At 45.2% G+C, this 144179-nt stretch overlaps 6 protein-coding genes, 4 long non-coding RNA genes and 4 pseudogenes across 44 annotated transcripts in view; 6 read left to right on the top strand and 8 right to left on the bottom strand.

The window, feature by feature from the left end:
- Nucleotides 1–15788, bottom strand: part of LOC123090339 (kinesin-like protein KIN-14E) — a 19716-nt gene extending 3928 nt beyond the window's left edge. Inside the window, exons 1-5 of the mRNA XM_044511683.1 lie at nucleotides 15723–15788; nucleotides 14501–14566; nucleotides 13324–13398; nucleotides 7748–7867; nucleotides 7499–7670 (exon numbers count right to left, since the gene is read on the bottom strand). Coding sequence (XP_044367618.1) covers nucleotides 7499–7670; nucleotides 7748–7867; nucleotides 13324–13398; nucleotides 14501–14566; nucleotides 15723–15788 — 499 coding nt within the window. The remainder of the gene's footprint in view (nucleotides 1–7498; nucleotides 7671–7747; nucleotides 7868–13323; nucleotides 13399–14500; nucleotides 14567–15722) is intronic.
- Nucleotides 15789–37557: 21769 nt separating this feature from the next.
- Nucleotides 37558–44924, bottom strand: LOC123090338 (kinesin-like protein KIN-14E; annotated as a pseudogene).
- Nucleotides 44925–46615: 1691 nt separating this feature from the next.
- Nucleotides 46616–60279, bottom strand: LOC123093827 (uncharacterized). 34 transcript variants are annotated; one of them, XR_006445587.1, is made up of 15 exons: nucleotides 57838–60279; nucleotides 57654–57748; nucleotides 56860–57155; nucleotides 55618–55760; nucleotides 55247–55520; nucleotides 55095–55161; nucleotides 54564–54606; nucleotides 54004–54091; nucleotides 53342–53488; nucleotides 52538–52682; nucleotides 52342–52422; nucleotides 49461–49574; nucleotides 47927–48040; nucleotides 47743–47832; nucleotides 46616–47091 (listed from the first exon to the last, which is right to left on the bottom strand). It is a non-coding gene; the product is annotated as an uncharacterized lncRNA (long non-coding RNA). The 34 variants fall into 34 exon arrangements; XR_006445585.1 differs by having other exon boundaries at nucleotides 56871–57155; XR_006445592.1 differs by having other exon boundaries at nucleotides 56860–56913.
- A 5768-nt stretch (nucleotides 60280–66047) lies between these two features.
- LOC123089578 (sister chromatid cohesion 1 protein 1-like) lies at nucleotides 66048–69546 on the top strand (annotated as a pseudogene).
- A 6742-nt stretch (nucleotides 69547–76288) lies between these two features.
- On the top strand, nucleotides 76289–77893 carry LOC123090337 (uncharacterized; annotated as a pseudogene).
- Nucleotides 77894–88760: 10867 nt separating this feature from the next.
- Nucleotides 88761–91135, top strand: LOC123093826 (vacuolar protein 8). The gene has a single exon (XM_044515880.1). It carries the CDS (start codon nucleotides 89239–89241, stop codon nucleotides 90934–90936), a length of 1698 nt encoding a protein of 565 aa, XP_044371815.1. The 5' UTR covers nucleotides 88761–89238; the 3' UTR covers nucleotides 90937–91135.
- An 802-nt stretch (nucleotides 91136–91937) lies between these two features.
- On the bottom strand, nucleotides 91938–94708 carry LOC123089577 (uncharacterized). 2 transcript variants are annotated; one of them, XR_006442328.1, is made up of 3 exons: nucleotides 94620–94708; nucleotides 94334–94504; nucleotides 91938–92827 (listed from the first exon to the last, which is right to left on the bottom strand). XR_006442328.1 is itself a non-coding variant. In XM_044511219.1 (3 exons), exons 2-3 carry the CDS (start codon nucleotides 94486–94488, stop codon nucleotides 92246–92248), a joined length of 666 nt encoding a protein of 221 aa, XP_044367154.1. In that variant the 5' UTR covers nucleotides 94489–94504; nucleotides 94620–94708; the 3' UTR covers nucleotides 91938–92245. The 2 variants fall into 2 exon arrangements, 1 of the variants encoding a protein (XP_044367154.1); XM_044511219.1 differs by having other exon boundaries at nucleotides 94405–94504.
- Nucleotides 94709–94732: 24 nt separating this feature from the next.
- On the bottom strand, nucleotides 94733–98140 carry LOC123089576 (uncharacterized). The gene is made up of 4 exons (XR_006442327.1): nucleotides 98079–98140; nucleotides 97892–97958; nucleotides 96324–96411; nucleotides 94733–94879 (listed from the first exon to the last, which is right to left on the bottom strand). It is a non-coding gene; the product is annotated as an uncharacterized lncRNA (long non-coding RNA).
- Nucleotides 98141–98710: 570 nt separating this feature from the next.
- Nucleotides 98711–99417, bottom strand: LOC123089575 (uncharacterized). The gene is made up of 3 exons (XR_006442326.1): nucleotides 99257–99417; nucleotides 99098–99175; nucleotides 98711–98986 (listed from the first exon to the last, which is right to left on the bottom strand). It is a non-coding gene; the product is annotated as an uncharacterized lncRNA (long non-coding RNA).
- Nucleotides 99418–101009: 1592 nt separating this feature from the next.
- LOC123089574 (uncharacterized) lies at nucleotides 101010–104647 on the top strand. The gene is made up of 3 exons (XR_006442325.1): nucleotides 101010–101413; nucleotides 101636–101801; nucleotides 101984–104647. It is a non-coding gene; the product is annotated as an uncharacterized lncRNA (long non-coding RNA).
- Nucleotides 104648–119294: 14647 nt separating this feature from the next.
- LOC123093824 (peroxisomal membrane protein 11-1) lies at nucleotides 119295–121517 on the bottom strand. The gene is made up of 8 exons (XM_044515878.1): nucleotides 121280–121517; nucleotides 120648–120847; nucleotides 120471–120545; nucleotides 120293–120367; nucleotides 120082–120162; nucleotides 119925–119999; nucleotides 119665–119838; nucleotides 119295–119555 (listed from the first exon to the last, which is right to left on the bottom strand). The coding sequence occupies exons 2-8, from the start codon at nucleotides 120837–120839 to the stop codon at nucleotides 119514–119516; spliced, it is 714 nt and encodes a 237-aa protein (XP_044371813.1). The 5' UTR covers nucleotides 120840–120847; nucleotides 121280–121517; the 3' UTR covers nucleotides 119295–119513.
- Nucleotides 121518–124957: 3440 nt separating this feature from the next.
- LOC123093822 (riboflavin biosynthesis protein PYRD, chloroplastic) lies at nucleotides 124958–127605 on the top strand. Its single transcript, XM_044515877.1, has 3 exons — nucleotides 124958–125646; nucleotides 126278–126576; nucleotides 126870–127605. The coding sequence occupies exons 1-3, from the start codon at nucleotides 125344–125346 to the stop codon at nucleotides 127456–127458; spliced, it is 1191 nt and encodes a 396-aa protein (XP_044371812.1). The 5' UTR covers nucleotides 124958–125343; the 3' UTR covers nucleotides 127459–127605.
- Nucleotides 127606–131367: 3762 nt separating this feature from the next.
- On the bottom strand, nucleotides 131368–132297 carry LOC123093823 (xyloglucan endotransglucosylase/hydrolase protein 31-like; annotated as a pseudogene).
- A 7019-nt stretch (nucleotides 132298–139316) lies between these two features.
- Nucleotides 139317–140174, top strand: LOC123093825 (xyloglucan endotransglucosylase/hydrolase protein 31). Its single transcript, XM_044515879.1, has one exon. The coding sequence runs from the start codon at nucleotides 139362–139364 to the stop codon at nucleotides 140001–140003; it is 642 nt and encodes a 213-aa protein (XP_044371814.1). The 5' UTR covers nucleotides 139317–139361; the 3' UTR covers nucleotides 140004–140174.
- Nucleotides 140175–144179: the final 4005 nt, after the last annotated feature.

The raw sequence follows: 144179 nt of genomic DNA, 5'->3' as shown, positions 1-144179 counted from the left end.
GAATAGCTATATCAATTATTCTTTCCTGCGATTTGAAATAAAATCCTTGTAGTTATGAGCCTGGAAATGGCTTACTTGTTTTTATTAATTTAGATTTTCAAGTTCTCAGATAAAATGTTCGGAAACATGTTCGTGTTATCTCAAAAGCTAGGAAGTTGTGAGTGATGCCTACATGTATGAAGAAATAGGTGGATCATTTGTCCCTCTAACAAACAGGGTCATGTCAGATATTGAGATGGTCCTTGGTCAAGATATATAAACCACTAGCAGATATTGAAACTAATGTTTGAGTTTTCCCTCTTAACAAATAGGGTAATGTCAGACTATAAAATTCTGAAACCAATATTTCACCTAGCCATGCCTTTGGTAGACAGCAATACCTGTACGTAGGAAACCTCACTTGTCTTGAGATGTATTGAATCTTATAGTAATGTAGGTAGCCAAAGCCAACTCGAATCACTGGTTTGATTGATGGATTAGCAAGACACGCATATGTGAAAGCTGATTGGATAGCCACTAGAAGGTAATTAAGGTGCCTTACATTCATATTTCTTCAACTCACGGTGGTTACAAGGTATGTTTATATTTCTTCAACTCACTTGTGATTATAAGCAAGGAGCCACATGCATTTGTATACGCCCATATGCCTATATAATCAAGCAAGGAGCTACAGTGTGCTTTCGTAGTCTTCCTTATCACCTCTGTTTATTTCTCATGGAGTGGCTGACGTATATAATGTTGTAAAATACAAACTACTGGGCAAGCTAGCATATTGCCATCTGCCAGTATTTCCCTTCATCTTAAAAAACTGGAAATGCTGAAGAACTGTCATGCAAGCATATTGGTATCAGACTTCAGGTGAGACTTCAGTTTACATCATCAAAGTGCTATTGCTCCTAAGATAGTTAAGTAGATTACTTGAAATTGGAAGAAATTGCTTTATGGAAACTCTACGTGTGATATACTAATTAATAAACAGGTACATAAGTTCATTCACCAATTTGCCATCAATTTGCTATGGTTGTCTTAAGTCATGGGCTACTAATGATATATAAATCTAGAGGTTGAACTCCTATTATGCGCTGACTGCTGTCGATTTTCAAGAGAATAACAAGGCATGCTACCTACTCTATTCTTCCGTGCATAACTATATATGAAGTTGTACCTTATCATCTACAGTTTAAAAAAAGTCATTCTTTTTTTCATTTCTCATCACACTAATTTATACACTGTAATTATGTTGCAACTGATTGCGCCAAAGCGAGCCACTGAATTGGGCCAATGGATAGAAACACATATTGATGTATCTGGGCTCAGCTGGGAGGTGAACAACATGCACAAGCAGTAACTGACCCAGGCTGGTACTCGCTGGGCTGAAAAGCCATGACACCCTTGTTGTGTATAATTTTGCAATGTGATTATCTATGCATATTATTGTTGCTTCATACTTCAGGCATTTACATGTGCATAATAATTTTCCCTTCTGGCTACGATGTAAAGAGTACAAATTATTTATACCTTTACACCTATGCAGTGTTGGTCCTAGATACGAGGCTTGATGTATCTCAAAGAAACCAAGTACTCTATTCCTGTTCGATTTAAAATCGTGCTTTATATTGTAAATAGTGTAAAAGGGTGAAAGTTTGTTCAATTAAGGGGACGAGCGCCGCCGCGAGCTGGGGGCCGTTCATCATCGTCAGCGACCTCTTCTCAGGTCCCCTCTCTCTCTCTTATTCCATTAGTTCCAGAGGCGGAGCCAGCTCCCAGGCTCGTCCGGCAACTCTTCACTACAGATTAGTCTGATTACTTGCTTAGTAGTGATTTTTGTTGGGGCAAGCTAGCTGACATCGCTATGCACGAGCTTTGCCCAGGCTCCTCGCGCTGTCTCTGATTAGTGCACTCAGATGCAGGCAAGAAAATTGAAATTGGTATTTGTATACTGGTAGAGCTAACCACAATATACCTCCTACTGTTGTATTTGATATAATTGGTTGTCTAGTCACCGGTATAAATATGGAGACTTGCAGCGAGTTAAGTACTTATGTGCATCTCGATAAGACTATAATCTGCTAAGCTTTGTGGTTTCAACATAGGAACTACTTCTATTTTGAGTCAGCACTACATTTCTGAATAAATATGGAGACTTGCAGCGAGTATTGTACTTCTATTTTGAGTATACACTGTGGAATTTGGCAGAATTGTGTGTTGTACGATGGGATCGAGTGGCAACAGGATACCCGAAGTTGGTATGCGGTTCAGAAATTCGGATGAGGCTTGGGAGTTCTGGGTGCAATATGGAGGTCACATAGGCTTTGATGTGAGGAAAAGAAATACCATCATAAGCAGAATTGATGGAACAATCACTTCATGTTGGTTTCGGGAGAATTGTTTTTTTAAGATATAGGAGAATTGATTTTAACCCCCCCCCCCCCCCCCCCGTTTGATGGTCTTTGATCTTAAACCCCTTCGTGTCTAGAGCAGTTGAAATTAAAGATTGCATTTGCGGAAATGCAATTTGGTGCCCGAGCTGAGATGCTCTCGATATCTATGCCACGAGTCAGCCTCGGGATTAGGAATGGTGCACGTATTTATTCCCGTATATGGATGTATTAGTCATTTTTTTGGGAAGGACAGCCCACACATGGCCGGATGGCCCATGTTCATTTATTCGCTACCTACCGGGGTGTCTCTCATGATTTCCTGCGCGTGCTCCCCATGCCGGCCGTCGGCACTGCTGCCATGGACGCTCACGACGAGTGGAGGCGCACCAGCTCTAACAGTTTGACCTGATGCAAGAAGCCTGCTAAGTGTGCTCATGCTGGTAGTCGCTGTCGCCGCCATGGGCTCGAAGGCACCACCTCGTGTTCAGGCGCCTGCTCCTCTGGTTGGACGTCAGCGGTGGTGGCGAAGACACTACCATTGCTGCAAGCGATGCGCTCGCACGGCAAGTTGCCCTCGATAGCCCGCCGTTTGGCGACTTGTAGACGGCTACCCAAGTTCCATGTAGGCTCCCTCGTACGGTGCGCAGCCGTATTTGCCGCATCCATCGTGGACGCGGCTGTCCTATATGCTCACGCCAGAGCAGACGGAGAAGATGAGCCTGTTAGAAATTTTTGGAGCCAGAGTTGCACCTCCCAACAAATAGTATCAACCCTGATTTGGAACAGCACAAGGCACGACAAAGCTAGCCGCTGCTAGTCTCTTAAGTAGGTGCCTCCGTCACCAGCTCGTCGGTGAAGCCATGTTGCTCAGACGTAGGCATGTAACACTACAGATATGTGAGAGAAGGAAACATGATGGAGGAAGAGGAATTGAATCCATAGTGCTCCTGTCCAACGCGCTAGTGCATCTCAGCACGTTATATTATCGTGAATGTAATTAAATTCATCAGGACAATGGATAATGAATTCAATCTTTCGTCCAGCTCGTGTTTGTTGCCGCAGCCTGCAGGCCTGTACATGAGAAGGATGGATTGACGCTTTGATCTAGCACCGGAGCAGAGGGAGAGCTCAGCTTCGGAGGCAGCAGCCGGCTGGCCATTATTATAGAGAGAGAGAGACGTCAAGGGAGGACGCTGAGTGCCTGACAGTTGGCTTCCTGTACATGGTATATGTCAGTACATTATGTATTCTTTTGCGTATAGGCTATGTTATTTCCTCAAAAACTGAATTTGGCTCACATCACGATGCTCTATTGAATGGTATAGATAGCAGGAGCAGCTGGGCTCGGGAGCCAAAACGCTGCTCTCTTGCATTTGTTTATATTGAACATTTATACTTTGACATACTTTATCCGGTTCCTAAGTGTATGTCTTATTCTACCAATATAACTTTTAATGTACTATCTTTAATATTATATTAGATATAAATAGTTGCATTAAATATGTAATTACCGTGTTTTAAGATTACAAATACATTTTCACGATCTAAATGAAATTGTATAAATTTTACATTCTAACTGAGTTGGAGGTGTAAACTTATGTTACATTGGATTTTACTCTAAATGGAAGCAAACATTAATATTATATTACAATTGAGTTTAGTCCTTGCAATGTGATGTGGTGCATTCATGTGTTTCATTTGTCTAAGAAATATTTAGGTTGGTTGACTAATTATTAGTAGACCGAAATTAGTTAAATCTCAATCAATAACTTGTAGCATCGATCCAATGTTGAGATCCATGCAAGAATTATTTTCTCTATGCTCTAACATTATTATTGTTGGTGCCTATATGAATAATATTTTGTAATGTCATGAATCTTTTTTTAGATATGTACAAAAAATGATTGAGTATTACTCAGTCAAACGAGCAAGTCACTATCGTATTTAAGTATCTACAGAACCTGGTAGAGTTATCAATCTAACAAATATAGTTTTTAAAATTTTATGGCACACAATATTATCAAGATTAAATGTAATGGTGTGTTTGGTTGGTGGAACATAGTAGAATATAACTCCCAACAAAGAAATCTAGTAGAATATAATGGAACATATCTAGATTTTAGTGATGGTGCAGTATAACAACTAGGATGGAATGAGATGGATCCACCAAAGGGAATATTGAGCCAATATAATACAGGGAATCAACCCATAAAATCAAATCTGCAAAACTTTCACATAGTGGATATAGAATAGCATTAGGAAAAAAAATCATGCACATAGTTACACTTCTAGACTGTCCCATGCCATTGGACTGGATACATCATTGTAGTATTGCATCATCTTAGGTGTTACTTTTTTGAGGCAAATCTTAGATGTTAGTTTCGGGAGCTCTTTTATACCGCCTGTAAGTTGTGTATATGGGGGCTGTGCTTGAAGGCATTCAGAAGGGGCTGGCAAGTGGCAATGACCCGTTAATTCGTATTCGTATATTTTTTTTACCAAACTATTCTATATTTAATATTGCTTGTTCATTCTAAAATCAACTTAATAATTGATAATTATATATATATAATATAAATATTTATAATGGAGAATTTATATATAAATGTAGACTTTGCTACATAGAAACGTACATATATTTGAATACAAATATGCATCTCATAATTATCCATACATATAAAAGTAACCAATTATGCATTAGAAAAAGTTCATGTATTCAAAAATAGTTTCATGGAATATGTTCTGTATTCCTACTAAAAGGATAATAAAAAAAGCATTGAAAGAGAAAAAATAGAAAAATGAAGAAGGAAAAAGATACTCCCTCCGATCCATAATAAGTGTCGCAATTTTGAACTATCAAAAGTGTGACACTTATTTTGGATTGGAGGTGGTATTAAAAAAAGAATCCAAATAAAAAACACAAGTGAAAAAGTGCATCGTTCACATATTGGGCTCTGGCCGTGGAAGATCTTAGCCGAAGTTTCCTTAACTTCCCATTATGAGTATGTATGAATTCAGGTTACGTTTTTCAGAAGTATCTTGCTATATTGAACATTGCCTCTCCTTCCTGTTGCACATAAGGCACAATTCCTTTCTCTATCGACAAACCGTTAGGCATGGGAGTAGAGAACAAGTGTCTCATTCCAAGAATTTGAATACAATGACGACCACGGCGATCCACTACCCGCCGCCGCCATCTCGTTCGATCGCTCGGGGTGATCGATGAGATCCAATGACCTCCGCTTTTTTTGCGAGGTAATACGTTTATCATTCATAAAATAAAGATCCGGTTACAAGACACATAATCATCATAATTTACAAGTGAAGAAAAAGCAGTCTAGAAGAATCAACACAAGATTCAGTCACAAGATATTTGAAACTGAAATATTAGCCTCCTCCTCAATTGCACAGACATACCTTGTCTTCCATGTTTTTGTAAAGCTGCTCTTTTCCCTTGGCTTTATTCTCTAAATTTTGACACTTCTCTTCCAGCTTTCTCAAAGATTCCTCATTCAGCTTGGCTTCCTGCTTAGACCTTTCAAGCTGTCACACGTTCACCCACCAGAAATACCCATCAGTTCAGCTTCAAGCATTCACAGAACTAACAAGCTTCAGGAATATCAACACTCACCATCTGTTCGACCTTTTGAAGCTCGGCTGTGTCGACCTGCTTCTTTGCTGGGCCCAGTTCTATACCACGGACATGGCTAGCAAAGTTCAACGAACTCAAGGTTTCCGACGCGTCGTTGTCGGATGGGCTAATTTGCACAAACATTACGACTTTCGAATCGCCTCATGTTACCGCAATTGTGGAGAAGAACAGAAAAGAACAAATTAATCGCGTGGCCAAGTGAGAGAATGCAGAGGAACAGAAATGGTCAATATTTTGTATATTGTTCATATGGTATTTGTTCCAGAGCAACAAACAGATCAATTTACCTAAAGAGTCTTGGAGCAAGTGCGTCAATTTGGAATTCCTGTGCACAAGAAAAGTATCAAGACAGTAAGAAAACGGGAGCAGAAAACAGGAGCTGATAGGTGCAAACCCGTTACTGACTCAGAGTGCAAACCTGTAAGGAATGTGGCTGCTTCTGGAAGCAAGAGCATAAATGACATCGCCTAAAGAAGAAAGCGACATGTTGATATTTTGTGCTTCCTTGAGCCGACCACCTTGCGCGTCTGTCTTGGCTAACCGCTCGCTTCCAGCAAGATCTACTAACCAGAGCTTACTTGTTGTACAGCCCCCATTTATCAGGTTCTTTGCTCTAACCATGATACAAAGCATGCTGAAAACAAATTATAAAGGTCAAACCATTTTTACCACAAGCAGGAAGGTACTCCACGGAGAAATGAAAAATAATGTTAATTATGACCAACCAGTGTGAGCGACTGCTGTGTTCATTCACATTGTTTGACCCTGTAGCCCTCGAATTGCTTCCAGTTTGTAAGACATCCCAAACTTCATTTATGTCCTCAACTTTGGCCTCAACTATGCCGGGCACATGATGGGATCCTTCACCTGCTTGTTCGATCTCCAACCTATATATGCAAATATATACAGGTTACCACAACATGGTACTATTGTGAACAAAAAATGAAGGATGCCGAAGGAAAGTGGTTGTACTTAGATGAAGTATTGTGAAACAAAATGAAGGGTACTAAAGGAAAGTGATTTACTTCTGAGATGAAGGGGATGTTGCAAGGAGGTCTCTGATTTGTTCATTGTACACCTCAAGCACACTAACTGATATGTTGTACGTGACAGTGTCTTTTCTCTCCTCGGCAATCTTGAACAACTCCTCCAGAGTTCTATAGTTTACTCCTCTGTTCCTTTCAGTCCCTTCCATGGTGAAGGTCTTCCCAGTTCCTGTTTGTCTGTATGCAAAGATGCACACATTGTATCCATCTAGCACTGACGTGACTAGTGGAGATGCATCGGCGTAAACCTCAGTTGTTCATGGATACAACTTGTATATTAGACAAACAAAGAAAATTTTATGATTGTAAACTCCAACATTACTTGGAAGTGTAAACTAGAATTAGCAACATTCGCATTGTAAGGACAGTTGTGAAAGACAACAAAAATCTAGTACAGGCTCCATAGTACCAAGAGATACCTTGGTCATCCTTTGGGGTGTAGACTCGGTCAAACTTGAATGTCTTTTTTGTTGTTCCTCCATTCATAATCCCAATGTCTCCATCATTTGCTCCATCAAAATAAAAGGCTAGTGATTCATTTGAGATTACAGGTCGTATTCGGCAGAAAACACGAATATTTCCTTTAAGATCCTGCACCACACAAATATTAAAAACAGATATACTCTATGGGATCACAAGGGTTGAAGAGAGTATGTCATTACAAGTACATTGTTATGTAGCTTTTTGCGCAACTTCTCTCCATCCACAATTTTTTTCTCAGCTTCCGTTAGACGTAGTTGTAGGTCCTCCGAAAATCTCTTTTGGTTTTCACACATTGCATGCATTGCCTGCATTGTTGTCAAATAACCAACATTAGTTTTAACTAACAAAATTAAAGTATGTTATTATTGATAGGAAATATTTTCAAGGTCAGGTAAATGTAAGCGGAATCATGAAAGATGTTTTGCTAATTATGTTGTTGACAACGAAGAACATGTCTCTACATTACCACTCTTATTTTACTTGCAGTTGTAGTGCTATTTTACAGCACATGCTCCGTGAAGATTCTGATACTTGCTCCTTTGATGTTTATGACAGGTTGTCTGATTTTCAAAAAGAGATATTCAAGTAAGAGTTGCTTCCAGAGGACCTTTACGTGGTCCACACCCACATCCTCTTCCAGTTCCAGTGGAACTCCATCTCGGAGATGGCCTGATCTGGTGTCGTGGTTGATGGGGAGCTACTATGTTCTGCTCTGTTCATACCTGCAGCAATGCTTCCACGTCCTGTCTGCAGTTACAGGTGCATCGATCTCCATTCTCTCGTTTGTTTTCTTCATGTTCTTGCCCGTGTGTGTGGCGTGTGTTGCTCTTGCATTCCAGAATTTTTGGTAAGCTATGACATTCTTTCCCATTACTCAGATCTTCCTTGCCTTGTCCTTTGACACAACCATCATTCATTCGGTGGTTTGACTTCTAAGTTGTGTTGTGAGATTAATTTGGTGCAGATTACAATTTCAATGGAGGATGAATGGTTTTTCAGATCAAGTGGAGAATAAATAATTCTTTAGAATATTTTTGTTCTGACACAAATATATGACGTGGGTCGAATGGTAGATTGATTAAAACCTTTGTAAACAGTATACATTGAGAATAGCTATATCGATTATTCTTTCCTGCGATTTGAAATAAAATCCTTGTAGTTATGAGCCTGGAAACGGCTTGCTCGTTTTTATTAATTTATGAGCCTGGAAGAAATTGCTTTATGGAAACTCTACGTGTGATATACTAATTAATAAACAGGTACATAAGTTCATTCACCAATTCGCCATCAATTTGCTATGGTTGTCTTAAGTCATGGGCTACTAATGATATATAAATCTAGAGGTTGAACTCCTATTATGCGCTGACTGCTGTCGATTTTCAAGAGAATAACAAGGCATGCTACCTGCTCTATTCTTCCGTGCATAACTACATATGAAGTTGTACCTTATCATCTACAGTTTAAAAAAATCTTTCTTTTTTTTCATTTCTCATCACACTGATTTATACACTGTAATTATGTTGCAACTGATTGCGCCAAAGCGAGCCACTGAATTGGGCCAATGGATAGAAACACATATTGATGTATCTGGGCTCAGCTGGGAGGTGAACAACATGCACAAGCAGTAACTGGCCCAGGCTGGTACTCGCTGGGCTGAAAAGCCATGACACCCTTGTTGTGTATAACTTTGCAATGTGATTATCCATGCATATTATTGTTGCTTCATACTTCAGGCATTTACATGTGCATAATAGCTGTCCCTTCTGGCTACGATGTAAAGAGTACAAATTATTTCTACCTTTACACCTATGCAGTGTTGGTCCTAGATACGAGGCTTGATGTATCTCAAAGAAACCAAGTACTCTATTCCTGTTCGATTTAAAATCGTGCTTTATATTGTAAATAGTGTAAAAGGGTGAAAGTTTGTTCAATTAAGGGGACGAGCGCCGCCGCGAGCTGGGGGCCGTTCATCATCGTCAGCGACCTCTTCTCAGGTCCCCTCTCTCTCTCTTATTCCATTAGTTCCAGAGGCGGAGCCAGCTCCCAGGCTCGTCCGGCAACTCTTCACTACAGATTAGTCTGATTACTTGCTTAGTAGTGATTTTTGTTGGGGCAAGCTAGCTGACATCGCTATGCACGAGCTTTGCCCAGGCTCCTCGCGCTGTCTCTGATTAGTGCACTCAGATGCAGGCAAGAAAATTGAAATTGGTATTTGTATACTGGTAGAGCTAACCACAATATACCTCCTACTGTTGTATTTGATATAATTGGTTGTCTAGTCACCGGTATAAATATGGAGACTTGCAGCGAGTTAAGTACTTATGTGCATCTCGATAAGACTATAATCTGCTAAGCTTTGTGGTTTCAACATAGGAACTACTTCTATTTTGAGTCAGCACTACATTTCTGAATAAATATGGAGACTTGCAGCGAGTATTGTACTTCTATTTTGAGTATACACTGTGGAATTTGGCAGAATTGTGTGCTGTACGATGGGATCGAGTGGCAACAGGATACCCGAAGTTGGTATGCGGTTCAGAAATTCGGATGAGGCTTGGGAGTTCTGGGTGCAATATGGAGGTCACATAGGCTTTGATGTGAGGAAAAGAAATACCATCATAAGCAGAATTGATGGAACAATCACTCCATGTAGGTTTCGGGAGAATTGTTTTTTTAAGCTACAGGAGAAATGATTTTAACCCCCCCCCCTTTTGATGGCCTTTGATCTTAAACCCCTTCCTGTCTAGAGCAGTTGAAATTAAAGATTGCATTTGTTGAAACTAAAGAATCCAAATAAAAACACAAGTGAAGAAATGCATCGTTCACATATTGGGCTCTGGCCGTGGAAGATCTTAGCCGAAGTTTCCTTAACTTCCCATTATGAGTATGTATGAATTCAGGTTACGTTTTTCAGAAGTATCTTGCTATATTGAACATTGCCTCTCCTTCCTGTTGCACATAAGGCAAAATTCCTTTCTCTATCGACAAACCGTTAGGCATGGGAGTAGAGAACAAGTGTCTCATTCCAAGAATTTGAATACAATGACGACCACGGCGATCCACTACCCGCCGCCGCCATCTCGTTCGATCGCTCGGGGTGATCGATGAGATCCAATGACCTCCGCTTTTTTTGCGAGGTAATACGTTTCTCATTCATAAAATAAAGATCCGGTTACAAGACACGTAATCACCGACATTACAGCTGAAAGGATAGGTGATGAGTAGCAGCGAGTGAAGTGGATAGAAATTAAACAGTATTCTAAACACAGATTAATAGCCAAAAATACAAAATCATCTTGAACAATTCAGAAATTTAAATAGTAGATGAAATGAGCCTTGAAGATTATCATGTGAGTTCCTCTTTTCTTGAAACCTCTTGTCAGCTTCTTTGTTGTGCACTTGTGAGGCATCGATCTTCCTAATTAACTAGATCATGATAGCGCGCGTTGATACGCCTGTTCGTTTCTGAAGAAGTTAGGATATCGTGTAAATATTTGGAAAAGATAAAGAAAACAAATTTACATAGGTACACCTATATTAGACAATGATGCAAATATAATATGATAGTAAATAATGCTTGCTAAGGGGCCAAACTTTGATGCACGTCCTGTTGTGACGTCGGCATGACAGGTTAAATGACACGTAACAAATATACTTCTCTAAAATACAATTACCCGCTGAAGCTTTAAAGGATCACCAACATAATTTCAGGAACTCTTTCACATACATGAGACAAGCATGCGGCAATTTTCAATAAAAAAGTACCATTTTCACTGTCTCATAGGCATATACAACAAGTAACAATTTTCACAGTGGATAACATTTTTCTTACGACATAACACATAAAATGGAAACTAAGAGTATGGAAATTTTAGTTTTTTTAGACATATAATAGTGAGCAACAACTTTCACAATGTTTGAGATTCCCTCTTTAGACCTCATATTGGCTAATATGATTATGGCGTGGCTTACATAAAGAGTGCAAGAGAGAACTGCGTACTTTTCTGGCCATCAAACTTTTCAGGGCTCAAAACCTCTCGGTTGTTTCTGAAATATCTGATGGTTCAATAACTAAATGGTCATCTTGACCTACATCCATACTAAATTGCACAAAGCAGCATGGTTAGTAGTGCAATGTCGGGGACTATTGCAAACCAGACCCATAGTGTGGTTCAAAACTTGTATTTCTCACTTTTCGAGAATATACATCAAGAGGTAATTATTCACATAACGGGAGACTTTTTTTAAGAAAAAAATGGGAGACTTTCTACAGGTTCATATATGAGATAGACATCCCAACCTCACTAACTGAGAGACACAAAAACGGATAAATTGACTACTCCCTCAGTCTAGGTGAGTAAGTCATCTTAAGTTGTGCATCGTGACCGAGGAGGAGGGGAAAACGAGAGACCTTAATGTTTATTTGCTAATTAATAGCATTGCATGTAATGAACTACACCACTGCATGTCGTGTTTGGTAGTCTCAAGTCATTAAAAGCATGCACACCCCTCGTTTCTTATTGGTTAATATGTGAAGAAACAAGAAACGAGGTAGAAATTAATGCACCGTGCCTAAATGTTTTAGGATTATTAAGTTTTCATAAGATGACATACACACCTAGACGGAGGGAGTATGTCAATGCCACTACCAAAGAAGCATCCAGACGGGACTAACGAATCATCCATGGTTGATTTGCACATACTTCTTGGTATGCCTGACTTAACCCCAACAAAAGGCGATGGGCATGTCTGCATGTGCATCGCACACAAGACAAGGTAAAAAATAAAACACATTAACCTCATTCCATGGTGATAAAGAATCTCACAATTTAGCTCAACGGGGTGGATATAAAAGTGTTTCCTGGGACAATTTTTTTGGAGTTACTGTTTCCTGGGACAAATAAGTAAGAGCAATTATCTCACAAATAAATGTTTGGATATTAAAGCATTAGCAGTGCTCACGGCCACTGCCCAGTAAGCATTCGCGGCCGGATCAATCACAGCTCGCCCAGCTAGCTCGATGGAGCAGCGGCCCAGAATAAATACCAGAACATCAAAACAGAAAGCGATTGACTTAATTGCTAGCGATGGCAAAGCATTGTAGATCCATCTAATAATTGGACGGCTAGCAATGGCAAAGTGTTGTGGTGGCTCCTAGCTAGCTCAGTTATACTATTTAGTAATTAATTAAGCCATCAAAGTATGAGAAGAAAAGTTGGCTCAGCACATCAAGCATACCCGGTTTGGATTCAGCCCATCAAAGCATATCAGGCAACGTCCACACGCCACCAACAAATTCTTTCTCAACCAGAATGGTAGGCAGAGCAAACAAATCCTTGGTATTTTCAAGTGTATGTTGTTCATGTGTGCACAAGCCCACAAATCTTGATCAAGCCATGCCAAAGGAGGAATACTTTAAATCGCCAGCATGCCAGGAAATTTGATTCCAGCTACCATGCATCCTCAGGATACTAAATCAGAAACTAAGCTAGTAGATACCAACGATTGACCATTCACGAATAGGGCATTCAACAACATCATAAACAAACTTTATGAGCTAGTAGATTTGATGATAAACACATTCAAGATGCATGGAAGAATTAACCTAGCTACAAAATCATACTATAACTAGCCTCATCCCCCACACTGAGTCACTCTATCAACTTTGAACATAAACCTAACCAGATAAAGTTACAACAGGCATTAATCTAGCAAAGATGAGACTTGTCGCATTCAATAGTCGACGGCCCAGCCAATCTACTCTTGAGGAGGTCCCCTTGTGGAGATGGTCCACGGCCTCCTCGGCCTCGACCACGGCCCCTTCCTCCATCACCTTCTGCACATGAGATTAATAAGATAACATTGCTTAGTGGTGATTAAAACCATATTCAGAGAGGAGTTGGGCAACTGGAAAAGAATTATTAAAAGGAATGCCAATTTATAATATCATCACTACTTTCTACCGAAGTCAAAGCACAGTATTAAAGATTTAATAAGTAACAAACATATTAACAATGCACCAAGAAGAGAATGAACCCATACTTAACTATTAGACAAATGCAGAGCACCTATAATACAAGTATATATTATGCTCCTCTAAAGATAGCTTAATTTGTTGAGGCTCTCATATGGCCAGAGTTGTTCATCAGTGAATCTTTTGTGTGACTTCAATAGTCAAAATCGGTGAATTTGTTTCTTGTGCAGCTGTGGCAGCATCTTGAGACCTAGTACAACTGTAATTAACTAGGCAGGGCAAAGCAAAGCTAGCTTGCTCGGTCCTTTTCGATCGACTTTCAAGGTGAAAAAGCAAGCAGACAGGAAACACCACTTGCACAATAACATCCACAATAAGCTAGGTGCAACATATGGAACATTCTTGTTTTCTTCATATTACACTACAGGTGACAGGCCTCAACATGCCCTGCCACTTAATGTCAGACAAAACGCACTGACTATATCTTTGACAGATTGGGCAGTAAGTTTATCATGTCGTGCCCAAATTCGACGAGCATAAATACATCAGGTGTGGTGTATAGGTGGACGGTAACCATAGGGAGACACTGTCCACGATGTACTATTCCCAAGGCGTCTACCAGTTCAAGAATCAGAGTCACTTTCTGTATCGGAATGCATGTCAAACGGTATTATTTCCGTTCGTGTTTGCCTCAAGTGGCGGCATATCATCATCCTCATCTCCATCCTCATCAGAGTTGTGCAATGTCGTTCCTTCTGGCCCTGTCACCCACCCATTGGGACTTGACTTGAAGATAGCCGGCCTGGCATAACAAAGATGAGTTAATCAGGGGCACCCAATCGAGAGGAAGGACGACAAGCTAACAATCCTGATTTTATCAAGTAGATAGACTAATGATGCAGAGCTCATACGAAAGCACAAATAAAAAAGATGGAATTAACCAGCCTAGTCCCAGTTAAGTTACAGGATCCATGAGTTGAGCAACAGTTTCAACAACAACATTCCTTCCACTTGTTGGCTTGTACCTCAACTGCGATTGGACAGGAAACACTTGCAGAAAGGAACAAGAAACATGGGAAAAACAAGAAACTAGTAGTAGTAGTAGTAGTAGCCAACAAGTGGAACTCCGACTTATGTTTGTTGCATTATCATAATTGTTTTGCATATTTCATTCATATATGTTGTGCCATGACCTTGTTGAGTGCTTTGTCATTTTTCCTTCTTGCATCATGTTCATCTTATATTATATTGCATTGCACCATCCTTGCTTTATTCTATGTTTCATGATATTGCACATGTCATTTTATTGCATTTGCATCATGAGAATCATGCCTTGGTTTGCATCTTGAAATCTTGTTGTGTGATCTTCTGTGACCCCCCCCCCTTTCTTCTTATCTCCACCTCACTCATGCAACATGCTCATACCAGCGACCATTCATCAAGTTCACCCAAGCTTCTATTCCATTCAAACTTCTCCTTTCTTCTTTATTACATTTATTTTCATGTGACATTTTCCCTGTCCAAAAAATGTTCCTTCTTTTCCTGCAAACCCTACACCTTGCCGTTAACCTCTCTGTCAATTTTCAGCTCTTTTGGACTTGATTTGGTTGGAATCAAAATTGCCTCAAGTTTGAATTTAGTTCAAACTTGCGATAATTTTCTTTCTCTAAAAATGCCCAAACCAATTATTTCAATTAGTGCATAATTCCAGCGTCGTGGGGATATTCTTATATCTCTCATACACCCCTCTCCTATCCCTCTGTGCATTTGCTCTTTTGTTTTTCTATTTCGAAGAAATAGAAAACAACAGCAACAGGAGCAGCCCGGCCCAGCTTCAGCGCTCCCGCAGCAGCCCCAGCGTAGCCCAGTCCAGCACCACCACAGCCAGCCCACCAACCACCTCCCCCTCTGGTAATTCCACCTCCACGTAACACATTTTCACCCTGGCCCCACATGTCATTCTCTCTCCTTCCTCCTTTCTTCCTGCTTGGCAGAACTCCCTCTCTCACGGTAACTCCAGGTTACCTCGGCGCACATGGCCGCCGTGGCAAGGCCGACTCCATCCTCGCCATCCAGCCCCCCTTTTTAACCCCCATAGCAACTCCTAGGGTTTCCCTCTTCCCCTCTCGCCGCCGCCACCTCTTTCCCTTCCCCTGTTTCTCCTTCTTCCTCAAGAGCCAGAGAACAGAGAGCACCACGAGAGCTTCGCCGTTGCCTGCGTGGTCGGAGGCCACCACAGTCGTGTCCGGCATGTTCGTCTTCTTCCTCGACGTCGACTACATCCGTTCAGACTTCTTCCCCGCCCTAGGTCGCCTCCACTACATCGCCGTCGCCTTCGTCTTCTTCACGGACAGCAAGTCCACCGAAGTTCCTCGCCTTCTCTCCGTTGATATTCTGCGTCCCCGGCCGCATCCTCATGTCAAAGGTATACTAGGTATACCCAACTCCAACCCTGCTCTTTTCCATCATGATTAGATCGCCGGAGTCGTCGCTAGATCCATGCCATCTTCGTGTTCTCGGTGCTCCGGCGAGTTCTGAATTTTGTTGCGTAGTTGCAGTAGTCGTCGTGGTTCCTCGCACTTCGCCCCGCTCTGAATCCTCTCTCGCACACGCCGCCTCATCGTGCCACTCCCTGCTCGACCCTCTCTGTTCGCGCTCGCACACGCAAGACCGAAGCGCTGCATGCGCAGCAGCCGCGGAACACCACCCGCGCGGCTTCGGCCATCGTTGTCTCCATGTCTGAGACGGGCTCCTACTCGTGCCTGGACACCCGCACACATGCAGTCTGCGACCCACGCTCCCGCAGTTGCTCCGCTTGCACACCCTCAGGGACTTGTCCAGCCCCTGCCTAGCCGTTGCTCGCCGCGCCTCGCCGCACACCCGCACACGGCGTCATTCTTCCAGCCGGAAACCATGGTCAGCCAGGCTTGGCCTCGCACAAGCACCCACACCCTCGCATCATTGCTCCACCACAGGCACCCTGGCACGTTTTCGCACCCCCGCCGGTCCTCTGCAACCACAGCAGGGGTTTGCTGCTGGCTCCCGTCGCCGGTGAGTCCACGTGCTCGCGCTTCAGTTTTGGGTCCTGGTCGCGATGCGTATATGCGTTATGTTCGGCTGATCTCCCTTTGCATCACGAACACGTAGCTAGCCTAGTGGTTAGCGCATCCACTATCCATCCGAGAGGTTTTGGGTTCGATCCCAGGTTCTCCCGTTTTTCCTTTTTCCCCTTGCTTCTCTGTTTTTCATCGAGCGCACACACCCATAGCCACTTGGGCCCAATTCCATCTCTGGGCCACTGCACTCTAGTGCCTCTTGCCCGGGGCATATGTTTTTTTTACCAGTCTGTGTATTTTAGCATTTTTCCAATGCATTCGTATTTACAGAAAATGCCCCTGTTTTGTATTGTTAATAACTAATTATGCATGCATCCAAATTAAACAAACTATATATGTAAAATGCTTAGAATTTTGTGTAGATTAATAATATGCCACTTTCAACCATGTTTAAAATGTTTAAAATGTTGTTTGTTTAAATTTGCTCGAATGCCATGTTAAAATGAGTTATTTCATAACTAATTAACCGTAGCTCCGAATTTAATAAACTTTATATGTAAATGGGGTGGAAAAATGCATAGATTATCATGGTGCACTTTCTTTTGCTGTTTAACAACTCTAAAATGTGGTTTAGGCAGAACAGTACCAAATTCATAATTTGCATATGGGGATTTTCCGGAATTGTTGTTTCTTGTTCCGGCCTCATTTAAACTTGTCTAGATAGGTAGTTTTGTTATGCTTCACCTCTTGCCATGTTAACAATATTTAATCTTGTCATGCATCATACTTGGTTGAGCATCATGCCATGTCTATGTGTTGTGTGTTTACCTTGTTGTTTGCTTCTTTCCGGTTGTGCTCCTTCTCGTTAGTTCCTGTTTCGTTGCGATCGTGAGGATTCGTTCGTCTACGCTTGGTTCATCTTCGTGGTTTCATCTTCTTCATGGACTCATTCTTCTTCCTAGCGGGATTTCAGGCAAGATGACCGCTACCCTGGATCTCACTACTATCATTGCTATGCTAGTTGCTTCGTTCTATCGCTATGTTGCGTTACCTATCTTTTGCTCATCAAGCCTCCCAAACTGCCATGAACCTCTAACCTTTGACACCCTTCCTAGCAAACCATTGCTTGGCTATGTTACCGCTTTGCTCAGCCCTCTTATAGCGTTGCTAGTTGCAGGTGAAGTTGAAGATTGCTCCATGACGGACAGGATTATGTTGGGATATCACAATATCTCTTATTTAATTAATGCATCTATATACTTGGTAAAGGGTGGAAGGCTCGGCCTCATGCCTGGTGTTTTGTTCCACTCTTGCCGCCTTAGTTTCCGTCATACCGGTGTTATGTTCCTGGATTTTGCGTTCCTTACGCGGTTGGGTGATTTATGGGACCCCCTTGACAGTTCGCTTTGAATAAAACTCCTCCAGCAAGGCCCAACCTTGGTTTTACCATTTGCCTCACCATCACCTACATTTCCCTTGGGAGTAATTAACCCGAGGGTCATCTTTATTTTAGCCCCCCCCCCCCCGGCCAATGCTTGTCTAAGTGTTGGTCCAAACCGAGCGATGTTCAGCGCCCCCTGGGCAACCAGGGTCTATGCCAACCCGTCGTCTTTCTCATCCGGTGTGCCCTGAGAAAGAGATATGTGCAGCTCCTATCGGGATTTGTCGGCACAGCGGGCGGTCTTGCTGGTCTTGTTTTACCATTGTCGAAATGTCTTGTAAACCGGGATTCCGAGTCTGATCGGGTCTTCCTGGGAGAAGGTATATCCTTCGTTGATCGCGAGAGCTTATCATGGGCTAAGTTGGGACACCCCTGCAGGGTATAATCTTTCGAAAGCCGTGCCTGCGGTTATAGCCAGATGGGAATTTGTTAATGTCCGGTTGTAGATAACTTGACACCAGATACGAATTAAAACGCATCAACCGCGTGTGTAGCCGTGATGGTCTCTTTTCGGCGGAGTCCGGGAAGTGAACACGGTTTCTGGGTTATGTTTGACGTAAGTAGGAGTTCAGGATCACTTCTTGATCATTGCTAGCTTCACGACCGTTCCTTTGCTCTCTTCTCGCTCTTATTTGCGTATGTTAGCCACCATATATGCTTAGTCGCTGCTGCAACCTCACCACTTTACCCCTTCCATTCCCTTTAAGCTTTGCTAGTCTGGATACCCATGGTAATGGGATTGTTGAGTCCTCGTGGCTCACAGATTACTACAACAACAGTTGTAGGTACAGGTTATGCGATGCTCATGACGCGAGAGCGATGCTTGCTTGTTTGGAGTTCTTCTTCTGCTTCCTCTTCGATCAGGGGATAGGTTCCAGGTCGGCAGTCTGGGCTAGCAGGGTGGATGTCGTTGAGTTTCTGTTTGTGTTTCATCCGTAGTCGGATGGTGCTATTATGTATTGTGATGTTGTATTCATGTGGCATTGTATGCCTTTTGTATGTATCCCCATCTATTATGTAATGTTGATGTAATGATATCCACCTTGCAAAAGCGTTTCAATATGCGGGTCTACCCTTGGTGGGACCGTCGAGTTCCTTTTGGATAGGTTCGCATATTGGGCGTGACAAGTTGGTATCAGAGCCTCGACCGACCATAGGAGCCCCCTTGTTTGTTGGCCGTTGTTGAGGCTAGAAGAAAACTATTTTGTGTCTTAGGATTATATATATCAGAGAGTAGGATTCTTTTACTCCTCAGTCCCTTCGTCGCTCTGGTGAGGTCTCCTGACGTAGATGTTTTGTCTTTCCTGTCCTCAATTTTTCACAAATATTTTTTTTAGGATCACGCGGGTATCTTGGAATCGTTCCGATGGTTTTGTGACGAGAGCATTGTTCTTGGTGCCTCCTCTCTTTTATGTGGCAGTGACCCGGGGAGTTGAGCTCCGAGGTGTTGTCGTCACAATTTTATCATTGCAGTTCTGGAATACCTGAGTTTTGCCGACATCGAAAATCTCTTTTATGCAGTTGTTGGTGAGATAACCTCGACGCCACCCGGTACTGGGGCGGGAGTTCGGGAGTATTGCCATAGCTCGTATAACGAATGCTTTTCGAAGGTTGAGGTACACGATTTCCGGAGTTTTCTTGGTTATGTGTTGACGGATGGATATAGCTGGATGTAGGGATTGTTAGTTTGGGTGAGATATATTGCTTCCCCTGTATCCCCAACACCAGATTGCATAACCAGAAAGTTTCAGGAGTTTATAGGTGGGAATTCAAGTAGCTCCTAGAATATCTTTCCGACAGATGCATGATATGGGTTTGGGTAAATCTCTATCATATGTATTTGTTCCGGCTTATTTCTGCAAGCCAATCCTTTGTTTTGTTTTGATTTGTGGTATTCGAGTTGCTTCGAAGTCAAATGTTGAATCCATACCTTTCCTAAACGGTGTTCTCATATTGCTATGTGAATACTAATCCTTTTGATCATTGAGGTTGTCATGTTAATTCTTTTCCAACCGGTGTGCTTCTCTTCAAGTGGATCCGATCATTTCAACATTTGTGAGATCAATTCGATGTTTTCTCAACGGTATCCGTTTTATCCATCCCCAAGTTGCCTTTGTTTCCCGCCCTCCCACCCTTTTTCTTCAAGGACTCAGATTTCTTAATCATGTATCCTTTTATTTGTGGGAAGTCTCTTCATTCTTTTCTTTGAATGTTCTTATCCGGTGATTTCCCATGAAGATGCTCAACAGCTTCAAGTTCATCATTCTTCATTCTCGTATTCTTCTTCGGTGGATCCAATCCAAGCTTGCAGTGTTGATCATATATTTTTCCTTGTTGCAAATGATTTCTCATGCCGATGCACCTCTCAATCATTCACTTCTCGCTATTCATTTGACCTGGAGTGCTGAAGATATCTCAGAAGGCTCGTCTTTTCTTCCAAGATCTGTTCAAGCTATTTGGAGATTATTATCTCATTCAAGCCATTTAATTCTACTGGTGCAATCTTTATTTCAAGCAATCCTTCAATGATGTTTCTTTCGAGTGGGCCCTAACCCACAGGTCTTTTCCCAGGATCTTACCTGACTCTTCTAATTTTCTCGGAACTATTCTCAAATTCATTTCAAAGTTTGACGTAAGAATGAATTTTCATCAGTCACATGCCTTCTCCAAGATCTTTCAAATTCTTTTCATCGTTGGTTCAACCTTTCTAATTTTCTCCCGGAGTATCTCAACAATTCATGGTGGTGTTTCTCCTCGTCATTCTCAGCATGTGAAGACCGAAGAAGAGTTCCTCTTAAATCATTACCCGTTCTTCCAAAGATGCGTAGTTCAAGTTTGATGCCATCCTCTCATAATTGTTTTTGATTGTGGGAATTCTTTTCACCCATCCGGAGCATTTCATGAGTTGTTTCCATTTCTTTCCTCCGAAGGCCATCATGTCATAATTCTTCATTCTCAGCGTGTAGTTACCGTTCTCCAAATCTTACCGGTGAATCGTTCAAATATCCTCTAATTAGTTCATGTTCTCTTTGTTCTCATGTATCTAAATCCCTTCAAGTATCTTCATTCGTTTTCAAATTCTTTCCGGTGAATTGTGCCCTTGCTACTCTCTTTTCCAATTTTTACGGTGGTTCATTCAAGATTTCACTTCCTGTGTTATCATATCAATTCATTCGTTGTTTCCAAATCCCACCGGTGGTCCCATCAGTAACTTCTTGAAGTTGGCGCTATATCTCTTTTCAATCCCTCAAGAAGATTAAGTAGTATGCCAAATCCGTTGCTTGTCATCAATTTAAATTGGTGAAGGATATGCATAACGTAATTCTTATTATTGTTTCATCCAAGTGATCTAGTTTCTTCTTTCCAGAGTTATTCATCATGTCAATTTCCCGGTTCGAGATGTTTCATCTTTTCTTTTCCGGAGTTCCAAGTTTTCCACTTTATCTCGTCGTGAAGCTCCATCTAAATCATCGCAAGGCTTCACCTTGTGTTTTCAACTTCCCTTTTTTTATCATCCTTTTATTACCGGAGTTCTTCATGGAGGCTCTACATGGTGGTTCGTCAAGGATTCTTTTCATTCCTCAATTGTTCTTCAAGTTTTTCTCTCAGAGTCATGATCCGCCAAGCTACACTCTATCTAAACATGGTGCCCAACACATGTTTTTTCCTGAGGAGTTCAAATATTCTTCTTCTTGCATTTCGAAGTGCAATTCTTTCTACATTATCTTGTGAGGTGGTGTTATATCATTCTTGACAATTTCCATTCATGTTTCGCGATTCACATGTTGTCAAGAATGAGGTATTTTAAATCCATTAATCGCTTCATTGGAGTTATCTTGTGTCATATTTCACCTAGAGCCTTTCCCTAAGGAATGTTGCTATTGTGGTGATTATCCATGGTCCAAGTTATCTCTCTATCAAAGTTTTTCATCTAGTCGGTGTTATCAATTATATTATTTGTTTTCGTAGTGGCAGAATTTCACCTCAATTTTGAGAAGTTTTCCATAAGCCCACTACAAGCTTATTTGTTCCGTTGTTGGTTTTCCAACAATTCCGTTCTAACCTTCTTGGAAGGGTGCTTTCCAAGATCATTTGTGGCAGAAGTTAGCATTTTCTTCTCCATTCTTTTATTCCAATGATCTATCTTCTATTCTTTCTTTCGGAGGCATGGGGATGTTGCTCTCTTCACTCATCATCTCAAATTGTTAGGATCGTGTTCTTTTCATATTTATCCATTTAACCGGAGTGTTGTGTCATCTCTTCAAGTTCTTTTCATCTTATCAAGTTTTCCTTCTTCTTTTAGTCGGAGTGCCGCCCAAACTATATCAATCTTATTCCTTCTCTATCTATTTTTAACCGGAGTGGTTTCAATATCTATCTTATCACTAAACAAGGATAGACCCGCATATTGAAACGCTTTTGCAAGGTGGATATCATTACATCAACATTACATAATAGATGGGGATACATACATAAGGCATACAATGCCACACGAATACAACATCATCTTACAGAAGAGCACCATCCGACTACGGATGAATCACAAACACAAACTCAACGACATCCACCCTGCTAGCCCAGGATGCCGACCTGGAACCTATCCTTGATCGAAGAAGAAGCAGAAGAAGTACTCCAAAACAAGCAAACATCGCTCTCGCGTCATGATCATCGCAAAACCTGTACTTGCAACTATTGTTGTAGTAATCTGTGAGCCACGAGGACTCAGCAATCCCATTACCATGGGTATCAAGACTAGCAAAGCTTAATGGGAAAGGAAAGGGTAAAGTGGTGAGGCTGCAGCGGCGACTAAGCACATATGGTGGCTAACATACGCAAATAAGAGCGAGAAGAGAGCAAAGTAACGGTCGTGAAGCTAGCAATGATCAAGAAGTGATCCTGAACTCCTACTTCGTCAAACATAACCCAGAAACCGTGTTCACTTCCCGGACTCCGCCGAAAAGAGACCATCACGGCTACACAAGCGGTTGATGCGTTTTAATTCGTATCTGGTGTCAAGTTATCTACAACCGGACATTAACAAATTCCCATCTGCCTATAACCGCAGGCACGGCTTTCGAAAGATTATACCCTATAGGGGTGTCCCAACTTAGCCCATGATAAGCTCTCGTGATCAACGAAGGATATACCTTCTCCCAGGAAGACCCGATCAGACTAGGAGTCCCAGTTTACAAGACATTTCGACAATGGTAAAACAAGACCAGCAAGACCGCCCACTGTGCCGACAAGTTTAAATGAGGCCGGGAACAACATATAACAAGACTACTCATGGCAAGAGATAATGCAAACAAGAGCAACACATCAATACAAGTTTAAATGAGGCCGGGAACAACATATAACAATTCCGGTAAGTCCTCATATGCATATTTCGAAATTGGTCCAGATCTGAATAAACCTTATGTTCAAGTTGTTAAACAGCAAGTTAAGATGCACAAAGATGATCTACATGAGATTCTAGTCAAGTTACATATAAAGTTCATTTAGTTCGAAGCTACGGCCTAGAAGATATGAGCAAAACAAGTTAAACATGGCATTGGTGCAAAATACACACAAACATCAAGAAAACACCTCAAAACATGGATGCAACATCATAATATGAAACTACATGAAATTCTAAGCAAGTTTCATATAGAGCACACTCAAAACGGAGCAACGGTGCAACACATACACTCTATACAAGTTTAAAGGACAAGCTGTCCAAAACAGCAACTAGGCATCTTGCAAGCATCAAAACAACATGCTACAGCACCACAATATGAAAACAAAAGGCATGGGCATGATGTACAGGTAAAGCATTACAAAACATGAACACTGAGCTATCTCTAGAAATCACTAGAACATGTTCAAACACACATGGCAAGATTGCAAATAATAACAGTTCAGACTTTGCAGAAAATAACATCAGGTTGCAATGTTCAGAGCTATCAAACAACATGTTACAGGAACTTAACATGGCAAACAAAGGCATGGCATGGTACTACTAAATGAATAGAACAAAAGTCCCTTACTGACCATGAGCCAAAAAGGATCAGAAGATGTGATGGCACCCATGTAAACATAGCAAGTTTCGTTAACAGATTCAGCAAACAGGACATGGCAGGAATAACAATAAGTAGGCATGTTGGTGAGCTTGTACCACTCACCATAGAGCATTACATGGCATGGCAAGGCAAGCAACACTAAGCAGGCATGTTTATGAAGCTAAGCATGGAAAGAGCAAGTTCATAGGGTACATGGATCACTAACAACAATCATGGCAACAACTGAACTTAATGTTAACAGGCTGACAGCAACATTATATAGCACCTTTGGAGCAAGGAAACAACAAGCTACAGCAGACCATAAATGCAACCAGGGGCATGGATGGATAGAGCATGACATGTAGAACAAAACACCCTTAGTGAACATCTCCAGATTATGCATAGAATGACTTGTAGCAGCAGGTTTACATAGCATCACAAAATAACAGATTCAGCCTAGCAAAACAGTAACAGCAAGTACACTACTTAACAAGCTCGATTCACTCACCACAAGTCATTGCATGACAAGATAAGCATAGCATCAGCAATAAGACATGTTTATGAAGCTAACCAAGTCAAGAACAAGTTCATAGCATGCAAGGATCAACTACAACAACCTTGGCAAAATTGGATAACATGTAAACAATCTGCCAGGAAACATTTTGTAGCAAAAGTAGAGCACGAAAATGACATGCTAGACTACTCCATAATTGCTAAAAGGGGCATGAATGGATAGAGCATAACCATATGTTAAAAACACCCTTACTGAAGTATCTCAAAATATGCATGGATCCCTCTGTAGCATCATGTTTACATGGCATCAAAATAACAGCAGAACAGGGACTAAAATCAGCAACATCACGAAACCTAGTTTGCATGCTTGTGCTAGTCACCACAATGATCACAAAAATACATGGTAAACACCTCTGTAAAGAAGACATGGCATAGTTCAAAACACATGTAGACATCAACCTCATAGGATGCACACATCAAACATGGCAAAAATGACAAATGAGCATGTTATAACAGTTTCAGCAGATTAACATCACATAGCACTCTTGCAACGAAGATTCGGGCATCAAGATCAACTCAAATAAACATGATGCAATGGAATGAAATGAAGTACTCGTTGAGACGAACAATTTGACATATTACACGCACGAAACAGAGCAGTATGCATGGAGATATGGTGCGTTGAACATGGCATGATAATGTCACAGATTCGGGGACTTAGAGGAATTTCGACAGGGGAAGAAGTCAACCTCGTCAGATCTGGAGCGGGACGGCGCAGATCCTGAGGTGGCCGGAGCATCACCGGAGTAGAGGACGGGGAGGAGGCCGGCGGGGCGGAGAGGAGTCAAGGAGGATGGATCCGGGACGGCGCGGTTCCCCGGAGGCGGCGGCGACCACGGGCGATGGCGGGGCGGCACGGCGCAGCCGCTGCGGCGGCGGCCGGCGGCGGAGCGCGGCTGGAGGCCAAGGGCAGTGGCACGGGAAGCGGTCGGGCGACGCTGGAGGGACGGCAGGAAGTCGGGCGGCGAGGGGCTGGCCGGGGACAGTGCGAGGCGGCGGCGGCGCTCCGCGGCGGCACCGGGGGCGGAGCGTGCAGGCGCACGGGGAGGCGGGCAGACGGGCCGGCGGCGGCGGCGCGCGGGCTCGCGCGGGCCCGCTTCGGGCCCCGCGGGCCGCGGCGGTGGGAGACACGGACGGGACAGGTGGCGGGCGGCAATTGGCTGGGGAGTTAGATGGGTTTTGGGCCAGTTTGGAAGGGTGTTGGGCTGCAATACAAAGAGGACTTTTACGGTTCCCCGGTTAACCGTTCGAGTATCAAACGACCTCCAAATGGCACGAAACTTGACAGGCGGTCTACCGGTGCTATACCAAGGCCACTTGGCAAGCGTCGGGCCATTTCGAGAAAGTTTAACACCCGCTCACAATAGGAGACAAAAGGGGAACGCCGGAGGACATAGGAGTGCCGGATTGCAAAACGGACAACGGGGAAAATGCTCAGATGCATGAGACGAATACGTATGCAAAATGAGATGCACATGATGACATGACAAAATGCAACACACAAGCAAATGACATGGCAACTACGGCGAATAACTGGCAGACACCTGGCGCATCGAATCCGGGGCGTTACAACACTCCTCCACTAACAAGAGATCTCGTCCCGGGATCTTAGGACCGAGACGGAAGGGAAAAGGGATGAGGTGAAACAAGAACTCAAGAGAAGAAGCAAAGAATCGGGAGCACTCGAGAAGAAGAGAGGAACGACGAGAATGACGAGAATCGAAAGCTCACGGAATCAGATAGACTATGAAACCACTCCGGTTAGAACGAGATAAGAAACGAATAAGACTGAAAAGATTTAGGCAGCACTTCGGTTGAACATGGAAAGAATAGAACATGAACTTGAGGGGATGGAATGATACTTGATGAACTCTTGAAGAATGAATTAGATCATGAAGAACCACCATGAAGAACTCCGGTAATAAAAAGGATGATGAGATAAAATGAAGGATGAAAGAATAAGATGAGCCTTGCGATGATTTACATGGAGGTTCCGACAAAATAGTCGAGGACATTTGAACTTCGGAAAAGAAAAGATGAAAACACTTGAACTAGAATTTATTCATCAAGAACAAACTCCGAAGTAAGGGATTAATCACTTGGAAAAAATAAGAATAAGATTTATTGTATGCTTATCCTTCATCAAATTAAATTGATGACAAGCAATGGATTTTACATACTACTTATTCTTCTTGAAAGGATTAAGGGGGAATAGCACAAAACTTGAGAAAGTCTTCATGAACCACCGGTAGGACTGGAAAGATTGAATGAATTAGAATGATAAACAAGGAAAAGAATCTTGAACGACCACCGTGAAAATTTGGCAATGACTGGTGAAAGAGAATGAATCACCGGGAAGAATTAGAATAACCAATAAGCAAGAGGGGATTTAGATGCACAAGAACGAAGAGATACGAGCTGATTAAAGAACACTTGATATATGCACCGGGGTAATTGGAGAACGATAACTGAAATGTGAGGACGAAGAATTCTTCTAGAATGATGGCCTCCGGTGAAACGAAAAAGAAATCAACTCCTGAATACTCCGGATGGGTAAGAAAGAATATCTGACAAATGGAATAATTCGAGAGGATAATATGAAGCTAGAACCATGAATCTTCGAGAGAATGAACAAGATTTAAGAGGAACTCTTCTTCGGTCTTCAAATAATGACGAGAAACACCACCAAAATAACTGAGATACTCCGGGAGAATGAAAAAGAGGAAGGGTTGAACCAAGATGACAAGAATTCGAAAACGATCTTGGAGAAGGCATGTGACTGATGGAATCCATTCTGACGTCACACTTTGAAAAGAATTTGGGAATAGCTCCGAGAAAATAGAAGAGTCAGGTAAGATCCTGGGAAAAAGACCTATGGGTTAGGGCCCACTAGAGAGAGAAAAACACCGTTGGAAAGGGATGATGAACAGATAGATGAAGCACCGAAACAATAGAAATATTTGAATGGGGTGACAACCTCGAATTAATTGGAACACAGACGAATCTCCTGAGATGTCTTATGAACTCCGGAATGATAAACTGGCGAGAGGCGAGCGAGCGAGGGGAAAACATTTGAGCCGAGGAAAAGAATATAATCACTACCGAAAATTAGCACTGAATCCACCGGAGAAGAAAAGAGATGATGAATGTCAAATGAGATGAGAATTCACCGGTTGAAATAATTGTCGAAAGACTGAAGAGGCTCCGCACAAATGAGATAGATGGTCGAGACAGACTCAGGCTCCGGGAAGAAGAGGGTGGGAGGGCGGGAAAACAAAGACAACTTGGAAGGGGAACCGACGAATATCTTGAAGAGGAAACACCGGGTGAAATCATTGAGGAGAGAAAGCAAAGACTTCGCACTAGTAGGATGGATACTCGATTATGGACTCCGGCTCCAAGAAGAAAAGGGAGGGCGGGTGGGAAAAGAAAACAACTGAGGGTTGAACTTGGCAACGATGAAGAGGCTTGAGTCAACTTGACGAGAAATGCACCGGATGAAAAGAGTTGAGAACCAACGATCGGAAAACCAACTGCGTGATCCTAAAGAAAGTTTGAAAGGTAAGAGGAGTAGTTCAAAACACCTACGTCAAGATTCCTTACCAGAGCGACGAAGGGGCTGAGGAGTAAAAAGAATTCCCACTCTCCGATATAACTAGACTCCGAAAACAGTTTTCTTCTAGACTCGACATCGGCCAAACTACACGATCAATCAAGGGGGCTCCTAGGGTCGGTTGAGGCTCTGATACCAACTTGTCACGCCCAATATGCGACCCTATCCAAAAGGAACTCGAAGGTCCCACCAAGGATAGACCCGCATATTGAAACGCTTTTGCAAGGTGGATATCATTACATCAACATTACATAATAGATGGGGATACATACATAAGGCATACAATGCCACACGAATACAACATCATCTTACAGAAGAGCACCATCCGACTACAGATGAATCACAGACAGAAACTCAACGACATCCACCCTGCTAGCCCAGGCTGCCGACCTGGAACCTATCCCTGATCAAAGAAGAAGCAGAAGAAGTACTCCAAAACAAGCAAACATCGCTCTCGCGTCATGATCATTGCAAAACATGTACCTGCAACTGTTGTTGTAGTAATCTGTGAGCCACGAGGACTCAGCAATCCCATTACCATGGGTATCAAGACTAGCAAAGCTTAATGGGAAATGAAAGGGTAAAGTGGTGAGGCTGCAGCGGCGATTAAGCACATATGGTGGCTAACATACGCAAATAAGAGCAAGAAGAGAGCAAAGGAACGGTCGTGAAGCTAGCAATGATCAAGAAGTGATCCTGAACTCCTACTTACGTCAAACATAACCCAGAAACTGTGTTCACTTCCCGGACTCCGCCGAAAAGAGACCATCACGGCTACACACGCGGTTGATGCGTTTTAATTCGTATCTGGTGTCAAGTTATCTACAACCGGACATTAACAAATTCCCATCTGCCTATAACCACAGGCACGGCTTTCGAAAGATTATACCCTGCAGGGGTGTCCCAACTTAGCCCATGATAAGCTCTCGCGATCAACGAAGGATATACCTTCTCCCAGGAAGACCCGATCAGACTCGGAATCCCGGTTTACAAGACATTTCGACAATGGTAAAACAAGACCAGCAAGACCGCTCGCTGTGCCGACAAATCCCGATAGGAGCTGCACATATCTCGTTCTCAGGGCACATCGGATGAGCAAGATGACAGTTTGGCATAGACAATGGTTGCCCAGGGGGCGTCGGACATCGCTCGGTTTGGACCAACACTTAGACAAGCATTGGCCCGGGGGGGGCTAAAATAAAGATGACCCTCGGGTTAATTACTCCCAAGGGAAATGTAGGTGATGGTGAGGCAAATGGTAAAACCAAGGTTGGGCCTTGCTGGAGGAGTTTTATTCAAAGCGAACTGTCAAGGGGGTCCCATAAATCACCCAACCGCGTAAGGAACGCAAAATCCGGGAACATAACACCGGTATGACGGAAACTAGGGCGGCAAGAGTGGAATAAAACACCAGGCATAAGGCCGAGCCTTCCACCCTTTACCAAATATATAGATGCATTAATTAAATAAGAGATATTGTGATATCCCAACATAATCATGTCCGTCATGGAGCAATCTTCAACTTCACGTGCAACTAACAACGCTATAAGAGGGCTGAGCAAAGCGGTAACATAGCCAAGCAACGGTTTGCTAGGAAGGGTGTCAAAGGTTAGAGGTTCATGGCAATTTGGGAGGCTTGATGAGCAAAAGATAGGTAACGCAGCAAAGCGATAGAACGAAGCAACTAGCATAGCAATGATAGTAGTGAGATCCAGGGTAACGGTCATCTTGCCTGAAATCCCGCAAGGAAGAATAACGAGTCCATGAACAAGACGAACGGATGAAGCCGAACCAAGCGTAGACGAATGAATCCTCACGATCACAACGAAACAGGAACTATCGAGAAGAAGCACACATGAACATGTATGATGCATGGCAAGGCTACATGAAGCTACTCATGGCAAGAGATGATGCAAACAAGAGCAACACATCAATACAAGTTTAAATGAGGCCGGGAACAACATATAACAATTCCGGTAAGTCCTCATATGCATATTTCGAAATTGGTCCAGATCTGAATAAACCTTGTGTTCAAGTTGTTAAATAGCAAGTTAAGATGCACAAAGATGATCTACACGAGATTCTAGTCAAGTTACATATAAAGTTCATTTAGTTCGGAGCTACGGCCTAAAAGATATGAACAAAACAAGTTAAACATGGCATTGGTGCAAAATGCACACAAACATCAAGCACACACCTCAAAACATGGATGCAACATGATAATATGAAACTACATGAAATTCTAATCAAGTTTCATATAGAGCACACTCAAAACGGAGCAATGGTGCAACACATACACTCTATACAAGTTTAAAGGACAAGCTGTCCAAAACAGCAACTAGGCATCTTGCAAGCATCAAAACAACATGCTACAACACCACAATATGAAAACAAAAGGCATGGGCATGATGTACAGGTAAAGCATTACAAAACATGAACACTGAGCTATCTCTAGAAATCACTAGAACATGTTCAAACACACATGGCAAGATTGCAAATAATAATAGTTCAGACTTTGCAGAAAATAACATCAGGTTGCAATGTTCAGAGCTATCAAACAACATGTTACAGGAACTTAACATGGCAAACAAAGGCATGGCATGGTACTACTAAATGAATAGAACAAAAGTCCCTTACTGACCATGAGCCAAAAAGGATCAGAAGATGTGATGGCACCCATGTAAACATGGCAAGTTTCGTTAACAGATTCAGCAAACATGACATGGCAGGAACAATGATAAGTAGGCATGTTGGTGAGCTTGTACCACTCACCACAGAGCATTACATGGCATGACAAGGCAAGCAACAGTAAGAAGGCATGTTTATGAAGCTAAGCATGGCAAGAGCAAGTTCATAGGGTACATGGATCTCTAACAACAATCATGGCAACAACTGAACTTAATGTTAACAGGCTGACAGCAACATTATATAGCAACTTTGAAGCAAGGAAACAACAAGCTACAGCAGACCATAAATGCAACCAGGGGCATGGATGGGTAGAGCATGACACGTAGAACAAAACACCCTTAGTGAACATCTCCAGATAATGCATAGAATGACTTGTAGGAGCAGGTTTACATAGCATCACGAAATAACAGATTCAGCCTAGCAAAACAGTAACAGTAAGTACACTACTTAACAAGCTCGATTCACTCACCACAAGTCATTGCATGACAAGATAAGCATAGCATCAGCAATAAGACATGTTTATGAAGCTAACCAAGGCAAGAACAAGTTCATAGCATGCAAGGATCAACTACAACAACCTTGGCAAAATTGAATAACATGTAAACAATCTGCCAGGAAACATTTTGTAGCAAAAGTAGAGCACGAAAATGAGATGCTAGACTGCTCCATAATTGCAAAAAGGGGCATGAATGGATAGCGCATAACCATATGTTCAAAACACCCTTACTGAAGTATCTCAAAATATGCATGGATCTCTCTGTAGCATCATGTTTCCATGGCATCAAAATAACAGCAGAACAGGGACTAAAATCAGCAACTTCACGAAACCTAGTTTGCATGCTTGTGCTAGTCACCACAATGATCACAAAAATACATGGTAAACACCTCTGTAAATAATACATGGCATAGTTCAAAACACATGTAGACATCAACATCATAGGATGCACACATCAAACATGGCAAAAATGACAAATGAGCATGTTATAACAGTTTCAGCAGATTAACATCACATAGCACTCTTGCAACGAAGATTCAGGCATCAAGATCAACTCAAATGAACATGATGCACTGGAATGAAATGAAGTACTCATTGAGACGAACAATTTGACATATTACACGCACGAAACGGAGCAGTATGCATGGAGATATGGTGCGTTGAACATGGCATGATAATGTCACAGATTCGGGGACTTAGAGGAATTTCGAGAGGGGAAGAAGTCAACCTCGTCAGATCTGGAGCGGGACGGCGCGGATCCCGAGGTGTCCGGAGCATCGCCGGAGTAGAGGACAGGGAGGCGGCCGGCGGGGCGGAGAGGAGTCGGGGAGGACGGATCCGGGACGGCGCGGTTCCCCGTAGGCGGCGGCGACCACGAGCGATGGCGGGGCGGCGCGGCGCAGCCGTCGCGGCGGTGGAGCGCAGCTGGAGGCCGAGGGCGGTGGCACGGGAAGCGGCCGGGCGACGCTGGAGGGACAGCGGGAAGTCGGGCGGTGAGGGGCCGGCCGGGGACGGCGCGAGACGGCGGCGGCGCTCCACGGCGGCGCCGGGGGCGGAGCGTGCGGGCGCACGGGGAGGCGGGCAGACGGGCCGGCGGCGGCGGCGCACGGGCTCGTGCGGGCCTGCTTTGGGCCCCGCGGGCCGCGGCGGTGGGAGACGCGGACGGGACAGGTGGCGGGCAGCAATTGGCTGGGGAGTTAGATGGGTTTTGGGCCAGTTTGGAAGGGTGTTGGGCTGCAATACAAAGAGGACTTCTACGGTTCCCCGGTTAACCGTTGGAGTATCAAACGACCTCCAAATGGCACGAAACTTGACAGGCGGTCTACCGGTGCTATACCAAGGCCACTTGGCAAGCCTCGGGCCATTCCGAGAAAGTTTAACACCCGCTCACAACAGGAGACAAAAGGGGAACGCCGGAGGACATAGGAGTGCCGGATTGCAAAACGGACAACGGGGAAAATGCTCGGATGCATGAGACGAACATGTATGCAAAATGAGATGCACATGATGACATGACAAAATGCAACACACAAGCAAATAACATGGCAACTATGGCGAATAACTGGCAGACACCTGGCGCATCGAATCCGGGGCGTTACATACCTCAACAGCGATTGGACAGGAAACACTTGCAGAAAGGAACAAGAAACAGGGGAAAAACAAGAAACTAGTAGTAGTAGTAGTAGTAGTAGTAGTAGTAGTAGTAGTAGCACTCAGCTGAATTGTTGGAAAACTCTTCTTGGTGGTCACAATTGTACCTACTATAACATGCAGAAATAACAAGCAGCATATGGAACAAAATCTTGTTTTCTTCATATTACAGCACAGGTGACGACGACAAGCTTCGTCATGCCCTGCAGCCACTTAATGTTGTACTACAAACTCACTCAGACTTTATCTTTGACAGATTGGGCAACAAGTCTATCATGTCCTGCCCAAATTTGACAAGCATAAATACATCAGGTGTGGTGTACAGGTGGATGGTAACCATATATAGGATGACATACATCGTCCACGGCTCCTATTCCCAAGTCGTCTACCAGCTTAAGAATCAGAATCACTCTCTGTGTCGGAATGCACGGCAAACGGTCTATTCCTGTTTGTGTTCGCCTCGAGTGGTGGCATATCATCATCGTCGTCTTCTTCTTTGGAGTTGTGCTCTTCCTCAGCCTGCGATGTCGTTCCCTCTTGCCCTGTCGCCCACCCATTGGGAGTCGACTTGAAGATAGCCGGCCTGGCATAACAAAGATCGAGTGAATCAGTAACAACCCTGGTTCCATCAAGTAAACTACCCGATGCAGGGCTCGTGCGAAAGCATAAACAACAAACTGGTACATTATTATTAGAAAGGCCTCCTAGCTAGGAAAACTTTTAGTTTCTTCAATCCTACTGTGGTATTTTGCCATGATTTATACTACATCAACATTTGATTATAGTATCAGTTCTCGGTGTCATTTTTCATGATCAAGCAAAACCTGAATCAAACCATTTAGGCTATTGAAATGCATTCGTACCGTGCATATCACATGGAATGTGAATTCAATCTAATGTTTAAGAAGGAAAAAAACAAACTGGGCTTTGAAACCTGCATATGCACAGTATACTATTGAAAGAAACAGCTGAATGAACTGACAGTCAACCACAAGCATATGAACCACGCCATGTATATGCACATACTCCCTGCTCGGTCCCATATTAGAGGAGGCAGTATAGTATGCACGTGCACGTACCATGTATATGCACATACTTCCTACTTCCAGATTCGAGAGCCTCGTCCCTCCCACTAGCATCCACAACCACGAAATTCCCTGCACATTCACTCATTCATTCACAGTTCTTGATCAGAGCTACTGTAGTTTTTTTTAGCGTGGCCAAGTATAAAAGCCAAGCTATTTGGTAGTAAATAAATTACTGACCGTTCTTGATCCAGAAGCTCGTTTGGAACTTGGCGGGGAAGAGGGCGAGAGACTTGACGCCCTCGCCGTCCGTCACCTAGCACCAGCACGGCGGCAGCAGGAAGGAGTGAGGAAGAAGCAAGAAGCAATTTTGAAGAAAAGAGAGGGAAGGAAGGAAGAAGGTAAGAAGGTACCTCGATGAGGTTGGAGCCGCGCAGCGTGACGACCTGCATGATGCTCTCGCCCTCCGCCAGCGTCACCGCGGTGCCCTCCTCGCACGCGCGCCGCAGCCCACCGACAGAGGGAAGGTTCTGGTGCTGGACTCAACAGGTGTAGCGGCGGCGGCTGCGGCGGCGGTGGCGAGGCCGAGCAAGGTCTTCTCTTGTTGCGGCGGTGGTCCGCTGCTCGGGTGGGGGAACTAGCTTTTTTTTAGAATCAGGTGGGAGAACTAGCTATAGGTAGGACTGCAGCACATAACACGCCCAGCCCACTATGTATGTGGGAGTGGGCCTTCCAACCATGGGCCTTCAGCAAATCAATGGCCCCTCTAAACATTATAACACTACTTCGGTTTTTAGGTTCACCGGGGCAAAACAAAAACAAAACAAATGCTACCACGTGACATATGTGGTAAGAAATCTAAATAATTCAAAAAATGCTAATTTCGTCAATTTGAATAATAATGGAAACTAGATTTTGTGACACCAACAGAAAAAACCCGGGAATTGGGTTAATTTTATTTCATGCTCGGTCTCTATGCCCGCCCCTTGGCGTAGAATGAGCTTAAGGTCCTTTTTAAAATCTTTACAAGTTCTACAAATAATAATTTTAATTCATACAATTTAATATTCTTAAGGTCCTTTCTGAAATGTTTAGGTGTAACAAAATCCAGCTCAAAACAGTGCATGTCCATGGTGTAACCGACAAAATTGGGATAGAGTGGTGGAGCTAGACGGGCGGGCCCACTAAATTCATGAATCCATGCAGAGACAATAGAGCAATTAAATTTGAGGCAGAACTATGTGTTAAGACGAGGGGGCCAATGCCCCCACCCCCACCATTGAACGAATTTATGAAAAATGAGGGCTTAGCCATTTGACGGCCACAAGCACTACATTACACAACATGGACACACTATAATACACAAATCTCATAACTCCTCGTGAGTGGCAACAGAACGAGTGGCTCAGAGTAGCTGGTGTAACATAATAAAGAGTGTGCACAACATAGTCACAGTGCCGACGTAAGCTGCAAACGAGTGGCTCGGAGTAGCTGGTGTAACATAGTAAAGAGTGTGCACAACATAGTCACAGTGCCGACGTAAGCTGCAAAGCAGGTGAATGTCAACTGGAGGGGAGAGAAACTTCGCTGGGCATTGTGGTTCTTGTGGGTATGGACTGCAAGCCAGCCGAAAAGGGCGACGGAGCATTCTTGGTTAATGAGCAAAAGCGCCTCGCGCCCTGCAGCTTGCACGTGAGATCCATGAACGCAATGTGGAGTCACTGCCCCATCATGGTGATTGCACGGGCGGAGAATAATTAAGGTGACTACCAAGCTCGTCAACCATGGTGATCCCAAGTTTTTCTTCTTGTTTGCTCTACATCTTTGTTTAGTTTGTTGATTCGCTGAATGCTACAACATGATGATCATGTTACCATATAGCCCGGGTGTGCTGCCACGCCGTACAAAACAAAAGAGGGCACGACATCATGTTGATGCATTGTTGGATGGAACTCGGGGGGCAAAGTGTGTGGATGAACAACACTTGGCGCCCACAACTTTTTGAACATCCGGTTCTTTTTTCACATGTAATATTTATATTTGAACTATTGTTGTACTAGAATATTTGCATGCCATTTGTGGATTAATTTTCTATTTTATATAATTATTTACATGTCATTGATGGATTAATTATGCTATTTTATATAATTATTTGCATGCCATTTATGAATTAATTGTTCTATTTATATAATTATTTGCATGCTATTTATGGATTAATGATGCTATTTTATATAATTATTTGCATGCCATTTATTCTATTTTATGTAATTATTTGCACACTATTTATGAATCATTTGTTCTATTTTATTTAAATATTTGAACGGTACTGATGAATTAATTGTTCTATTTTATTTGTTCTATTTTATTTAAATATTTGCACGGTACTGATGAATTATTTGTTCTATTTTATTTAAATATTTACATGTTATTTACGAATGAAGTATACTATCTATACTGCATGTTATTATTATTATTTTGAGATTTATCTATACTGCATATTATGGGTGCAACTTGAGGCATCCTTTGTAAACTTGGGCTAAACGGGCTTGTAGCCACAGGGAACCTCATCGTCTTCAGCGCCGGTAGCGGGCCGCGGTCCAGAAACTAGGTGTTTCCCTCGCCTCGTTCGGTGAGGCACGTTTGCACGCCAGCTGCTGCTGCTCTGCTTGTCTCAAAAAAAAAAACTGTTGCTGCTCTGCTAGTCTTACGAGAAAACCGATTTACTAGCATTACCGGTATTCAAAAATCTGAAAACAAAATTGAAATATAAAATGTTCGCAAGTTACTAAAATATTGTTGAATTTGAAAAAGGTTATGAATTTTTTTATTTTCAAAACTATCCTCTAATTCTAAAGCATTAAAAAATTTGGAAAATGAATTTGCAAAAACTTCATGAGTTTGAGAAAAAAATTGTGAATTTTATAAAGTAAGTTGACACATATAAAAATGTTGAAGGATTTAACAAATGATCATGAACTTCAAAAAGTTTGGAAATCTGATATTATTTTCGGAATTTGAAAAAGAATCATGAGTTTAAAATTTGTTGATGGTTTTTCTACAAAAAATATTCATGGATTTAAAACGTAAATGGAAAAAAGAAAAAAAAAAGGTAGACGATGAGATGGACTCTCAAGTTGAGATGCATTGCAAGGTGACATTTCTTTTATTATTATTTTTTGAAAGAAAAGGTAGACCATGATCTACCTCATGCATTCAAAACGGGACAAAGCCTGAATGACAAAAGTCAAATTACACCTACCTAAATGCTGCATCAAAGCAGCCGGCCTAAATGGTTTTGTTTTACAGAGCATGAAGGTAGGTAGGTATCTATGCTGAGGGGTGGCTCGGCTCAGCTCAAAGTTGAGCCTCCAATCCATCTTCTTCTTACTCTACCAAGGTAAAACTACACCTACAAATACAGTACAGCAACGAAACCCCTCCCTACTCCTACAAACAAACAAAGTTACAGAAAAGTCAGTCACTACTCATCTCAGCTCATCCCATCTCATCTCATCTCATCTCATCTCATCTACAACAACAGAGACACACACCTAAATGCTCGCAGCCCCAGCCTACCTCACCTAACCCACCCCTTGGTCTTGTTGCTGCTCGCCACCGCCGCCTGCTGCTGCTGCTGCCTCGTCACCCTGGAACCACAGACACTCTGTATCAGCTACCCGGTTCGGTGGTTTCAGAATTTACACCAGGATGGATGATCAAAGAAACCAAATACGTGCACATGCAGCACTGCTAGAAAATAACCAACCTTTGATTCTGCAGCTGATCTTTGTTGTTCCTGCTCCTTCAGTTTGACCTCCAGCTCCTCAATCTGAAACAAGAAAAGGCACATAACCAAATCAATCCAAGTCTCTTGTTGTTAATAATTCCCATTGATTGATGATTGTTATCCAGGTAAAAGATTCAATTGAGTTCTGTACCGTTTGCTTAAGAGCTGCGACCTCAGAGTCTGACTGCTGCTGCTGACCAAGCTTACGCTCCAACTCCTCTATCTGCATGGGTAATATTATATTATCTGCCTTTCCTTAAACAATTACTACTCCCTCCGTTCCTACATATAAGTCTTTTTAGATATTACACTATAAACTAGATACGGATATATATAGACATATTTTAGAGTGTAGATTCACTCATTTTGCTCTGTATGTAGTCCATAGTGGGAATGTCTAAGAAGACTTGTATTTAGGAACGGAGGGATTAGCTGTTAACGACATTAATTAACCACTTCCAATTCCTACGTTACCTTGTGTTGTAGCGCACTACATGCTTCTTCCTTCTCCTTCAGTTTTCCAGAAAGCTGATTCTGCTGCTTTTCCAACGTAATCTGAGAATGCATCTTAGAGTCTAGTTGGCTTTCAAGATCCTTCACGTTCAATCAAGTTATTACACAAAGTCTGTCAGCCACAATTTACAAGTGAAGAAAAAGCAGTCTAGAAGAATCAACACAAGATTCAGTCACAAGATATTTGAAACTGAAATATTAGCCTCCTCCTCAATTGCACAGACATACCTTGTCTTGCAAGTTTTTGTAAAGCTGCTCTTTCCCTTGGCTTTATTCTCTAAATTTTGACACTTCTCTTCCAGCTTTCTCAAAGATTCCTCCTTCAGCTTGGCTTCCTGCTTAGACCTTTCAAGCTGTCACACGTTCACCCACCAGAAATACCCATCAGTTCAGCTTCAAGCATTCACAGAACTAACAAGCTTCAGGAATATCAACACTCACCATCTGTTTGACCTTTTGAAGCTCGGCTGTGTCGACCTGCTTCTTTGCTGGGCCCAGTTCTATACCACGGACATGGCTAGCAAAGTTCAACGAACTCAAGGTTTCCGACGCGTCGTTGTCGGATGGGCTAATTTGCACAAACATTACGACTTTCGAATCGCCTCATGTTACCGCAATTGTGGAGAAGAACAGAAAAGAACAAATTAATCGCGTGGCCAAGTGAGAGAATGCAGAGGAACAGAAATGGTCAATATTTGGTATATTGTTCATATGGTATTTGTTCCAGAGCAACAAACAGATCAATTTACCTAAAGAGTCTTGGAGCAAGTGCGTCAATTTGGAATTCCTGCGCACAAGAAAAGTATCAAGACAGTAAGAAAACAGGAGCAGAAAACAGGAGCTGATAGGTGCAAACCCGTTACTGACTCAGAGTGCAAACCTGTAAGGAATGTGGCTGCTTCTGGAAGCAAGAGCATAAATGACATCGCCTAAAGAAGAAAGCGACATGTTGATATTTTGTGCTTCCTTGAGCCGATCACCTTGTGCGTATGTCTTGGCTAACTGCTCGCTTCCAACAAGATCTACCAACCAGAGCTTACTTGTTGTACAGCCCCCATTTATCAGGTTCTTTGCTCTAACCATGATACAAAGCATGCTGAAAACAAATTATAAAGGTCAAACCATTTTTACCACAAGCAGGAAGGTACTCCACGGAGAAATGAAAAATAATGTTAATTATGACCAACCAGTGTGAGCGACTGCTGTGTTCATTCACATTGTTTGACCCTGTAGCCCTCGAATTGCTTCCAGTTTGTAAGACATCCCAAACTTCATTTATGTCCTCAACTTTGGCCTCAACTATGCCGGGCACATGATGGGATCCTTCACCTGCTTGTTTGATCTCCAACCTATATATGCAAATATATACAGGTTACCACAACATGGTACTATTGTGAACAAAAAATGAAGGATGCCGAAGGAAAGTGGTTGTACTTAGATGAAGTATTGTGAAACAAAATGAAAGGTACTAAAGGAAAGTGATTTACTTCTTAGATGAAGGGGATGTTGCAAGGAGGTCTCTGATTTGTTCATTGTACACCTCAAGCACACTAACTGATATGTTGTACGTGACAGTGTCTTTTCTCTCCTCGGCAATCTTGAACTCCTCCAGAGTTCTATAGTTTACTCCTGTGTTCCTTTCAGTCCCTTCCATGGTGAAGGTCTTCCTAGTTCTTGTTTGTCTGTATGCAAAGATGCACACATTGTATCCATCTAGCACTGACGTGACTAGTGGAGATGCATCGGCGTAAACCTCAGCTGTTCATGGATACAACTTGTATATTAGACAAACAAAGAAAATCTTATGATTGTAAACTCCAACATTACTTGGAAGTATAAACTAGAATTAGCAACATTCGCATTGTAAGAACAGTTGTGAAAGACAACAAAAAGCTAGTACAGGCTCCATAGTACCAAGAGATACCTTGGTCATCCTTTGGGGTGTAGACTCGGTCAAACTTGAATGTCTTTTTTGCTGTTCCTCCATTCATAATCCCAATGTCTCCATCATTTGCTCCATCAAAATCTAAGGCTAGTGATTCATTTGAGATTAAAGGTCGTATTCGGCAGAAAACACGAATATTTCCTTTAAGATCCTGCACCACACAAATATTAAAAATAGATATACTCTATGGGATCACAAGGGTTGAAGAGAGTAAGTCATTACAAGTACAGTGTTATGTAGCTTTTTGCGCAACTTCTCTCCATCCACAATTTTTTTCTCAGCTTCCGTTAGACGTGGTTGTAGGTCCTCCGAAAATCTCTTTTGGTTCTCACTCATTGCATGCATTGCCTGCATTGTTGTCAAATAACCAACATTAGTTTTAACTAACAAAATTAAAGTATGTTATTATTGATAGGAAATATTTTCAAGGTCAGGTAAATGTAAGCGGAATCTTGAAAGATGTTTTGCTAACTATTTTGTTGACAACGAAGAACATGTCTCTACATTACCACTCTTATTTTACTTGCAGTTATAGTGCTATTTTACAGCACATACTCCGTGAAGATTCTGATACTTGCTCCTTTGATGTTTATGAAAGGTTGTCTGATTTTCAAAAAGAGATATTCAAGTAAGAGTTGCTTCCAGAGGACCTTTACGTGGTCCACACCCACGTCCTCTTCCAGTTCCAGTGGAACTCCATCTCGGAGATGGCCTGATCTAGTGTAGTGGTTGATGGGGAGCTACTATGTTCTGCTCTGTTCATACCTGCAGCAATGCTTCCACGTCCTGTCTGCAGTTACAGGTGCGTCGATCTCCATTCTCTCATTTGTTTTCTTCATGTTCTTGCCCGTGTGTGTGGCGTGTGTTGCTCTTGCATTCCAGAATTTTTGTTAAGCTATGCCATTCTTTCCCATTACTAAGATCTTCCTTGCCTTGTCCTTTGACACAGCCATCATTCATTCGGTGTTTTGACTTCTAAGTTGTGTTGTGAGATTAATTTGGTGCAGATTACAATTTCAATGGAGGATGAATGGTTTTTCATCTTTAGAATATTTTTGTTCTGACACAAATATATGACGTGGGTCGAATGGTAGATTGATTAAAACCTTTGTAAACAGTATACATTGAGAATAGCTATATCAATTATTTTTTCCTGTGAGTTGAAATAAAATCCTTGTAGTTATGAGCCTGGAAACGGCTTGCTCGTTTTTATTAATTTAGATTTTCAAGTTCTCAGATAAAATGTTCGGAAACATGTTCGTGTTATCTCAAAAGCTAAGAAGTTGTGAGTGATGCCTACATGTATGAAGAAATAGGTGGATCATTTTTCCTTCTAACAAACAGGGTCATGTCAGATATTGAGATGGTCCTTGGTCAAGATATATAAACCACTAGAAGATACTGAAACTAATGTTTGAGTTGTCCCTCTTAACAAATAGGGTAATGTCAGACTATAAAATTCTGAAACCAATATTTCACCTAGCCATGCCTTTGGTAGACAGCAATACATGTACGGAGGAAACCTCACTTGTCTTGAGATGTATTGAATCTTATAGTAATGTAGGTAGCCAAAGCCAACTCGAATCACTGGTTTGATTGATGGATTAGCAAGACACGCATATGTGAAAGCTGATTGGATAGCCACTGGAAGGTAATTAAGGTGCCTTACATTCATATTTCTTCAACTCACGGTGGTTACAAGCTATGTTTATATTTCTTCAACTCACTTGTGATTACAAGCAAGGAGCCACATGCATTTGTATACGCCTATATGCCTATATAATCAAGCAAGGAGCTACAGTGTGCTTTCGTAGTCTTCCTTATTAGCTCTGTTTATTTCTCATGGAGTGGCTGATGTATATAGTGTTGTAAGATACAAACTACCGGGCAAGCTAGCATATTGCCATCTGCCAGTATTTCCCTTCATCTTAGAAAACTGGAAATGCTGAAGAACTGTCATGCAAGCATATTGGCATCAGATTCAAGTGAGACTTCAGTTTACATCATCAAAGTGCTATTGCTCCTAAGATAGTTAAGTAGATTACTTGAAATTAGAAGAAATTGCTTTATGGAAACTCTACGTGTGATATACTTATTAATAAACAGGTACATAAGTTCATTCACCAATTCGCCATCAATTTGTTATGGTTGTCTTAAGTCATGGGCTACTAATGATATATAAATCTAGAGCTTGAACTCCTATTATACGCTGACTGCTGTCGATTTTCAAGAGAATAACAAGGCATGCTACCTGCTCTTTATTCCGTGCATAACTACATATGAAGTTGTACCTTATCATCTACAGTTTAAAAAAATCATTCTTTTTTTTCATTTCTCATCACACTGATTTATACACTGTAATTATGTTGCAACTGATTGCGCCAAAGCGAGCCACTGAATTGGGCCAATGGATAGAAACACATATTGATGTATCTGGGCTCAGCTGGGAGGTGAACAACATGCACAAGCAGTAACTAACCCAGTCTGGTACTCGCTGGGCTGAAAAGCCATGACACCCTTGTTCTGTATAATTTTGCAATGTGATTATCCATGCATATTATTGTTGCTTCATACTTCAGGCATTTACATGTGCATAATAACTGTCCCTTCTGGCTATGATGTAAAGAGTGCAAATTATTTCTACCTTTACACCTATGCAGTGTTGGTCCTAGATACGAGGCTTGATGTTTTATATCTCAAAGAAACCAAGTACTCTATTCCTGTTCGATTTCAAATCGTGCTTTATATTGTAAATAGTGTAAAAGGGTGAAAGTTTGTTCAATTAAGGGGACGAGCGCCGCCGCGAGCTGGGGACCGTTCATCATCGTCAGCGACCTCTTCTAAGGTCCCCTCTCTCTCTCTCTTATTCCATTAGTGCCAGAGGCGGAGCCAGCTCCCGGGCTCGTCCGGCAACTCTTCACTGCAGATTAGTTTGATTACTTGCTTAGTAGTGATTTTTGTTGGGGCAAGCTAGCTGACATCGCTATGCACGAGCTTTGCCCAGGCTCCTCGCGCTGTCTCTGATTAGTGCACTCAGATGCAGGCAACAAAATTGAAATTGGTATTTGTATACTGGTAGAGCTAACCATAATGTACCTTCTGCTGTTGTATTTGATATAATTGGTTGTCCAGTCACCGGTATAAATATGGAGACTTGCAGCGAGTTAAGTACTTATGTGCATCTCGATAAGACTATAATCTGCTAAGCTTTGTGGTTTCAACATAGGAACTACTTCTATTTTGAGTCGGCACTACATTTCTGAATAAATATGGAGACTTGCAGCGAGTATTGTACTTCTATTTTGAGTATACGCTGTGGAATTTGGCAGAATTGTGCGTTGTGCGATGGGATCGATTGGCAACAGGATACCCGAAGTTGGTATGCGGTTCAGAAATTCGGATGAGGCTTGGGAGTTCTGGGTGCAATATGGAGGTCACATAGGCTTTGATGTGAGGAAAAGAAATACCATCATAAGCAGAATTGATGGAACAATCACTTCATGTAGGTTTGTTTGTTCCAATGAAGGCATTCGAAGGAAAAGTCAAATAGATCACGAGCTGAAGCGCATTAGAGCTGAAACAAGAACCAATTGTAAAGTTTGGATGATTGTTTCATTTGATCGAGTGACCAATTTTTTTGAAGTCACCGAAGTTGATTTGGAACACAATCACCTCCTTCAATTGCCACAAACCTGTCACTTGTTGGCATCACAAAGGAAGATTTCAGATGTGCAAGCTTTGGAGATAGAAATAGTCGGTGATTCTGGAATTATGCCAAAAGCTTCACATGAGGTTGCATGTCGTCGAGCTGGTGGGAAGTTCAACGTTGGTTACACTTTGACTGACCAAAAGAATCATTTGCGAACCAAGCAGCAGCGGGAGATGGCTTATGGACAGGCCGATAGTATGTTGAATTTCTTTCGTGACAAGATAGGTGAGAATCCATCTTCCAATATCATTTGCAGTTGGATTGTGAGGAGCATATAGCCAACATATTCTGGGTTGATGCTAAAATGCTACTTGACTATGCACACTTTGGTGATGTTGTCACTTTTGACACTACATTTGGCACGAACAAAGAGTATAGGCCATTTGGTATTTTTCTTGGGCTCAATCAGTTTAGAGAAACAATCATTTTTGGTGCTGCATTGATGTTTGATGGAACATGCGACTCATTTATATGGCTCTTTGAGACATTTCTAGCCGCACACAATGGAAGGCAGCCTAGAACTATCTATACCGATCAAGATGCAGCAATGGGAGGAGCCATAGAGAAGGTCTTCACAGAATCATATCATGGACTGTGTACATTTCATATCATGCAAAATGATGTCAAACATTTAACTCAAGTATGTTTTTACCTTTGCCAGATCGCCCCCCCCCCTCCCCCCCGGCAGGCAGCGGCGATATGGTTTGGGCGGTGGGGAGTGAATCTCGCCCGCCGCCGACGGGCGAGAAGGTGAGGGAGGAGGGCGGAGCGGGCGGTGGCAGCTGGCGTTCTCCTTCAGGCGGGCGGCAGCCGGCGTTCTCCATCAGGCGGGCGGAGCGGGTCAGCGGCGCCATGGCGGCAGCCGACGGTGCTAGGGTTTGGGCAGTGGGGAGAGAATCTCGCTCGTCGCCGACGAACGAGGAGGCGAGGGAGGAGGGCGGAGCGGGCAGCGGCAGCCGGCATTCTCCTTCAGGCGGGCGGCAGCCGGTGTTCTCCTTTAGCAGGGCGGAACTAGGGGTGGGGAGTGAACAGCTCGATGGGAAAGGTTTCGGGAGAATTTATTTTTTTGAAGCTACGGGAGAATTGATTTTAACCCCCCCCCCCCTTGTTTGATGGCCTTTGATCTTAAACCCCTTTGTTCGTTTGCCTCCCTCTGGGGGGGGGGGGGCAGTACCACATAATTCTTGCTGATTGCCCCCTTGGCATTGTTATCTGTTCAGTTAGCTAGTAATGAAAAAAAACTAGTCTTACAATATTCCTCTTTGACTAATCTGCCCTCGTACAGTTTCGTCAAGAACCCAGCACGAGAGTTTTTCCCTCGAGAGGGCTATCCCGTTCGTTCTTTTCTTCTAGCTTGACCGCGACCAGCAGCCAGAGCCGTCGTGCCCTGCCGTCCGTGCCCCTGCTGCTCCGCCGCGTCCCCTCCCTCCACCATCCGCTGCCCTCCATTGCTGTCCCAAGGCAAGGCAAGCTTCTCACCTTTCGTTTCCCATGGATTTTGTGAGGTTCCTCTTGTACATTGTCTAAATCATAGGAACTATAGTGCTGAGGGAGATTGATACGGGGAATTGAGTGGGAGGAGCTGGATCTGCGAAGGAGTGTGATGTTTCTGAAAAGATTGACATTGGTACTTCTATCTATTGTTGTCTCTATTTGAGTCTATCGTGTTCCTTCTAGTACTATACTAGGTAGAAAGGTTGCTGTCGGGTACCGTCATATCCGGTAAAAAGCTTTTGGCACATGGTGCCTCCCAACGCTTAAACGTAACATTTTGTGTTGCCAAAGGGAATTAGAGTGATTCTCAGGATGGATTAGTCCAATACAGTAGATTTACATCTTAGCAAAAAGCTTTTGGCACATGGTGCCTCCCAACGCTTGAACGTAACATTTTGTGTTGCCAAAGGGAATTAGAGTGATTCTCAGGATGAATTAGTCCAATACAGTAGATTTACATCTTAGCAAAAAGCTTTTGGCACATGGTGCCTCCCAACGCTTAAACGTAACATTTTGTGTTGCCAAAGGGAATTAGAGTGATTCTCAGGATGGATTAGTCCAATACAGTAGATTTACATCTTAGCAAAAAGCTTTTGGCACATGGTGCCTCCCAACGCTTAAACGTAACATTTTGTGTTGCCAAAGGGAATTAGAGTGATTCTCAAGATGGATTAGTCCAATACAGTAGAGTGATTCTCGGGATGGATTAGCAAAGCTCGGGACGTTTGTTTCAGCAGAGGATTTTGTCAAAGTAACGGCAAAGGGTAAGGCAACATACATAAGCAAGGCAAACATGACATATTTGGTCATTACAGCATTGGTCCAATTCATAGTGCTCAATATAGACATAAAGAGCCAATTTATGTTTGGGCCCACAGTGTGCCTTTCTAAAGCAGTGATCCAATGATCCAGCACCTGGTATTTATCAAGGATGTAATCCAATACAAAGTAAAGTACAAAGCAGGATATGGATCAATAGAAAGCATTAAAATCCATGAGTGGTTCCACAGAGAGCATCAAGATTTAGCAGAAGACATCAAGATTTACGATATAAGACAATCCGGACAAATAAATGGTTCGCATAAAAATTCAGTACAAAGTATCAAGATTAACATACGAAGGGCAACTTGTCGCATGTGACCTATAAAAATTCACTACAAAGCCTTGTTAGTCTGCACAAAACATAGATCACCATACATCAAAAGAGTTGAAACTGCAATGCTGATCCATGCACTAATGTACTGTGCTCAATATCACAGGTAAACATTTCAATTAAAAAAATATACTACAAACATCTAATTCATGGCATTGACACATCGCAAGACACAAGATTTCATTCAAGTGGCTTTCAGGCCACTTCTATTCTGCAAAACATGAGGGGAAGCGAAAGGATGTAGGTCATCGGTGGTCAATATGACGACGTCCTTGGTAGCTCCATCTGCTATATAGCGGTGGTGGATTGTGCTCTTCCTGGGCAGTAACTCATCAGGTAAAGTAACCATGACCTCATCCGACTCAAGCGACGACCTGCAAGCCAAGACAGTGGAAATAGTAACGGTTAGAGAGAGACATAGAGATGCTTTGTAATGACAATTGTTGTTCTAACAAGCAAAACCAATGAGAGATAAGAAGAAAGAATACTTCATTAATAATAATTCCTACAAAGTACAAACATAAAAACTTTGTTTTCTAGTCCCACAAAATAATCATCAAGAACTAAACTTAGATTAATTCGATCAATTAATAATATTTTCAGGTGAAAGACTTGAGCATTACATAATATAAACACCAAACCAAATAAAATCATACTCAAGATTAGTCAGTCAAGACCTCGATAAGATATTGACAACATGAATCAGACTATTTAGATCTTAGATCGTGAATTCCAGAAATCACACCATACAAATATTAGTTACCAAGAGAGAGGTAATACAACATTTTTTGGGACTATTTCAGAGTCCTAGTGGAATGACATCAGATGTAAACTTTCATCTCAACCAAAGGTTTGTAAGTAAACTCAATATATGAATTTTTTTTTGTCTTGAACAAATGTGTAACATTGCATATAAAACACTGAGATACTTATCTGATTTATGACATAAAAGGGAGAAAAGTATCAAAAAATGATTTTGTAACAGAAAAGAAAATTTTAAAAAATAGAACTGAATCTGAACCTACTAGGCCGATAACTTTCTTGTCTGACATTTTAAAATCCCCAATCTATGTTGCGAATCATAGCCCAAACAATTATAGCTTGTTTATATCAGCCTGCGTATATAAGAAACAAGGATAATATTCATTTTCAAATACAAAACCATTAGCAGATGATACAAATAAATAATAGTGGGGATTATTAGAGCACCTTCCATGTGCATATCATCCATATGTTGTAACAAACTAACAATCCCACCCCTAGCTGTGGACAACTGCACCCATGGCCAACGGCACCTCATTATCGCTGGTTATGTGTTGCCCCCTGTAGATCCAACATTTTTTTATAGTCTTGTTGAAGTTACTAACAGCAAAGTACTCAAAAAAAATGATGCAAACTTATGGAAGTCGTAGACCAGCTGACATGCAATGAATACAACTACTGGTTTCTTCAGCAACAAAGAGTAGATGGAGGGGTTAATACTGCCATGACACAAGCATGGTATAGGTTGCATAATGGCAAGATATCATGTCCTTATAAATTCAACCGCCCAGGACAAAACTTTGTATCCAAGTCCCAAATGGTTACTATAGGAACAGAGCAAAATAGAACTCTTAAATGACAGAAAATTAGCAAGAAAAATCACATGGCTATATGTTCTTAGCAACAGGCGGGGAGCATTTAAAATATAGAAATCAAGTGAAAGTATGCACCTAGTCAGAAAAGGAGCATCCCACTTTTCTCTAATTTCGTAACTAAATAACATCAATTTAGCTATATGGATTGAGCTCCTCAAAGTTCAATCCATAACAATTTAGCTTAAACATGGATCGATTCAATAATATGAGTCATCCAAATTGCTTAGGACATTGTTATTCTAACTGTTGATGAAGAATTCTGCGAAATACTATAAAACAAACAAGTATTCAAACTGTTGATGAAGAATTTTGTTAAATACTATAAAACAAAGAAGCTAGCATAGAGCTTTGGAAGGGGCATATCCATGCTCTCAACTATAGTAACTTCATTTACCTAATGGGACCATGATAATGGAAGGATGGGACCGTGCTCTTTACAAATGGACCTCATAACAACAGCAAGACCAAAGCAAAGGCGCACTTTCCTAACACAGAAGTACATAATATTAACTTATATATGCATTGTACATTGTAAAAGTAAGAAAGTTTATTAGTCACCTTGACAGTGTATCTCCAAACACCAGAATGACTAATAATTTCCTAGGGAATTAGAAAAACAGTGTCGAACAGATTACGGTTCAAGATGGACCACCTTTGTGCTTTTTTAAGAACCCAAGAAGAAAAGAAGCATCCGCAGATTCTTGTTGATACATCAGAACTTATAAAGTTTTTAATATACTTGAAAGATCAAAATTGTAGGAAACTAAATTAACACTGCATTCCTAACAACAACAAAATAGCAAGCAAGAAGCACTAAAAGAAAACAGAGAGCCGCTTGAGCACACAACATAAAAAATGGTCTACCAACACGGTGAAACAAATTGTCTCATAGAAGATACCATAACTGCATCAGGATCCAAAAATATGTCATAAAACCATAGGGCACTATGGACATTATCTATGTTGAACCACATACCATCAAAGCTAAGAGAATCTAACATCAAACCCTAAACCCTAATCGACGTCTCCTCACCCCCGGCCGTCGCTACGGGAGGAAGTACATATATGATTGTGCATAATATCAGGGGTACAGAATGAAACCCCACCTTCTCATGTTTTGGCAGTCCAAAAATATAGTAAGCTACATACAATATCTTCCTCGGTGATGACTACACGACTGCCCATATATTTTCATCAAGGAGGTGTATCTCGTTGTCATTCTGAAATAGCCAAACAAACAAAACAAAGAGAGGAATTAGTAAAAAGATGTAAATTTCTCTCGAAGAATGCATCTAATTCAGCCTTCTATCTGAATACAAACATTCCTATACCCTTTGTCCTAGACCAAAAGAAACGAAACAATGGTGAGTATTATATAGAATGGTTCTCAGCCCGAACAAATTGATTTCAATGTCTATCAGGCCATGCTGTAACTGTTGGATCAATATATTGGAAATTAAGAAGCATGATAGCCAGCACAGACCATATCACAGATTATAGCAAGAATATGCAACTGTTGTTGAATAAAAACAAACCAAAACTACTATTGTTTCCAAATCTATTAGTTTGGAAATCAAGTGCATTGTGGGTCATGTAAACAGAGAAGCAAATGAGAAATTTAGATGTGGTTCAAAAAAATTTAGTGGTACCATCCATAGTTCAAAAATTCATTTTGGGACTAACATACATGTTGCTAATGTACAAATATCATGTATGTTGGGCTAACAATATTCTGAAACTAGATCGGGATCACGCCTTGGCGCGAGGGTGCCGGTCCAAATGTTTGTATACACACAATAAGAAGCCTCTAAACAATGCATGAACATAGAAAGCATGTTTCGCCGATAGGTTTAGCACTAAATATCTTAGGCATAAAAGACACGACAACATGTAGTAGCTTACAGACAATTTATAACAACCAAACTGATAAATCCTTGGTTGGTCTTAGGCATAACGTAGACCAATAGAAATGACGACATGACACATCCAAAAGAAAATGTAGCGTACAGAAGTTGAAGTCGTCTGGACAGGCCTAACATAGACCAGATAGAAATTGTGGCTTGTCGCACCCCTGCGGGTGCGATCACTCCCAACCCGGTAATAAAGCATCAGATCAAAGATGTAAGGACACCAGCAAGAAAATACAATGTACGTTCTTTATCAGAGTTAAAAGTAGCTCACAACAAATACATAAAATACAGAATCAACTTCTTACTAGGAACAAAACATGAAAAGCACATGCATTTATTAGTTTGGTCAGACCAGAATTGCTCATCACAACAAAGTTCAAGTAAACTGCAAATTTGCAGTAGAGCAAACCCTGACATTTCACTATTTTGATCACACTATTGGGATCACAAATTTAGTGAATTTAGTAACTGGATATTTATCAACCCACTTTTCAGCATATAGTTTCATGTTTACTTTACTTCAGAGAGACGAACACACGATGGGGAAAAGTAGGGACAGGGAGGAAGGTAGAAGGGCAGCATAAACATCTCATCTTTCACGGTTGGTTATGGGCCGAGACCAAAAGGCAGTTGTTTCTCAATTTGACTAAAAATGGTCTGCCACAACCAAAAACACACAAATTGGCCTACTACAGAGACATTAGTTAGTAAGCAAACAATGTCAATACTATTATTAGTCTGCAATTACATCAGTCTACAAATTCACTTAATAAATAATGCTTATACCGTCAGCCAACCACAAATGCAAGGAATTCAAATAAACAGTGATATGAGCTAGATGAAAAACAGATTTATAACAACCAAACTGATAAATCATGGCAGACAGAAAATAAAACGGTGTTACTGGCTTATATAAAATCATGCCAAGACATGTAACACTTCTCATGTAAGCCACCACATGAGTCGTTGGTACTAATATCATGCCAACACATGCCCGAAAGAGAAATATGGAATGGCTAAACTCTCTTCAAAGATGTCTCATTAAGGTTTATATAACTGCAGCCGATTTGACAGAAATCAATATAAATCAACAGCTAGCAGCTAGCCATACATAGTATTGTGCAGGAAGACATTTCTTCCAAAAGAACACTTCAAATATTTGATTGCTTGGGGAATAACTTTAGGAGCACTGGGATTACATCCTAGCCAAATTGAATACAACTCTATATTTAAAAAAAGCATGTATATGTGAGGTGATTAAACTTTAATTGGATAGGGTTGATCATATTTGTGCCTTTCTGAAGAAATAGAAACTAAGCCATCAACACAATCACGGGATCAAATAATAAATGACCTAAACCAAGATTGATATGCAGAAAGACGCAACCGAGTCGCATAATTGACTTGTTTCTATTATTAATTGTTTTTTATTGCAACACTAAATATGTGGTTGTAACTACATAGTTATAACCTAACTTACATGACAAAAATAGAACATGGATCTATGATTCTCCAAGGAGTAATTAATTTCCCTAAAAAAACAATAATTCATAGTCCAATAGTAGTTGAACTGATAGGGAGCCATTCTTTCCTAGCGATATATGGATCAATCAATAGAGAGAGGGGTGTCAGGGACTCACCGTTTGAGGATGTAAGCGGGTAAAAGGGGTGACCTTGCCTCAGCAGGGCTCAGTCACACCCAGAATAACATTTTGTCAGTTTTATTAGTAATACTAATATTTGGTTAATGGGGCACCAAAGGAGTCTCCTATATGATTTAGTGATTAAAGAATAATATTAAACGATGAATCTCCCGTTGGTTCACAAAGTATGCAATTTTTCTCTCAACTGAAATGACAACCACATTTTGTCAGCGATATTTGGTTAATGGAGCACCAACAAATCTCCTAGAGTATTTCATTTGGAGGTTAAATGGAATAAGAATAAAGGATGTAAAATAACCAGTGACACCTTAGCGCTCACTACACACTTGGCAAACAAATACATTAGGTGACTACTGATTATCTGTAGCTAAATCTTATCTGAAGTACAACCAAGATGAACAGAAACATTTCACCTCACTTTTGGTGGAAAAAATACTCTTCTCTGATTGATCATTCAGTTACACAGTGATCCGCTTAACACATCGCAGGTTGATCTGCAATCACATAAGCAAGCATTTGCATTAGAACAAAAGGAAGAATGAAATGTTTGATCTTTCATATGGTACTATTGATCCTAGAGCAACGCTAAATAGGAGATTAGTAACACACATCACTCTCCCTGCAAGAAGCAGCTCTCCCGGCAGTAACACGCATCACTCTCTCGGCAGAAGGTGACTCTTCTTCAGATTGTTGACCATATTCATTATTCACAATAACGAAGTACAACTCCAAATCAGAAAGGTCGCCGATAATGCTGAGCATGGAAAGGTTTTTGTAGTTACCATTAATGTAATCAATGAGTACCAACTATTGCTTGATGCATATATAAACAATCAGAAGGTTGTCTACCTAGATTTCTTCCTACCCAACTTTCCTTTATCAGCAAGGAGGAACTGTTATTTTTCGTATATAAACAATAAGCAGGTGACCTAATGGACTATGCAACCCATAGATTAATTATGCAAGAAGTTACCATTCCTATAATTAGCAAGCATCAATCATTGTTTGGTGCATCTACAAACAATGAGGAGGCGGTCTAATTCTGGAGCACATAGATTAATTATCTGTGTAGTCAGACTTCCTCTGTTAGGAAGAAGCAACTACTACCCGCCGCACATATTTCTCCCAAATCACGAACCTGAACAGGTATTACAGTGCACTGAAAATCGGGCACACCCTACAGACATGGATATGAACCAAAATGCATATATATCTCCCAAAGCACTAAACAGGAAGCAAACCACCAGGGCAACCATAAGTACATATGGCCAACCATATCTTATGAAGGTATCCTATGCTACAAAGACACAATACCCAAAAAGAGATTTGGATTGCAGTGCAGCCTCACAATTGAAGCCGAAAACAAAGATTAAGCATGTCAAGAGTGCACATTTTTATCGGATAGAATCTCACTTGAAGGCGTGACAACATGTTTCCTTGCACAGCATAGGTCAATCCACAACCAAAATGAACCAAATGTTCACAATATCCTTTCTTGTATGCATCAAGCAGAATTCAAAATCTCATGGAGGTTCTGTACCATTTGCCTTTGGCCACCACCTGGACAGTACACAACCAAATTTAGCTGAAGTTTATAATAAACATGCATGCAACGATAGCAGCCTATATTAATTTTATAGCTGGCTTACAGGAAACCAGAAGCTATGTACTGGCAATGAACCAGAAAAGGAGGAGAAATTCAGAAAAATCTAGTATGTAACCTAGTTTAACAATGCTTATATCCCCAATCCAAACTCTACATATTTCAGCTCACTAATGCTTACAAAAAATAAAAAATAGTACCCTGATTTTGGAACTTGAATCTGCAAATATGGTGTCTAACTAAAAATCAGAGTCATGGTTAAGATAAAGGAGCACCTCTGGAACGAGAGCGGTGGCTAAAAGCATCAGACCACCAAAACATCCCATAGCACACAGTCCAACAGCGAACCATCTCCTGAACCTAATTAAGTAATGTATATATGAATCTAAACTACATGACATAAGCTGAAGAACAACACGAGCATGCAGATCCAACTCTGTGAAATAGCAAACAAAAGGCCCAGAAAATTCACCTCCAGATGAGGTCTCCGAGAAGCATTAAGTCGCCATCCTTGTCTCCGTTCCGCTCACCGCCACGAGACTCATCTCCTCGTACCCACCCTGCATCCAAGAGCCAAATCGTCAGAAACCCACCAGAGGAACAACACATAACGTGCCCGTCTCTGCTGCTATTGAGTACATGAATAGGATATGTTCTTGGCTGCAAAGAACTATTAACTTTTTAGGAATTTTAAGCAACGTTATAGAAGCTGAAATACAACCAGATCTATTTTAACAATAGGTTTATGAGATTATGGTGTGCCTTTTCTTATCTATCTGTCACAATATATTATATAATGGGTACATGCTATCTGGAACATGAAAGACAAGGGAAAATTAAAAGGGTCAACTGTTATACAATACATATGTACCCAGAGCCATTAACTTAAAAGGGTCAATATATTTTCTACACTATGCTTTGTGAAATTAACTCTTTTATGTACCTCCCTCACAAACATTCACGGTTACCAAATCTAGATGATTTTTATTTGGACTTTTAGAACTGAATACCAAGAACATACATGCTTCTTACTTTGCAACCTTAGCCAAACATAGTGGAGAGAATACGAGGAGTGCTGTATAGGAAAAAAATTAAGTTAATAGCTGTCCCTGCAGTTTCCATCAGATTAACATTAAAACTCATCAAAAAGTAAGGAATAGCGAGCCAAATGTGAATTGTATTACAACACAAGGTTTTAAATTGTGCGGTCCGATTAAAATGAAGTTAAATGATGTGTGCCCTATGGTATGCAGACTGTTTCATCCTTAGAAATTGTAATGCAAAATCAGGCTGTCTGCTAGCATAAAGGTGGCTTTTAAATATTAGAATGCCACTTCAAAGTTGAAGTAAGTATGAACCCACAGATCAGAAAATCACCACTACCCAACCATAAACAGAGAGGAAGTAATATGAGCTGAGATCTTCGATGGCATAAAAAAAATTAGAGCATGTTTGACATATCATTTTGAAGTTAAAAATAGCAAATAAGCTACAGCCAAGAAAGAACACATTAAGTAGCTAGAGAGTATACACTACTTTCTAATAGGAAAGAAGGTAATTTACCCGGCAAGGTATTGTCACTGATTCCAACATGAAAGAACAAAGAAACCTGGGATAATCCCAACCACATCTGTCCATACAAAAAAATACAAGTCAATACACCAAAGGCATGCCCAATACAAAAGGAGCAACACGATAGGCATCATAAAAAGTACCTGTGAAACGCTCAGGCGTGTTTGTAGGCCTTGGGAGCTGATTAATTGGAGTCAGGACATAGGTGCAGAAAGGAAATTCTGCTTCTAGACCCTCCCATCACGCAACAGTTGTATACCTAGTGAACTTAATCATGTATTGACTCTCCACCGGCCCAAAGACATACTTCTTGAGAAAGACCAGAAACTTGCGACAGATCATCAACCCACACTCTTGGAGGACGCATATAAATTGGTTAACAAATTTCTCAGGCATCTCTGCATACATATGGTTACCCTGCGAGGAAAAGAGTATGGTTCAACACAGGAGAAATAACAGACCATTAAATAACAGGACAAGAAAGACAGGAAACCAGATCAAAGAATACATGTACCTGCATCTAGTATAACCACATCCATCTCCTTGATAGGTCCATTTTCGGTTCCACCATGGTGATGCCACAGACGTGATATGCACACACAGGATATGCTAGAGCGAGTTACACGGACGCAGTTCAGACAGTGCATTGAATGTTATCTACAACAAATAGAAAATGCAAAGACTAATCAGAGCAGGCCATGGTCTAGCAATCATGATAAGCACATAACATATTGTACAGACCCAAATATAATCAAAGGCAGCATGCCAACACACACATCAAAGAAAGACACACCACATGTAATCGCGATAATAAAGGTAAATAGTGATCCTACCTCCTAAGTAGGATCAATTAGTTCATCACATCATTATACCAAGATCACACACACACTGGCAAATCATCTAAAAGGCTGATGCCAACAAAAGAGGGTACACAGTGCAGAAGACCGAGGCCAGCAAAAGAGGGTCCTTGCACAATAAATAGCAATAGAACCGACCAACAATCCTAGAAATAAGAGTAAGTACTAAATTTGCAGGCAATGAAATAGTCACATTTGTAACGATTGTCCATAGATTTGTCTTAATTGATCATAATCCATTGCACTCCTGACACTAAACAAATTCGTAACCGCTCGTTTCTGAGATATGATGTTGTGAATATAATTAACCTTCATAAGAAAGAAATAATTTCTAGCCTAAAAATAGCTCACGACCAACATTGTCCATCACCACTGTTAACCTTCAAGAATAACAGGACAATATAATTAATCCTTGAGGCAAAGAACGAAATCAGAGACTAACCCAGACCAACAATTAATCTTCATTATACTAACCAGCCATGCAATTAATCCTTAAGCTAAAGAACTAAATCAGAGACCAGCCCAGGCCAACAATCAACCCTCAAGCCAAACACTCGAACCAACAAATTTGGGACACATTTTAGCCTTAAATTCAGCGTGCAGTGAATCCTAAAGACAAAGAACCAAATCAGAGACTAACCCAGTGCTCTTTTTCTAATCAACCATGTGACCTATCCATTCCTGTGATTACATTGCTAAGAAAGGACCAAATTAATCTAGCACTTGAGGACAATACTCTAATACAAACAACTGCACCCACAACAGGCATAGACCACCCATGTTCTTAACCAACCATGCAACTTCACTGACCGCCAAGGCAAACAATTAAGAAAGGACCAATGAAAACAAATCAACAATGACACCATCTAAGAATCCAACAACGGAAGCCCACGAATAACCTGTTCCCCACCTCTCTTTTGCAAGGCCCAACCGATTACAGACAAATCCAGCCCCTGAAAATAGTACATTGATTCCAAGAACGTCAGAACCACACCTACAGCAACACAGATTGTCTTATATTTTCCCAACCAACTTGTCAGATGTCCAACCCCGAAGATAAACGGACAAGGAAGAGCTTGGGTTAACCAATCCATTCAGGCAGACAATTTCCAAGAACAGAGCCCATGCACAATCCATCTCATCACCTTCACCTAACAAGCTCCAATCAAGCACCTAAGAATGGCTCCTAAACCCACTGAACAGCAACCATGAAAGGTACAATCCGTTAAATTAACCAGGCATGTGATTCATGCAACTAATCCTTAAGAAAAAGAACTAAAGCAGGTACTAACCCGAATGGCAACAAATCTGCGTCATATTCTAACCTAATGTAATCCAACAATTAATCATCAAGAGAAACACCTAAATCTGGGACTAACCCCGAATGGCAACAAATCTGCGTCATATTGTAACATAATGTAATCCAACAATTAATCATCAAGAGAAACACCTAAATCTGGGACTAACCCAAACCAATAGTCAGACCAGTGAAATATCTTAAACCAACAGAATCCAACTACAACCCAAGCAGATCCCCTAATTTCACCAAAGGAAACAGACCATATCCAGGCTTGAATAGCTAATGCATCCAAAAAAAATGCCGCATCCGACCAGCCAACACGTCCAAAAAACTACTGGAGTCCCACATAAGCACCAGACAAGAGGAGTGGAAAGGAGGAGAAAAGGGGTTGACCTGCAGAACTAATTCACCCCCTGTCGCTGCCGTCATTGGTGATGGCCGCTGCTGTCGTCCGAGGCTAGGGTTCGCTGCTGGACGCGTGCGTGCACCTGTGTGACCAAAAAGAAGCAGCAACATGAGGGGAGGGGAGGGGCCAAAAATAGCAACATCATGATGGGAGGGGAGGGGCCAATAGCACCTTGACCAGCAGCAGCAATGCTAGGGTTTGGGGTGTCTCCGTCCACGGCTGTACCTGGGTCGGACCCCCCCTCCATGGCCGACCTCGAGGACGGTGGTGGCTCAGGTTGACGACGGCGCGTCGATGCCGCCGTGGATCTGGGCGCTGCATCACCACGTCCTCCTCGCGCTCCGGGAGCGGGCGGTGGTTCCCCTTCTCGCCCCTGCGCACGAGCGTGCGGTGTGGTGGCGGCCGGCTGGGCGAGAAGACAACGGTGGCATGGGGCTGGACCTGGACGGCGGCGGAGCTGGGAGGCGCGGGTGAGGTTCTAGGGCTTGGAGGGAGAGAGAGAGAGGCAAGGGGGCGGCGCGAGGGCGAGCGGAGGCGGCGGCGGCGTGAGGGCGAGCGGTGGCGGCGTGCGAGGCAGAGGAGGTGGGACGAGCGAATGTGGAGAAGCGACGGCTAGGTCACGCCCATGTGGCGATTGGATATTTTTCCAACCATGGGAAATGACGAAAATGCCCTCCGCAACCATCTAGTTTTACACGCGGTGGCATTGGAATTTTATCTAACGGCTCACGGCGATCTGGTAAATATCCTACGCCTCACGTGAACCGAACCCGAGATCCGACGGCCGGAAACGCATCAGGAGATCAATCGGACGGCCGGAATCGCCTGAGCTCTGAGGAGCCAGGGATTTCGATCGCTCTCTTATTTCTGGATTAAATCCGCACACCATCTATCACATGTCCTGATTTATAAAGCTGAATTAAAGAGATAATAGATATTACTAATGGGGTCTGCTGAATAACATTCGAAGATGTGAGCTGAATAGTACTGCCTAATATGGTTGTATTATCAAAAAGGAAGGTGTTTGGAGACACCAAAGCAAAATGGTAGAGCATAACAGTGTATTCAGAAGGAAGGTTTTTACTCTATAATTAATACCTATGTCACTTTGTACTCTCTCTCTCAACTAATATCAGTACCAAAGCTCCCTCTCTCATTTTCTAGTAGTATAGATGCAAACCAATATCAGCACAAAAGCACTACATCTCTCTTCTATTCTTGCCCACCTCATATTTTCTCAGCAGTTGGGTTTCGCTGCTACGGCTGATCTGGTAGAGGTGTCGATGGGGAAATAATAAGTAGGCCTCAGGAAGTGGGCTTGCCTTCGAAGGAGCATGGTGGTGGCGGTTGGCACTCTAGGATCCATTTGTCTAGATATGAAAGGAATGAGCCTGCATTTATTTGTCCAGATATTAAATGAAGGAATAAGATAGGCAGAGTGCTCCCAGAAATGTTTAAAACCCACTAAACACCAATGCTGCATATTAGATATTTTGCCAAATGCACCATTTAGTCTTCTCCTAATTCATCAGTGATGCAATATTTATATTGCTCAATCTATGCAACTAATATATAGCCTTCAACTGTCTATGTCACTCCATCTCACCTCTAATTGAGCTGTTACTACTGGAAATAAAAATACACTGCATATGTACCAAGAAAAGTAATTCTTGATTTCCCTTTGCATAGCATAATCAAATTAAATAAAGGAGAACATAATGCTTACTTAGACATGATAACCAGGGGAATTAGATATTGGCACACACATGATAAACTAAAAGCCGAGGAAAATAAAAAATGGTGAGAGGTATGGAATATGGAGAGGAATAACTTTGGAATCTGAGTGAGAGAGAGAGAGAGAGGTGTACGTGCTGCTTCCAAGGATCGCCTCGTTCGTCAGGCCATTGCAGATCTGCAAAATAAAAGGAAATCGGGGTTGACATGAGAGAGAGAGAGAGAGGCGAACCGTGGCGAGTCATCGTGCTCCTTGATGAATCAGGGTCGAGTACCCCACACCCCATTCGTCAAGAATTTTGTGCTTCCCCGTCAATGGCAGCGACGTGGCACAACTGCTCGAGGCACTGGCTGGCACGCTGCACAAGGGAGGTGCAAGCTCGACCGAGGAGCAGCGATGCAGCGCACATCATCTTGTGCTTCCCCATCAATGGAAACGACGATGGCGCGAGCTCGATGGGGCCCTATGGTGGCGAGGATAGCATCCTAGGGAGCGAAGGACGACAACAATGGTGATGTGGACCGGCCGACCAAGATCGATCCGTCTCCGAACGGCGTGCATGGGAGGCCTCGGACCCGCAACCGTCACTCCTCCGGCGAAGGCAGCGCGCCAGCCAGTGCCTCGAGAGGAGGGGCGATGGGGCGGAGGGCGGAGGACGGAGCGATCTCGGCGGGGCAGAGGACAAAGACGAGAGGCGAATGCGCCGGTCGCCAGCCGCGCGGCGCGAGAGGAGGGACGCGCTCAGCTGGCGAGCGCGCGCGAGGGTGAAGGCGACCAGGGCGAGCGACAACGGCGTAGCAGGGCCGTGCGGGCGCGATGTGAGGGGAGGAGGACGGGCGGCGGTGGCGCAGAGGAGAGGAGGAGCGGGGTGCGCGTGTGCGGCGGCTAGGTTTTGACCTGATGCGTTTTATACGCCCGGGTGTGAAAAGACGAGAATACCCTTCGTGGGGCACTGGATTTACAGGCGGTGGCACACTGCTTGACCACACAGTAGTGTTTCACTCGATTCGACGGCCAGGGATGCTCCGAATGAAGATCCGACGGCCAGAACCGCTCCAGATGAATATCCGACGGTCAGGAATGTTTTGGAAGGCTAATCCGATGGCCCAGAATCCAAACGCACGGGGAGGCTCCATTTTGGTCTGGACTCTAACAAGGAGATACTGTTCTTTCCGTTTAAAATACGAGTATTACAGGGTGTTTGTTTCTAGGGACTTATTGGCTTAGGGACTTAAAAAAATCCCTATAAATCCCATCTAAACCAAACAGGAGGGACTTATAGGGACTTAAAGTGGGCATTTGAGACTTATAAAATAAGACTCTCAAGGAGGGACTTATAGGGACTTATAGTTGTAATATGGTCTTATAGAGACTTATAAGTCCCAGGAACCAAACAGGTAGGGATTTGGACTTGAGACTTATAAATTGGGATTAAAAAAAGTCCTAGGACTTATGAACCAACCAGGGCCTTAATACTGTTATCGTGTACTAGCTCGTTCATTCATTCGTTCGTTGCTTACGGATTCACGGTGGCGCACACGCGTAGAGGGCTCCATGACGCCCGCCAATTAATCGGACAATTGAGCAGGCACATTCAAAGGAAAATGGCATGTAATGTAAGCGTGCAACTTGCTATTTTTCCCTTCAACAAACAACAACTTGCCATTATTTTAACAACAAAATGTCCATTCACATCCAACGGCCAGAAGCAGTCAACCCTAAAATGTATGCCCCTCCTCCCCGGCCAGCTCCGACATTTTAGGGTTGACTACTTCTGGTCGTTGGATGCCAATGGATGGTGGATTTTGTGTCTCAAGGCGCTCCGTTCGGACCGAGATCCAGTGCCTTGATGTGGGCGAGTCACGCCGTGCCTTGTCCCTCTATATCCACCCTTCAAAGCACATCCAACGACTGAGATGAATGGAAGGTTAAAACGCCTCGCACTTAGGCGCGCGCCGGCTGCACGGAATGGGCCACGACGATCACTTGCCGGAGGAGGCTAAGACCATGCTACTCATGGGCGGTTGTCTCGTGTCTGCGGTTGTGCCGGCCGGCAGCGACGTGCTCGTCTTCGTCGGAGCGTGAGAGCGGTCAAGATGCACAACTCGTTTGCCACAGCGTGCATACTACCTCCGCGCCGCTGCCGCTGGGTTTGTGGCCTCCTTTGTATCTGCAGGTCATGCGGTGGCGGGAGATGAGTTCGCGCGACCCCCGCGCCATCGGAGCCGGTCATGGTCTCGTCGTCCGCCTCGTTGACGAGCTCGCTTCCTCGAGCTCCGAACATCAAGCAGCCCGCAGGCAGCACCGCGCCAGCCCCGTCTTCTGCTCACTCTGTCTGGCAGCGAGAACTTCTGTCCTCTTTAGTCCTCAAACTGCCAAGTGTGAGGCGTTTTAGCGTTTGATTCATCTTAGTCGTTGGATGAGCTTTGAAGGGTGGATATAGAGGGGCAAGGCACGGTGTGACTCGCCCATAGCAAGGCACCGGATCTCGGTTCGAAAGTTTCGGGGTTGAGTGCTAGTACTACCCTAGCGGGCTGCGCGGGATGGGGGAATGTAGCGTGGGACAACTTTTTGGGGTGAGAGCATCTCCACTCGGCGCCCCCATATGCCATCCGGATCGGCACCGATCGGGGTACTATGGGGGTCGTCCGGACGACACGGCGCCTATCGGGCGCGGCCCTCCCCACTCGTCGTCCCCATAGCATGTTTTCATCATTTTATAAACTAGATGATACCCTGCGCGTTGCTGCGGAAATTTTGTATCACCGTAGACGTACCAAAGGTTAATTCATAGTCGCAAACAGTGTAACAAATAAAAAAAATAGATCAAAGTGATTACCCTATAAACAGGAACAATATGGTAAGGATTTGGTATGGCACAATTGCAAGTAAAAGCTGGCTGAAGAGTACTAATTGCATTTTCTTGATTACAAATCAAGGTGGACGATCTAGTGATAAACTAATTCTAAATTTAGGCAACCTAATTACTAATTTTAGGTAGAATCTGTAGTGTAGTTTGTAAGAAGATGCATGCGTTGTTGATAATGTAGCATGTTAGGTCGTCTAAAAGGAAATTCTCAAAGAAATAACAAATAACACAGCATCTTATATATGTGAGTTGAATATGAAACAATTAGATGAGTTCATGACAGCAGGCCTCTATAAAAAGAGGAAGGAATGGGGGGAAAGTAGGATAGATGAATGTGAACAAAAAAGGATTTTTCTGCTGTCAAAATATATATAGAGAGGGTAAACACATATCGTAAGAAGTTAGATGTGTGAACTATTTTGACAGTCTCAAGCTAGATAAATATCATAATCATTTCCAACTAATCCTTGCATCTTAAAAATCGAGAACCATTTTTGGAGCTGTAGAAAATAAGGAACAGTGACATAGTACATTCTATTGGCACGCCAAGAGCAGTAAATATCCCCATTCTAAAAAAAAGGCCCTCGCGTCGCTCCCTCCCCAGGGGCGACACGGGCGGCGACCAAATCGCCAAGGCCTCCGGCCACCACACCCAATCCCACCCCTCGCCGTCGCCGGCGCCTCCTGCGGGCAAAGCTCTCATGGAGCAGGCGGCGGCGGGGCCCCTTTTCTCGCGGCGGGCGGCTCCTCTCACGAGCGGGGGATCTCTGAGCGGGGCGACGTCGGGCGGAGGGCGGCGGCCGGAGCGGCGTCGTGCCTCTTGCGGGCGGCGAGTGGGGCGCCGGGGCGGCGGCCTCGGTCCGGGCTCCTGATGTGGCCGGGGTGTGGACGGCGCGCGCTCGCGCAGCGGCGGCTCGGATCCGGCTGTGCGCGTGGGGCGCGGTGGTTGCAGGCGTGCGTCGGGCGCGGTGACCAGCTGGCGTGGCGGGTGTGCTCCTCTGGAGTGCGAGGTGTGCTGCGGAGGAAGATCCTGCTCGTCTTCTCTGCTGCTTCGCCTGTGCAGCTCCGATTGGATCTGGTGCAAGGTGCATCGATCTGGGTGCTGCGCTTCGCGATGCGGCGTGGGTTGCTGCGGTAGAGGTGGCTACGGTGGTGCTGCGGTGGTGGACGGCGGCTTCGGCCAGGGGGTGGTGCGTGTCTGGTCGCGGTGGATCGTGGGATCCCGTGGCAAGAATGAGGTCGGCCTCAGCAGGTGGTGGCTGGTGGGTGGCGGTCGGTGGTGGTAGGTGGTCGGCGCATCTTCGGGAGAAATCTTTGCTCCGGCCTTCTTCGGAGCCGGCGAAGGCGGTGGCCGCGGGTGCCGTGATCTTTCTTGGAAGCGTCGCCGTGGAGGTGTGCTCCTTCTCCCCACGGCTTTGGCTCCGGAGGGAAACCTCAGATTCGCTGGGTCGGGCGATGGAGGCGTCTTCGCGTCTTTCTCCTCCTTGGGGGCATCGTCTCGGAGCCGGCTACGACTGGGAGACTGGTGGATTGCGGCATCTTCGTCGTGGATGGCGGCATCTTCGCCGTGTAGTTTGCTAAGGCGGGGCGCTGGTTTCTGTTTGGCAACGATGATGTCGTCGAGAGGAGCTCGGGTCGCGGCGTGGACTTCGGTAGTCGGCTCTTCCCGGCGTGTCCGAGGTGCTTTGAGGGCACGGTCGGCGCAAGTCCTGCATATTTCCCTGGTGAGGCTCGTCGTCAAAGTCGGAGCTGTCGGCTGCTTGCGCGTGTGGCCATCTGGTGGCATGTGCCGTCGTGGCTTCTATGCGGCCGTTTGCGGGTTGGCTTCGCGGTTGGAGCTCAATGGTGAAGTCGGAGTCGCTCGTTCGAGGCAACCGGTGATGACGATGACGCTTGCGACTCCTCGACGAATGATTTTCTACTTTGCAGCTTTGTGTCCCATGTCGGTGGCCAAGTTGGCCGGTGGTGCCCATGTCACGTGGGTTGAGTTGTATCGGTTTTAGCTCGGTTTTCCGTTAATTAACCGTGCAATTCTCTTCTTCTTATTCAATGAAAATGGCAAATCTTTTGCCCCGTTTAAAAAAAAAAGAGTAGTAAATATACAGGGCATATTCTTTGCCATGCATCTATGTCATTTAATGATGTGATCAGAGAGATTACACCACTACAGTACTATGTGCTTCATAGAATTAGTGCAAATCATGGATTTTAGGATCAGAAGTCCATGATCTCATGGACATGGTTTTTCCATGTACAATGTTTTTTTTTTGCCTCCATGTTGCACCCTGATACAAAACACTTCTGCACATATGGGTGTTTCATCTATCTTTTGGAAATAGGTTCAGAATAAATCTGAGGAAATATTATCATTCAGGTACTCCCGATCACTCCAGTGGTGCATTGAGACAAAACTGAAAGCTGCAAGAATTTTTTTTGTGTATCAGCCTATACAGCAAGAACTGAAATAACCCTGGCACAGTCAGTTAAGAACAGCTGTTATGAATATAATATAGCAAAGAATGGTATGGCGGTTCAAGAAAAGCATACTTGATATTCCCTATATGTTGAGTGATAACATGCTTCTATTCATCCACACCGGGGTACAGCTTTATATGAGATACATCAGAGGGGAGAGGGGAGATACACACGCACGCTTTAGAAAACGAACTCTGGTGCCTGATCCTATCTTTACGTGAGCTGATGCTAGATAAGTGGGGCATGATTGCATGCATGGCCGCTTGATCAGAACGGCCCGTGAGACCTGTTCATGTGAGAAACAGCATATTCTAACACAATAGAATCACTTGAGATCGCAAGAACAAAGTTTTGAATTTTTCTAGGGTCACCAATTGCATAATCTAAAAAGCATTCTATTACCTGCCAACCATACGGAGTACTATCCATGGAGGGTTGCAGGTTGTGCGTTGGCTTCTGGGTGAATTCAAGAAAAGCGGTGATGGGCTGGATTAGCTTGAATTGGTGATGATGACATCACCGACAGCATGATCAACGCTTCAGCTTCTAGGCTTGAACGGCCAGATCGAGACTTGATGTCAGCAAGACTCTCAGAGGATGTGAAGTTTGGCGTGGAGAAGGCGGGCAGCCGGAAGAGGAGTAGAGCTATGAACGGGCTGTTGATTTCCAAGTGCTTTATAGATCGAAGGGGGAGATAGGTCCAAGGATCAGGATAGTGGAGCAGTGCCTGTTCGGTTGCCCTGATCATAACTTGAATGGAGGAACGGTACCGTCATTTACTTCGCCAGCCCGATGGTCTCCTGCCTCGCATTTTCCTTTTGCGCATACACCGTGCCGAGAGGAGAGGAAGGGACAAAGCTGCATGCTTGAGGGTGGCCCGTTGCCTGCTTAGATCGGTAGCCAAATGGTCGTGTGCCTCGCCAGTTTCGTCTACATGCACCTTGTGTTGTGAGAGACGAAAGGTCAAATCCGCATACAACTGGTGGCTTGCCGGAATTAGTACGGAAGCTATAGTAGCAGTAACTGCAAGGATGACGAGGACAACAACGAATGATGTGGCTTCACCCTGTGGGAAAAAAATTCAGTAGTGGGAGGTACATTGCTGATGTGGCAGGAATGATGATGTGGATAGCTTGCATGCTTAGAGAAATAGGATAGTGGGGATGACCTATTTAGGTATTATTATAGATATATTGTGTGAGAAACTACGAAAGTTTCAACGGTGGTAACTATAGTTCAATACATAACCTAAAATACAATCTAAATTGAGAAGAGTGAAACTACGAAAGTCTCGGCGCGAGAATGTTCTACTCGCACCAGCTCCTCTCGCGGAAGGCGCCGCTCGGCTAGATATGGTACGTCTACCCCTACTCCGGCCGCGTTGCGGCGGCGGCAGCCACTGATTTCGCTTTTATCCGCCGGGTTTTTTGGGGCGAATGTTAGGTTCCGGGGTTGTTTCTGCTCGATCCGCTCCCATTGCGGGTTCCGCTCGCCCGCCGCCGCTTCGATCCGTCACTGACTCTATCTCCTGTTTGTTTCCACGCCAACATCAACCGCAGGCGCCTCGACATCATCAAAATCTGGTGAGCGCGAGACCGACCAATCTAGTTTCCTCTCTACCCAATCCCCTCGAGCGGTTTCCCACACCTGCTTGATTTTAATTCGCGACTGTGTTGTCTGTTTGTGTGCCTCCGGTGCAGCGAGGAGATTCTGAACCCGTCCGTGCCCATGGCGCTCAGGCTCTCCGGGATCCTCATGGGTGAGTCACTCAGATTTCCCTCGGGTTTTTCTCTGCCTCTCTGGATCGTCTGTGTGATACGCGCGTTCGTGTGATTTGCGTTCATATGAGCAGGTGGCGTGGTGATCGTGTACGAGAGGAAGGTGAAGCTCCTCTACGGTCAGTCTCACTTCCCTACCGCCTTTCTCCCCAGTTGCTGCACTGTTTTTTTTGTTCTGAAGCGCTTAGATTCTCATCATCGACTCAAATCTGTGTGTGCATGGTCTCTTCCTCGCAGACGATGTGTCCCGGCTCCTGGTAAACTTCCGAGTTTCGCCCAATTTCTCTGCGATCCATTCGCTTGTACCCTTGCTGGTTCGGCTCGAGTTATGACCGCGCTAATTTCTCGTGCAGGTTGAGATCAACAGGGCATGGAAGATCAGGCCGGCCGTGGACCACACCGTCCTCCCCAAGGGGAAATCGCAGGCCAAGTAAGTGCTCTCTCCATCTTCACGCCTTGCTACATGTTTCTGTGTGCTTTGTGTGAAGCACTTCTTTGTCAGCGAGATCTGGCTTACTGTGGTGATAGATAGTTGGTGTCCATTTCTTCCTGGAGATGGGATTTTCTCTTTGTGTGCTCAGACTTTGTGGTGTTAGATTGATGGTTTAGATAGGGGGCTATTGCAAGCTGGCCCTATGGACAACTTAACTTTGTGTGTGTAGGAATTTTTTTAGACGTTTGGTACTTGATAGCCATGCCAGTCTGACAGCTTGCTTGATACCAATTTGTATGTGCTGCATTGTGCAGTACTGATTTTGCGATGATATCATGTACTCTCGGCGGTAGTACATTGTGGTGTTTTCTACAAGTTTCCTGTTGTTGCCATATCATTGGTTGTTCCATGTTGCCTTTACATTTTGAGCCGAGCATGATCTGGGTTACGTGATGATAGTGAAGAGCTGGTGACCAGTTCTCTCTCGAAGTAGAGTTTTCTTTTGCGTCTTAGTTTGATAGTTTAGATTGGAGGGTATTGCAAGGTGCCAAGATAGCCACATGGACAACTTAGCTTTGTGTGTTTACGAAATTTCTTACAGGCTTGATAGTACTGCCGGTCTGTTAGCTTGCTTGGTACAAATTGGTATGTGCTGCATTTGTGCAGTACTGATTTTTTATGAGCTTGCACCGATACTACATTGTGGTGTTTTCAGTTTTCTAAAAGTTTCCTGATGCCATATCACTGGTTCTTCCATGCTGCAAAATGTAACTGAGATGCGCGGTGCTAGACATTGGTCCTTGCTGTGTGATCCTGCTATAACTTGACTCTGTTCTTGTGTTTGTGGGGCTGCAGCTATTCATATAATTTCTCATATGTTTTCCGCCTCCTCTCTTGATATTTCGATTGTTTTATCAAATTCATGAATTAAAATTCAGGGTCAAGGGAGACTGTTTGGGTGTTCTAGCTGCTGATGCAAGGGTTAATGCAGGCATTATATTTCTCTGCATGTTACCGATTTTGATGTCTTGGTTAGTCAGTTTCAATAAGCTCCAGATTGCAAAGTTGTTTATCAGGTCATAACGCGTGTGTATTTTTGTATGATGGAAGTCTATTACATTTTAAGGTTTATCCCTTTTTGTAGGATATAGTTTGTCCATTTCCTATCTTAATTCTTAACTATTTTAGTAACGGGGTGTCTGCCTGGCACAGGGAGAAATAAATTAGTATTGGGCTAATTCACTGTTGACGTATTATTTTTGGTATCTGTTGCTCACATCTGACTGCTCAAGTATCAATATATCTCTTTAGACTGGACAGTGTAAAGATCTGAGATTCTGAGGGTCGTATGGTGAGATATAACCCAATATTCAAGGGGGGGTTTATCATCTTACAAAAATGTTAATGTTTCTTAGCATTCTGCCATGTTTAAAGGACAGACTCATGTTGATGTGCGCCTTTTCCTTCACCTTTGAAAGCGCGTTAGCACTCTATATGCTCTATGCAACTTCTTGGTACTGTATCATTTGCATCGAGTTATGTTCTCTCTTTGTTAGATATTCCATACATGAACTCCTTTTCACCAATGTAAAACTAGCATACAGTGGGTACAAAATGGTGGGATAGAGAATGATATGTCATAAGATTGATAAAACAGTGTGTCCTTTTTATCTGAAAGTTCAGTTTGTTGCAGGTATGAAGCAGTGACACTGCCAGAGAACTTGATGGATATGGAGGTGGAGCAGCCCATGCTTTTCACGGATACTGATACTGCCAAGTTCCGGTGAATGGTAATCCTTGTCATCTTTGGATTCTAGAAGTCGAAACTCTGATTAAATGCATAATAAGTGGTGCGAAATCATGTTATAATGGATGAGCTTTTCTGTTTCCTGACTTCTGCGCCACTCATCTGACTGAAATCTATGCATGTGCAGCGTCTGGAGGATTTGGATGAACAATATGTTAATGTCAACCTAGATGATGATGACTTATCCCGTGCCGACCATCATCACCAAGGTATTTCTTTCTGCTCTTAGGAATTGCACCTTGTGGTTTCTTAAGGGCTACTTTTTCTAACTCTAGGTTATGTATGATCTTATCTCAGCTGAGGCAGTCAACATTACCCTTGTCGATCACTTTGAGCCTGGGCTTGCTGAAACTGATGTCTTCAATCATTTTGAGAGGTAAATCAAAGTTATATTTCCCTAATAGAAAAAGAGAAGTTACAGCCCTGAAACTTGTGGGGCTTCTTTCAATTTGGAGGTGAGTACCAATATTCATTCTGCAATAGTTCCTTGTCACCAGATTTGACATAGCACATGATGACACGACAGTCAATATTACTCCCACTGAACACCCACAGGCTCCAACTTCACTGATTCCCTCTCCAACAAGGCAGGCAGACCCTCCTCAACAACAAGAACAGTATCATGCTGCCCCATCCCCCACCACGAAGAACCTCAACAAGGTGAAATCAAGCACATGATTTAGTATATTTGATGATGATATCATGGGAAATGGTTTATTATCATGTAAGATTAGAAATTATCTCGGTTGATGCCACTGGATAACATTTTCATCTCACTTTTGAGCCAGCGACACATTTACCATGTTATTTCAATTCAGGGAAACTTCTATCCAAACTTTTCTCAATGCATCAACTTTTTTGTAAGTTTCTTCAAGGATAGTACAAGTTTATGGTTACTGTGACAGCTAAAGATTTGCACTGGTTCTTACCATATTATGTGCTATGACCATGTGGTCAAGTAGCTAAAAGATTATCTTCACCCACACCCTTGTAAATAGCCAAATCAATGATATAGGACTATGTTGTGGGTTAAGTGGACAGAAATGTACTCTTGGTTGCAGATGAGTCACACCCATGGATAGTTAGAATAGTGTGTTAGGCTCCGGATAGAGAAGAAACAGGGAACAAACTGATGAAAGAATGATCATACCGAGGGAATTCACTCAGAACTAACAAGAATAATAACGTGCTCCAACTAGAGCGGTTTAGGAACTGCTAGAAGGCTCTAGGGGAATAAATATGGAATGACTTCTAATTTTTTGGTCTGTATGATTTGAATTACGTGCACACAAACCCCGAGAAAGAGTTCCTGGAAATATCGACCCAAAAAATGACGTTTAGTAATTCTAAAAGGGACTACAGGATGAAAAACAAAAGTTTTGGCAGTTAAAGTTTGAGATTCGACGGTGCCGTAAATCCGTTTGGTCATCAGGTGTTATGAGCCACACCCATGGATAGCTAGAATAGTGTGCTAGGCTCAGGCTACAGAAGAAACGGGGAACAAACTGATGAAAGAATAATCAAACCGAGAGAATTCACTCACAACTAACAAGAATGATAACGTACTCCGATTGGAGCTATTTAGGAACTGCTGGAAGGCTCTAGGGGAATAAATATGGAATGACTTCTAATTTTTAGCTCCGTATGATTTGAAATACATGCACACAAATCCCGAGAAAGCGTTCCTATAAATCTCGGCCCAAAAAAGGACGTTTAGTAATTCTAAAAGGGACTAAAGGATGAAAAACAAAAGTTTTTGCAGTTAAAGTTTGAGATTCGATGGTGTCGTAGATCTGTTTGGTCACCAGGTTTTACGAGCCACACCCATGGATAGCTAGAATAGTGTGCTAGGCTCAGACTAGAGAAGAAACGGGGAAAAACTGATGAAATAATGATCATAGTGAGGGAATTCACTCAAAACTAAGAAGAATGATAACGTGCTCCGACTGGAGCGGTTTAGGAACTGCTGGAAGACTCTAGGAGAATAAATATGGAATGACTTCTAATTTTTAAATCCATATGATTTGAAATATGTGCACACAAACCCCGAGAAAGCATTCCTGAAAATCTCAGCCCAAAAAAGGACGTTTAGTAATTCTAAAATGGACTATAAGATGAAAAACAAAAAATTTGGCAGTTAAAGTTTTAGATTCGATAGTGCTGTAGATCCGATTGGTCATCAGGTGTTACGAGCCACACCCATGGATAGCTAGAATAGTGTGCTAGGCTCAGACTAGAGAAGAAACGGGAAACAAACTGATAAAAAAATGATCATACCGAGGGAATTCACTCAGAACTAACAAGAATAATAGCGTGCTCTGACTGGAGCGGTTTAGGAACTGCTGGAAGGCTCTAGGGGAATAAAGATGGAATGACTTCTAATTTTTAGGTCTGTATGATTTTAAGTACATGCACACAAACCCCAAGAAAGCGTTCCTAGAAATCTCACCCAAAAAGGACTTCAGTACTTTTAAAAGGGACTACAGGATGAAAAACAAAAGTTTTGGCAGTTAAAATTTGAGATTTGATGGTGCCGTAGATCCGTTTGGTCATTAGGTGTTACGAGCCACACCCTTGGATAACTAGATTAGTGTGCTAGGGTCAGACTAGAGAAGAAACGGGGAACAAACTGATGAAAAATGATCATACCGAGGGAATTCACTCAGAACTAACAAGAATGATAACGTGCTCCGACTGGAGCGGTTTAGGAACTGCTGGAAGGCTCTAGGGGAATAAACATAGAATGACTTCTAATTTTTGGGTCCGTATGATTTGAAATACGTGCACACAAACCCCGAGAAAGCGTTCCTGGAAATCTCGGCCCAAAAAAGGACGTTTAGTAATATTAAAACACACTACAGGATCAAAAACAAAAGTTTTGGCAGTTATAGTTTCAGATTCGATGGTTTCGTAGATCCGTTTGGTCATCAGATGTTACGAGCGACACCCATGGATAGCTAGATAGTGTGTTAGGCTCAGACTAGTGAAGAAACGGGGAACAAACTGATTAGAGAATGATCATACCGAGGGTATTCACTCATAATTAACAAGAATAATAATGTGCTCCGACTGGAGCAGTTTAGGAACTGCTGGAAGGCTCTAGGGGAAAAAAGATGGAATGACTTCTAATTTTTAGGTCCGTATGATTTGAAATACGTGCACACAAACCCTGAGAAAGTGTTCCTGGAAATCCCGACCCAAAAAAGGACGTTTAGTAATTCTAAAAGGGACTACAGGATGAAACACAAAAGTTTTGACCGTTAAAGTTTGAGATTCGATGGTGCCGTAGATTCGTTTGGTCATTAGGTGTTACGAGCCACACCCATGGATAGCTAGAATAGTGTGTTAGGCTCAGGCTAGAGAAGAAACGGGGAACAAACTGATGAAAGAATGATCATACTGAGGGAATTCAATCAAAACTAACAAGAACGATAACGTGAGCAGTTTACGAACTGCTGGAAGGCTCTAGGAAATAAATATGGAATGGCTTCTAATTTCAGGTCCGTATAATTTGAAATACGTGCACACAAACGCCGGGAAAATGTTCCTGTAAATCTCGGCCCAAAAAAGGACGTTTAGTAATTCTAAAAGGGACTACGGGATGAAAACCAAAAGTTTTCGCTGTTAAAGTTTGAGATTTGATGGCGTCGTAGATCCGTTTGGTCATTAGGTGTCACGAGCCACACCCATGGATAGCTAGAATAGTGTGCTAGGCTCAGACTAGAGAAGAAACTGGGAACAAACTAATGAAAGAATAATCATACTGAGGGAATTCACTCAAAACTAACAAGAATGATAACGTGCTCCGACTTGAGCGGTTTAGGAACAGCTGGAAGGCTCTAGGGGAATAAAGATGGAATGCCTTCTATTTTTTAGGTCTGTATGATTTAAACTACGTGCACACAAATCCCGTGAAAGCGTTCCTAGAAATCTCGACCCAAAAAAGGACGTTTAGTAATTCTAAAAGGGACTACAGGATGAAAAACAAAAGTTTTGGCTGTTAAAGTTTGAGATTCGATGGTGCCGTAGATTCGTTTGGTCATCACGTGTTACGAGCCACACCCATGGATAGCTAGAATAGTGTGCTAGGCTCAGACTAGAGAGAAACGAGGAACAAACTGATGAAAGAATGATCATACCGAGGGAATTCACTCAGAACTAACAAGAATGATAACGTGCTCCGACTCGAGCGGTTTAGAAACTGCTGGAAGGCTCTAGGTGAATAAAGATGGAATGACTTTTAATATTTAGGTCCGTATGATTTGCAATACGTGCACACAAACCCCGAGAAAGCGTTCCTGGAAATCTTGACCCGAAAAAGGACATTTAGTAATTCTAAAAGGGACTACAGGATGAAACACAAAAGTGTTGGCCGTTAAAGTTTGAGATTCGATGGTGCCGTAGATCCGTTTGGTCATTAGGTGTAACGAGCCACACCCATGGATAGCTAGAATAGTGTTTAGGCTCAGGCTAGAGAAGAAACGGGGAACAAACCAATGAAAGAATGATCATACCGAGGGAATTCAATCAGAACTAACAAGAACGATAACGTGAGCGGTTTACGAACTGCTGGAAGGCTCTAGGGAATAAATATGGATGGACTTCTAATTTTAGGTCCGTATGATTTGAAATACGTGCACACAAACGTCGCGAAAGCGTTCCTGTAAATCTTGGCCCAAAAAAGGACGTTTAGTAATTCTAAAAGGGACTACGGGAGGAAAAACAAAAGTTTTGGCAGTTAAAGTTTGAGACTCGCTCGTGTCGTAGATCCGTTTGGTCATCAGGTGTTACGAGCCACACAATGGATAGATAGAATAGTGTATTAGGCTCAGACTAGAGAAGAAACGGAGAACAAATTGATGAAAGAATGATCATACCGAGGGAATTCAATCAAAACTAACAAGAAAGATAACGTGCTCCGACAGGAGCGTTTTAGGAACAGCTGGAAGGCTCTAGGGGAATAAAGATGGAATGACTTAATTTTTAGGTCTGTATGAATTGAAATATGTGCACACAAACCCTGAGAAATCGTTCCTGGAAATCTCGGCCTAAAAAAGGACGTTTAGTAATTCTAAAAGGGACTACAGGATGAAAAACAAAAGTTTTGGCTGTTAAAGTTTGAGATTCGATGGTGTTGTAGATCCGTTTGGTCATCACGTGTTACGAGCCACACCCATGGATAGCTAGAATAGTGTGCTAGGCTCAGACTAGAGAAGAAACGAGGAACAAACTAATGAAAGAATGATCATACCAAGGGAATTCACTCAGAACTAACAAGAATGATAACGTGCTCCGACTGGAGCGGTTTAGGAACTGCTGGAAGGCTCTAGGCGAATAAAGATGGAATGACTTCTAATTTTTAGGTCCGTATGATTTGCAATACGTGCACACAATCCACGAGAAAGCGGTCCTGAAAATCTCAGCCCAAAAAAGGACGTTCAGTAATTCTAAAAGGGACTACGGGATGAAAAGCAAAAGTTTTGACTGTTAAAGTTTGAGATTCGATGGTGCCGTAGATCCGTTTGGTCATCAGGTGTTACAAGCCACACACACATGGATAGCTAGAATAGTGTGCTAGGCTCAGACTAGAGAAGAAACGAAGAGCAAACTGATGAAAGAATGATCATACCGAGGGAATTCACTCAGAACTAACAAGAATGATAACGTGCTCCGACTGGAGCAGTTTAGGAACTGCTGGAAATCTCTAGGGGAATAAAGATGGAATGACTTCTAATTTTTAGGTCTGTATGATTTGAAATACGTGAACACAAACCCCGAGAAAGCGTTCCTGGAAATCTCGGCCCAAAAAAGGACGTTTAGTAATTCTAAAAGGGACTACAGGATGAAAAACAAAAGTTTTGGCTGTTAAAGTTTGAGATTCGATGATGTCGTAGGTTCGTTTGGTCATCACGTGTTACGAGCCACACCCATGTATAGCTAGATAGTGCGCTAGGCTCAGACTAGTGAAGAAACGGGGAACAAACTGATTAAAGAATGATCATACCGAGGGAATTCACTCAGAACTAACAAGAATGATAACGTGCTCCGACTGGAGCGATTTAGGAACTGCTGGAAGGCTCTAGGTGAATAAAGATGGAATGACTTCTATTTTTTAAGTCCGTATGATTTGAAATACGTGCACACAAACCCCGAGAAAGCATTCCTGAAAAGCTCGCCCCAAAAAGGGACGTTTAGTAATTCTAAAATGGATTATAGGATGAAAAATAAAATTTTGGCAGTTAAAGTTTGAGATTCGATGGTGCCGTATATCCGTTTGGTCATCAGGTGTTACGAGCCACACCCATGGATAGCTAGAATAGTATGCTAGGCTCATGCTAGAGAAGAAACGGGAAACCAACTGATGAAAGAATGATCATACCAAGGAATTCACTCAAAACTAACAAGAATGATAACGTGCTCTGACTGGAGCGGTTTAGGAACTGTTGGAAGGCTCTAGGGGAAAAAAGATGGAATGACTTCTAATTTTTAGGTCCTTATGATTTGCAATACATGCACACAAACCCCAAGAATGCGTTCCTGGAAATCTCGGCCCAAAAAAAGACTTTAGTACTTCTAAAAGGGACTACTGGATGAAAAACAAAAGTTTTGGCAGTTCAAATTTGAGATTCGATGGTGCCGTAGATCCATTTGGTCATCAGGTGTTACGAGCCACACCCATGGATAGCTAGAATAGTGTGTTAGGCTCAGGCTAGAGAAGAAACGGGGAACAAACCGATGAAAGAATGATCATACCGAGGGAATTCAATCAGAACTAACAACAATGATAACGTGCTGCGACTGGAGCGGTTTAGGAACTGCTCGAAGGCTGTAGGGGAATAAAGATGGAATAATTTCTAATTTTTGGGTCCGTATGATTTAAAATACGTGCACGAAAACCCCGAGAAAGCGTTCCTGGAAATCTCGTCCCCCAAAAAAGGACGTTTAGTAATTCTGAAAGGGACTACAGGATGAAAAACAAAAGTTTTGGCAGTTATAGTTTGAGATTCCATGTTGCCGTAGATCCGTTTGGTTATCAGGTGTTACGAGCCACACCCATGGATAGCTAGAATAGTGTGCTAGGCTCAGGCTAGAGAAGAAACGGGGAACAAACAGATGAAAGAATGATCATACCGATGGAATTCACTCAGAACTAACAAGAATGATAACGTGCATCAACTAGAGCGATTTAGGAACTGCTGGAAGGCTCTAGGGGAATGAAGATGGAATGGCTTCTAATTTTTAGGTTCGTATGATTTGAAATACATGCACACAAACCCCGAGAAAGCGTTCCTAGAAATCTCGGCCCAAAAAAGAACGTTTAGTAATTCTAAAAGGGACTACATGATGAATTTTTTTTTTGTAGTTAAAGTTTGAGATTCGATGGTGCCGTAGATCCGTTTGGTCATCTCATACCCATGGATAACTAGAATAGTGTGTTAGACTCAGGCTAGAGAAGAAATGGGAAACAAACTGATGAAAGAATGATCATACCGAGGGAATTCACTCAGAACTAATAAGAATGATAATGTGCTCTGACTGGAGCGGTGTAGCAACTGTTGTAAGGCTCTATGGGAATAAATATGGAATGACTTCCAGGTCTATACGATTTGAAACACATGCACACAAACCCCGAGAAAGCGTTCCTATAAATCTCGACCCAAAAAAGGATTTTTAGTAATAATAAAGGGACTAGAGGATGAAAAACAAAAGTTTTGGCAGTTAAAGTTTGAGATTCGATGGTGTCGTAGATCCGTTAGGTCATCAGGTGTTACGAGCCACACAATGGATAGCTAGAATAGTGTGTTAGGCTCAGACTAGAGAAGAAATGGAGAACAAACTGATGAAAGAATGATCATACCGAGGGAATTCACTCAGAACTAACAAGAATGATAACGTGCTCTGACTGGAGCGGTTTAGGAACAGCTGGAAGGCTCTAGGTGAATAAAGATCGAATGCCTTCTAATTCTTAGGTTCGTATGATTTAAACTATGTGCACACAAACCCTGAGAAAGCTTTCCTGGAAATCTCGGCCCAAAAAAGGACGTTTAGTAATTCTAAAAGGTACTAAAGGATGAAAAACAAAAGTTTTGGCTGTTAAAGTTTGAGATTTGATGGTGCCGTAGATCCGTTTGGTTATCAGGTGTTACGGCCCGAGGCACATGACTGCTAAGCAATTAACCCAACGCTCCCCCCCGGCCCCCGCGTTGCTCCCAAGGGGCGACTCAGGTGGCGAAACCCTAGCCGCCACCTCAAACTCCCCTCCTCCCCTCCCTCCCCTCGCCGTCGCCGGAGGATACCGGCGGGCGTAGCCCTCGCCGGTGGACGGCGGCGGCGGGGCCCTTGTCCGTGGGCTCGCGCGCTGCTGTTTGTGCGCTGGAGCGGCGGGAGCGCGCGGTGGCGAGGCAGGCGGTCGTCTGCGCTCAGGGGAGGCCGTGATGGTGTGGAACGCATGCGCGGTGGCGCTGCTGTGGCAGCGGTCGGCCGCTGCTGCGAGCTGCAGAGATGAGGGCGCCCAGATCTGGGCTGCGCGTTTCTGCCCCAACCCACCCGTCCCCCTCCTTCCCCCCCTCCCGGCCGCCATCGGTGGTAGCCGCTGGGCGGGTGAGCACGCGCGCGGCAGTCCTTGACGGCTGCTGCTCTGCTGTGCCCCGGCGGTTCCTGGCGGTGGAGGCTGCGGGCCGGCGCGGCGGCGGCGCGGTGCAGGTGGCTGTTGTCGCCTGCTCGTCGCGCTCCCGGCGGTGGCCGGCCTGCTGACGCTGCGCCGGTCGGTGCTCCTCCTGCGACTACAACGTTCCTAGGCATCCCTCCATGTGTGCTGGTCTTCTCCGGCGTTCTTCTCCAAGTCCGGTCTGCCATTGCATCTGAGGTCCCTGTTCATGGGTCGGGGCGAAATCCCCGCGCGGCGACGGCCTGCGCTGTCAACGGCGACGCCCGAGGGTGCCGTCACCTCCTTGGAGGCGTTGGCGTGACCCTGACCAGATCTCCTCCTCGAGCACCGGGAGAAATCCCAGGTCCGGCCTCCCGGACCGGGCAGCGGCGGCGTCTCAGCGCCGTTCCCTTCTTGTAGGCGCTGCTTTGGCTGCAGGTGGAGTTTGATGCGGCAGATGGAGGCTGGTGATGCATCGCTCTGGCGTAGACTGCTACACAGGGAGCGGATTGCAATGTATGCCAGCGCCCGCGCTTCCCCAACGGTTGCTACACCAGTTCCTGTTGAGCCTTGCCCTTCACCCGCCGACTCTCTAGGCACATGGGTGAGAGGTACATTGGCCTGGGCAGTCCTGGAGCTGCAATCGTCCCTGGAGCTGTCTGGCAATGGCAGTGAAGCTGCCCTGCTGGGCGAGGCCTAATGTCGTTGCGTGTCTATAGTTGAGGGCACCTCCTCACCTAGTTGTAGTCGCTCGCTTGGTGAGGACGGTCGTGTATTTGTGTGTGTGTGTGTCCCTCCTTTCTGGAGGTTGTACCCCTGATGTCTTCCTGTTCAATGAAATGAAACGCAAAGTCTCTTGCGTTTTCTCGAAAAATCAGGTGTTACGGCCCACACCCATGGATAGCTTGAATAGTGTGCTAGGCTCAGATTAGAGAAGAAACGATGAACGAACTGATGAAAGAATGATCATACCGAGGGAATTCACTCAGAACTAACAAGAATGATAACATGCTCCAATTGGAGCGGTTTAGGAACTACTTTAAAGCTCTAGGGGAATAAATATGGAATGACATCTAATTTTTAGGTCCGAAATACATGCACACAAACCCCGAGAAAGCGTTCCTGGAAATCTCGGCCCAAAAAAGGACGCTTAGCAATTCTAAAAGGGACTACAGGATGAAAAACAGAAGTTTTCGCTGTTAAAGTTTGAGATTTGATGGCGTCGTAGATCCGTTTGGTCATTAGGTGTCACGAGCCACACCCATGGATAGCTAGAATAGTGTGCTAGGCTCAGACTAGAGAAGAAACGGGGAACAAACTGATGAAAGAATGATCATACCGAGGGAATTCACTCAGAACTAACAAGAATGATAACGTGCTCCGACTTGAGCGGTTTAGGAATAGCTAGAAGGCTCTAGGGGAATAAAGATGTAATGCCTTCTAATTTTTAGGTCTGTATGATTTAAACTACGTGCACACAAATCCCGTGAAAGTGTTCCTGGAAATGTCGGCCCCAAAAAGGACGTTTAGTAATTCTAAAAGGGACTACAAGATGAAAAACAAAAATTTTGGCTGTTAAAGTTTGAGATTCGATGGTGCCGTAGATTCGTTTGGTCATCACGTGTTACGAGCCACACCCATGGATAGCTAGAATAGTGTGTTAAGCTCAGGCTAGGGAAGAAGCGGGGAACAAATTGATGAAAGAATGATCCTACCAAAGGAATTCAATCAGAACTAACAAGAATGATAACGTGCTCCGACTGGAGCGGTTTAGTAACTGCTGGAAGGCTCTAGGGGAATAAAGATAGAATGCCTCCTAATTTTTAGGTTCGTATGATTTGAAATACGTGCACACAAACCCCGAGAAAGCATTCCTGGAAATCTCGCCCCAAAAAAAGACGATTAGTAATTCTAAAAGAGACTAAAGGATGAAAACCAAAAGTTTTGGCTGTTAAAGTTTGCGATTTGATGGTGCCGTAGATCCGTTTGGTTATCAGGTGTTACGGCCCACACCCATGGATAGCTTGAATAGTGTGCTAGGCTCAGATTAGAGAAGAAACGAGGAACGAACTGATGAAGGAATGATCATACCGAGGGAATTCACTCAGAACGAACAAGAATGATAACATGCTCCAATTGGAACGGTTTAGGAACTACTTTAAGGCTCTCGAGGAATAAATATGGAATGACATCTAATTTTTAGGTCCGTATGATTTGAAATACGTGCACACAAACCCCCAGAAAGCGTTACTGGAAATCTCGGCCCAAAAAAAGGACGCTTAGTAATTCTAAAAGGTACTACAAGATGAAAAACAAAAGTTTTCGCTGTTAAATTTTGAGATTTGATGGCGTCGTAGATCCGTTTGGTCATTAGGTGTCACGAGCCACACCCATGGATAGCTAGAATAGTGTGTTAGGCTCAGACTAGAGAAGAAACGGGGAACAAACTGATGAAAGAATGATCATACCGAGGGAATTCACTCAGAACTAACAAGAATGATAACGTGCTCCGACTTGAGTGGTTTAGGAACAACTAGAAGGCTCTAGGGGAATAAAGATGGAATGCCTTCTAATTTTTAGGTCTGTATGATTTAAACTACGTGCACACAAATCCCGTGAAAGCGCTCCTGGAAATCCCGGCCTCAAAAAGGACGTTTAGTAATTCTAAAAGGGACTACAGGATGAAAAACATAAGTTTTGTCTGTTAAAGTTTGAGATTCGATGGTGCCGTAGATTCGTTTGGTCATCACGTGTTACGAGCCACACCATGGATAGCTAGAATAGTGTGTTAGGCTCATGCTAGAGAAGAAGCGGGGAACAAATTGATGAAAGAATGATCTTACCGAGGGAATTCACTCAGAACTAACAAGAATGATAACGTGCTCCGACTGGACCGGTTTAGGAACTGCTGGAAGGCTCTAGGGGAATAAAGATAGAATGCCTTCTAATTTTTAGGTTCGTATGATTTGAAATAAGTGCACACAAACCCCGAGAAAGCATTCTTGGAAATCTCGGCCCAAAAAAGGATGTTTAGTAATTCAAAAACGGACTACAAGATGAAAAACAAAAGTTTTGGCAGTTAAAGTTTGAGATTCGATGGTGCCGTAGATCCGTTTGGTCATCAGGTGTTATGAGCCACACCCATGGATAGCTAGAATAATGTGCTAGGCTCAGACTAGAGAAGAAATGGGGAACAAACTGATGAAAGAATGATCATACCGAGGTAACTCACTCAGAACTAACAAGAATGATAACGTGCTCCGACTGGAGCGATTTAGGAACTGTGCTGGAAGGCTCTAGGGGAATAAGGATGGAATGACTTCTAATTTTTAGGTCCGTATGATTTGAAATACGTGCACACAAACCCCGAGAAAGCGTTCCTAGAAATCTCGGCCCAAAAAAGGACGTTTAGTAATTCTAAAAGGGACTACAGGATGAAAAACATAAGTTTTGGCAGTTATAGTTTGAGATTCGATGTTGCCGTAGATCCGTTTGATTATCAGGTGTTACGAGCCACACCCATGGATAACTAGAATAGTGTGCTAGGCTCAGGCTAGAGAAGAAACGGGGAACAAACTGATGAAAGAATGATCATACCGAGGGAATTCACTCAGAACTAACAAGAATGATAACGTGCATCGACTGGAACTAACAAGAAACAGTGTCAAAACTTGGCATGCCACCACATGTAATTCTCAGAGCGAGCAGAGGGCAAGGATGGGATTTCGCTTAGGCTGCCCTTTTCCGATTCGCTGATAGGGCGAGGAGGGCACCGATTGGGTGAGAACCCTAGCCACCACCCCTCATCGCGCCGGCCTTCTTCCTTGTAGCCGCCGCCACGGTCCCCTTTCCTCGCGGTTCCCCTTCCGCCGCCTAGCTCACCGCTGTTGTTTTCCCCGCCGAGCTCGCTCGCCGCCGTCGCATCATCTTCTCCCCGCCACCACCGCATGGCTTCTCCACTCCTCCTCTATGCTAGGCAGGAGTGCGGCCCCGCCGCAACATATGAGGTGGGGCTACAACCATGCCCCCTTTGCCTCCTCTTCCCAATCGTCCGACTCGAGCCGGTAAGATCCAGCCGTCGAGGCCACCATCCTCCTCCGCCGGTGTACAGGTCCATCCATCTTCTCACCGCGCTACTCCCCGTCGAGCTCATGCGTGCACCGGAACTGGTGGCCAACACATCTGTCATGTGCGCGCTCTCTCTCCTCTACTCCTTGACGCGATATCGATGCCGCCCCCCTTTGCCACGCGATGGCGACGGTAAGAGCTTCGAGTCGTCCAGGTTAACCCCTGTCGTGGAGCTAGACGAGGTTATGGCGTTCCCAAGATTTTTAGGCTGCTGCTCCTCTGTCCATGGCGTTCCACAGAAGCTGTGTGTTGCTGCTATTCCCTACAATTGCTACCTACACTTCTTTGTCCAATGCTTCATCTACTCTGATTTTCAGAAATTGTTGCCCGAAGAGATCTCCATGAAGCACTACGCCTGATGCAGATGTCAAAGTACTCAATCTACTGTGATGACCACCAACGGTGTAGTCTTAATGCGTTCTCTGACTTATACTCTATCCTGAGAGATAAAACAGCAAGGACTAGCAGCATGGATGTGAGATATGGTCACGCTCTTAACCTGATCTCCAGAAAGGTATAATCTGTACCTACATCTAAATTAATTGGTACCACCATTGTTGGGCATTGATTGCTGACAAAAACTCTCTCCTACTCGAATATTTGTATATACCGTAGCAATTCTCTCTGGTAACAGCTACATTAATTTTGAGATTGCTAACAGAAATTCTCTCCTGCTCGATATGATGGTACAACTTTGCTAAAAAAGCCATTATATGCGGTACTAACAAATTGTAGCAATAGGATGCGCTGACATCAATTTACTGCTCTGGGTTAATTATTATTCGATGACTGTCTAAAGATAGATTTTCAAATACCGAAGGCGAGTTAGTCAATTCATTCATCTGTATCGTACAATATATGTCTCATAATGTTTGCTGATTAGCAAAGCTGACTCCTTAGAATATTTCTTTTGTTATCATGTAGAATTACCGTAGTATTGTTATGATACTTGTGTCAAAGTTCATCCCATGCTCCCAGTTCCCTATTGCCATTTTCATAATTTTGGAGATTTAGTTTAGTTATAAATAATCACGTCATCCGACATTTACTGTTTATGTCTGGACTAGAAATGAAATGCAAATATAGCATTTAAATTGGATGGTAACTGGAAGTAGATAAATGTTATAACCTTTGTACTTATCAATGGAAGTAATCAATGATTTCTCCCTTTTATGAGTAGTTAGCATAACTGATATTTTCTCACAATTTGTGTTTCTCCTGTCTCTTCAACATCATTTCACATAGCACTATATGAAAACTTATCTTTGAGCAAGTTATAATTCTCCATGCTAGCTGACTTTCTCTAGCCAGTTTTCATATTGTATCTTGCCTAATGTTATTATTATCATATCTTGTAAGGTTGATTCAGTCCCCTGCTGAGTATCCCATTGTACAAAGGGAAGATTATTAGCCAGGCACGTGTCTATCACGAACGAAGGACAATTAATGAGCTTCTCAGTATGGTACGTAGCCAGCCATTTAGAGTATTTGCTTAATCTGGTGATGTGTGCTGTTTGTAGTCCCTTCCTGGGCTCCTAACTAATCTGCATAGATACTATTATTAGTATTTTGTGCTAAAATATAATTAGTGCCCGATAAACTCTGCTTTCTGTTTCTGCCGTTTTCCCTTTGGACCTTCAACATTCCTGAGACATAGTTGTGCCGGCATGTAGTCAAGGTACCAAAAATGTGACACTCTATTTCCTCTTATGAACTAAGTTTGATTGCTGTGAGGATTAATTTGGGTAGAACTGATACCTCTTCTCGCTTAGATGTCATAGTAAAAGTATTGGGTTCTGATAACATAGTTCCAGTTGCATGTGTATCAGTGGTGAGTTTTTTCTTCACTGATTTTATGTGTTCCCATTTTGGCTTGGTTTCACTTCTGAAACCATATATGTTCTTAAGAGGAAACAGAGTGTCACATTATTGTTGCTAAAATACATATAAGAACAGATTCATTGTCCCATCTGTGTAGCATGGATGTTTGTTCGTTAACACAAGCGGTTATTGTCACATTTGTTGCTTCTAATGATTTTTGTTGTAATACTAATTAGATTTCTAATTCTCTTGAAGCAAGAAGAGTATTTTGATGGAGCACAATTTATGAAGGTAAGCTTACTTGTGTAATTCAAAAACCTGAAACTTCTTAGCAGTAACTCAATTATTACGTAGCACTTGATTTTCTTCGTCTCCAACTGTATTCTGTTTTTTGACACTCGTGTTCCATTTTTCTTATTCATGCTTGCAATATTTTTAGTCTTTATGATTTTGTATAGCCAATGTGCACACTATCCATTGTAGGCATCTACTACCTTTGTTGTGGTGATTTCTGCTATAATGTGCATGGACACCAGAACCACGTTCCCTATCATGGCATGGTGCTTAACATCATCATGTAGTTCCATTTGTTGTACTTGAGGGGCTCCAAAAGTTTGCGTTTTCAAATGTTACCTCATTTTTTTCTCACATTTGTGTTGTTTCTCAAGTTTTAATTTTTTAAAATAAAGGGATAAAGGGCTATAGAAATTTATGTATTTAGCTCCAATAAATGAGAACAAATGACAACAAGTAGAGTAGTCTGTTTAGTTTCTATTTGTTTCATGTGCTTTCAGATGGTGTTTTTGACTTATTCACTTTCTTTTTGTTTCTATATTATTTGTTTGGCAACTAGCACACCATCTTGGGCTGCAGTGGTTTGTGAATTCTACTTAGAGTTACAAAAAAATGATGAATAAGAGAAACCAAGTCAATTATGCGATTCAGTTGTGTCTTTCTGCATAGTGTAATAATTTATTTTTTGATCCAGTGATTGTGTTTGTGGCTTGGTTTTTATTTTTTCAGAAAGGCACAAATAGGATTAACTCTTATCTAATCAAATTTTAATCGCTTCACACATATACATGCTTATTTTCTGCTAATGGTATGTACTGTCACATCCTTTTACTCCAAGTTGAAATTCAGTTTATATTTTTCAATATGTATTCTAAAAAACATGTTCTGTTTGGCATCATACTATCACTCAACTTAATCGATTAACCCAATTTAAAATCTCAGCGAGATGGTGGTTGTTCACCCTGACAGTTGGTTTAATTCTGGTTGACATGCTCAGTTGCTCCACATTTGTTAGATATTAAATAGTCCGGTTCTTCTTACTGTAAAGTTTGGCAATTTAAAAATCTTTATGGATGTTTGCTTTATTAGTTGTATCAGATGTTCTCCTGCTTAGTCTAAATCAGACAGGGACTTTAAACATATTCAGTTTAAATAATGACAGGCTTTTGACTTTCTTTATCTCCTTCTGTTATGACTAATAATGTTTTGCTTAATTAAATGTCATATATGTATTTAAAGTTTTCAACTTTATTCATGTTCTTGTGTATTGCTTATACTTTCCCAGGATAACAAGATGGTTTCTGGCAAACAATTATCAGGAACTTCAGCTAGGTATGAGGCACAATAAAGGTGGCAATAAGATGTGTGGGCAATTATTTGTGTTTTCGTGACCATGCTAATGAAGGTGGAGCATTGAGGCACATTTGGCCTCCGCGACATACACGGCGTCATCTATAACTGCCTCGGCCTCCATGTCAGCCTCCCTGCTTCACTACCGCAAAAGGGTATAACTCCAGTTCTCATTCTTATACATAGTTCTTACAATATAGATCGATGATATATGATGCTTCCATGGTAAGATAAAGGAATGACTGATGCTATTTCCTGGCCTATGGTTGTTGACTACTATTTTTTATTGCCGCGGTTTATTGTTTGTCATCTAAAAACTGATTCAGATGGATACAGGGGTCTTTTTATTTGCATCTGATCGAGATGCTTTGTTCCTGATTCATATTTGTTTGTCCATGATCTTCAGGTTTGCAGCGTTGTGTGGTGATTGCCCTGCCCCTGGCCAATATCGATGCTCATAGGAGTGATCTTTGGCTATGGAGGCGTAGCTTTGGATGGTCTACGACAGTGTCTGGTTTCTCTGCTGGCTCTGATTATGTCACGTCATGTTGGTTGGCATACATTTATTTCTGTATTTGGCACTTCTGGTTGGCTGATGTTGTTATGTTGTCCATGCAAACACAATACTTATGTTGGTGTCTACGATAGACTTTTGTTGTTCTACTGCATGTACCGTGTTCGTCTAGAAGATGAAGGGGATGGATGCAAACTTATGTATGCAATGCCAGGATGATCATGGTAGCTTATGTGATTGTCGCTGGTCTTCTGTATGAACGGTTTGCTTCGATATTTTTGTGTTATTTTCTCCCCTGATGCACTACTGAATGCTTCTCCTATATGCACAAATGACCTGGTCTAATTATTATGAATCCTATGTACTCATAATCCTATTCTATCAATGTTGCATTTCCTGTAATACATCAAGTATCTATCCTTTGTGTCTACATAACCTGGATTATTGCTTGCTGTTGCTACATATTTGATATGAAATGCCCATCAGAATTGACAGCCATCATAACTATCTAAATATTCCTCTGGCACCTCATAGGTATCATGCTATGTTGTATTTTGCTTTGTTAGCGGGTTGGGTATGGCTGCACCTGGTGGGGGTGTGGCAAGCTGCACTTATTTATTGTTTTGAACAATTCATGAGCTCAAATATCTGATGAATTATTTTCAGCGTCGAACATTGCACTACTATATTGTTTTGGATTTCGTGGCTCAAAACAGCTATATCAGAGGTTTGATCATTGAGCTTTTTTTAATTAATTCCTTGATACATTTCCATCCTGATATAGTCTTTGCATTTCCATCCTTAATACACACACACACACAAACACACACACACGCGCGCACACACACACAAGGGAGTTGGGTTTCGGCAAGTAGCACCTCTTTGGTTAAGTTGTCATGTTACATGTGCTAAACTTGCTTTCCTACTAATGCATCATGCGGTTTGATCTTCACTACTTGGCCATATCGATTGGACCGGCACCCTCGCGCCAAGGCGCGTTGCCGTTCTAGTGTGTTTGCATGGCCGCATTCGTGATAGTAAGCCACGTGATGAGCATTTTGAGATGTCTGAGCTCGGAGGATATGTTCATGGGTTGGGTGCAGGCTGACATAGCCACATTGCATGTTTGTTAAGACGTCTCTGGATTAATTCATTTGGACCATCCATCCACACTATAGTATACGTAGCACTCACGCAGCCTTTAAGCAGCCAGCCGGCCGGTGCCATTGAGCCAATTGAGCTCGTTGCATCGACGCGGCGCGTTTTAATGGCCGTTGCTGCCGTGCTGCCGCTGCCATGCCCGGTGGGCGTTGGACGTCCAAGCATGCATGCATGCATGCATGGCCCAAGCACATTCAACGGCCTATCCTGTCATCCAGGCAAATGGCGATGGACTTGCACGTACGTTCAGGCAGGTTAAGTTGTTTAGGTTGTGCGTACGTTGTTTTCGCTTGGGTTGCGTTGTTTTGTTTGGCCATCTTCCAAGCCAAGCATGCGGCTGCTTTTGCAGCCGTGTTTTCTTGGTCTTGGCTTGCTTCAATCCATATCGTCGTAACCTTTTTGGAGGCGCCGCCTTAAAGCTCACGGTTCGTTATATGCGGCTTCATTTTTTCACGGTGGCGTGTTCACGGTGGAGGTCCTCGATTGCTCTTGTAGTGTTAGGGATGGTGTTGCTGCGCTCAGCGCCTATGTATCCCGCCTTGGGTGTATGCATGTGTTGTTGTGGAGTGTGTTTGTACTTGAGCTGTGGTTGATCTATGCTTTATATATAAAGCGGGGCGAAAGCCTTTTTTATAGTTCGAGAAGGAGAAGAGTCTCTCGTCTCGGGTAACTACAGTGCACCTCAAGATAAGATAAGTGTCGACGAGTTATTTTACTTACGATGGACGTTTGCGCTTGGATCACGCTGACCGACGCAGACAGGAGTCGTTCTTCATTGACCACAAACCAGCGCGCCTTTCTCTGCGGCAGCAGGGGCAAAGGCGTCATTCCACGCGAGGCAGGCGTCGTATCCTCGCGTTCAGTCAGGCACCGTCGACGTTGGGGCACGCACGGCACGGGCGTCTCGGTATTGGAAAAAATTCCAGAGCGACAGGCAGCAGAAGCCTTGGGCTTCCCGTCCGTCCGACCGGTCGTTTCTCGCGCAAGGATCCAAAAATCGCCCGGGCCCGATGGCGCGGGCTCGGCTTTGCACGCCCACGCGCACTCGAGTGGCCCAAGCCCGGCCCTGATCCAACCGACGACCAGCGGGCGGAAGGAACCCCGACGACTGCTTCGTGCTCGCGAAAGGCAGCAGGTGGCAACGAAGGCGCCGGGCGGCGCATGTGCCCGCGGGGTCACCGCACCGGGGTGGTAGTAGACTTGAGCAGCGAGATATGTGGCGTGGCGGTCAATGATGGGGTCATGAGTTTTAAGGCTGGGCCAGGCCCATGATCATCTGGCCGGCAGACGCTTTTGCACCGCCTGCCTGCCTGCCTACTCCGTCGCCCCTCTTGTAAAATCTTGTAAAAAGGACGACGACGCGCCATCGTCGGGTCAAAAATATTCCAGCCCCTTCGGTCGTTCGCTTTTCGTGTAAAGAACGAACGTAGGCCATCTTTTCGCTCGTTAGAATACACCAAAGTTGCATGCATGCAGCAGCGCCAGCCCAGTCCGCGTGCCAAGCCGCAAAACCTTTCTCGTCTAGCAAAGATAGACAGCAACCGCTTACTTTCTTTCCCTGTAATTCGCTGCATGCATGCATGCTCTCCGAATGAAAAGCTTATGTTTACTCATAGCCTTACCTAGTTAGTACTCTAAGGGGCTGTTTGGTTCTAGACCTAACCATGGCACACTTTGCCATACAATTTTACCACACTTGGCTAAGGTTAGTTCTTCAAAATGAGAGCCACAAGTTGGCAAGCCTAAAGGAATTTTGCCACACTTTTTGAGTGTATGAGATGTGGAACCCTAGTGTGGCTTGCCTAAGGTGAGCAGTTGTCTGCGAGTGGTGTCCTTTTTTTCTTTTCTTTTCTGAAGAAGTAGAACACTGTTTGCAAGTGGTGTCTGTTGAGACTGTGCCCCTCTCCTCTCCTCTCCTTGGGCAAGCACCACGAGCGCCACCAGTAACATGCCCCCGATCCCGACCGGCTAAAATAATAGTACAAGCGAAATTTCTTTCGGTCACACCTCCACTCCGCCTTGCCTTTCGTGCCCGTCATTCGTCTCATTCCCTCGAGTCCACGACCCCCGCACTGTCTGTCCCAAGTCTCTTAACCACTTCCCACTAACCACCACCATCATCAAGAACACAAAACAACAGCGTCCGTCAAACCAACGTGAACTCCGACCCGACACGGCCCTCTTTCTACCAACCCACACATCTCTTCTCTTCCCAGCCCAACTGAGATCGATCTCGATCGAGTAGAGTAGAAATAGTTTGGATTTTGGTATCTTGGCTTGGCGTGCCGCTCATGGCCGCCCGTATCTCCCCACGATAGCCGCTGCCGCTGCCGCGACGCCAATGGCTGCCTAAACGAAAGCGACGGCCGCCGCTACTAGTTTTCGCTTAAAGAAACAGTGGCCAGGGAGGGAGATCATCGTATTCGTAGACGATTCCTCCTCCTTCCCCTGCTCCCTTCCTCCTCATGCGCTTGTTCCCTCCCGCCTTTACCACTGGTACCAGCGGACGACGACCATTCTCCAGATCACGCACGGGCCTCCGCTCTCCAGGTGACCGGCCATGAGCGTGCGGGGCGACCCGGCGGCGGCGGCTGCTCCCGGGGAGGAGACGGCGGAGGAGCTGCTGGCGCGCGTGAGGGGCATGGTGCAGGCGGCGGTGGGCGCCGCCACGGCCGCGGAGGGGTTCCCGGGCCGGTGGAAGGCGATCGCGGCCAAGCTGGGCGCGCTCCCGGCGCGCCTGTCCGACCTGTCCAGCCACCCCTGCTTCGCCCGGAACGCGCTCTGCCGCGAGCTGCTGCACTCCGTGGCCGCCACGCTCGCCGACGCGGCGGAGCTCGCGGCGCGGTGCCGGGGCCCGCCCAGGGACGGCAAGCTGCAGACGCAGAGCGCCATCGACGCCCTCGGCGCCCGGCTCGATGTCAACCTCCGCGACTGCGCGCTGCTCGTCCGGACCGGCGTGCTCTCCGACTCCGACGCCTCCGCCGTCGCCGCCCCGGCCACGGCGCAGGCGGACGTGCGGGAGCTGCTCGCGCGGCTGCAGATCGGGCACGCCGACGCCAAGACCCGCGCGGTGGACGGGCTGCTCGACGCGCTCAACCGGGACGAGAAGAGTGTCGTGTCGCTGCTCGGCCGCGCCAACGTGTCCGCGCTGGTCCAGCTGCTCACGGCGCCGGCGCCCAAGGCGCGGGAGAAGGCCGCCATGGTGATTTGCCGGCTCGCCGAGTCGGGAGGCGGCGCCTGCGAGGGGCTGCTGGTGTCGGAGGGCGCGCTGCCGCCGCTCATCCGGCTGGCCGAGTCCGGCAGCAGCCTCGTCGGCCGCGAGAAGGCCGTGCTCACGCTGCAGCGCCTCTCCGCGTCCCCCGACGTCGCGCGCGCCATCGCCGGCCACGGCGGCGTGCGCCCGCTCATCGAGATCTGCCAGACGGGGGACTCCGTGTCCCAGTCCGCGGCAGCCGGCGCGCTCAAGAACCTCTCCGCGGCGCCCGAGGCGCGGCAAGCGCTGGCCGACGAAGGCATCGTCCGCGTCATGGTCAGCCTGCTGGACTACGGCACCGTGCTAGGCTCCAAGGAGCACGCCGCCGACTGCCTGCAGAACCTCACGACGGGCGGCGACAGCTTCCGGCGCGCCGTGGCGCACGACGGCGGGCTGCGCAGCCTGCTCCTCTACCTGGACGCGCCGTCGCCGCAGGAGTCCGCGGTGCGCGCGCTGGGGAACATGGTGGACGCCATCTCCCCCGACACCATCGTCTCGCTCGGCGTGCTCCCGCGGCTGGCGCACGCGCTCAGGGTCGGCTCGGCCGGCGCGCAGCAGGCGGCGGCCGCGGCGATCTGCAGGATCGCCGCCAGCGGCAGCAAGGACATGAAGCGGCTGGTGGGGGAGCACGGCTGCATCCCGCTGCTGGTGCGGATGCTGGAGGCCAAGTCGGGCGGCGCGCGGGAGGTGGCGGCGCAGGCGGTGGCGAGCCTGGCGGCGGGGCACCCGGGCAACGCGCGGGAGGTGCGGAGGGACGAGAGGAGCGTGCCGAGCCTGGTGCAGCTGCTGGAGCCGAGCCCGGCGAACACGGCGAGGAAGTACGCCATCGCGTGCCTGGCGACGCTGTCGCCGGCGAAGCGGTGCAAGAAGCTGATGGTCTCGCACGGCGCCATCGGGTACCTGAAGAAGCTGTCGGACATGGAGGTCGCCGGCGCCCGGGACCTGCTGGAGCGGCTGGAGGAGCGCGGCAAGCTCCGTAGCATCTTCGGCAGCAAGAACCAGTAAAAAGTAATTAAGTTGTCTCGTTTTGCTGTATAGAAATCGCTATGTTAGGTGAATATATTCGTTGTAATACTATATATGTTTTGTGATGGCCTGATGCTGGGTATGCTGGGCAGTTCAGGAGCTTCTACTAATAACCTCGTACACTTTACAGTGCAGCTAAGTTAAATTAAATGAATAAAGATGGTATATATTCCTGCGAGTAATTCGTGTACACTTTACAGTGCCATTTTGGCATATCTTGAAAAGAAAAAAATATTCGCAAAAAAAAGGGGACACGGCTATCTAGAATATTTGTTCTGTGTGCAACGCACTACTTGGTTTGTACTTTCGTTGTCACTTGGTTGCCCATTTGTGAGTTCGATTTTGCTGTACGTATCTTTGCCAACCAAACAATACTTCCGGGAGAAGATGACACGCACATTGGGCGGTTCTCTGTACACTTGTGCTGTTGTATGGCTCCGAAGCCTGTACTTGTCCATAAAAAAATCCACATGGAAACGTGGGACGACCGATCTTGGCCCGCTTTCACATGAGCTCCGTAACATGTTCTGTCGTGCGTTTGCCGTTGCCCATTTGGTACTGAACCCAGTAGGATCCATGATCCATCGATCATTGTTCATGAAGTTGGAACATTTGTTTTTCGGGAGCCAGTACTGTATAGGATCTATCTTTAGGTGGGGTCAATAAGATCAATCTCTTTGAAGGTACAAAACATATTCAAAACCGCTGAAAATGTTTGAAGACATTTTTTCTCGAATATGCACGAGTGTGCATATCTTTACCTAATAACTAGATGACTCGTTGCGCCAATGGCGCAAAGGCCGAATGTAAGCTAATCGGTGTGAGAGTATGCTCTAACCTATTATTGTTCAAAAAGAATAGCTTATATACATTGGTTGAATGTGTACAGGATCGATTGGGAAATCTTAATATGAGCTTGTAAGTGCTGCAGATATGATCACAGGGAATGTTTGATGCAAACATTAGTGTGAAAGCATGGATAAAAGGAAAGGTTGTTTTCTTCGGTCATAGTGTTGTGAAACAACAGTAGAAGAGGAGACCTTCACATATATACAATAAGCGATGGTAAACCGCTCTTGACTATACAGACAACAATAAAATCTAAAGATCGTAAACTACATCATAGACTACTTTTCACCATAGAGGCAGCAAGGGAGGACTAAAGTCTATACATATCTTGTTGGGAGTAGTCCAAAATGGGAAAGATGCTGGTCTGATAGATATGAAACAAAAGGTGGTTGTTGCGGTAACCGATGAAGCACGCTATCCAGGATACATTCAGCAAAGTTTACCAGAAACTGTTTCTGGTTGCTTCAAGGCGCTGCTCAAACTTCATAGCAATGTAGCGTAGCCTTTGCGTCAGTCCTTCGATGCTTGCAAGAGCTGTTTTCATAACTCCTTTGGTGTTGTCCTGACCTTTCAGGTGGCGAGCAGCTGTTGTGTTTTCTATCCGGGCAGAATATGAGTTCATGTACCTGACAGCGTAGTAGCATGTTTTGCGCAGCTTCTTGATTGTCTCATTGGATGAAGTCAACCATTTGACCAGGTGCGTCACTTGATTTTCTAGCCTCTTGACATGGGTGTAGTGGTAGCCCCTCATTTCTTTGCCATATGCATTCTCCATGAATCTAATAGCCTCCATAGCAGCACTGTCTTCTGCATCTTCATAGCTATCTAAGATTGCACCTGGTATAGAACTCGGGACAAGTGAACCATCTAGCAATTCCAAAGTAGAAATGAAAGTCACTGTCACACGATTCTTTCCGCCTGGGTATATTTTGTGCTGGTAAGTTGCAGGGGGCAGCTTTAGAGCTTGCAGCATGAGGCCAAAGATGTGAGCATAAGGAATCACTATCAGGTAGTCATTATCCTGTAGGGACAAAGCAAGGGTAAATTTTTTTTCTCAGAAAATAATAGCTGAACCAATAGATGAGAAGTGCTAAAAGCTGCTAGCCTAATTAACCTAATAGCGGAACATTAATCCCTCAATTTAGCAAATAATTGAAGATATACCGCAACCATATAGATCTAATAGCAGCAGTCTTAACCAATGACAATAAATAAACTACCACTATTTTCTCCCGTAAATAAACTGCAAATAATTAACATAAGCATTAAATCCGTCACCCAAATTAACTTAATAGGTTAACACTTATCTTTCTCTAATGAAATAAATAACATCATGCATCACCGCAAGACAGTATAAATTTCACACTCAAAATCTAATCAAAACTGCATCTTGTGCCATTTATGACACTTGGATCAACATTTAAGGGAATAACAATAGATCACTGTCAAGTGGGAATGTTTTACTGAATTTCAACTTATATGATAAAATTATTAGGCAAGCTTTGAAAATAAGTTTATAAGCTTTCAGAATCCTATCCGCAAGCACATGAAGATAGTAGAAGAAATTGACTTAATTTCATGATCAAAATAGGCAGATTAGGGAAATGATTCTAGAATAGAAGAACATAATAGCAAAATATAATTTTACATTTGTGCATTATAAGTACTGAAGGCTAAATATTGCAACGATTTGCATTTGGTTTTCAAATATTTCACATAGAAAGAACAAATAATTATGTAGTTATCATCTACAGCTATAGAGACAGATCCTTCTCAAATCTCTGTTATCACGAAGATTTCAAGAAAGCAAATGGATTGAAAAAACAAAGAACTGAAACAAAAAACATGGCATACGAAATAAAATAAACCAATATCTTGCATTTGAGAAATAGTGATTCCCTTAGTTATTTGAAATGGGGTAGTATCAAGCCTTACGTACAGTAAGCCTTGTTTATCCTTATAAAATGTATATCAAACAATTTCCAGCTATGTACATGAAAGAAAAATACACCTAAAGAATTTCATAAACCGGTCTACGGGTCGCATATCTCTAGAATTACTCAATCTGGAATACTGGACACGAGAAAGCAAATTGTATTGTTCAGTTCTTATCAAGCCAGGAAGAAAATACGAGGTGAAATTCATATATACAAAGTTCAGTAAACACGCCGGTAAGGTTAGATGCAAGAATCAAATTTTGTGCTATGGAGACGAGAAATGAGCGATGATTACAGAAAACAATCAGCAAGAACTTCATAAAGGCTACGAACTCATCATGGAAACCTGCCCAGCGCATGTTTAACAAATTTTGTAGTATATACAGCTAGGTCTAGTTTAAATTAAGAATGAACACGAATACATATATAATCTCACAATTACTACAGGTGGAATGCAGATCCGGAGAAGAAAAGGTGTCATGTTCAGGAAAATCACAAATTAGGGGCCAATAACGTAGGAAAGTCACAAATTAGGGGCCAATAACGTGAGTAAGAGAGGGGGGGCAGGAGGAGGCAGGAGGAGGAGGTACGTGAGTAAGAGAGGGGGAGCAGGAGGCTATCTCTACGATGAATGGAGTATAACAGGTTTTTAGAATATTACATTGGGCACAGGCGTTCCTGTCCTTGACGCTATTGATCCTGGGGAACCCTCGTCACAGACGATACCAATGTCCATGTCCTCCATGCGTGAGCTTCTGGATCTGAGATTGAAGAGGATACTACAGTCAGGAGAAAGGAAATAGAGAAGGAGATTGGAAAGCAAGGATGAATCAGAAGGAAATAGAGAAAGAGATTGTATAGCAAGTGATGAATCACCTCTTTCTGTACCAGGGGCTGATGGATCGTTGGTGGAGCCACGCCGGTCAGTAGGGATATTGTTGGTTACTGTTTCTGTTCATGGTTATTGTTTCTCCTGGAACAATGTGTGCTAAATGATAGTGCTATATCCCTTGAGTGGAAGGTGGTCGCTGCCAGGTAGGGCATGCCTCTTCCTTGCTTAGCATACAAGCAACATCCACCTTCAGGGCCTGATGCATAAGAAATGGCCTCTCAAGAACCATATCCATTCAAGTAGGCTGTAAAGGGAAAGAAAGATAAAGATAAACGATTAACAATGTTGATATCATGAAGCAAGACATGTGGAAACAGAAGCAAATGTGTCACATATTGAAGAAAAGTATTTTAACCATTAAGATGGGTACAGAAGCTAATATCGCGCTTATTATTACACAACTGATTAAGTATAAATAAGTGAAGCATTGGTTGGTGTACAATATTAGCATGTAGGCCTAGGATATGGTTCCATTCTTAGTCCATCTGGAGCAGCAAGTATAGTTATTATCTCTAGCATATCTTGCTTTTCAGACCATCTGCAGATGCCCATATAGTTAAAAGGCCAAATGACCAAAATACAAATTCAGATGAGGAGATATTAGCAAATAAATGCTTAGCATTACAGATAGTACATAACAATCAAATTTTTGCTACTGAAGTGCATGTCCTTTTCTCTGAAATTAATGGTCGGGTGGAACATATATATTCACCAAGTATATCCACTCTTCTCAGACCAAGACTACACAATGAGGTATCATCTGTTTCCTAATTACACTGTAACCTGAAATCTGTGTGCATATGCACATGGGCATATCCATTTTATTCCTAATAGGAAAATATGCCAAAACATCGGTCACTTTCTCTTTTGAGCTGGAAAGACTGATCACTTGGTTAATATGCATGCAGACGCCTCTAATCTAAATAGAGGAACTGAAAAATCCTTCACTATGATTTTATTAACTATATACATATACATTCCAGTCAAGCGCCTTTCTAGAAAATGACATGCTTAGCAGTGATTTTCTTAAATATGCACCACCAAATATTAAAAGGTAGAATAATATCATCATCCTTTTAGTTCCCATCCATATGGAGGAGCATAAAGATAGCAAAAATGTTAGTACTGTATGCACCTTTTACTAAAGTATCACCTTCATAGCTAGCAAGAAAAAACGGAGCTTGGAAGTTCTGAATCTTTTGTTGATCACAACAATGGTGTGAGCTGATTGGATAAGAATATAACAAATATTTGCTATCTTCATCTCCAGAGAGAGAACATATTCACATGATAAATTAGCAGCCAATTGTCCAAACTTAAATACAGAATGCAATGCGAAGAACTGCCCACCTAATCATTGCCAACTACATCGCCAGCAGTATATTGAGAGAAATCATCAAATCTGGCCAGAACAAAAGGTTCCCATGTAGCTAGCTTAATTAGTATATGTCCAAAATATTGTTTCCAAAAAGAAACATGAGTTACAGTTTAGTAGGACCGAGAAGGATTCAAGATTATAAAAGGAGCTGGGATACACATTCTTATTAAAATTATTGGTTCTGATCTGTGTAGCTTTCAAGGAGCTACCAATCAATCCATATGTCCATCAATGCAATACTTTCAGAAGGGCACCACTCAATCCATTTGAGCATCTCCTTTTTGCATTAATAGAAGAGGAGCTAGCATACCTGTAGATGGGTTGGTGATGGTGAGGTCGCCAGCAAGTAGACCTAGCTGCAGAGGACACCGCCTCCCCCGCACTGTACTGCGTCAAACCTGGAAGTGCATATATTAAAGCAAGAGTTTATCTACCACATAAGAAAGCACATACATAAAAGCAGCAACAATTGAGTTGGGCACACACGAACATTGACAAAGCAAATAAGGAGAAGGCATGCGACTGGCTACCGAAAATAGAGAAAACCACACAAGCATGGATATGAATACATAAATAAATATACACATGGCGACCCAACCTTGAGTCGCAGAACCTCTTTTCCTCCAGTCATGCCAGTGCCTTGAGAATTATTTGTCTTCGTACACATGCTAGCGGTTACACTCGACACTTGTTTAAAAGCAGAGAATGACATGTACATGAGTGAACGACATGATGGCCTTGATGGAAAATGAAACGTACACAGCAAATCATCCTCCCTTGAAGCCAATACAAAAACGACGGTCTCACTCATTTGACCCGAATAATGAACACAACATATTTATGCACGAAGAAATAGTTTTTTGCTACAAATAGATGAATGAAAGTAAATAAGAATATTTTGTCTTGTAAGCAAAAAAAAAACTCTAGACAAACACAACCAAAATGTACGCACTGAAGCATAAGATTTCCTCGGCACAACACACCTAAAAAATGTTGGCGCATGAGAAGCTACTTCCTATATGAACACATAAGAAACCAATCATCATGCATTCTGAATCTAATTCCAATGCATACAAAATGCACACCTGATCATCAACCAAGTTCTTTAGGTAAATCAGTTACTTTGAATGAGCGTACACATTTGAGTTATCTTAGCTGCTCAAGGCCTGAACCAAACAGTGATTACCGCTATTAATCCATACATACAACAATAATCATAGCTTGAGTGCTTAGCTGCGTACCACCCATGTACATGGTTAGAAAACTGCAATGCTTACAATTTTAAGGACCCATCACCCATATAAAAGGAAATGAACCTTCAGAATGTGATATTACTTGTTTCTTCTCTCTCAGTAAAACAACTCATGGCTTTTCTCTTGAGGAGAAAGGGGGGTCAGCTAGGAGGGAGGTCGAGGAGGAGGGACGGTCGCGTGCTGTCATGGGCGTGGGTGGGGAAGCTAGGTTTTTAGTCGCTGCCAGCTCACTCGCTCGCTCGCTGCACTATTCATAGCCTACGTGGATGGCTTGGTTCTGCCTAGCACCCCTTTTAAATTATTACAAAGACGACATTGCCTAGCATGATTCAGAATCCAAACAAAATAATTTTGAAATTCACCATCAAATGTAAAATTTCTTATGATTACCAAAATGAAAACATCATATAATGCATCTTCTGTAAAGCAAAGAAACCACACATATATCTTTTTCCTTGAAACTGAATGATCCTTAGCACCAGCCCAAAACAACATTCTACTATCAAAATCCACAAATTAGTAAAAGAAACATTTGCATCACATTTTTACTACCTGTACAAACATGCCTTGCCAAAGTTGAAACATAAGTAAATCAAAAGTATTTTTCTCAGACTCACACACACACCTTTTAACTGCGGACAAGAAGGGTGATGCCTCAAAAAACTTCCAAAGATCCTAAAACCTCCAATTTTCTGGACAAAATAAAGAAACAGTAACTGATTAAAATCCTATTCAAAAATTCCTAGCTAATTATCAGATCATGAATAAGATTGTAACATCCTGGGTGCCAATAATCACCGAGGAAAAATCACCTGAACTGACCATACATAGTCTGTGAAGCAAGAGTGAGCACGTGATTGCTGGAGCTACTTGATAGCGATGGTGCCTGCTGCTCCTGTACCACACTGACAGCTCGAACATCCAGGCATAGCCGAGGGAGAGCCGCTGCTTTAGCACGAGCACACGTTAATTAAAAGGATAAACTCAAATCCCTAACAAGAACTTTCTTTTAGAACAAACTCAGAGGGGACTGAATTGGAACAAACTGAAAGTGGCTGGAAGAGGTAAATCACCTTGGACCGGTGCTTAGATCGCCAGAATTAGAATTAGAACACTTCATTGATTTGTAAGGGGAGTCGTGATGCTTTTGCTTTGGTACCAGTTGCTTCTTTCCAACATCAGACTCCTGTTTATTAGTTAGTGATCGACACATTATAGGTTGTATGTTCCTTCCTAAGTTGAGAATTTCATACCTCTTCCCTGCAATAACACAATAGATCAATATTCAGGTGAAGCTATTACTTACAGTTTCACAATTTGATTTTTTTCCTATTTATGTTATCCAATGTTGCATTTGGAGAAGTTAAAAGTCAAGATGATATCTAGAATGGTGCAGACCTGATAGTAAGCTAATAGTTCAATCTCAAATTTTCAAGCAAAGTAACATCACTTAAACTGAATGTGGATTGTTCAGATAGTCCATATCAGCATCACTGCTTTCATTCATCAAGAAAAGCTAGTACAGAGCCATTATGCCTCCATGAAGTTTGCACCTGGCATCCTGGTAGCATCCAAGACTGGAAGTGACACCGACGTTGACCGAGAAGCATTCAAGATTATAAAAGGAGTTGGGATATACATTTTTATTGAAGTTCTTGGCTGCTGAGATGTGTATCTTTCAGGTGGGTACCACTCAATCCATATGTCCATCCCTACAATACTACAGCAGAAAGACAAAATTTAAAACTATATCTCATTGGCTACTCTCCAGATTTGAGCTTCTCCTTTTGTGCATTTGCATCAAAGAAGAGAAGAGGAGGAGCTAGCATACCTACAGATGGGCTGGTGACGGTGAAGTAGCCCGCAAGTACACGCAACTCTGACACGGGAAGCCGGCTCCTCCACGCTGCTGAGACATGGGAAACAATAAAGTAATAAGTCTCAATGGACGACCACTATTTTGAGCAGGTTTGCAGAGCGAAAGACGAACTTGGTTTTACAGGTGCTTTTCTTGAACAGTTCTACACAGGGAATGAAGATACTCGAGTGGTTCGCGATGCTTATGGCAGTTCGCGATGCTTACTTGGACTGCACAGGGAAAATTAAGAAGGATTTAAAGGCAAGCATAAAGAACCCATATATAATACAAACTGAGACACATGGTTACCGTTGGCATCTTCAGTGGCATCTGGTTCTTCTTGTATAACTGTCACTTTCTGCAAGCAAGGAGTAAAGTTGTCAACATGATATATTTCTTGGTGCTTTAGTTGGGATCGTTAATTGGAAAGCATGAGTATATTTATAAATCTGAAACTTGCTCAAGTGATTTTGATTCACAAGTTTTATAATTAAGCACGGGTTCACATTATCTAGAGACTCAGAGTTAGATTTTAGGCTATATCTATGGCACACAATACTGTATCTTGTATGCATAGGACTATTATTTTGCGTATTTCCATCGAAGATTCTATTTGTGCAGACTTTTTGTACATATATATTTGTTCACCAACCATTTATTTTCTGTTGAAACGAAGGTAATACTTGATTATCAACTTTTCAAATCTATATCATTGTTTTGCTACAACATAGCATAGTGAGGCATTGCTAGCTAGAATCCTAATTCGCATATCAAGAGGGATAAAGGGGAGGATGGTAGGAACGCTAGAGATTGCAATTAGCCACATCAAATACATCAACGTACATGTTCCTGCCAGTGGCCTACCAAGTAGAGCGAAGACAAACCTGAGTTGGAACAGGCTGCAGGTTGGAGTCGGTACGGTGGCGGCCTCTCGCAAGGAGATCCATGGATCGAATCCCCGTGCGCCCCTGCTCGCTTGAGGAGGCGGATCCGCCACTCCTCTCAGCCGGACTGGGAGGAGGAAGATGCGGCTAGTCGAGGCCCGGCCATGGAAGGAGAACCACCTGGTTTCTCTTGCCCGCCTCCCGATCTGTTGCCTCCTCGTCCGATCTGTTGCCTCCTCGTCCACATCGCGTGGTCTGGCTGTGCTGGTTGGGTGAGGAGGCAAAGAGAGGAGGAGATGTTGGAGGCGGGGGAGACAGGCGGCCGAGAGGGAGGAGAAGCAGCGGCGGTGGCGGTGGCATGGAGAAGAGGAGCGGGATGGGAAGAGACGAGAGAGAGAAAGGGGGTGAGGAGGGAGATATTTCTATCTGGCGCTGGTTTAGCGGGTACCATAGGAGCGTCGCTTTTCTCTTCGCGTGGTGCGCTGCACCCCACGCGTGGCGCGGTTCGGTGGACTTTTTTTTCCTCGCGTGGTACCGTGTACTGGTGGCATCGGTTGTGCCTACGAGTCCATGAGGCTTTATATATATTATATATATGTTAGATAAAGAGAATTGGGTTTCTGTCGTCCGTCATGGTTGTTTTGCAAAAAAGCCCCTCGGTTTACAGGAAATCAACCCGCAGTCCTCATCATAACTCAGCCCGAACCGGTACGGCGGAGAAAAAAAAACTAGCCCGGCCACCCGCACGACCCTGCCTCCCAATCACATCTCCTCCGCGCGCTGCCGCCTCCTGCCCCGCCCCGCCTCACCGGGCGCCGCCGGCCACCACCGCCGCTGAGCCGCCGTTCGTCGCCAGCACCCGCGGATCTGGCCGCCCCTCAACTTCCCATTCGGCTGCACCTCCCAGAGCCGCCGCCCCGTGCGAAGCTCCACCGCTGGAGGATCTCCTCCGCCTGGATCCACATCCCCATGGCCGGAACGGGACTTCCTCGAGCCCCCCCCGGATGCATGCTGTTGCTGGTGGAGTTGGAGCACGCCGGCGCTCCGGCCGCCCTCTTCCTCCCTGTTCCCTCCCATCCCTCCTACTACAGCCAGGGCTGTAGCCGCCCTCTTCTCTCCCCGTACCCCTCTTCCTCCCTGTTCCTTCCCACCCCTTCTCCCGCAGGCTCCAGCTGTGGTGGTGGGGGTGAGCAGCTGCCGTCCGGTGGCCTGGGGAGTGAGGAGGGCGCCGTTCTAAAGCACGAGAGCTCGGCGCATGGCGACAGTATAGATCGGCTACAGCGGCGGCGACGGCCCAACGGCGAAAGGGGATGGCTGCATGATGATCTTGTTCTGATCAATTCTGAAATATGAATGGAGGACTACTATGGGTCGCTGTTGAGGATGCTGGGTTACCTGACAGTAGGTATGCTATTTCAGAATTATTGGTTGGACGTACAGTCTCAAGTCTCAACCTAGCAAGAACACTTTCATGCTGATACATTTTTTTGTCTGAAAAAATATTTAGTCCTTTTTGTCTTGGAACAATAGAAATTCTGCAATTGTCGTGCTACAACACATGCCTTACAATTTCTTCACTGCAATCTTATGCTACAACATATGTCTTATGTATTTCACTTTGTATCAGTTTACTTGCCAGATTTTAGATTGGAGCTTAGCATGAACTGAAGAGAGGATACTTCAACATGTATGTGCTGAAAGGCAAATTAATTTGGAAGTTTATTGTAACTGGTACACAGTATTGGCATTAAAAGCGCGAGCGCTGTGAGGGAAGCCAAGCAAGTTCCTGCTAGGTAAAAAAAAGGTGTCAAAACTTTTGTTTCTTAAGTCACCTCAAAGAGATGTGTGTTTTATACTTCTTTTTGTATAAGGATGTGCTCAGCGACACATCAAATTCTTAACATGAGCTTTATCTAGATGATTTTGATTTATAAGTTGTTCAAAAATAATACTGACTGCAGTTGTCTTACTCCAGATCGTGAAGAAATACACTTTGTCTTATGAGATCATCCTGATTGTCATCAAAAGCAAAGGTCCCTAAACAAGCAAATTGCATTTATGTGCTCTGACATCTTCGTGTTACTTTTAGTGGAAAGCAGTACAAAGTGTCAATTTCACATGCCAATACTAATTATTCACCTAGCTTATGCAAATTATCCAGCATTTTCCGTTCAGATATGATCTGCTGCAAACACCATAAGTCACCACTCACCAGCACATGACCGTTCCCTCTAGAACTTTGACCGTCGTGTCATTTGATGGAGAAAGAACAAGATGGCCGAGCGACAAACTGAACAACGCCGGAAAGCTGCAACAAACGAGTGGTGGCAGCGCATACACTTGTTGAGCTGTGGAGGCACCCATTAGCCACCCACCCACCCATGGAACAGAGATTGATATATTGAAGTTTGTAATGGCTAATGGCCAAACATATGAATCTGTTCTTGATACTCCTTTTCCCTTTTCTTAATATCATCACATAAAAATTAGAAGCTTTCTAACATATGCATATTTCAGGTTTCAGAAGAGGTAGAGAAAGAGTTGTTCAGACAATTCAGTGCAGAAGCAACACCTCCAAGGTGAGAAATATGTTTCTGTTTAGCCTTCTTTGCTAGCTGTGTTCCTCTGTTTTTTTTACTGAACTGTGCTCCTCTGTTTGGATGATTATTGGAGAGAAAGAGAGATGATATGGAGACCACGAGTATGTGTGTATGGATCGGGGAGTGGTAGATTTTGGGCCAAATACATTATAACCGGCAACCAACTTGATAAACAGATTCATTACCCTCTCCTTTGAAATGAATTTTTGCTTGGAACATTTCTTATTTCTTTATCTGTTAGTGCTTGATTCTATCTCTGCTCTGTCTGAGGCCATCGGCGCCGATGTGACCGAGGTGGAGGCGACCAGCAAGAGGGAGGCTAGCGCGACCAATTTCCTCGAGCTGTTCAACTTATTAGTCCTTGCAATTCCAAATTCACATAGGTATGTAGGCTGTAACGGCACCGCTGTAGCCATCGCTGCCTTCTCCAATCCTTGGTAGCAGATTAATGCATAGTAGGTGAGTGCTTCAGGCTGTAGATTTGGCTCGCTTCCTGAGTACCTCATGTCTCATGTGGTTAAAGCTATGCGAGTAATTATGAAGGCTTGATCACCAGGAAACATCCATGTCAATTATGTGTTTGCTGAATTTCCTTAAGCATATGGGATTCAGTTGTTTGATGAATTGCCCCCAAATGGTTTTGATGAATTTCCTTAAGTAGGCTTCTTTTCATAGTTAATTTCAGTAGATCTTGCTTTATCTGTACACATGAATGTAAGGATCTGTACAATTTGTTGATGGTTTGGCAAGTAATGTAAATCTTCCAATTGACGATTCTCTAGGATTCTATAGTCTAAGTTTCTCTCTTTCCATCCCTGTAGGGTTATCCTGGTTTCGTTAGCGTCATAACTCTCAGTGAATATAAGTCCATTGTTTCCTTTTTATTGGTATGTGAGAAAAGTGGATGTGCATGCCTCCATTCAAACAAAGACTGAATCTTACTGTAAAGCAAATTCAAACCCATTGAGACTAGCTTTTCCAAGACTTAAATTATTGAGAGTGTCACTTTCATACATCATGATTGGTGCTACAGTTATACTTAACATACAAAAACATTCATATCTTGCTGGAAGCTGTGCTTCTCTACTTTATACATGTTTTTTGATGTGCAATGCTGCCACTTACTACATTGCCTGCCACATGCTCCGACGAATGTCTCAGTTATGTAGCGAATAACGTGATTTGAACAAAATTATTACGAGCTTTGCTATTTTCACACGGATGGGTTCATGGATTAAGGTTTCCTATTTTTCCTTTGTATTGTCATGGCCACAAAACTGCTATTAGTTACTTACACATTTAAACTCATTTCTACTCATAATGCGTACATTACTTGGAGAAGGAACTGCCTTCCAAGCTAAACGATTTCTGTCTTACAGACATCCAAAAAATCTTCAACCCTCATTGTATATAATATATTATAAATCTTCAACTCTCACTGTATAATTATTTTGCGGGGTAACTCTCATTGTATAATAAAATTATATATCTTCAACCTCAATGTATAATAAAATTACAATCTTCAGGGTTCTGTAATGTTCTTTTAGAGCACGTGAAACGCGTGCCATATTTTCATAGAAGGCTAATGGTTGACAATCCATATTTTGTGCTCTTATATTTGGTTTCATTTGATTGTTGAAATATAAGTACACTATAAACCTAACTATAGGTACTAAACCTAGCCCATGCTTGATTATAAGTTTATAACACACATTATTACTATTGAAAGCTATATTAAATCCTAAATTTGACTCTTCTGATAATGAAATGAAGGTGAGGAATGTCATCTTTCTTTGGCAGAAGAAATTATGTTTCAGTTTTGATTTTATTTTTTAATGTTCTATATGTATTTTTATTCTTATGCTTGATTTAAAAAGAACATCTGATCAGAAATGCTTATATCTTAACTTAATCGACAAATCAAAGAACACATTCATTTCTAAGCCGTTTTCCAAAGATTGGCTAGCTGAAATCACAATTCTCCTTCATGTTATTCCTGAACACACATTCCCATCGCTTTGCATATTGGATTGGGATGTCATTTATTTTCTCCCGTTGCAACGCACGGGCCTTTTTGCTAGAAAAATGCATAGAATCTAAATATGATATTATTTTAGCTGTTAAATATTTTTAAAATATTATTTTTAGTGTAAATTTAATATATAGTGCACGATCCGTTTTTCTTTCGTACCAACGATGACCCGACTTGCAAGTAAACACCCATTAAAACCAGATTAAGAGAAAAGAAAACATTGATAACCATGCATGCACACCTTGACACCTATGAAAAATCTCGCGGGTAAAACAACGTATTTCTCATCTTATTCTGAGCGAGTGTGCTTGCGTGCGAGAAAGAGACGCCTTAGGACTGACCACATTCAAACACGTTTTTGTTGTGTCAGCACGTCGCCAACCCAAATGTGATGCCATGTGAAAATAAAGGACATGGACCTATTAGAGTCTTGAATCATGATTATTGGGTTAAGAGCGTGTGTTATTTTTTTCTCCCGTTGCAACGCACAGGCTCTTTTCCTAGTCATATATTAAAGAAGGAAAGGCATAGATGCCTCCACCAGTCAATTACAAGCGTGGCGATTGCTCACACATATGTACACACCACTCCACCTAGTACACAGATACTACTACTCCCTACTAATCCACCTCGTTAAACCCGCAAACACGAAGTCAACATTTCCTTTCATAAGTCCCGAACGTGCCCAAGTCCTTCCTTCCGCCTCTATTCTACGCATGAGCTGGTGAAGCGATGGCAGCTCTCCATCAAACACCACCGCGTTCCGATGCTTCCACAGCTCCCATAGTGCCAATAGTAGGATAGCATGCAGATCTTTTGTGCCCATCATATTCAACCATTGCTTCGTACATAGCCAAGATTTTAGTGAATCTTGCGGCGTTGGTGTCCACTCCGGCTTCACCAACGCCGTGCAGACCGCCTCCCACATCGTTCTGGCGAAGACACATGTTAGCAGCACATGGTCTATTGTCTCCTCCTCTTGGTCACAAAGTGGGCACTTGTCCTGGTGCGGCAACCCTCTTCTAGCAAGCCTGTCTGACGTCCAACATCTGTTGCGCAAAGCCAGCCACGTAAAGAACTTGCATTGCGACGGAGCTCTTGATTTCCACGTTAACTCTGCACTCGGAATCACCTCCCGGCCCCAAAACTTTGCAGCGTACGCTGATCGCACAGAATATTGCCCACTTGCTTCCCAGGACCAAGTGAAAACGTCCTGCCCAGTCTCCATAGGTTCCCATGCCTGCACTCTTTGCCAAAGCTCCAAGAACTCCTGCAATGCATTTGGGTCCAGGTCAGGGTTGATGCAGGAAGCCCAAGAGCCATTCGGCATCACCTGCCCTAGCCGGCTCATCCTCCTAACACGGCTTGGGACCAAGCTGTAGATGGTCGGTGCTACTTCCTGAATCCTCCGCTCATCAAGCCATCTATCCTCCCAGAAAAGCGCGTCCACACCATCATGCGGCGTGCACCTTGTTGCCGCTTGAAAGATTTGCATCGAGTCCCTAGGCACTTTGATCTGAAACTCACTCCACGGTCTATCATTGTCCGTCCTTTGCAGCCAAGGCCATCTAGCTTGCATTGCCACATTCAACCATCTCAGGTTGGGCAACCCAAGGCCTCCTGCCCATTTAGGGGCACACACCACATCCCAAGCAACCGCACAGTTTCCACCATTTGCTTCCCCTTTCCCACACCACAAGAAACCTCGACACACCTTATTCATGGCTGTCACTGTCTTGATAGGAAGATCCAATGCCATCATAGCATGTATGGGCATCGCACATAGAACAGATTGCACCAATGTAAGCCTACCACTTTTAGGCATGAGGGAAGCCTTCCACTTTGGCAGCTGATTTGCCATTTGATCCACCAGATATTGTAGCTGTGTTGCTGATTGCTTTCTTATGGACAAAGGCAGCCCAAGGTAACGCACCGGGAAAGCTCCCACTGGACAGCCAAGCTCCTCACTCGCCATAGCTATGCATTGTTCCGAACACCGTATCGGAAGGGCAACTGACTTCCTCATGTTTATGCGCAAGCCTGACGCCTCACCAAAGATATCAAAGATGCATTTGCAGATTGCAAGATCCATTGGTTCTGGCTTGCTAAACAGGACTACATCATCCGCAAAGAATGAGAGCCTCTTCTTCATGCACGATGGCCCCAACGACTGCAAAAAAAACCCTGCTGGCTGCCCACTCGAAAAGCCTGTGAAGTGGCTCCATGGTGAGGATGAATAGCATCGGTGAAATAGGGTCCCCCTGGCGCAACCCCTTGCAGTTGAAAATTGTGCGACCCGGGTCACCATTCAACATTATCCTGGTGGTGGACATTGCCAAAATCCCACACACCCAAGATCTCCACCTCGAACTGAACCCAAACCGCTCCAAAACTTCCAAGAGAAAAGGCCATTGAACCGAGTCAAACGCTTTCGAAATGTCGAGCTTCAAAAGAACAGCGGGGTTCTTCAAAGCATGCAAACGACGAGCCATGCTCTGGACTAACATGAAGTTGTCGTGCAACGATCTACCTTTGACAAACGCACTTTGATGGTTCCCAACAAGTTTTGGCAGCTCCACCACAAGCCGGGAGGCTAGAACCTTCTCAAAGATCTTAATAGCTCCATGCACAAGATTGATAGGCCGGAAGTCTCCCACATCCAATGCCCCATCCTTCTTGGGCAGGAGAGGAACCAGCGATTTGTTGATTGTGGCCATTCCTCTCACATCTCCATTATAAAAGCATGCCATAGCTGCCATGAAATCATCCCGAATGATATGCCAACACGTGGCATAGAAACGCCCCGTGAAACCGTCCGGCCCTGGTGCTTTGTCTTGTGGCATCGATTTTAGGACCTTCTCAACTTCTTCGTTGGTAAATGTCACCTCAAGATGCTCAAGATCAAGTTGCGGTAGCTGAAGAGCCTCTAGGTTTAGCGCATGTGTCCTTGCAGCACAGAAGCCAAAAGCTTGTCCAAAATAATCATCCACAGTGTCCGCCACTTCTTCCTGACCTGTGAACAGGTTGCCATTTTGTCGCACAACCCGAATAGCATTCTTTCTTTGCCTATGACTTGCTTGTTGATGGAACAGTCTTGTGTTGCCATCTCCTTCGCGCAAGTGTAACATGCGAGACCGCTGCCTAGCGATGGACCATTCCAGAGAACACAGGCCTAGCAGTTTCCTCTTCAAACACTTGCGGAGCTCCACTTCCGCGGCCGACAGAGATCTGGTGTCCATGGCAACATCCAGTCTGTGAATCACCTCCAATGCTATACGTATTTGCAGTTTCACATTACCAATCTACCGATCGCTCCACTTTTGGAGAGCCATGGCCGTTGCTCTTAGCTTGTTGTGAAGTGTAAGATATACATTAGATGCCACAGGCTCCGAGTTCCATGCCACTTGAACCGTCTCCATAAATCCCTCCGCCTTAACCCAGAAGGATTCAAACTTGAAGCGCTTACGAACGTATGATATACAATCTAAATAAGTTTCAGCTCCTAATTCAAACTACACATTTTTTTCCACAATGGAATTCGAATTACAGAAAAGATAAAATCGGATATGAGTAGTGTCAAATACGATTCACCCAAAGCTGACACTATTATTCATAGTCGAATTTGTCTTTTTCGAATCTCTTACTGTAGATTAAGTTTTGATCTGATTTTTTTTTGAGTTGTAGACATGCCCTGCAGGTATCTTGTAAATTTTCTTCGGAAATTTTTGTACTGTCTAAATATGAAAATTTGAGGTTGATCCTCCGATCTCACCTAAAAGGCAAATCCTATACTAGTCTCCCGCTTGTTTTTTTCCGGAACTGCATGCTTGAGGGCTCAATCAATTGTTAGTAGAGAAAGAGCGCTGCTATACAGACGACAGATTTGGACGATCAGCGGATCATTCGACCAATCACGCACAAGATACATCACGAAAATCACTGGTAAGAAAAACTCATCAAGGCCAACCATATATGGATTATCTGCCATCAAAATACCACCTTCGTCGTCACCGCATCACAGGCGATACTAGAGGACCCCCCCCCCCGTTGGAAATATGCCCTAGAGGCAATAATAAAAGTATTATTATTATATTTCCTTGTTCATGATAATTGTCTTTTATTCATGCTATAACTGTATTATCCGGAAATCGTAATACACGTGTGAATACATAGACCACAATATGTCCCTAGTGAGCCTCTAGTTGACTAGCTCGTTGTGATCAACAGATAGTCATGGTTTCCTGGCTATGGACATTGGATGTCGTTGATAACGGGATCACATCATTAGGAGAATGATGTGATGGACAAGACCCAATCCTAAGCATAGCACAAAGATCGTGTAGTTCGTTTGCTAGAGCTTTGCCAATGTCAAGTATCTCTTCCTTCGACCATGAGATCGTGTAACTCCTGGATACCGTAGGAGTGCTTTGGGTGTATCAAACGTCACAACGTAACTGGGTGACTATAAAGGTGCACTACAGGTATCTCCGAAAGTATCTATTGTTTTATGCGGATCGAGACTGGGATTTGTCACTCCGTGTAAACGGAGAGGTATCTCTGGGCCCACTCGGTAGGACATCATCATATGCGCAATGTGACCAAGGAGTTGATCACGGGATGATGTGTTACGGAACGAGTAAAGTGACTTGCCGGTAACGAGATTGAACAAGGTATTGGATACCGACGATCGAATCTCGGGCAAGTAACATACCGATAGACAAAGGGAATTGTATACGGGATCGATTGAGTCCTTGACATCGTGGTTCATCCGATGAGATCATCGTGGAACATGTGGGAGCCATCATGGGTATCCAGATCCCGCTGTTGGTTATTGACCGGAGAACGTCTCGGTCATGTCTGCATGTCTCCCGAACCCGTAGGGTCTACACACTTAAGGTTCGATGACGCTAGGGTTATAAACGAAGCTTGTATGTGGTTACCGAATGTTGTTCGGAGTCCCGGATGAGATCCCGGACGTCACAAGGAGTTCCGGAATGGTCCGGAGGTAAAGATTTATATATGGGAAGTCCTGTTTTGGTCACCGGAAAAGTTTCGGGCGATATCGGTATTGTACCGGGACCACCGGGAGGGTCCCGGGGGTCCACCAAGTGGGGCCACCTGCCCCAGAAGGTTGCGTGGGCCAAGTGTGGGAGGGGACCAGCCCCTAGGAGGGCTGGTGCGCCCCCCACAAGGGGGCCAAGGCGCAAGGGAGGGTGGGAGGGGGCAAACCCTAGTCCAGATGGGCCTTAAGGCCCATATTGGTGCGCCTCCCTCTCCTCTCCCCCCTTGGCCGCTCCCCTTTGCCATCTAGGGCTGGCCGCACCCCTTGGGGGTGGGAAACCCTAAAGGGGGCGCAGCCCCCCCTTCCCCTTATATATAGATGAGTTTTGGGGCTGCCATAGACATGAGTTCTCTCCCTCTTGGTGCAGCCCTACCTCTCTCCCTACTCCTCCTCTCCCGTGGTGCTTGGCGAAGCCCTGCTGGATTGCCACGCTCCTCCATCACCACCACGCCGTTGTGCTGCTGCTGGATGGAGCCTTCCTCAACCTCTCCCTCTCTCCTTGCTGGATCAAGGCGTGGGAGACGTCACCGGGCTGTACGTGTGTTGAACGCGGAGGTGCCGTCCGTTCGGCACTTGATCATCGGTGATTTGAATCACGACGAGTACGACTCCATCAACCCCGTTCACTTGAACGCTTCCGCTTAGCGATCTACAAGGGTATGTAGATGCACTCTCCTTCTACTCGTAGCTGGTTTCTCCATAGATAGATCTTGGTGACGCGTAGGAATATTTTGAATTTCTGCTACGTTCCCCAACAGTGGCATCATGAGCTAGGTCTATTGCGTAGATTCTTTGCACGAGTAGAACACAAAGTAGTTGTGGGCGTTGATGTTGTTCAATATGCTTACCGTTACTAGTCCAATCTTGTTTCGACGGTATTGTGGGATGAAGCGGCCCGGACCGACCTTACACGTACTCTTACGTGAGACAGGTTCCACCGATTGACATGCACTTGGTGCATAAGGTGGCTAGCGGGTGCCAGTCTCTCCCACTTTAGTCGGAACGGATTCGATGAAAAGGGTCCTTATGAAGGGTAAATAGCAATTGGCATATCACGTTGTGGTTTTGCGTAGGTAAGAAACGTTCTTGCTAGAAACCCATAGCAGCCACGTAAAACATGCAACAACAATTAGAGGACGTCTAACTTGTTTTTGCAGGGTATGCTTTGTGATGTGATATGGCCAAGAAGAATGTGATGAATGATATGTGATGTATGAGATTGATCATGTTCTTGTAATAGGAATCACGACTTGCATGTCGATGAGTATGACAACCGGCAGGAGCCATAGGAGTTGTCTTTATTTATTGTATGACCTGCGTGTCATTGAAGAACGCCATGTAACTTACTTTACTTTATTGCTAAACGCGTTAGCCATAGAAGTAGAAGTAGTCGTTGGCGTGACAACTTCATGAAGACACGATGATGGAGATCATGATGATGGAGATCATGGTGTCAAGCCGGTGACAAGATGATCATGGAGCCCCGAAGATGGAGATCAATGGAGCTATATGATATTGGCCATATCATGTCACAACTATATAATTGCATGTGATGTTTATTATGATTATGCATCTTGTTTACTTAGGACGACGGTAGTAAATAAGATGATCCCTTACAAAATTTCAAGAAGTGTTCTCCCCTAACTGTGCACCGTTGCTACAGTTCGTCGCTTCTAAGCACCACGTGATGATCGGGTGTGATGGATTCTTACGTTCACATACAACGGGTGTAAGACAGTTTTACACAGCGAAAACACTTAGGGTTAACTTGACGAGCCTAGCATGTGCAGACATGGCCTCGGAACACGGAGACCGAAAGGTCGAGCATGAGTCGTATAGTAGATACGATCAACATGAAGATGTTCACCGATGATGACTAGTCCGTCTCACGTGATGATCGGACACGGCCTAGTTGACTCGGATCATGTAATCACTTAGATGACTAGAGGGATGTCTATCTGAGTGGGAGTTCATAAGATGAACTTAATTATCCTGAACATAGTCAAAAGACCTTTTGCAAATTATGTCGTAGCTCGCGCTATAGTTGTACTGTTTTAGATATGTTCCTAGAGAAATTATAGTTGAAAGTTGATAGTAGCGATTATGCGATCAGTAGAAAGCTTATGTCCTTAATGCACCGCTTAGTGTGCTAAACCCCAAACGTCGTTTGTGGATGTTGCGAACATCGAACATACACGTTTTGACAACTACGTGATAGTTCAGTTAAATGGTTTAAGTAGAGGCACCAAAGACGTTTTCGAAATGTCGCGGAACATATGAGATGTTTCGAGGGCTGAAATTGGGATTTCAGGCTCGTGCCCACGTCAAGAGGTATAAGACCTCCGACGATTTTCTTAGCCTGCAAACTAAGGAGAGAAGCTCAATTGTTGAGCTTGTGCTCAGATTGTCTGAGTACAACAATCACTTGAATCAAGTGGGAGTTGATCTTCCAGATGAAATAGTGATAGTTTCTCTGAAGTCATTACCACCAAGCTGCTAGAGCTTCGTGATGAACTATAACATATCAGGGATAGATATGATGATCCTTGAGGTATTCGCGTTGTTTGACACCGCGAAAGTAGAAATCAAGAAGGAGCATCAATTGTTGATGGTTGATGAAACCACTAGTTTCAAGAAGGGCAAGGGAAAGAAGGGATACTTCATGAAACGGCAAATTAGCTGCTGCACCAATGAAGAAACCCGAGGTTGAACCCAAACCCGAGACTAAGTGCTTCTGTAAATAAGGGGAACAACCACTGGAGCAGGATTACCCTAGATACTTGGTAGATGAGAAGGCTGGCAAGGTCGATAGAAGTATATTGGATATACATTATGTTAATGTGTACTTTACTAGTACTCCTAGTAGCATCAGGGTATAAGATACCGGTTCGGTTGCTAAGTGTTAGTAACTCGAAATAAAAGCTACGGCATAAACGGAGACTAGCTAAAGGTGAGCTGACGATATGTGTTGGAAGTGTTTCCAATGTTGATATGATCAAACATCGCGCGCTCCCTCTACCATCAAGATTAGTATTAAACTTGAATGGTTTATTGAATCTCGATCGTAGTGATACACATTTTCATGCCAAAAGATATAAGATAGTAATGATAGTACCACTTACTTGTGGCACTGCCATGTAAGTCATAATGGTATAAAACGCATGAAGAAGCTTCATGTTGATGGATCTTTGGACTCACTCGTTTTGAAAAGTTTGAGACATGCGAACCATGTCTATTGGTGTATATGCATGAAGAAACTCCATGCAAATGGACCGTTTGGACTCACTTGATTTTGAATCACTTGAGATATGCAAATCATACCACATGGGCAAGATGACTGAAAAGCCTCGTTTTCAGTAAGATGGAACAAGATAGCAACTTGTTGGAAGTAACACATTTTGATGTGTCCAGTCCAATGAGTGCTGAGGTATGCAGTGAATATCGTTATGTTCTTACTTCACAGATGATTCGAGTAGATATTGAGAATATTTACTTGATGAAACACAAGTCTGAATTATTGAATGGTTCAAGTAATTTCAGAGTGAAGTAGAAGATCATTGTGACAAGAGGATAAAATGTCTATGATATGATCATAGAGATGAATATCTGAGTTACGAGTTTTGGCACACAATTAAGACATTGTGGAAATTGTTTCACAATTAATACCGCCTGGAACACCATAGTGTGATGGTGTGTCCGAACATCATAGTTGCACCCTATTGGATATGGTGCGTACCATGATGTCTCTTATCGAATTACCACTATCGTTCATGGGTTAGGCATTAGAGACAACCACATTCACTTTAAATAGGGCACCACGTAATTCCGTTGAGATGACACCGTGTGAATTATGGTTTAGAGAAACCTAAGTTGTTGTTTCTTAAAAGTTTGGGGCTGCGACGCTTATGTGAAAAAAGTTTCAGGCTGATAAGCTCGAACCCAAAGCGGATAAATACATCTTCATAGGACAACCCAAAAACAGTTGGGTATGCCTCCTGTCTCAGATCCAAAAGCAATATGGATTGTTTCTTGAATCGGGTCCTTTCTCGAGGAAAGGTTTCTCTCGAAAGAGTTGAGTGGGAGGATGGTGGAGACTTGATGAGGTTATTGAACCGTCTCTTCAACTAGTGTGTGGCAGGGCACAGGAAGTTGTTCTGTGGCACCTACACCAATTGAAGTGGAAGCTTATGATATTGATCATGAAACTTCGGATCAAGTCACTACCAAACATCGTAGGACGACAAGGACACGTACTACTTCGGAGTGGTACGGTGATCCTGTCTTGGAAGTCATGTTGCTAGACAACAATGAACCTACGAGCTATGGAGAAGCGATGGTGGGCCCGAATTCCGACAAATGGTTAGAAGCCATGAAATCCGAGATAGTATCCATATATCAGAACAAAGCATGGACTTTGATGGACTTGCCCGATGATCGGCAATCCATTGAGATAAATGGATCTTTTAAGAAGAAGACGGACGTGGATGGTAATGTCACCATCTATGAAGCTCGACTTGTGGCGAAGTGTTTTCCCGACAAGTTCAAGGAGTTGACTACGATGAGATTTTCTCACTCGTAGCGATGCTTAAAGTCCGTCGGAATCATGTTAGCATTAGCTGCATTTATGAAATCTGGCAGATGGATGTCAAGACAAGTTTCCTTACTAGTTTTCGTAAGGAAAGGTTGTATGCAATACAATCAGAAAAGTTTTGTCGATCCTAAGGATGCTAAAAGGTATGCTAGCTCCAGCGATCCTTTTAAGGACTGGAGTAAGCATCTCGGAGTTGGAATGTACGCTTTGATGAGATGATCAAAGATTTTGGATTTATACAAAGTTTATAAGAAACTTGTATTTCCAAAGAAGTGAGTGGGAGCACTATAGAATTTCTGATGAGTATATGTTTTGACATATTGATGATCAGAGATGAAGTAGAATTTCTAGAAAGCATATAGGGTTATTTGAAAGGTGTTTTTCAATGGAAAGCCTGGATTAAGCTACTTGAACATTGAGCATCAAGATCTATAAGGATAGATCAAAATGCTTAATAATACTTTCAAATGAGCACATACCTTGACATGATCTTGAAGGTGTTCAAGATGGACCAGTCAAAGAAGGAGTTCTTGCCTGAGTTGTAAGGTACGAAGTTAAGACTTAAAGCTCGACCACGGCAGAATAGAGAGAAAGGACGAAGGTCGTCCCCTATGCTTAAGACGTAGGCTCTTCAGTATGCTATGCTGTGTACCGCACCTGAAGTGTGCCTTGCCATGAGTCAGTCAAGGGGTACAAGAGTGATCCAAGAATGGCTCACAGACAGCGGTCAAAGTTATCCTTAGTAACTAGTGGACTAAGGAATTTTCTCGATTATGGAGGTGGTAAAAGAGTTCGTCGTAAAGGTTACGTCGATGCAAGCTTGACACCTATCCGGATAGCTCTGAGTAGAGAGACCGGATACATATAATGGAGCAATAATTTAGAATAGCTCCAAGTAGAACAGTTATTTGGAATAGCTCCGAATAGAGCGTGGAAGCTGCATCTAGGAGATGACATAGAGATTTGTAAAGCACACGCGGATCTGAAAGGTTCAGACCTGTTGACTAAAACCTCTCTCACAAGCAACATGATCAAACATAAAACTCATTGAGTGTTAATCACATAGTGATGTGAACTAGACTACTGACTCTAGTAGACTCTTGGGTATTAGTCACATGGCGATGTGACCTGTGAGTGTTAATCACATGGCGATGTGAACTAGATTATTGACTCTAGTGCAAGTGGGAGACTGTTGGAAATATGCCCTAGAGGCAATAATAAAAGTATTATTATTATATTTCCTTGTTCATGATAATTGTCTTTTATTCATGCTATAACTGTATTATCCGGAAATCGTAATACACGTGTGAATACATAGACCACAATATGTCCCTAGTGAGCCTCTAGTTGACTAGCTCGTTGTGATCAACAGATAGTCATGGTTTCCTGGCTATGGACATTGGATGTCGTTGATAACGGGATCACATCATTAGGAGAATGATGTGATGGACAAGACCCAATCCTAAGCATAGCACAAAGATCGTGTAGTTCGTTTGCTAGAGCTTTGCCAATGTCAAGTATCTCTTCCTTTGACCATGAGATCGTGTAACTCCTGGATACCGTAGGAGTGCTTTGGGTGTATCAAACGTCACAACGTAACTGGGTGACTATAAAGGTGCACTACAGGTATCTCCGAAAGTATCTATTGTTTTATGCGGATCGAGACTGGGATTTGTCACTCCGTGTAAACGGAGAGGTATCTCTGGGCCCACTCGGTAGGACATCATCATATGCGCAATGTGACCAAGGAGTTGATCACGGGATGATGTGTTACGGAACGAGTAAAGTGACTTGCCGGTAACGAGATTGAACAAGGTATTGGATACCGACGATCGAATCTCGGGCAAGTAACATACCGATAGACAAAGGGAATTGTATACGGGATCGATTGAGTCCTTGACATCGTGGTTCATCCGATGAGATCATCGTGGAACATGTGGGAGCCATCATGGGTATCCAGATCCCGCTGTTGGTTATTGACCGGAGAACGTCTCGGTCATGTCTGCATGTCTCCCGAACCCGTAGGGTCTACACACTTAAGGTTCGATGACGCTAGGGTTATAAAGGAAGCTTGTATGTGGTTACCGAATGTTGTTCGGAGTCCCGGATGAGATCCCGGACGTCACGAGGAGTTCCGGAATGGTCCGGAGGTAAAGATTTATATATGGGAAGTCCTGTTTTGGTCACCGGAAAAGTTTCGGGCGATATCGGTATTGTACCGGGACCACCGGGAGGGTCCCGGGGGTCCACCAAGTGGGGCCACCTGCCCCAGAAGGTTGCGTGGGCCAAGTGTGGGAGGGGACCAGCCCCTAGGAGGGCTGGTGCGCCCCCCACAAGGGGGCCAAGGCGCAAGGGAGAGTGGGAGGGGGCAAACCCTAGTCCAGATGGGCCTTAAGGCCCATATTGGTGCGCCTCCCTCTCCTCTCCCCCCTTGGCCGCTCCCCTTTGCCATCTAGGGCTGGCCGCACCCCTTGGGGGTGGGAAACCCTAAAGGGGGCGCAGCCCCCCTTCCCCCTATATATAGATGAGGTTTGGGGCTGCCATAGACATGAGTTCTCTCCCTCTTGGTGCAGCCCTACCTCTCTCCCTACTCCTCCTCTCCCGTGGTGCTTGGCGAAGCCCTGCTGGATTGCCACGCTCCTCCATCACCACCACGCCGTTGTGCTGCTGTTGGATGGAGTCTTCCTCAACCTCTCCCTCTCTCCTTGCTGGATCAAGGCGTGGGAGACGTCACCGGGCTGTACGTGTGTTGAACGCGGAGGTGCCGTCCGTTCGGCACTTGATCATCGGTGATTTGAATCACGACGAGTACGACTCCATCAACCCCGTTCACTTGAACGCTTCCGCTTAGCGATCTACAAGGGTATGTAGATGCACTCTCCTTCTACTCGTAGCTGGTTTCTCCATAGATAGATCTTGGTGACGCGTAGGAATATTTTGAATTTCTGCTACGTTCCCCAACACCCCCCCCCCCCCCCCCCCCGAGAGCACTGAGCGCCACCGATAGCTAAACATCATGGGACCGAGCACCACAAGTCGTGAGAAGAGCTTGGCAAGGGGGAGGAACAAGTGAGGGGGGGGATGGCGGGATTGGTTCTTCGTCCATGTCACCTAGAGTTAGGAAACACGCACGCTGGGAAGGAGGAGGGGCTTGTATTGTGTGTCATAAGAGCATCTACAATCACACTCCTCAAATGCCCCCTATACGTCCGCACAGACGGACTGGTAAATGACCGATCAAAAAGTCGCGGCCCTGCCGGCCCCCTCAAACCGAACCTAGTCGCCCGAGCTGACCGGACATATGTGGGGCGAATATGCATGGGATGGCCCGGACGTCGGACTAGACAAACTAGACTCACCTCAAATTCTACAAGCAGCACAAGCAACAGGCCAGGGTCTAGGCCCACCACAGAGAAGCGCCAACCTTGTTGACTTGTAGTCCAGAAATGGATTGTCTAAGCCTTGTACCAGTCTTAGTGCATCTCCAACACTGACCCCCAAATCAGACACATTTTCTGTTTGCGGACCGGTGGGGACAAGCCTGCAGACAATGATATGGGAGCCGGCCATCCAAGCCAACTGCAAAACTTCCTCGTCTTTTTTAGTCCGCAACTCAAAATAACCGCATATCAAATCGTAGTTCTAATTTAAATGTTACAATCCAACAAAGTTTTCAAATTAATGTAGGTCAAACTTTAAATCAACTAGCACATATGTTCTAGTTGTCCTCTTTAACCGCCCTAGGTATTCAATCAATCTTCGTTGAGTTGCTCAATGCCGAATTTATTGATGCATTTGAACAAATTCATCAAACATGGCAGAATTCCGTCTGAAAGTTTGATAGGATCACCCATGTTCTCAAATTCAAGAGTTGTGGCAACATCTCCACCCTCATCCTCCACGATCATGCTCGCATGAGCACACACCATGTCATCACCTCCCACAAGGTCTCTAGATCCCATTGTTTAGCATGCCCACCGACAACTCTGAAACGAACCTGGAGCATTCCAAATGCTCTCTTCGCATCCTTTTCTAACTGCTTCTTGTCTTTGCGAAAACTAAGACCTTTTTCTGACCAAATGAATCAAATATGCTCATAGCAAAGGTAGCCCACTGAGGATAGATAACATCAATCAGACAATTGCTCATGTTATATTCATCCTCATTGATAGTATAACTGAAAGGAGGAGTTTTTTTCCTTCAGTTAGCCTAGCAAACAATAAGACCGTTGATTGCTAGGCTAACCGAAGAAAAAAAAACATGTCAAATCCAGAGATCTTGTGATGGAACAGCTTCAAAAATGATGACGGGCTTCTTAACATGGCTACTACTGTCCCGCGCTCTCATTTGGTTCCCGAGCTTTCGGAGACAGAGCTGGATGATTGCGTTGTTGCAGTGATCGGGACCACCGTTCGATATGATCCTGCGCGTGCGTGTGTGATACTGTGATAGTATGAATGATGAGAGCGTTACGACTAGATTAGTGCGATAGTGGAGCACGCGCGATGGGGAACCAAAGAAAATCCCGGCTTGCACTTGCACGCGTGCGCCCGGCCGACCCATCAGGCGATCGCCATGATTAGCCTCTCACTCACTCAGTTTGGCGGCCAAGTGCATCGGCGGTTGGCCGTGCGTCGCCTTTTGGCCGGCCGGCCGCCGGCGACTGTACGTCAAGCATGTATAGTGCTCCTACTCCAAAAGTTCCCTTTGGCGGCGTGCCGTGCTTAAGGGTACATCCAAAGTGCATCACGAACCATATATCCACGGTGTGCGGCGCGCACGGAAAGGTTCTTCTGTTTAATACGTACTCTTTCCGTGCGGAAATACCTGTTCTAGAAATGGTTGTATCTAGACTTATTTTAGTTATAGATACATCCATTTTAAACCATTTTTAGGATAAATATTTCCGAACAGAGGGAGTACTCTCCGTGTACTTAATTATTACCTTTGGTTCGCAAGTGCCAACACTGTTGGCCTACATAAGCACCATGCACGAACACATGATCGACCATACATACCATGTCCATTAGTACTGTTCATAGCATACCGTGTACATGTATATGTATGAAAACCGTACGTACAGATGATCGACATCATCATTCTATACTGCTACGTACACAGGAATAAAGCATCTCGGATTCCATGCTCGAGCACAGCACCGACTCCAATTAAGTGGAGGCGGACTGTGGAGCAGAGCGGTGTAGCGTTCCTCGCGATTGCTCACGCCTTGAGTTTGGCCAGGGGAGCCCGAGACGGGAGTTGCTGAAGGGAAACAAACAGAGCATGGGATGGAATACAATTCAGAACTGTCACAAGAACAAAACGGAGCCAATGCAGGTTTGTTTGTCAGTGAAGTTTAGTAGGAGTATACCTGGTAGCAGGAGATGAGGGAGGTGACGAAGCCGAAGGCCCCGGTGACCCTGGGGGTGACCTTCTTGGGCGCCAGCTGCAGCAGCCCCACGGCCACCACCACGTCCATCCCCGCCTTCACCAGCGCCAGCAGCCGGTCGTCCGACTGCTTCATCTTCCCCAGGTACTGCTCGTCCTGTGAGAAGATCACAAAGCACAGCACATTATGTTAAAATTTTAAAATACATCTTCGTGGGTGGCAGATTTAAAATGATACCGTACCTCGTATTTGTCGGCGCCCCTGAGCTCCTTGGCGCGCTTCCTCATCGCCTTCGATAGCCTCTTGAGCTCCCCAAGCTGCGATCCCACTCAAAAGATCAGTCATGGACATATCATAGGAGTTTCCATGAGATGAAACACTATTGTGCCTAGTACGTACCTCGACTAGGCTTGCACAGACAGAGGAGGCCATCCAGCAGTAGAGGGATATCCTGGCGATGCGGTCCGTGCGCTCCTTGTTCTACATATATATATATACCAGCAACAGCAGAAATTCAAATTACATTTCACAAGTTGCTAACCAATTACTATAGTCGTTGGAGTGGACCATTTTAGAGGGCGAGACGCTTGAATCTCGGCAACGAACCAACCTGGTATATCCCTGATCTTCCTATCCACACGAACTGGTCCAGGAACAGGAAGGTCGACAGCAGCGCATTCTTAGACTGCAGTCACAGACAGTGAGAATATCATTCTGACAGCCTTACTCAAAGGGGTTTCTTGTTAGTGAAAAATTAACACAGGTACTAAAATGAATAGAGTACCTACCTTCCCAAGCAAGACGAGTGTGAGAGGGGTCCCTTTGGGGGCTGGGCTGATGAGAGCATGCAGATCGTTCACCCACTGCAGAATCGCAGATCGATCGAGTCAGGGCCAAAACCAATTTAACACAACTGCAGCCTACATGGAGCAGATTATAATGGTACTCCAAGGTGGTGGACTGACCTTGAGGAGGCGGAAGACCTTGCGAGCCAAGGTGGTGGACTTGTCGACGTTCTGCGCGGTGCCGGGCTGGCCGTTGCTGATGAACTTGGAGCCGTACTGGATGGCCCTGCAGATCTTGTCCCGAGCCTCCGCCTTGTTCAGGTACAGCACCGCCAGCCCCAGCTCCGCCCGCGTCGCCTCCAACGAGCACATCTTCCTTCCTGCGCTCCCAACTTGTAAATTAATGGCACGAAATTCAACCAGATTTTCATGGCAGTCTTCTAGTACTACTACGTGTGAAACCTCTTCTGAACTCGATCTGAAGCAGTTCGAAATTCAGAAGACCAGAGCAGAGCTTACAATCTTCTACCGCGGCTGACAACAAAATTCAGAACTCCAAACGCCGAAGCAGGCAACAGCTTATAATCTCCTACTCCTACCATCGACAATTTCTCTTGGCAAGTAGGTGTAATTTCTCGAAAAGAAAGCTAGGAACTAAAACAGAAGTGAGTGAGCAGGCCGGGAGATGCAGAGAGGCTAAGCTATAATTCTGAAACAGCCAGCTCAGGAGCGCATTGCAATACTGCATCACTACGAAATCAGGCAGCAGGCATGGCTACACAAGCTGGCATGGGACGCGAGCCGAAGATTACCTTGCTAATGACGGAGCTGGGCGAGGGGAGGAGGATGGAGAAGGGGCGGCCGGCTGGTGGCCTAGCTGCTGCGGAGGGGAACTGCTTCTCCGGCTGCTACTGCATCCGATTTTTGTGTGGACTGAGAGGGGATGAGCCGTGGAGGGACGGACGGGGCTGGCTCCCTCACCTCCGGCTGATGAGAGGCGGACGGGTTTGGATTTTAGCCCTGCCATGCGTGTGGCTGTGCCCACACGACACCAGGCCGTGAATGGATTTAGCGGTAGATAATTCGTGTGTGGGCTGGAGTTATATGCAAGCGCTCAAGGCATCTCTAATCGACCCTCTTAAATTTTGACTTTCCCTACGTCTTCTCAAACCTTAAAGCATCAACAACCGGACGCCTCAAACCCGCCTCATATGATCGGGCTCTTGTCATGGTTTTTTGGCCTAGACGAGACCCACAAACGGCCCTCAAACGTCTGGCCGGACCGGCACTCCCCATATCTAGCCCAAATATGGGGTGGATATGGGGCGCCCGCCACGTCGGACCCGCCCACGCTGGCCTCCCGACCCAACATAAAATCCTCCTTATCCGTTCGTCGGACCAAACCCTAAGCAGTTCACTCGCCTCCCCTCCGCCACCCAAGATAGTCTTCGGCTCCTTCCGGTCGTCTCCGGCATGGCGGGCAGCGGATCCGAGTCCTTCACCTCCTGATCCGTCAACTCCGAGCTCATCCCACGCAACCCCGAGGACAAGATGGCCGCCTAGCTCTTGCCCTCCGCCGCGCCCGGGAGGAGGCCTGTGGACGGCCGCGCTCGGACTCCATCCGTCGGGAATCCATTGCGTCCGCCCAAATGGCGCATGGATCCGGCGCTAGGACGATCGTAGCTGCCTCACTGGAGGTCGTGCGGTCCGAATGGCGTCTGAACGTGCTGGCGGACGCGCAACCCCTTTGGTGGCGCGTCGACATTGGGGACGAACCATTGTCCAGCAAGGCTATGGCATGGCGTGCCCGTTGTGCAAGGCACCGGGCGCGGGAGGCGGCGATGGACGTCGGCGAGGCAGAGTCACATTCTTCGGCGCCCTGTATGGCGCATCAGTAAGGGCGCCGCAACCGCATCGTGGTGGACGTCAGCGGTCGTCCCCGAAGGGATTCGTCGTCGATCTGACGTCCACCGACACTGTTTGAATTTCGGAAGAGTAGGGCTTGGGAGATGGCGGTGCCTTGAGTCCCGTGAGCCGGCTCGTGTCCCATGCGCTAACCTACCTTGCCACCGACCGGACCAACACTATGAGGGGCGCAGCCAGCCGCCGGACATGGCCAGGGCGGAGCCGGGTGGGCAGGAGCAGAACCGGACGAAGCTCCCGTCAAAGATCGTTGTGTTGCATGTAATAATATGGATTTGGCGTTTCTATTTTGAGGTATCCGGATGTGGACTGCTTTTTTGAGGGGTGGCCTTCCACTGTCCACTGACACATTTGAGGGATCAGATTTGCCAAGTCCGACTGTAGATGCTCTTACCACCTCGAATTTGAGGAGTTAAAAAGCCACGGACTCCCGCTAAAACTTAGCTCTTTAATTGTTTTTTCCTTTAGATCACTAGTTCATACAAAAGGCATTTAGAGCATCTACAGTCGGACGCCTCAAATCATCCCTCATACGCCCGCGGACATGCCCGGTCAGTGACCGGACATGAGAGAGAAGGGAAAACGTGACCCAATCGGATCCCCTCATATCATCCTTATACGGCCGGGCTGTCCGCGAACCCTCATATCCATCTCAAATATGGGGGGCATATGAGGGCTCACGGACGCGCCCGTGCATTCCGCCACATAAGATGCGGCCCCACCCTGGACCACCTTTTCTCTTTTTTTATCCATTCTTCTATTTCTCTCTTCATCTCCACCAATCACATGCAAGTGACCGGGCATATGAGAAGAAAAATAAGGAGTGTGGTTGTGCTGACAGATAAATAGGGGCTCAAAACGGACACGCCGGTAACTAACTGGGCGCGTCCACAGGCATTTAAGGGGTCATATTTGCTATGTTCGGCTGTAGATGCTCTTAGGATACATGGTATCTATAACAGAACCCTTAAGTTGAACTTCTTAAATGTCTTCTTAAACCTTAACTCCTCCAATTTGAAGAGTTAAAAAACATGGATCTAACCTATCCCCTAAAATTTAACTCCCTGATTTTTTTAAAGAAGTCTGACATGAGTAACCCTCAAATTAGATCACTAGTTCACCCAAAATAAGTCGACATGAGTACGCCGCACCAAGCTATTGATGTACCACAATAGACACCATTTGGGTAGGGAGGCTCTCGAAAACTTTATTTTGGTAGATCAAGATAAGCACCACCGCATAATAACCCCCCCACCCCTCCAAGGAAAAAAGAACTCCATCTAGTATCCCCACCCCCTCGCCCCACCCCCAAAACTTCATGGTGGAAGAGTAGTGGGACAACGACCTACCAGTGGAAGAAGGGTGACTGCATGGTGCACCCAAAAAATCTCCTTTCTACGGTTTAGAGAGGAGATAATAGTTCGATGGATCGTAGATAAGTAAAAGTTCACCAACCAATATAGTATAGAATTTGAAGCTTAGATCTTGCAAATGGGAAACAAGACCAGTAGGGGAGCAACCCCCTACATTTTTTAATTAAAAGGAGAATGTAAGACACAACGTCTGAGTCGAGGCTCAAACCAGCGCCAGCTAAGAGACACCACTGCGCTTTGTCCATTGGGCCAGGAGCCTGGAAGATTGACGCCTTTTAGCTCTACTAAGGTTCGGAAGGGCCAGGCCACCCCCAAATGCAGCTCTTCGCCTTAGCTGGTACAACACGATAGAATCCTCATGGCGGAGAATTTGGCAATCCGTGGATGGCAACACAATCTGATATGTCATCTTTCTTGCATTCGTTGAGACTTTCGCTCACCTATGTCGAGATTGCCCCTTCTCCCAGGAGGTATAGAGGATTGTCAATGCCGCCAAGTAGATGACCATGCCAAGCCCGTCTAATGTTGATTCTTCCATAACCCCGTGGTTGGACGGGTTCCTCGCGAGTGCCTCCGAGCGGAGCGTGAGGGAGCGTAGTGAGACCGTGACATACTTGCTCTAGAACATTTGGAAGGAGAGGAACTGTCGTCTATTCACCGACATGAGGATGACCTACCGAGAAGTGGCTAACCAAGCCGTGACGGATATTCGGTTACAGAGATCTAGTTGTTTTCTCTTTCGCGAGTAGTCTGCATGTCGTTTGTGGCCAATCTGCCCCACCCCCAACACACAAACACATGAAAACCTCGTGTAGATCGTTGTAACACTCTCTTTTTTTCTAATTGAAAGAGTTTTCTCGAACAAAATCTTGCAAATGGTGAAAGTAAAAAAGTCTTCTCCTTTTTCGCGGGGAAGTGAAATATCTTCTGAGAGAGCAGTGGACATTTAAAAAAATGCATTACCTTTTAGCAAAGTTTAAAAGATATATGTTGGAAGCACACAAAACACAAAATTGATTAAAAAAAAGAACACTTGTTTTCTTTGCTTTACCCCATGAGCATGTTTGTTTCTTTGCCAAAATAATACACCTTTGATTGCCCGTTATTATTAGCAAAAATATCTTGTTTCCTCTTTGTTTTTTCTCTCGTTTTGCGACTTTGGGCCCACCTGTCATTTTTTCTCCTATGCTGCGGTTCGGCCGGTCGGGTGAGGAACGGAACAGAGTCTCCTTCCTCTGCGCGCTGCGCCGCCCCTCGCCGTCGAGCTCGCTGCCGCGCGACTCCTCCTCCTACCAAGCTGCACCGCGCCCCTCCCCGTCGACATCGCAGCCGCACTGGGATTCCTCATCCCCCCCCGGACCGCGCCGCCTCCTCGTCTCCCCCCGGACCGCGCGGCGCCGCCTCCCGTCCCCGTCTCCGGCCGCCGCGGCCCGAGCAGCTCCGCGCGGCGGCAATACGTCGCCGGTGTTGCCTCGCAAGCCGGCCACGCCAGCCGCGACAGAGACACACGCACTCGAGGCAGCTTGCAGGGGCACCCACACATCTCGCTGGATTGGCTGGCCCCCTCTCTTCGGTCTGACATGATCTCCTCCTCGCTCCTCTCGCGCCCCCGCCTCGCCCCGCGCCCCGTCCCCGCTGCGGCCTCCCCCTGCCGCGCCCGCCTCGCGGTCGGCGGCGGCGGCGCGCGCGGGCTCGCGGCCGGCGTGCGGTGCCAGGCGCAGGCGGGGGACATGGACGCGCACTACATGCGGCGGTGCGTCGACCTGGCGCGGACGGCGGCCGGGCACACCAGCCCAAACCCCATGGTGGGCTGCGTCATCGTCCGCGAAGGAGAGGTCGTCGGCGAGGGATTCCACCCCAAAGCCGGCCAGCCCCACGCCGAGGTAACCCCTCTCACCCTTCTTCTTCTTCTCAGTTTGATGTTCACTCTTTTTAGACTAAGAGAGATTTGTGCAAGTGTTAGAATTTGACAACTACTAGTATCTCATCTGTCAAATCTTTTGAAAAACAGAGCATGGTATGACTTCCCCTAATAATCTCTTAAAAATCAGTCCCCTAATCTTGGTGTGGTCATACTAGTAACAAGGCCTTTGATAGAAGTTCCCAATCTTCATATGATCCCTAATTTCACTAATAATTTACTGCACTTAGTAAAAAAGCAGGGCTACATTAATCAGTACTGTTCCAATGCTGCATTATGTCATAAATTGTTCATTTCTAGCTGTCTGGCAGGTGATACTTCTAACACCAAACAAATATTTACAAAAGATCACTTGTAGCCAGTATGTCAACAGCATGCAGTGGTTTTTAGTCTCATACTCATACACAACAATATGAGCTCAGCTCGTGCTATTACCAAGAAATAATAAGTAGTGGCATTGTAGTATTAGGCTATTAGCTACATGTAAGAGCACATATGTTTTCTGCCACTAAAGTATAATAGTACTGTTGATAATATCATAAGCTCGTAGCCTAGTACTTATAACAGTTGGTAATATGTGGCTTCATGTGCAGGTATTTGCTTTGAGAGACGCAGGGGATTTAGCTGAGAATGCAACGGCTTATGTGAGTTTGGAGCCCTGCAACCACTACGGGAGAACCCCTCCCTGCACTGAAGCACTCATCAAAGCCAAAATTAAGGAGGTTGTGGTGGGGATGACTGACCCGAATCCTATTGTAGCATCCAAAGGGATTGAAAAACTCAGAAACGCCGGCATAGATGTAAGGGTTGGTGTGGAGGAAGCATTATGTCTCAGATTAAATGAGGCTTATATTCACCGTATGCTTACTGGGAAGGCCTTTGCAACTTTGAGGTAAATATCCCACTACAAGTATCTTGCTAGGATTCTAGACTGGTAATATCAGCACACACATTTTTGCCAGTTCTTAAATATAGGAATAGGTTCATTTTGAAATATAAGTTGCACAGTATGTTCAAACTTTGTGTTTAATCTGGTTAGGAAACGTAGTACACTCGTTGCTTCAGCTACTTTGGTGTAGTGATATTTGTATTTTGTACCGTCGCGTGCCATTTTCTTTAGTCCTTTTCGTCTGAATACAGTGTGTGACGCTGCTGCTGATGTTTATCTGTTTCACACTGAACCAGAACTACACTCTCGATGAACGGAATTGTCATAAACCAAATCGGGAGCGGAGCTGATCAACCAGGAGGATACTACTCACAGTTAGCAAAAGAATACGATGGAGTTGTAATTTCAAGTGACATGGCCAAGGCGACTACCTTACCAATATCACAAGAGGCTGGCGCAAAGCAGCCTCTTTACATCATCATAGCGCAGGGAGAAGGTTCCAAATTGCACATCCCGTTTCTCGACGAGGAGTCTGCATCTAACGCCATAGTCCTTGCCGATAGCCCCGTCGCCGTGGAGCCATCGGGAGTCAGCGTCTCGGTCCTTGATGAGATGAACCTGGACTCCATCCTTCGAATTCTCGCCGATCGAGGGTTATGCAGCGTGCTGGTGGATTTCAGAGATGCCGGAGGCGCCCTGGCGTCGCTGCTGAAGGATTTTCAGGAGGACAAGCTGGTGCAGAAGGTTCTCGTGGAGCTCTCTCCTGTGTGGATGGTGAGCCCTGGGCCTAGCGACCTGGCGTTTGGTGGCAGCCAGTCGTTTGCACTCAAGAATGTGGAGCACAAGGAGGTGAATGGAACTTTGCTGCTTGAGGGATATTTGTAGCTTCTTATCTTTTCTGTCTGAGGATTTGTGGCCTCCTATTGTAAACACCGAGCCATGTGAACTTGAGCCTGAACCCGCATTCGCTTTGGAGTCGCACTACAACGCTTTGGAGTTTCACTTGGAGTAATGTGCGGTTAAACCCGACTATGTGCAAGCTCGACTCCATCTTTTGCAATGTCTGAGTGGGACATTCAGTTTGACACCCACATTCTCCATGCACTTTCAAGCTCCCTGTCTGACCATTGCCCGATACTCCTCGCTGATGAGAGGGCCCTGGATGCCCTTGCAGTTTAAGTCTGTAAACTTTTGGACAAGGATTCTGGGATTTATGGATATTACGCAGCATGTTTGGCAGGAACCATCCACCCACCTTGAGCCATGCCAAATCTTGTTAGCTCAAGAAAGCAAGCTTGCATCTCTCCAAGTGGAGCAAGCGGCTCTTCTCCAAAGGTAGGCTTCAACTCCACGCCGCCTTGTTGATCATCCTTCAACTCGACATCACCCAAGAATCGTGACCTCTCTCTCCTGACGAGCAGGATCTGAGGGCTAGGCTTAAGAGGAGGGTTACGGGCCTTGCCGTATTGGAAAGGGCACGCAAGAAGCAATGCGCCCGCGTTGATAACATCAAGGAGGGTGATGCCAACACAAATTTTTTCACCTTGGAGTCAACAAGAGACGACGAAAAAGCACATTCATAGGCTAAAGCATGACAATGGTTGGGTAATAGATCACTTGGTGAAGGAAACTATTGTCCGCACAGTCATTTTTCCAATGCCATAACCCAAGATTTTAATTGGGAGAACCCAAATTTGGGGCACACAGACCTAAAGGGCATTGACGAACCATTCACCGAGGAGGAGGTCAAGAGTGCCGTGGACCAAATGGCGAGTGACAAGGCACCCAGCCCGGATGGCTTCACCAGCGCTTTCAGTGCTATGAAATACGGCGGCATTAACAGATTTCAATAGATTTTTTTTCTGAATAGGGAAGGAGATACGTTAGTTAGTTTTTTTTTTTTGAGAAACACCTGTAACTTTATTGATACTACTCATAACAATTATACGTACACTGATTTGGACCTAAGATCCAAGAAAATACAAAGTAATTCCTATGACTAAGAATTACAATGAAATCTCTTGTAAACACCTTCTTGGCGGTAGCAATCTCTTCCCAAAGAAATACTCCAAAGACTTCGGTAAAGAGGTTGCAATTAGACTTGAGCAATGATGTTGTCACTCTTTCACCCGTACGAACATTATCAATAATGGTTTTTTAAAGCGCCTTGAGTCGCCCATCTAAAAAGGTGGGAAGCCTTGATCGATGAACATACTTGGGCCGGGAATGATCCCCTAGAAGTGCAGGCCGTTGAATCACTGTACTTTCACCGTGGTATGTTGATGAAGACTATCATCATATAAACCACATGTATTTTATGTGGTCCATGTATTTTGCACTAATAATTTTTTTTTTGAGAACCATGGGCACGCATTATGCCATGGAGGTGTTACATTCGTCGAGCATAATCTTTGTAATACTCGCAGGTACGTCTACGATCGTCCTGAGGTTGCCAGTTCGTCGGGCAGTAGCTGCAACTTCGTGTGCCAGGAAATTCTTCTGGCGGCTGATCACACAACATTCCATGCTTGAGAACACCAAGGAGACCCTTTTGATTTCTCCGATCAGAGCATACCATGGGGATCTGCATGTTGTGTCCAGCAGAACGTCCCTTGCAACAGATGAGCAGTCCATTTCCAATACAAGGGGCCCATGGTACACCTTTGCAAATTCTGAGAGTCCCATTACAGCAGCCGAGGCTTCCGCTTCTTCCACTGATTGACATTGGTTCAGGCGCCGCCCGACAGCCACAAAAACCAGCCCCCTGTGGTCTCTGGCGACTGCACCCCCCACGTGTCTCCAGTCTCAGCGTCAAATGCCGCATCGCCAGTTTCACCGTACCCAGATTGGGTGCTTCCCACTGATTGGACACTACCAAGACTGGTTTGCAAGGATTGCTACAGAACAGGAATACTGTATTTTTACTGTTGTCCCGTGCTTCCTTCTGCATGGCCGTGTGCACATCCTCCTCGAGTCTAATCAGCTGTTGCACCGCTCCCTTCACTGTTTCTCTCCCATCCCCATGAACTATATTATTTCTTAGATGCCAAGCCTTCCAAAGTATTAGCAGAATCCGGCTTCTGATCATCTCTGGGTACTTCAATAGAAGCATCTGCAGCCAATCTCTGCCTGTGAATCTGAACTCACACTTTTTCGGGATTTCCCATTTTGTCCTTAGATCACAACGCAGGGCTTTGCTTTTGGTACATGTGATGACTGCATGGAACTCGTCCTCTCTCTCCATTCCACAGATGTCACACACATCTTCGTTAACAATTGTCCTTCTGAAAAGATTGTGCTTTGTGGCTAACGAATTAGTTGCCACTCGCCAGCCAAAAATCTTGACTTTCTCCGGCACGCGGGCTTTCCAGATCACATCCCAAATTTTCCTATCACCGGGATCACTTGCCGAGCTTGAGGGGAGTTTAGTTCCTTGTCTTTTCAGAGCGTCTGCCAATTTATACGCACTCTTCACCGTGAACATGCCAGTTTTCTCATAATGCCAGGCCACTTGGTCCTCCATACAAATAGAGGGTAGACGAATTATGCATATCTCCTCGGCATCAAACTGAGTGGAAGATTTGCCTTACTAGCACCGTATTCCATGTATTTGTGTCTGAATCTATGAGCTGGTTGACCCACCTTAACCTCGACTGTCTTGTGAATTCTGCCGTCTTTAGCCCTTCTTTGCATGGAATCCATTGGTCCCTCGTGATTTGTATTTTCCTTCCATTCCCCACACGCCAAATTAAGCCCTGCTTGAGTAGTTCCAAACCACATTCTATGCCTCTCCAAGCAGGGGACACGTCCGACGAGAAGACCGTATCCAAAAGGTCTCCCTTGGGGTAATATTTTGATTTTAAAACTCTAGCGCACAGACTCTCCGGATACTGGATCAACCTCCATCCTTGGCGTGCTAATAATGCTTGGTTAAACAAGTGCACTAATAATATTATGGGTTCAATCTTTTTTTTATTTGTCAATTATGGGTTCAATCTCTGTTATTATAGGAGTATTGTCTGAGGGCTAGGCTTAAGAGGAGGGTCACGGGCCTTGCCGTATTGGAAAGGACTCAAGAAGCAATGCGCCCGCGTTGATAACATCAAGGAGGGTGACGCCAACACAATTTTTTTAACCTTGGATTCAACGCAAGACGACGAAAAAGCACATTCATAGGCCGAAGCATAACAATGGTTGGGTAATTGACCACTTAGTGAAGGAAACTATTGTCCACACAGTCATTTTTCCAATGCCATTGGTAGGGGTCATGCAACAACCCAAGATTTTAGTTGGAAGAGCCGAAATTTGGGGCAGATCGACCTAAAGGGCATTTATGAGCCATTCACTGAGGAGGAGGCCAAGAGTGCTGTGGATCAAATGCCGAGTGACAAGGCACCCAACCCGGATGGCTTCACCAACACTTTCAGTGCTACGAAAATACGACGACATTAACAGATCTCATTGAAGAGGGGGAGAATGAAGATACCAGATCTCATTGAAGAGGGGGAGAATGAAGATACCACGAACACTATTCGTAGTAGGATAGCCGATGCCTGGTTGTGGGAAGGAGATACATCTTTTTTTCTTTTTTTTTTCTTTTTGTGAATAGGGAAGGAGCTACGTTAGGTATGTTGATGAAGACCATCATCGTATAAACCACATGTATTTTGCACTAATAATATTATGGGTTCAACCTCTGTTATTATAGGAGTATTATCTAAACGTATGAACGTTAAGAAAACCCATTGTTCGAATGAACTGTGTATGTTTTCATTGTTTTTCCTTCACAGCAAATAATTCATGAATCTTTTATTGCAACACTCGTGACCAAGATAGTAGCAAATTCCACATGGCTGGTGGCACGATGAGAGGCGGGACAACACTGATATCTAATCTAATCTTCACAAGTGGTGGCGGCAGCATCAGCCTCATCTCCGGCGTTCGTGTCATCCTGCCATTCTTCTTCCTCTCCCGCTGATAGCGCAACGGCGGGCACCCTGACGTCTCTGTAGCTGCAGACGTAGGGCGCGTCGCGGCCGTGGTACGTGCCGGTCCACCTCCCCTCGTCGACGTCGCTCGCGTCCCACAAGGAGGCGTACAGGTACATGGGCTTCTCCGGCCAGGGCTCCCCGTCGCGCCGCTCCTCCCGCCGGATCACCTCCCCGTCGACGCGCCACTCCACGGCCTCGGCGCTCCAGGCGACGGCGTAGTGGTGGAAGCCGTCGGAGGAGTCGAAGGGGAGCTGGTGGACCATCTCCCTGCCGCCGCCCCCCGCGACGAACAAGTTGGTCTGCACGGCGCGCTTGTCGTTGCCGAGGAACTCGAAGTCGATCTCGTCCATGTCGCTGGAGCCCTCCATCGACGAGAGGTAGAGGTTGTAGTTGAGCCCCGCGGTGTCGCCCGCGGGGGCGCGGACCGTGGCGGCCACGGCGCAGCCCGGCAGGAAGCGGCCGCGGGACCGCCGCGGTGGTCGTAGGTGACGTGGATCTCGCCGGACGCCGGCGCGTGGCGGAGGCGTCCGGCGTGTAGTCCACGGCGATGTGCGCCAGCGGCTCCGTGCCCTCGGGGCGCAGGTGCTCGTGCTGGTCGTCCGGCGTGACCTCGCACTCCGACGCCATGGCGGAGGATAGGAGAGCACAGGGGCAGGATCGAGGTGGTGGGGTTTTAAGAACCAATGCACGTTCAAGCTCAAGTTTACATGGCTGGGTGTTTACAACAGGAGGCCACAAATCCTCAGACAGAAAGATAAGATGCTACAAATATCCCTCAAGCAGCAAAGTTCCATCCATTCACCTCCTTGTGCTCCACATTCTTCAGTGCAAACGACTGGCTACCACCAAACACTACCGGAAAACGGTCCTACCCCGACGGCCAAACCTATGCCTACGGCTGCCGTCGGCCTAGTTTGAGCTATGCAGACAGCCCAGTCCTGGCCGTCGGTCTACCCTGGCCATCGGGTTACACGGAGCTATGCCGACGGCAGCCGTCCACATAAACCAGCCGTCGGCATACCTATGGGCCCGGCGACCCCGCCCATGATTGGCGGCTAACGCCGTCAACCCTATGCCGACGGTCGGGACGGGCGGCCGTCGGCATATCTCCGCATGCCACGTCACCGATCCGCGGCGTAGGTATGCCGACGGCAGCCGTCGGCATAGGTGCCACGTCACCGATCCGCGGCACGGCGCCTCCCAAAACCCTGCCGTTTCTATGCCGACGGCAATGCCGTCGGCATAGCTATTTTTTTTACATGCGTTTTTTTTTTCATATGTTTTTATGCTTTTTTTTAAAATATGTTTTCATGCTTTTTATATATTATATGAATATATATGTAGTTTGTAATTTTTTTCATAGATTATGAATATATATATATATATAGTTTGTAATTTTTTTCGAGCACATTAATACTGTGCCGTCATGTTCTTTTGAATATAGGTCCTTATATTTTATTAAAATCAAAAACAGCTATGCGACAGAAGTTTAGTGGCGGTTGCAAACGCCCGGCACCCGTCTCCGGAGTGTGACCCCCTGACGTCCGCGGTGTGCCCCCCTCACGAACGGCGTTGCCGCCAGCATCTGGGGGGCGGAAAGAGCCGCATCGGGTATATACAGAGGGGACGTTGCTCCCAAGTGTTTCTATGGGATGACCTACCACAACCGGGTGGTGTTGTGGCATGTTCGAAGAGGCGGCACACATCTCCGGGGCATGGCCCCCCTAACGGACGGCACCGCCGCTGGCACCTGGAGGGGAAAACCGGACGCATCGGGTCTACACGGAGGGGATGTAGCAGTCGGTTTGGCCCGGATGTTGCTCCCAGGTGTCCCTCTGAGCTGACCTGACACAACCAAGTGGAGAGGTCCACTGTTCAAAGCCCGTCCGTGGAAAGTCAAAGGGCTAGATCTCGTGGTCAACCGCTCCAGAGTTAGGCGGGACGGGGGCCCTGGGGGTAGCAATGCCACAGGAGCGTCGCACCGGCCCCTCATACATGCGCGGTGGTGTGGTGGCATGTCCGAAGAGGCGGCACACGTCTCCGGGGTTTGGCCCCCCTCACGGACGGCGCCACCACCGGCACCTGGAGGGGAGAAACGGACGCGTCGGGTCTACACGGAGGGGATCTTGCTGTGGGTCTGGCTCGGATGTTGATCCAAAGTGTTCCTATGGGCTGACCTAACACTACCGGGTGGAGAGGTCCATTGGTCAAATCCCGTCCGTACAAAGTCAAAGGGCTAGATCCCGTGGTCAAACGCTATAGGGTTATGCGGGACGGGGGCCCTTGGGGGTACCAATGCCACCGGAGCGTCGCACCGGGCCCTCATACGGGGTGGTGTAGTCGCATGTCCGAAGAGGCGGCACGCGTCTCCGGGGTGTGGCCCCCCTCACAGACGGCGATGGCACGGTAGTAGACGTTCTGCGGTAACGATGTGGCGTGAATATTATTAAATACTTGGAGCGCGATAAAATCATGAGTTTTTTACATGACATGAGCACATGTGCTATTGGACCGATGGTAATTTTTCATAATTTTTTGTGATGGAGAAGTATCTGAACACTTTTCTCTACGCGGATTGCTCTTCGCGCGTCTACGACAGTGGCCGGCGGCCTCCAGGGGCTAGCATGCCGTCAAATCTTGCGTAGGTGGCCTCTCACAAGTCTGGAAGTGTTGTGGCGGTTGCAAACGCATGGCACGTATCTCCGGGGCGTGGCCCCCCTAACGAACGGCGCCGTCGCCGGCACCTGGAGGTGGAAAACGGACGCATCGATTCTACACGGAGGGGATGTAGCAGTCGGTTTGGTCCAGATGTTGCTCCCAGGTGTCCCTCTGAGCTGACCTGACACAACCGGGTGGAGCGGTCCATTGTTAAAAGCCCATCCGTGGAAAGTCAAAGGGCTAGATCTCGTGGTCAACCGCTCCAGGGTTAGGCGGGATGGGGGCCCTAGGGGGGGTAGCAATGCCATCGGAGCGTCGCACCGGCCCCTCATACATGCGGGATGGTGTGCTGGCATGTCCGAAGAGGCGGCACGTGTCTCCGGGGTTTGGCCCCCCTCACGGACGGCGCCACCACGAGCACCTGGAGGGGGGAAACGGACGCGTCGGGTCTACACGGAGGGGATCTTGTTGTGGGTCTGGCCCGGATGTTGCTCCAAAGTGTTCCTATGGGCTGACCTAACACAACCGGGTGGAGAGGTCCACTGGTCAAATCCCGTCCGTGCAAAGTCAAAGGGCTAGATCCCGTGGTCAAACGCTATAGGGTTAGGCGGGACGGGGGCCCTGGGGGGGGGGGGTAGCAATGCCACCGGAGCGTCGCACCGGGCCCTCATACATGCGGGGTGGTGTGGTGGTATGTCCGAACAGGCGGCATGCGTCTCCGGGGTGTGGCCCCCCTCACGGATGGTGATGACACGGTAGTAGACGTTCTGCGGTAACGATGCGGCGTGAATATTATTAAATACTCGGAGCGCGATAAAATCATGAGTTTTTTACACGACGTGGGCACATGTTCTATAGGACCGATGGTAATTTTTCATAATTTTTTTGTGATGGAGAAGTATCTGAACACTTCCCTCTACGCGGATTGCTCTTCGCGCGTCTACGACTGTGGCAGGCGGCCTCCGGGGGCTAGCATGCCGTCAAATCTTGCGTAGGCGGCCTCTCACAAGTCTGAAAGTGTTGTGGCGGTTGCAAACACCCGGCACGCGTCTTCGGGGCGTGGCCCCCCTAATGGACGGCGCCGCCGCCGGCACCTGGAGGGGGAAAACGGACGCATCGGTTCTACACGAAGGGGATGTAGCAGTCAGTTTGGCCCGGATGTTGCTCCCAGGTGTCCCTCTGAGCTGACCTGACACAACCGGGTGGAGAGGTCCACTGTTCAAAGCCCGTCCGTAGAAAGTCAAAGGGCTAGATCTCGTGGTCAACCGCTCCAGGGTTAGGCGGGATGGGGGGCTTGGGGGGTAGCAATGCCACCGGAGCGTCACACCGGCCCCTCATACATGCGGGGTGGTGTGGTGGCATGTCCGAAGAGGCGGCACGCGTCTCCGGGGTTTGGCCCCCCTCACGGACGGCGCCACCACCGGCACCTGGAGGGGGGAAACGGACGCGTCGGGTCTACACGGAGGGGATCTTGCTGTGGGTCTGGCCCGGATGTTGCTCCAAAGTGTTCCTATGGGCTGCCCTAACACAACCGGGTGGAGAGGTCCACTGGTCAAATCCCGTCCGTGCAAAGTCAAAGGGCTAGATCACGTGGTCAAACGCTATAGGATTAGGCGGGACGGGGGCCTTGGGGGGGGGTAGCAATGCCACCGGAGCGTCGCACCGGGCCCTCATACATGCGGGGTGCTGTGGTGGCATGTCCGAACAGGCGGCACGCGTCTTCGGGGTGTGCCCCCCTCACGAACGGCGCCGCCACCGGCACCTGGAGGGGGGAAACGGACGCGTCGGGTCTACACGGAGGGGATGTAGCTGTGGGTCTGCCCCAGATGTTGCTCCCAGGTGTTTCTATGGGCTGACCTGATACAACCGGGTGGAGAGGTCCACTGGTCAAAGCCCGTTCGTGGAAAGTCAAAGGGCTAGATCTCGTGGTCAACCGCTCCAAGGTTAGGTGGGACGGGGTCCCGGGGGGGGGGGGGAGGGGATTAGCAATGCCATCAGAGCATCGCACCGGGCCCTCATACATGCCGTACGGTGTTGTGGCATGTCCGAAGAGGCGACATGCGTCTCCGGGGTGTGGCCCCCCTCATGGACAACGCCGCCACCGCCACCTGGAGGGGGGGGGGGGGAAATGGACGCGTCGGGTCTACACAGAGGCGATGTAGATGTGGGTTTGGCCCGGATGTTGCTCCCAGGTGTCCCCGCGCGAACCATCTCCCTCCGACGGACTTTGATCCGCCGTCACCCCCACCCCAACCCCCACCGTCGACGACCCCCCTTCCCCTTCACTCAGCTGACCTACTAAGCTCCACATCGAGCATGCGAGGCGGCGGCCATGCGCTCCCAGACCCGTGACCAGGCCATGGCCTCGGCGGACGAAGCTGCTCGAGTTCGGCGCCTCCCCTCCCCTCTGTGTGGTTCCCGGAGAGGAGAGCGCCGAGTGGTTAAAAAACATTAAAAATCCATATGAAATAATAATACATTATAAAACATAAAAAAGGAAAATTATAACTATAAAAAACATTAAAAAATCTATATGAAATAAAAAAACATAAAGAAGGAAAAATATAAACTATTAAAACACAACCCACGCATAACTGTATTAACTTCTTAATTTTTTTGAAAATGTAAACAAGGTCTAAAGAATATGAAATTTGGCGTGGTACAACTTTATGAGTCCTAAAATGCATGGAAATTTTTCAAGAACATTTACTGTATTTTAACATGTTTATTTGGTCAATATTAGTAGGCTAAACAAACACAAAAAATTTCATGTGTTCCTATTGGATGGAACCAGTGTCTCCTGGATCGATGATGTGGCGGGGTAGCCCACCACCACGCATCGCACACACCAGCTATAAACCCAGCCCACGTGCACGTACAGTCCAACCACTGCTAGATCTCTTTTTCTCCTCACAGGAGCGCAGCAGCAGCGCACGTACAGCACCCTCGACGGACTACCCCGCCGGACTCCCTCGTCGCTGCCACGCCGGACTCCCGCGCCACCGCCCCTCGCAAGATCCTCCTCCGACGCCCCTCGCTGGACCCTGCCATGCATCTCACCTCCTCCTTCTCTTTCTGCCATCTTCCTCTATCTCCCTCTCCCCGTTCAGCACCGTCGGAGTAGCAGCGGCACAGCCGGAGAAGCAGCAGCGCTGGAGTTGCCGCGGCCTACAGTCTCCTCCCGCAGCCACCTCCTAGTCGGGGGCAGTAGTCAAGGCCCGCCGCACCACCAGCTGCGCCATCTAGCCCGTGCAGGCCGTCTGCCTCTCTCTCCCAAGGTCTCGACGACGACTCCGCGCGGACGACCTCCACGATGACCACGGGGGCGACTTGGGTTCTGGATGGATGCAAGGCACCTCTGCACATCCGCGGCTGCTGCTCCGGCCATGTCCGTAGTCGTCCTCTGTTGCTCCGACCATGCTGTACGCGGGACGCCGGACATGTTGTACGCCGGACGCCGGACACTCTGCTCGCCGGTCGCCGGCCGGACGCTATTTTTTTAATTAACTAAAAGCATATGAAGGAGGCGCCACGTGGCAGAGCTATGCCTACGGCAAAGCCGTCGGCATAGATTTCCATCTATGCCGACAGCTTTGCCATAGGCATAGCCCTGCCGCCAGGAGAAGCCAGGGGACGACACGTGGCGCAGGTATGCCGACGGCTAGGCCGTCGGCATAGATTTCAATCTATGCCGATGGCTAAGCTGTCGGCATACCTGCGCCACGTGTCGTCCCCTGAATCGCCAGCGCTGTTGACAGCGCCGTCCGTTGCCGTCAGACGGAAAATAACGCCGACGGCTAAACTATGCCGACGGCTGTCCCACGGCCGTCGGCATACGCACCTATGCCGACGGCTATACTACACCGATGGTCCGACACATCTACGCTGACGTGATCTACACCGATGGGGCTATGCCGACGGCAGCCGTATGCATAGATCTATGCCGACGGCCCTGGGCCGTAGGCATAGCCCGCGAGTCCGGTAGTGAAATGCCAGGTCCCTCGGCCCTGGGCTTGCCATCCACATAGGTGAGAGCTCCACACAACAACCTTCTACACCAGCTTGTCCTCCTGAAACTTGCTCAGCAGCGGCGCCAGGACGCCTCCGGCATCTCGGAAATCTACCAGCACACTGCACAACCCTCGATCGGCGAGAAGTCCAAGGATGGAGTCCAGGTTCATCTGGTCGAGGACCGAGACGCCGACTCCAGCTGGCTCCACGGCGATGGGACTATGGCAATTTTTTTGATCGTTGGAGGGCAGAGGAGAATAAGCATGAACAGCCGGAACTGTGGATCCAGTCGTCATCTACATGGGCAATCTACAAGTGAAATTTGTGGGGCGGGAGGGGGGGGTGTTGAGGGTTGGGGAAGGAGGAGGAGACAGGTTTCTGACCTGTGTGCTTGTTGCCGTGTTTCCCGTCGATGGGGAGTGTGGGCGCTAGGGATCTGATCTGGTTGCCATGGCAACTAGAGAAGGAAGACGACAGAGGTAGGGGAAGATCTGCCGATGCAGAGGTTGGAGACGACGACAGACGGTGGCAATATGGTTCGAACGCGGGGTTTGGCCGATGGCGCGTGAGGTTGTGCGGGCAGCGGGGTCGCTCGTCCGGACGTGCGGGCAGCGGGGTCCCACACTAGACGTGCGGGCTGTGGATGGGAGTGCCCGGACGCTGTCGTGCGGGCGGGTCCGTGTCTGTGCCACACGGGACGTGCGGCACACCCCCTATATGCCACACGTGTGGTGGATATCGGCGTCCAAATGTTTTTATTTTTCCATCTGCTATTGGATAATCTGGAAATGTTAAAATGTTCTTTCAATGGTTCTTGTAAGGTGGATCCAGCCTCTCTTGGTTGTCATGTGTAATCAAGATAATATTTCTTACATGGTCTTCATGTTACTCTTGCAGCAAATGGATCTCATGTTGTTTGTTCTTATTTATAATAATAGCACGTTGGCTCATTATTGTACTTGGTTCTTCATGTTACTCACTCCAATACTCCTGCAGCTGCACAGCTCGAGTGCATGCATGTGGGTGGTGGCGCACGTTCCCGGCGCGGCGGCTGTCGTCTGTCCGGCACAATAAAACGCCACCACCTCCACCTCGCTCCCAATCCTCTGCGCTCTCCTGTCCATCACCATGGCGTCCGACTCCGAGTCCAGCGACGTCGCTCCGGACGACCAGCACGAGCACCTGCGCCCCGAGGGCACCGAGCCGCTGGCGCGCATCACGGTGGACTACACCCCGGACGCCTGCCGCCACGCGCCGGCGTCGGGCGAGATCCACGTCACGTACGACCACCGCGGCGGGGCGCGCTGGCGGTTCCGCGCCCGCTTCCTCCCGGGCGGCGCCGTGGCCGCAGCGGTCCGCGCCCCGGCCGGGGACACCGCGGGGCTCAACTACAACCTCTACCTCTCGTCCCTCGAGGGCTCCGGCGACATGGACGAGATCGACTTCGAGTTCCTCGGCAACAACAAGCGCGCCGTGCAGACCAACTTCTTCGTCGCCGGATGCGGCGGCAGGGAGGCCGTCCACGAGCTCCCCTTCGACTGCTCCGACGGGTTCCACCACTACGCCGTCGCCTGGGGCGCCGAGGCCATCAAGTGGCGCGTCGACGGGGAGGTGATCCGGAGGGAGGAGCGGCGCGACGGGGAGCCCTGGCCGGAGAAGCCCATGTACCTGTACGCCTCCTTGTGGGACGCGAGCGACGTCGACGAGGGGAGGTGGACCGGCACGTACCACGGCACTAGTAGAAAAAGGGTCAAACGTGAAGCACATTAGTGCCGGTTTGTATTTGAGCCGGCACAAATGTATACATTAGTGCCGGTTCCAACGGCTAGCCGGGCCGCTCTTATTAGTACCTGTTCGTGGCTAACCTTTAGCACCGGTAGCATGAACCGGTACTAATGAGAGTGGTGGCAGGATGTTGTCAGTCTGGGCCCCCTCCAGCACTTTTAGTACCGGTTCTTGGCACGAACCGGTACTAAAGGTCGTCCTACATAAACCCTTCGTCCACCCGAGCTCGCTCTGTTCTTCCCCTTTCCCCTCTCCTCTCTGTTCTTCCCCTCTTCCTCTCGAGCTCATCACACATTTTGCCCAAAATTTGTCAAGATTTGAAGGCCCACATCCATTCAAATGATCACAAAGGTTAGCAACTTTGTCCTTTCATCTCTCATTGCTAGATTAGCTCTTGCAATGCTTTATATAGTTATTAATTTATGAGTTTAGTAATTTGGGAGGAAATATATATATGTACTAGTATTTGATTTATATGCAATTTGAGGTTAAAATAACACTTAGTTTGCATATGTAGGTGTGGTTTACTTAGTGCCTTCTAAATCTCCGTCGTAACCACCGTCGATCGCCCGCACCGTCCCGTCGCCGGCACCACCTTGTGGTGAGCCTCTTGTTCATGAAATTTTATATAAAAAATTGATGTTTGTGTGATTTGGATATATAGTTACTCGTATAATAATTATCTTACCCATACGTTATTTGTTATACATAGTGCCATGGTTTTGATATCCGTCCCCGTCGACCCTCGTCCTTGTTATGATTCGGATGTGGTATATTCTCTTTTAAAACTATTTGTTGCATTTCGTGTTTATGACAAATTATGCCCATCAATTTGACATAGATATTTTTATGTAGGAGGTATGTGAACCGGAAATTCCAACCGACCCTATTGTTGAGAGGTTAAATTTAGTTGAAAGAGAAAAGGAGTACTTGAAAGAAAAATTGAAAAGAATTGAGGGGGATAAGATGGAATTGGAGTTGCATGTTGCCGATGTCGTCGATGATCACAAGATCAAGATGGAGAAAATGCGCTTGAAGATTAGAAAGATTAGAAAATATGCCATCGATAGTGAGGCTTGGTATCATTATGCTGTTGGATCAATTGTTACCTTAGTTGCGATCTTGATCGCATTTGTTGTTGCATTTAAATGCTTTAGCTAGAGAGTTATTTGTTTGTTGCATTTAAGTGTTGTATGAACTTTATGTATGAACTTGTATTAATTTGGTCTATTCGGTGTTGTGTAATGAAGATGAGCCGGCAATGGATGTACGATGACCGATGCTCTCCCCAGTTCGTTGAGGGTGTGCATACTTTTCTGCTTGCGGCTGAGGCAAACAAGCGGGCGGATGGTTTTATGCCTTGTCCATGTGCTGGCTGTAAGAATGGTCGCAATTACTCTACGTCAAGAACCATTCACGTCCACCTGTTTGAGTCCGGTTTCATGCCCCACTATAATGTTTGGACCAAGCATGGAGAAAGAGGGGTTATGATGGAAGACAATGAAGAAGAAGAGGACGACGACAGCTATCCTGGCCATGGGTTCCCTGAATACGATGATACAACAATGGGGAAGAAGCTGAGCCGGTAATGCAGGAAGAAGCTGAGCCGGCAATGCGGGAAGAAGCTGAAGAAGAGGCATCAGATGAGCCCGTTGATGATCTAGGTCGGGCCATTGCCGATGCAAAGAAACTGTGCAAGTGATTTGGAGAAGAAGAAGTTGCAGCGCATGTTAGAGGATCACAAAAAATTGTTGTACCCGAATTGCGTAGGTGACAAGAAAAAGCTGGGCACCACACTGGAATTGCTGCAATGAAAGGCAGAGAATGGTGTATCTGACAAGGGATTTGGAAAGTTGCTGGTAATGATAAAGGATATGCTTCCAAAGGACAACGAATTGCCCGAGAGTACGTACGAAGCAAAGAAGGATGTCTGCCCTCTAGGGTTAGAGGTGCAGAAGATACATGCATGCCCTAATTATTGCATCCTTTACCGCGGTGAGTACGAGGATTTGAACGCTTGCCCGGTATGTGGTGCATTGCGCTATAAGATCAGCCGCGATGAGCATAGTGATGTCGAGGGCGAGCGCCCTAGGAAGAAGATTCCTGCCAAGGTGATGTGGTATTCTCCTATAATACCACGGTTGAAACGTTTGTTCCAAAACAAAGAGCATGCCAAGGCGATGCGATGGCACAGAGAAGACCGTAAGAAAGACGGAAAGTTGATAGTACCCGCTGATGGGTCGCAGTGGAGAAAAATCGAAAGAAAGTACGGGAAGGAGTTTGCAGATGACGCAAGGAGCGTATGGTTTGGTCTAAGCGCAGATGGCATTAATCCTTTTGGGGAGCAGAGCAGCAACCATAGCACCTGACCTGTGACTCTATGTTTGTATAACCTTCCTCCTTGGTTGTGCATGAAGCGGAAGTTCATTATGATGCCAGTGCTCATCCAAGGCCCTAAACAACCCGGCAACGACATTGATGTGTACCTAAAGCCATTAGTTGAAGAACTCTTACAACTGTGGAATGTAACAGGTGTACGTGCATGGGATGAGCACAAACAGGAAGAATTTGACCTAAAGGCATTGCTGTTCGTGACCATCAATGATTGGCCTGCTCTCAGTAACCTTTCAGGACAGACAAACAAGGGATACCACGGATGCACGCACTGTTTGGATGATACCGACAATATATATTTGAATAGTTGTAAGAAGAATGTGTACCTGGAACATCATCGATTTCTTCCGAGCAGGCATCCCGTAAGAAAGAAAGGCAAGCATTTCAAAGGTGAGGCGGATCACCGGACGAAGCCTCGCCACCGTACTGGTGCTGATGTACATGATATGGTCAAGGATTTGAAGGTGATATTTGGAAAGGGTCCTGGCGGACAACCTGTTCCAAAGGACGCTGACGGACGCGCACCCATGTGGAAGAAGAAATCTATATTTTGGGACCTGCCATATTGGAAAGACCTAGAGGTCCGCTCCACAATCGACGTGATGCACGTGACGAAGAATCTTTGCGTGACCCTGCTTGGCTTCTTGGGCGTGTATAGGAAGACAAAAGATACACCTGAGGCACGGGAGGACCAGCAACGTATGCACGGAGAAGACGGCATACATCAGGGTCATGCAAGCTACGCTCTTACCAAAGAAGAGAAGGAAATCTTCTTTGAATGCCTGCTCAGTATTAAGGTACCGTCTGGCTTCTCGTCGAATATAAAGGGAATAATAAACATGGCAGAGAAAAAGTTCCAGAACCTAAAGTCTCATGACTGCCACGTGATTATGACGCAACTGCTTCCGGTTGCATTGAGGGGGCTTCTACCAGAAAACGTTCGATTAGCCATTGTGAAGCTATGTGCATTTCTCAATGCAATCTCTCAGAAGGTAATCGATACAGAAATCATACCAAGGTTACAGAATGATTTGGTGCAATGTCTTGTCAGTTTCGAGTTGGTGTTCCCACCATCCTTCTTCAACATCATGACACACGTCCTAGTTCACCTGTGCAAAGAGATTAACATTTTGGGTCCTGTATTTCTACACAATATGTTCCCCTTTGAGAGGTTCATGGGAGTCTTAAAGAAATATGTTCATAATCGTGCTAGGCCAGAAGGAAGCATCTCCAAGGGCCATCAAAATGAGGAGGTCATTGAGTTTTGTATTGACTTTATTCCTGACCTTAAGCCGATTGGTGTTCCTGAATCGCGGCATAAGCGCAGACTGGATGGAAAAGGCACGCTAGGAGGGGAACAAATAATATGTATGGACGGACATTCTCTCACTGAAGCACACTACACAGTTCTACAGAATTCCGCCTTGGTGGCTCCGTATATGGATGAACACAAGAATTTGCTACGCTCCAAACACCCGGAGCGGTCTGATGACCGGATTACACGTGAACAAACCAGGAGTTTCGCCAGCTGGTTGCAGACACGTACCATGCATGACACCTCTATTGAAGATGACCTGTACTTGCTGTCCCAGTTATCATCTTCGAATATAATGACTTTCAAAGGGTACGAGATAAATGGTAATACATTTTATACGATCGCCCAAGATAAGAAGAGCACCAACCAAAACAGTGGTGTCCGCTTTGATGCAGAAACCAAGACGGGAAAGGAAACATATTATGGTTATATATAGGACATATGGGAACTTG

The sequence above is a fragment of the Triticum aestivum genome, chromosome 4B (genome assembly GCF_018294505.1).
Source record: "Triticum aestivum cultivar Chinese Spring chromosome 4B, IWGSC CS RefSeq v2.1, whole genome shotgun sequence".
Taxonomy (NCBI): Eukaryota; Viridiplantae; Streptophyta; class Magnoliopsida; order Poales; family Poaceae; genus Triticum; species Triticum aestivum.
This window is presented reverse-complemented; position numbering and strand designations above follow the sequence as displayed.

Excerpts from the sequence above, each read along its gene's own strand:
- LOC123093826 (XM_044515880.1), top strand. The coding sequence starts at position 89,239 with ATGAGCGTGCGGGGCGACCCGGCGGCGGCGGCTGCTCCCGGGGAGGAG.
- LOC123089577 (XM_044511219.1), bottom strand. The coding sequence starts at position 94,488 with ATGGAGGACATGGACATTGGTATCGTCTGTGACGAGGGTTCCCCAGGA. Across the intron at positions 92,828-94,404 it reads CAGGAACGCCTGTGCCCAAT|GATAATGACTACCTGATAGT; the intron begins GTAATATTCTAA and ends TTGTCCCTACAG.
- LOC123093824 (XM_044515878.1), bottom strand. The coding sequence starts at position 120,839 with ATGTGCTCGTTGGAGGCGACGCGGGCGGAGCTGGGGCTGGCGGTGCTG. Across the intron at positions 120,546-120,647 it reads AGGTCTTCCGCCTCCTCAAG|TGGGTGAACGATCTGCATGC; the intron begins GTCAGTCCACCA and ends GCGATTCTGCAG. Across the intron at positions 119,839-119,924 it reads GGGGCGCCGACAAATACGAG|GACGAGCAGTACCTGGGGAA; the intron begins GTACGGTATCAT and ends ATCTTCTCACAG.
- LOC123093822 (XM_044515877.1), top strand. The coding sequence starts at position 125,344 with ATGATCTCCTCCTCGCTCCTCTCGCGCCCCCGCCTCGCCCCGCGCCCC. Across the intron at positions 125,647-126,277 it reads CCGGCCAGCCCCACGCCGAG|GTATTTGCTTTGAGAGACGC; the intron begins GTAACCCCTCTC and ends CTTCATGTGCAG. Across the intron at positions 126,577-126,869 it reads AAGGCCTTTGCAACTTTGAG|AACTACACTCTCGATGAACG; the intron begins GTAAATATCCCA and ends ACACTGAACCAG.
- LOC123093825 (XM_044515879.1), top strand. The coding sequence starts at position 139,362 with ATGGCGTCCGACTCCGAGTCCAGCGACGTCGCTCCGGACGACCAGCAC.